Source organism: Bos javanicus, chromosome 1 (genome assembly GCF_032452875.1).
Source record: "Bos javanicus breed banteng chromosome 1, ARS-OSU_banteng_1.0, whole genome shotgun sequence".
NCBI lineage: Eukaryota > Metazoa > Chordata > Mammalia > Artiodactyla > Bovidae > Bos > Bos javanicus.
Genome location: NC_083868.1, coordinates 135,625,482 through 135,769,660, shown reverse-complemented (window position 1 = coordinate 135,769,660; position 144,179 = coordinate 135,625,482). Strand labels below are relative to the sequence as shown.

Below are 144,179 nucleotides of genomic sequence, written 5' to 3'. Positions count from 1 at the left end.
AGGGCTACTATGGCCTCAAAACGTGGTGTGGTTAGCTTTTATGGGCTGGGTAATTTCACAAGCTAATGAGTGGGAGGGTTATTCCAACTATTTGGAGGAAGGGGCAGAGATTTCCAGAATTTGGGACACTGCCCATTTTTTGATCTTTGATGGTGCTTGTGGGTGTGTCACTTAGCTTGGTGATGTGTTACAGTGAGCAAATATTGAGGTTCAAGGTAGTGGAAGTTGACCTGTCCGCCATCTTGGACCCATTAAGCAACAGTTAGAACTGGACATGGAACAACAGACTGGTTCCAAATAGGAAAAGGAGTTCGTCAAGGCTGTATATTGTCACCCTGTTTATTTAACTTATATGCAGAGTACATCACGAGAAACGCTGGACTGGAAGAAACACAAGCTAGAATCAAGATTGCCGGGAGAAATATCAATAACCTCAGATATGCAGATGACACCACCCTTAGGGCAGAAAGTGAAGAGGAACTAAAAAGCCTCTTGATGAAGGCGAAAGAGGAGAGTGAAAAAGTTGGCTTAAAGCTCAACATTCAGAAAACGAAGATCACGGCATCCGGTCCCATCACTTCATGGGAAATAGATGGGGAAACAGTGTCAGACTTTATTTTGGGGGGCTCCAAAATCACTGCAGATGGTGACTGCAGCCATGAAATTAAAAGACGCTTACTCCTTGGAAGGAAAGTTATGACCAAATTAGATAGCATATTCAAAAGCAGAGACATTACTTTGCCAACAAAGGTCCGTCTAGTCAAGGCTATGGTTTTTCCAGTGGTCATGTATGGATGTGAGAGTTGGACTGTGAAGAAGGCTGAGTGCCGAAGAATTGATGCTTTTGAACTGTGGTGTTGGAGAAGACTCTTGAGAGTCCCTTGGACTGCAAGGAGATCCAACAAGTCCATTCTGAAGGAGATCAGCCCTGGGATTTCTTTGGAAGGAATGATGCTAAAGCTGAAACTCCAGTACTTTGGCCACCTCATGCGAAGAGTTGACTCATTGGAAAAGACTCTGATGCTGGGAGGGATTGGGGGCAAGAGGAGAAGGGGACGACAGAGAATGAGATGGCTGGATGGCATCACTGACTCGATGGACGTGAGTCTCAGTGAACTCCGGGAGTTGGTGTTGGACAGGGAGGCCTGGCGTGCTGTGATTCATGGGGTTGCAAAGAGTCGGACACGACTAAGCGACTGATCTGATCTGATTGTGTCCTCAAGCTATGTCATTCCTTCAAAGGTTTTGCCCTGCCACCTTCCCTCCTGTTCCATTTTTACTGCTCAGATTCACAAGATTGTGAGGATCTGGGGCAACAATCCAGCCTTGGCCTCAAAATCATCTTCAGCATCAGTGCATAAGATAGAAATTTCCTATTACATCATCTGGGAAAAATTCTAGGGTGCACATTCTGAACTCACCCTGTCCCTACCTCCAAAAGCAACTTTGCAGAGCATTTGCATTTTTTGTATTAAACTCATCTCCCCCTGCCTTACTTTCCTACCTGTATTTTTCCTTTTGCTTTCTTTCTATTTAAGCCTTTAGATGAGGAAATTAGGTGTGTAAAAATAAGCTTATAAAACACTAAACCATACTTTCAAAACCATTCCAGTGTCTACCAAGTCTTCAGAAGGGCTGTGAGTCACATGAGTGGAGACAGGGCAAGGGTCCAGGAGAGGACCCTAAATGAAGGGCAGGAAAGAACAAGCTTGGGCAGGGGACTCTGGGGACAGTGCCTGCAGTGAACTAGAACTGAACACAGGAAGTCCCCAGGGAACCTTAGAAGGTTATCAAGCACACGGAATCTGCTTCCACTGAGGCTGGTCAGGCAAGACCAGATTTCAGGTCATTTTCATCCAAATGTCACATTCAAAGGTAAAGGGAGATATTCAGGCTACACATTTTCCACACCTCCTGGGAAACGTAACATCCTGGGAAATGTGAGGACCCAGGGGCCTGGGAATTAAGTTGGGATGTGGTGATAAGCAGGAACCGTTGCAGATTTGTTGCAGTTTCATGGAGCAGGGCAGGGATAGGTTGGGATCGAAGCTTCTTTGTCATGGATGTGGGGACAGGGGAGATGGAAGGGCATATAGCATCACTAAGAACCTTTACTAATTTTGCCACTTCATTAAGTACATACAAGCAATTATTCTTCACTTAGCTGTGTTTGGCAGCAGCTTTAATACATAACCTTTAATTGTATCTTATTGATTTATATAATTTTACAATTGTTTACATGACACGCTTTTTGTTCTTCCAGGGCCAAGACCCACAGGAGGAGATTAGCCAGTGACAAGGGTGAAAGCTCCCAGAAGCCTCACAAAACTTTTCTAGTTTCTACCCTTCTGGCATACCTCAGGCCAGACATCCCACTGCGTGGAGAGGTCTCCCGGAGGATTGGCCTGGGAATGGAGCAGGGTGGGGTGCAGACCTCAGAATCATACTATCTGGGATGAACTCCACTCAGGAGGTTGGGCCAGTGCTATCAAAATGCTTTCTTCCTCTGTGTTGGGCTTCCTTGGTGGCTCAGACAGTAAAGCGTCTGTCTGCAATGCAGGAGACCTGGGTTCAGTCTCTGGGTTGGGAAGATCTCCTGGAGAAGGAAATGGCAGCCCGCTCCAGTATTCTTGCCTGGAAAATCCCATGGACGGCGGAGCCTGCCAGGTTACTGTCCATGGGGTCGCAGAGTCGGACACGCCTGAGCGACTTCACTTCACTTCACTTCACTTCCTCTGTGTAACCCTTTGACTGGGGGCTAATCAATGATTACCTGAGGCTAAGCCAGGCCCCTCCCTCAACCCCCAGAGAGGGGAGAGTTTAACTTCTTGCTGACTTACTCAGCAAGTTCAGTTTCATTTGGGCGGAGAGGGAGGGTACCTTGCCAGCTCAGAAGACTGAGTGGATGGTGGGTAGTACTGAGGTCCTCAGCGGGCACCACAGGAGCTCTAAGCAGATGGGCACTTGTGGTGGCTATTTTGCTCCATTTCAAAGTCACAGATAGTTTAACATGAGCAAGAACTATATAACCAGGAGACTGGAGAGAAGAGGCCAAAGTGAAACCTTTACAGACTGGGACTTGAACCCACCTGGCTGGGACTCAAATCCAGCTAAAATCCTGCTTGGGACTTGTACTCACGTGGCTGGGATTCAAACCCAGCCAAAACCCACAGTCCCTGGCTTCAGGACCTAATGAAGCTCAGGTTCTTGATGTCTCATCACATAAAGAATTCAGTGAGAGACAAAGTGATAGGTAAGAAGTGGATTTATTCATTCAGAGAGAAAAACACTCCACAGTGTGTGCACCATCTCAGAGGGTGAGTGCGACCACAAAATATGCCATGGTCAGTTTTTATATAAGCTGGGTAATTTCATATGTTATTGAGTGGGAGGATTATTTCAACTATTTGGGGGAAGGGGCAGAGATTTCCAGGATTTGGGCCACCACCCACTCCTTGGCCTTTTAGCAGTGCCTTGGAACTGTCATGGCACCTCTGGGTGTGTCATTTCACTTGCTGATTGAGGATCAAGGTCTAGTCTTGTCTGCCATCTTGGTCCCATTTGATCTTAATGGGTTTACATTGTGTCCCTGGGCTATGTCATTGTTTCAAAAGTTGTGGGCTGCTCCTTTCCTTCCTGTTACAAAAGTACTAAGTGATTTCATATTTAGTAACTACAAATACACATCATGAAACTTTAGTTTTCTCACTGTTTTTTTAAATTATCCTTTTAATTGTCAACAAATGTTTAGTGATTGTTTACTATGGGGCTAGTGCCACTCAGCAGGTGCTGAACACCCAATTATGAGCAGCAGGGTCAGAAAGAACAGATAAAGGAACAGTCACCAAAACCCCTTATGTAACTATAAATGATATTTTATGCCTTAGTACATAAGTGCTATTAATAATAATAATAATTTGGGCTTTGCTGGTAGTCCACTGGTTAAGACTCCACCCGCCAATGCAGGGAACAAAGGTTTGATCCCTGGTCCAGGAAGATTCCACATGCCGTGGGGCAACTAAACCTGCGTGATGCAAAGACTGAGCCTGTGCTCTAGAGCGCCTGCTCTGCAACAGAAGTCACAGCAATGAGAAGCCCTCACATGACAACTAGAGAAAACCTGCACACAGCAATGAAGACCCAGCCCAGCCAAAAAACTAATAAAAATAATATTAACTGAGATGAATGTCAGACACTGAGCCAGGTGGTCTTCAAGTCCATCCTTACCCTGAGTCCTCACAGCTCAGCAAGGCAGGTGTGTTTCTCATCCTTATTTGTAAAGTAAGATTAAAAAAACACAAAACCTGAGATGCAGAGATGATAAGTGACTTGCTAGGAAGAGGCAGAGTTTTTATTTGAATCAAGGTCTAGAAAATAGACTCTTGACTGTGAAGTAAAGAGCATGGTGCTTGGGAGAATGTAAAAGACTTGCCTTCAGCATGGGAAGCTCTCTCTATGCTCCCTACACCCTCACTCTTTTCTGCTTGTTAGCCCAAGTAGGAAGACAATACTATTGACCTACTGACCTGGTAACCAGGACTGGGCTGGCTCGGATTCAGAAGCATACAATGCCAGATAATTTCCCATCTCCCTGTTAGGTCATGAAGTAGGATTAGGACTAGAGCTAGGTCAGGGATAGGGTAATGGTACCTTGCCAATATAATTATATCCCTTGCACTCTGTGATCAAGATGATTTGGGTCAGAAGGTTTTGCTTTGTGCTAGAGTCATCTGACTAGCTCCCAAAGAGGCCACCCAGGATAGTTTTACCTTAATGAGTTTACCATAAAGCTGAACCTGTTTCATAGTCAAGTCTGAGATATGTCTGCCTAAAGAAGACTAACTCCCAGCAATCCAACTCATAGGAGGCTGAAGTATATAACCAGATACCCATGTATTCATTAACAGCTGGTATTAGTCCTTCAATAACTGGATGGCTCCTTCCTGAACCAGACCACCCTTTTTCCGATATCAACAATCCCAGGGAGCCAAATCAGTCATCAGCAGGCTGGTTTGTGAGTTAAGGAAGGATTTCATCCAAGGCAGGGGGCCTTGGCAAGTCATCTCCACCTCGCAGCAGGGCACTGTGTGAGCTCCAATTTCATGTTGCTCTTTCCTGGACAGTTATAGGTAGTAAATGCCAACTTCTAGCCTCCTGGCTCTATCCTACTTCTTTTTCCTTCCTCTTTCTGTTTGCCAGCCTCATTCTTTATCTTTGTTTCATGTATTCTCCACAGAATACAATAAGATTGCTGAGTATTCAATTATCATCACATTTCAGTCCTTCTCCTGAAATCAGTCACCTTGATGACTGGGTTGGTTGTTCCCAAGCTCTTCAATCATTTACAGAATTTTTTTTGTTTATTCTCAGATATATTAGGCTGAACCATATGAAACTGCTATTTTGTCAGGTAAAAAACAGTCAGATAGCGGCAACATCATGTGTTTCATCAAATAGGAGACGGGATCCACTAGGGGTGGGCTTACTAAGTCCAACTCTCTTTTGCAAGCCTTGTGGTAGATGGGGGTAGGGGAATGGAAGGGGAAGGGTCATGCATGGCAGCCCTTTACCTCTTTCTGGAAACAGGCTCTTCTGGGTGGCCACTGGTATCTGGGACCTCTTTACTCTTGCTGTCCATTCATCTTCCAGCTAGAACCTTAAAGTCAAGGATGACCTAACAAGGGCCTTGAGGTTGAAGAAGGTCAAATTCTTTGCTACCCATGACTGACTATATGTTCTAAAGCCAACAAAGAACAATGTTAAGGAACACTGAGATAGTCCAAGGTTTGTGCAATCCCGTTAATGTGGAAAACTAGGGATTAGTGGCCACATTTTACAAACTTCAGTCAAATGTCTATGTGATGTAGGCTGTACGCCCAACCCTATTCTTACCTTCAAGTGTTTTGTTGCCGAACAAGAGTCCATGTGCCTAACACATAGTGAGGCAAAACAACACCAAAACGTCATCAGTATTGGGAACAAAGGTTTATTGTGGGGGAATGAAGGGAGATGGATGGCTCACGCCTTAAAAACTCCAAACTCCTGAAAGTTTTCAGCAAATCTCTTTCATAGAAAAAGTGACAGAGGGGCATAATTAGCTGTTGTAAACTTCTTAGTAGCAGATCCTTTGTTCTTGAGGTCAGAGAGAAAGCAGCCATCCTGCTCTCTCTGCCACAAGGACCACTGTGAGGTTGACTGTTGGTGGAATGGCTCTCTAATCAAGTCGCTAACGGCTATGCTCCAACCCTGCCCCATTATATTTTCAATGTGTTATAATTGTATGTATACTTGTGTATACTGACTACCAGTTTATCATACAGTAAGCTCTGTGAGGGAAAGGCCTACATCTGACTTATACTTAACTGCTAATATCAGGCCTGGCATACAGTAGGTGCTCATGAAATAAATGTTTTACATAAATGAATGAGTTAATGAATGGATGAATGGTTAAACAACAAACAAATCATGGAAATATCTGGAAGGCATCAAATATCCATACCAAACAAAAGGTCTCTGGGTCTTTAAAGGTCAGGAACCAGACTGCCTGTAGAAATCAGCAGAAGTTTTTTCCCAGAGGAAGTGATCTGAAAGTAGTTATTCCTCAACTGGAAAAGGTCATTAATGGAATAGCCCAGGAAGTAGCTCAGTCCCTCAGATTTCTGAGAGAGGAAGTCACAAATGAAAAGCTGCTTCTCATTTCCTGGGAAGTCTTTGGCTAGCACGAGCTGCATTCCTTTGAGCTGAGCATGTGTGGAACTTCTAGCCTAGGTAGCAGAATGGAACTTGGAATGAATAGCTCAGCAAAAAAGAACCCACGGACAATGGGGCTGGGCCCAGCTTCCCTGTGCCAGCTCTTGAGCTCATGGAATATTGAAGCTCAGCTGGCCTTGTCGGGGGAGACAGATGATGTCCTTTGGATTGTACCACTTCAGAGGACTCAGAAATTTTCACATTCAGACAGCATTAGGCTCCTTAGAAGATGTGCTGAAATAACTGGTAATGGTCCAAGTTCTCACCACTATTCAACTCTCCACCCACCAAGTACAAATGAAGGTCTGTTTTACTTTAAAGATGGTGAAGGTCCAAACATCAAGAGAGCACTGGATGGTGCTTCATGATGAGGGTTGGGGTAAAGATAAGGGGTGTGGTGATGGTAGGTTTCAAGGCTCTGTGTAACACACCAGAGGAGGGAGCACGGGAGATTTAACAGGAAAATCTGGTATGAATATATGCTGTGAGTTTCAGGTCAGGGGATTTAATGAGAGGGAGACTAGATTCCTGGAGGAGAGAATCAACTGTAGATAATGACACAACCACAAAGACCCTAGTCTCTCTATTGGCCTGACCTGAGTCTTTTATATGTGATCAAGTTTGAAGAACATGCCCTCAATCACTGGAAGATGTAGTGGGGAATTTTGCTGCAGCTGCTGTTCCTTCTCTGCTTTTTCCCATCATTAATTCCTTCAAGACACACTGATCCACTGATGGAGATATAAGAAAGAGAGGGCTAAATTTCAATTATTCATATCTAGGTCTTTTCTTGTAGATTATAAGGGAGTTGAAGGCAGGAATGACAAGTTACTCTGCCTAGAATAAACCACGTTGCCTTAAATATAACAAAAAGGCGTTTCACAGGTGAGGAAAGAAAGAATAAAAGGAAGGAAGGGATTGGGAGCAAGGAGGGAAAGAAGGGAGGGAGAGAAGGGAAGAAAAATTTGATCAGAGATGTCAAGGAAGGTAGGGGAGAGGCAATACTGAACTTGGCTTGCATCACAAGAAGATGCCTGGTGTCACAGAAGGAAGTTACCTAGAGATCCACCCCAGGTAGTTGGAGTCAGTATGGGGAATTAAACATAAGCTTGCGATTGGCCAAGACCAGCTCCTTGATTTGCTTCTTTGACATATTCTGGATTTAGTACTTTAATAGTAGAGGTGAAGGGGGTGTAGGGGAGACAGACTTTAACAGAAAAACTGTAAAGGAAAAGACAAGTACCTCCATGAATTGGCTGTGCTCTATCTACCCTACAAGGCTACTAACATAACTCTGAGTCATTTCCTCAGTGGTTGTGACAGTTCTCTGTCTTTAGAAGGAAGTGGAAAGCTTAATACCTTTTATTAGACTGCCTTTTTCATATGGGAGGATTCATTTCATTCTCAACGCCCAGAAGGTACTTAAATGGTACAACCACGTACAGTCGGGGCACATTTGCTCCCTTCTTCTATATATGCCATTCCTTTCCTCTTATCAGGGACAAAAATGATAGATTATAGCCATCATCTCATCAGGGTAGGGGGTATTATTTACATGTAAAATTATTTATAGCATCTAATGTGTATCAGAAACTGCCTGCCAATGCAGGAGACATAGAGACACGGGTTCAATCCCTGGAGAAGGAAATGGCAACCCACTCCAGTATTCTTTCCTGGAGAATTACAATGACAGAGGAGCCTGGCAGCTACATTCCATGCAGTCGCAAAGAGTCAGACACGACTGAAGCGACTTAGCACGCACAATGAGTATTAAGTACTGCGCTGGCAGCTAAGAGGTAATCTTTCCCCACGTGTCTTGCAAGAGCTAACATCTCCACTTTACAGATCAGGCGCTTGAGGGTCAGATTTAGCTTGACACTATTTCTAGCTATCTCACAGAAAGTAGAATTCAGATAAAACCAATCTCCTTTTGACTACCTACTGGTTTACGTAGACTTTTTAGTAAATAAGAACTAAACTTCAAGCCGAAAGCACCTCATTTTCATAATAATCATCACCTACGAATAAAATGAACAGTTGCCAGACCAGAGAGGGTGAAAATAAAGAGGCCAGCGGAGCAGACGATACATTCTTTATATAGCTAGCTTAGCACAGGGCCTCTCAGTCTCACTAAAGTTCAAACCACTACAAGGCCACAGTTTGCGGCGGACTAGCAGACACACGTGTACCCTACGCATGCGCCTAGAACGGACCTACCCACCCCTTCGACCGGACCTCTTTAGCCAAGTCACCAACAAGCCCTCTAAATGCCCGCCCTCAAGGCTAAACCCTCGACCAATCAGGAGGCAAGAGCCATCATATACGTCACTTATTTAGCATACACCCTCTCCCCGCCCCCAAGCCACAGCCCCGCCCCGTCTGAGGCAGGGATTGTCGCCTAAGCACTTCGTCCTGGCACCTGATTGGCTCCCTTGCCAGCTCCGCCTCCGTCTCCTCTCACCGCCCTTCCCTCCACGCTCCCACAGAGGCGGGCGGAGCTAAGTACGCAGGCGCGGGCGCTGCCTCTCTTTTCTGGTGGCCCGCCCTCCCTCCTCCCCTTCCCTCCCCTCCCCACCCCCTATCCCCTCCTCTCCCGGCCTGCGTGCTCGCGTCTTCCTTCTGCACGCGCCGCCGCTAACCCAGCACTCTCGCCGGAGCCTCTGGCCCGCGCGTTCCTTTTTCCCTCCAGCTGTGGAGCGGGCGGGATCCTGCACTGCGATCGCGGCAGCAGCTGCAGCCCGGGCGGGCTCGGGCGGCGGCAGCGGCACGCGAGCCCCTAGGAGGACCGTACCACCGTCCGCCAGCAGGCGGGGGGGGGCCGGTCGCCCCGCTGCACACGCCTCAGCGACCCCGCGGGACTGAGGCGTCGCCGCGCCCGGGAGCTTGAGCGCCGAGCCGGCCTCGACCCCGAGTTCGGAGCCTCGGCGGGCCTGGCCCGCCGCCGGCCCCACCCATCCGGGCCAAGGAGGCCGCGGCCATGGCTGAGACGGAGGAGCGGAGCCTAGACAACTTCTTCGCCAAGAGAGATAAAAAGAAGAAGAAGGAGCGGAGCAACCGGGCGGCGAGCGCAGCGAGCGCGGCGGGAGGCGCTGGCGGGAGCAGCGGAGCCACGGGCGCGGCGGGCGGTGGGGCGGGCGCGGGGACCCGGCCGGGCGATAGCGGGACCGCGGGCGTGGGGGCCACTGGCCCTGGGGCCGCCACCAAGGTTGTGACAAAGGTGAGGGGCCGGGGAGTTAGGGCCCGGGCCGCGCGCTTGCGCCCATGTGCCCGCCCCCGCCTGCCTGCCTGGGGAAGCGGCCGGGGCCGGCCGGCGGGCTGACGGGCGCGGAGGCTGCCACGTGACGCGGGCTTCCCACGGCGGGCCGCCTTGCGTTCCCCGCCGGACCACAGCGGCCCAGCTCCCGACCCTCGTCGCCTGGCTCGGGCCAGCACGCAGGCAGGCGGCGGCAGCCTCCCGGGGACTCGGCCCGGGTCGGAAGTGCATCTATCGGGTGACGTCTACTCTGAGTAATTTAGCGTTCTGATTTCAGCCCAGTAGTGTGAGCTGAATTTTCTAACAGTCACATTTGTGGCAGATCTAATTGGCTCTACTTGGTCTGGAAACCTGTAAAAGAAAAGTCTCATACAAGATTGAGGTAGACGTTTAGTTGTGTGCTTACTATTGACTTAATCCGACGTTTCCTGGTTGCTTTTAAAGTAACAAGTCTCGTGAAGGAACTGGGTGGAAGTAACAAAGTTTAGTCACGTTTGTCCTCAAGCTAGTGGCCTTGGGATTGAGCAAGGGCTTTGGCCAGAAAACGAGTCCACACTTTAGATTCCAGCCACTTGATCCCTTTTCAATAGTCTGATAGTTGTTTTAGTTATGTTTTTAAAATAGCTTTAATTGACTACCGGGTACTTGTTTTACAGGAGGAAGATGAGTGGAAAGAATTTGAGCAAAAAGAGGTTGATTACAGCGGCCTAAGAGTTCAAGCAATGCAAATAAGGTATGGTTTGGTTACAGATGACGTTTATGTCACCCACAGGATAAATACTGTATGTTTGGGGGTTTTTTGTCCCAAAACAGCATCACAGTACTCTTGTGCTTTAGGTATGCTTATTAACGACTAATGGATTGTGTCTGTTCCTCCTCTGTGATGGCAGCCCTTTTACATGCCAGTCAAATTAGCTGCCAGTTCTAAAATCCTGTGAGAGCTTGCCTACTTCAAATCTTGGTTAGTCCTTTTTGAGACAGCTAAAATGGATTTTGTGCTTTCAAAATTTTTGCTTTTAATATTGGTGGGTTGAACTTAACTTTTGTCCCAAAAGATAACATGGGTGGTTGTAATTGAAGCATAGTTACAGGGAAATACAGATTTTACCTATTCAACTTGTGTAATCAGCACGGAAGTCAAGAAAGAAAACATTACTGGTAGAGAAGAAAGCACCCCTCCTAACCTCTTGTAGTCATTGTTTTTGCCCCCAAAATAACCACTGTCCTAACACTATAGATTAATTTCCCCTAGAAATTAATAGAAATGGAATCATAGTCTAAGCGTAAAGTTTTTTTTTTTTTTTTTTTTTTTAAGAAAACAGTAATTCCTGAAAATTACATTGGTTGATTTAGAAGATTTGAAATTAACATGTTTTATCAAATCCAGTCTATGGTAGTCACATGAACTTTAGATTCATGTAAATAAATGTCATGTTTTTGAAAGTTTCATGAAGTAGAAAATCCATTGGCTTAGATTAGAAACTGTTTATTCCCAGTTTCAAGAAATAAGTGATCCTAGGGAATTACCTCAGTGCTGTCACTGTTAGGGGCCCAAGTTCTTCTACTGGTTGGGGAACTAGTCCTGCATACCATGCGGTGTAGCCAAAAAAAGAAGTGATCCTGATGCACTGCCTTCCAGATTGAAGTTTGTGATTTATATTTACTCGTGACCACCTGGCACAGTGGAGGAAATAACTTTTCCTTAACAGAATACTGTTCTTTGACCTCACTCAGTTAAATTCAGTTGCTCAGTCGTGTCCGACTTTGCGACCCCATGGACTGCAGGCTTCCCTGTCCATCACCAACTCCTGGAGCTTGCTCAAACTCATGTCCATCAGGTCAGTGATGCCATCCAGACATCACATCCTCTGTTGTCCCCTTCTCCTCCTGCCTTTAATCTTTCCCAGTATCAGGGTCTTTTTCAGTGAGTCAATTCTTCACATCAGGTGGCCACAGTATTGGAGTTTCAGCATCAGTCCTTCCAATGAAGGACTCACTAGATGGTAATGTTTATAATGTTAAATAACTTGTTAAAAAAGCAGGGCTAATGTTTATGACATTTGTTGAATACTTACTTATCACAGCTAGGCATTCATGTCCTAGGTGCTTTCACGTTGTTGCAAAGTGAAACCTGATTGATAGTGGGAAAGTTAGGGAATAGTTTCTCTACATTTGAAATAAACCTTCCTGGTGGTGTGAAGTAGAGGTGATAAGACTGGAGGTTTATTCCCAACCACTTCTTGGCTTCCTTCATGTGTTAGATGTTTTTGAAGAGGTATAGTTTAGAAAATAATACATTTTCTTTCTCCTGGGGCTTGGCTTTTAAAAATCGGGAGGAGGGATGTGGAGTTGTTAATAGTTACTTGTGGTAGTGGAACCGCCTGTGTGTTGGGTTCCTGTGTTCTGTGGTAGAATAGGCTCTTGCTCTGCCTTTCCTGATTGCCAGCCCATGTACTGTATGTTCTCAAAGACTCGATTACTGAGCAAGAGCAGCGCTTTCTGAGGGAAGAGGTTTCAAGTTCATTGAATGCTAGAAGTTGATTTTGTTATACAGGATATTTAAACTACCATCTATTTTTGTCATTGACTGTATATCCCATATCCATTCAGGGTTATTTTTCTTCATTTTTAGCTACTCCTGAGGTGGTGGAACATTACTTAAAACACTTTTATTCTTCACTTTTGCCAGAGGCGTAATTAAATCTCAGCTAGTGTGAACATTGAGGTTTGCTTGACCCAAAATAGAGCAGCTTTTATACTGCATTTTACATTTTTAGCATCTAGTCATGGCCACTTAGTGGCCATGCAGAGGTCTTTCTCTTACCTGCTAACATTGAAAAATATACCTTCTTCCTGAAGGAAGCTGTTTTGTGGCTCCTTAGTTATTATGGAGTCTGGGGTCTATCTCTGTTGCCTTCATAAATCAATAGAAGGGAATGTAAGTTTCCAGGAAAGGCTTGAGAGTGAGAAGCTCTCAGAGGTTTCATAATAATGACTGAAAGTTTTAACTTTAGACTGGATTTGGGGCTTCTCAGATGGCTCAGTAGTAAAGAATCCTCCTGCCCATGCAGGAGATGCTGATTCAGTCCCTGGGTGGGGAAGATCACCTGGAGAAGGAAATGGCAACCCATTCCAGTAGGAGTGGAAATCTCCAGGGAAAGACACATTGGTTCAATAGAATGGAAAGTAGGTTACTCGAACAGATAGGATGTAGTTGATAATATAGCAAAAACATGGACTTAGGGAAAGACAGACCTAGGCCTGCATTGTAGCCCTGCTGCTTATGTGTGACCTGGGGCGAGTTACTTTACTTGTGAATGTTCTCATCTGCAGAATTGAGATGACTGCTCAGATTTGTTGTGAGGATTTTGAATAAGATGTTCATAATATATCCGCTTGGTTCATGTTAATTAACTTCTCTATTTAGTGGGTAGAGTGATTTACTCTTGGGAATTTTGCTGTTTAGCCATGAAGCATCTGCTTTATAATTCCAATATTTGAAGGAGTCGTGGAGACACATTATGACTAAAGCCCTAGGCTGGTGAGTCAGTGGGTTTTCCAGATTGTTCAGTGGTTAAGAATCCGCCTGCCAACACAGGAGATGTTGGGTCAGTTTCTATCAGGAAGATTCCCTGGAGAAGGACCCATTCCAGTATTCTTGCCTGAAGAGCCTGACAGGCTACAATCCATGGGGTCACAAAGAGTTGAATGTGACTGAGCACACATGAATGCTGGTGAGTCATTTCACTATGAACTTAATAGGACAACATGCCATTTCAGGTTGGCAATAGTATAATCATACAAACAAAAATCCTCACAGTTGCTGGAGTTCTTGAATGATTGTTGTCTATGTCTTGATCTTACCTTTTGAGCTGAAGCCCTTGGAAGGAGAGAGAAATGAAATATCTCTCTTCTCAGATATTGGAGTGGGGTGGATATGCCTTTAATTTGTCATCTTTTCTATCCATGAGAGAGGCAGCCTTTCAATATGGGACAAGAGAAAATGAAACTTTAGAAATTGACTTAAAATATCTTGAAATTCTCTGTCTGTAGTCTTAATGTTTTACCTCCTAACTTTTTGTGTTGAAAAATTACAAACCACAGAAAAGTTGCAAGAATAGTAGAATAAGTACCCTTATACTTTTGGCTGAGATCTACCAATCATTTTTTGCCACATTTGCTTTCTCTTTAGTTAGCTGCATACAGTCTTAAAAGTTCTCGGCACTAGTCATTGTAGTAAGTTTGCATGCTCAACCTGTGTTGAAGTTAAGTGCAGTTGAAAGAGGGGAAGTTTTCAACAGTGACAAACATACTGTGTTAACATTCTAGCTCACATTTACCAACTAGCTCAAGATTTAAGTACCAGGAGTAGTAGGAGGTCACGTGTCAAGTTTTGTGTCTAAGTTAATAAATCTTATTCAGGATTGCATCATTGTTTACCGACAGGTTCTGAGAGAGAAGCCATTGAGATGATAAAAGAAAGAGCCTGGTGCTTAAGCTTAGATTATTGGTTGATAATAGGACCTACAGGCCTTTCCCATCTTTAAAATGGATTTGAGGGAGAAAGATTTCATTTACTACTTGCTACTAAATGGTGAGCATTTGTCATGTTTCACTAACATGAGCCCAGTGGTTGTCTAGAAATCTTTGGACAGCTAGACTTAAACCGATTAGGTAGAACTAGTTAAGTTGTCCTTTGAAGAGAGGAAATTACTTCAGCATCCAATCTGGATTCATTGTAGAAAATATTTGACCTCCGAGCATTGATTGTTAGGTCTTGGAGTTGTTTAACAAAAAAAAAAAAACAAAACTACTCATGCTCAGCTGAACCCCTGTGGGTCGTTTCAGTGATTTGTAGAGGCTGTGGATGGAGCCCAGGAGAGAGACGCTTAGGTCTGCCATGAAGGGGCCAAGAAAGAGACCTTGGATGGGTACAGTGACATTTTAAGCTGCCAGGCATGACTCGTCAGGCGGTTTCTGTCTCCCCAGTTTACTGTCATGGGAGTGGTTGCATAAAACCAGTGGAGCTGCCCATTATTACTGGCAAAAGTGCAGTCAAGTCTGGATTTTGTGTTAGCTGCTTTAGTGTTGGGAGAGGGGAGATAGGATGCTTAAATTCTGTAATGTCCCTTGAGATATGGTAGTAAGAGTATTATGTTTTTTATAAATATACTGCTGTAACATGGGTGATCCTGATCAGTCTTATTTCAGAAAAGTGAGCTTCTCAAATCTGAAAATATAGAAAATTTTTGTATCATATTTTAGAGCTATAAAGAGAATAAAATGAAGTGAGAGGCAGCCTGAAAGAATATGGGCTCTGGAGTCCCACTGACTTGACTTTACTACCTTGTAGCCCTGGCGAAGATCCTATAAGTATCTGAATATAAGTTTCCTCATATGTACAATCACCCCACTCCAGTATTCTTGCTTGGAAAATCCCATGGACGGAGGAGCCTGGAAGGCTGAAGTCCATGCGGTCGCTGAGGGTCAGACACAACTGAGGGACTAAACTTGCACTTTCATGCACTGGAGAAGGAAATGGCAACCCACTCCAGTGTTCTTGCCTGGAGAAGCCCAGGGACAGGGGAGCCTGGTGGGCTGCCATCTATGGGGTCGCACACAGTCGGACACGACTGAAGCGACTTAGCAGCAACAGCAGCATATGTATGATGGGTCTTCTCCTCATCTTTGTTATTTTGAGGTTTAGCTTTGTAAAGTGGTTATAACACTGCCTGGCATAGTATAGAGATACTAAGTAAATACTCCTTTTTCTAGCATTATCATTCCTCGTACCCCACCAATAGTGCCGTATAGACTAAAGCATATTTAAGACAGTATACTTTTGAGTTGGGATAATGAATTTATAGTGGCATTGTAGTTTTCAAAGCATCAAATTTAGCTGATGAGATGCTATATATTGGGTTAAACGTTAAATTCTAGCCTAGTTGTCTTCTGTGGAAATAATTCTTTGTAACATGTTTTTTGTTCTTTGGCATTTGGAGGTTTGACATTTTCTGAAATACCTATGTATGAAAGAGTAATACGATATTTAAATTATTCTGTCCTGCTGTTGGTACTGTAGCATTTCAGCAAGGCTCTTAGCATCTCTGGGCCTTATTTCCCTCTGTTGAATGAAGTATCTCAACTAGATAATTTCCAGTGTTTAGTTTAGCTAATATTTCAGAATCTTATGAAACCAAAATACTAAATTGTCTTGTGCCTGTTATCAGTATAAAATCCCTCTAATTAAAATAGATCACTTATTTTCTAGTGTAGTTTATACTCTGGAGGTATTTAGGATTTATGGGTTTTTAAAAAAAATTCATTTCTGTCACTTGTCTCTGAGAGAAAAAATTGATGAAGACTTTCAGCATTCTATCATACCAAATTGGAATTTTTCTTTTTTTTTTTTTTTGCAGATTAGGAAAACAATGTTTTTGGGTTTTAGAACATTTGAAAAGTAAAGCAGCATAAAGAAATATTCAAGGGATAATCAGTGTTAACATTTTTTTTGGCTTTCAGTTTATTACAAGCTGATAATTTTGGAGTTTAAATTATTAATCACCAAATATTAAAATAATTTAAGGAAATAGCTATTTTAAAGTTATATATATGTGAACAATTGTGATTCAGTGGATTGCTGAAAAACCATTTCAAAATGTAATTGACCAAATGAAAGCTGTCATAGTTTGGGGGGATATTAGAGTGTAAAAGTGTCATGAAGTCACTTAAATCTTTATGGGCCTCTTATCTCCCCATCTGGCATAGATAGGGTCGCTAGGACATTACTAACTACTTAGTCATTATAGCTAAGTGAATAACACCTGTGCTTTTATTCATAGCCCAAATTACATTATAGTGTAATTTACATAGGTGTGGGTTCAGAAGTGGGTAACTTAAAAAAAACTTCTTTTGGGACAGTTTTGACATTTGAGTACCACTGTTAGACTTCTAGATAAATTATGACATTCATACTCTTAACTATTCATTCTGCTTAAAAGCTTTAGGAAGAAGGTCATACTGCTTGGTATCCGATTTAAAAGAACATTTTCTGGTTGCATTTTTGCTTTTTCCAAATGCTATATTTTTTTCCTGTTAAAGAAATGTGATGCTTTTATGAAAACTCAAATATTAAAAAAGCATGTAATAGCAAGGGCTGACAGCACTTACTTACTGTGTGCCAAGCACTGTTCTGAGTGCTTTATGTCAATCAGTCTTCATAATGGGATTGTTATCCCCATTTTACACATGAGGAGACTGAGGCATACAGAAGTTAGGTGCTGTACTTACTCTTTCTGGCTGGTAAATCGCAGAGTCTGCATGTATTGAACAGGCAGTTTGGCCTTAGAATCTGCTCCTAACTGCATGAAGAAAATAAAGTCATGCATTCTAGTACCCACTTTTTAACATTTAGCTAAACAATCATTCTAGATGTCTTTCTATTTATATTAGGTACATAGATTTTGTTTTAGTACCTTGTTTATATGAAATGATTATTATTTCCATATTAGTATAAGCCTAACACATTATTTTAAATGACTGCATGGAATTCTACTACGTTATCAGCAAGGAAAATTGAAGGCTGGCTTAGCCATACTCTCTACCCTTTTTTCCTCTCAAACCATAGTCTTAAATAAAACCTTGCTGTTGTAAATGCAGATTGAAGGTAAGTTCATTCCACTTTCCCCTTCCTGTTGCCACCCTAGGCCTCTAAACTCTGCAGTTACCTCTGGTTGGTGGGCAGTGTTGCATGGTACCATTGTCTCAGTGTCATTAAAGGAGACTATTAGCAATTCAAGAAATTTGTCATATTGCCAGAACTTATTTTAATAGACATAGAAGGCTAACACCCTTAGATGTCATTTTGCAAAAACAAGAGAAGCCCTAATGTTCCCAAGGTCACAGTCAAGGTAGGAGTCATGTACACATTGTTATGACCATCATTATGGATCAGCTATCAAAAAGAGAAAATATCTCAAAGAGTGGAAGGCCAAGGACAGTATGTTTTTTTAATAGAGGAAAGGATAGTTAGATTGATGGTACAGATTGATAAGCTGAAGACCTAGGAAACACCACTAGTGTCATGGGAAATAATCCAGGGAAAAGGTGTCTGTGCCAGATGCATCATCTGCAGGGGCAAGGGAAGTTTGACTTGGCAGTTATTTTTGTGCTGTCAAGCCAGTGGAATAGAAAGACAAGATATATGTACTTGTTAATTTAGCACATTCAGGTTTACATGACACAGTAATAAGTAATCGAACACAAGGGGACATCATCAAAGATACCTTGGAGAGATTATACACTTCAAGAATAGATAAATTAAAAAGAGGCATTAAATAGAATCTTAGAATGGTATGTCACCACTGAGAATGTATTTTGCATTTATAATCACTAGTAAGCAACGACTGAGTTCTTTTATTCTCTTCTTTAAATGGGTGACACATCTCTGTTATTAGGAACCAGTTCTGTGTATTCCCTATGTCTGGATAGTAGAGACTGATGCTAAACACTAACTTGTTTTCCTCTGTTGGAATGTGAATTCGTTTTGAGAGTATTTTGTTACATGTACTAAAGGATTAGCAAATGAAATTAGACAACTTTTAAAAACAATTCATTTGATCTGAATTAATCTGAAAATATGCTTACTATAAATGGCTGTTTGTACACTTGGGTTCCAGAAAAAAATCTAGTAATTATACTTTTGATTATTTTTCTCTACATGTCAGGTTAGATTGACCTTTCTTCCCTCCCTCGGTAGGGACTCCTATAAGTAATCAACGTAGGTTGTTATAAGTTGATGTGTCAGTATGTTAAATATTTCTAGATGTTCTTGAGTGTATGAAGTTTGCAAAAAGGGAAATGGAGACTGTCAGTGGTTTTATGAACTTTTTTCCAGTGATGAATTCGTTCACTTGAAGTTAAGTTGAGGCCCCAATGCATAAAATAAAATCCCCTATTTCTTCCTTTCCCTTTTAAAAAAAAAAAAAGCTTGGCATTTGGGCTGGAAGAGGGTTAAGTGCCTTCTCCAGAATCACAGATCAGTATTGATAGAACTAAGGATTTGGACTGACAGATTTTCCACCTGAAAATTGGACTGCTCAGGTGCTTAATTTTTTTCCGTATCCCTCATGAGGCCTGTCCCCCAGGACCCAAACAAAAAACTTGTTTCTGTAATTGAATTCACGTATTTATTTTCCGATAGTGAAAAGGAAGAAGATGAAGTTGAAAAGAGAGAAGATCCAAGTGATAATTGGGAAGAAGGTGGAGGTGGTGGTGGTGGTGTAGAAAAGTCTTCAGGCCCTTGGAATAAAACTGCTCCGGTACAAGCACCTCCTGCTCCAGTAGTTGGTAATCTTAATATTTCATTTTCATAAAGATGTGTTGTCTATAATTTTAATAGGCAGTCAGCTTTCAACTAAGTGCATATTTGTAGTGAGTGAGTAGGGTCTTCTTTCCGTTGCTAGGAGAGAGAGATTTGTGTCTGATCTAAACACGTTCATATCCTCGATAAAGGAACTTGGAAGTTAAGGCCGTAGGCAGCTTAAGTCTTACAGTAATCCTATAGTGATCCTATAGCTTGCCAGACATGTTTAAGGTTTTTGGTTTTTTTGTTTGTTTTTCAGTTTTTGACAGCTGACTACCCATCTTTTTTTTTCCTTTTCCCATTTTACTCAGTCTGAAGAATGAGTTCTCAGAAGGGGAATATCTCAGATAATTTTCTTTCTTTCTGTTGTTCAGAGAACTTTAATGCAAATAAATATTTTGTTTTGTTTTGTTTTGTTTCCATAATTGTTAAATGATCAAGAATTCAGGAGTAGCTTGTTAAAATGCTAGGCACTTGAGTGGTTTCTCTAAACTGTTGTGAAATGTCAGTTACAGAAACCCCAGAACCGACAATGACTAGTGGCGTGTATAGGCCTCCTGGAGCTAGGTTGACCACAACAAGGAAAGCACCACAAGGACCACCAGAAATCTATAGTGATACGCAGTTCCCATCCCTGCAGTCCACTGCCAAGCATGTAGAAAGCCGGAAGTAAGTATGCTCAATAATTTGTTTTGAAACCTTTTGCCTTGGCCAGAAAATGGGGTGTTTGGTATTTGAAAACCCACCTTGAGGATTGCAGTAAAGCCCAGGCTGCAGCTGAGAGGTAATTAAGAATTAAGGTAGGTCTTATATGCCCAGGAATTGGGGAGGAGAGGAAGAACCCTGGAAGGGCTGAGGGGAAAGAGTACAAAAGACAGACATCTTCTGCAAGTTCCTCTTTTCCCTGGGTTATGTCATTCTGTAGCCATGACAAGTCTTACCTAGTTAGAATTCTTAATAAGTATTGGGTACATTATTGCTGCTTCAACGTTCCTTATATTATAGACTAGAGAAATCAGCAATATTTTATTGTATTCCCAGTTAATGTGAATAGATGAAAAATGCTGACATTTATATACCTAATACTAAAAATAATCTTATTTCAGCAAGTACTTAAAATGAATGCTACCTGGAGTTAAATGACCACATATGGCACATCCACATCTTATATAGGGACACGATTTTTTTCTTTACGTAAATAAGAAGTGTAAATGACATAGTATGGAATTTGTGGGGGGTGGCTTTTAAATTAAATCCTAGTCTTTTTGCCTCTTTGAGGGCACAACTGACTTGAATTTAAACCTCTGACTTGCTCTGTCCTACACACGAGGCACTGATTCACCACACACATCTTTATCTGATCCATTCCCATAAAGTAGAAGTGCAGAGAGGTCTTTGAATAATGAGTAGAAATTTACTTGAATGAGAAGCCCTTACTTACATATAAAAAAAGAGATGTATTGTCTTTTTTTTCCTAAGAGTAGAAGTGAGTCTTAGAAGGATTCACCATGTCATTAGACAGCTTTTTAACTTTGCAGTTGTCTTGAAGTTGGTCCCAGAATAGGATTTCAGTTAATAGTATTTGGTAGAATTGCAACCACAGAAAATATGACCGTAGCGCTTCAGTACAGTATTCTATATTTTCTGTTCAATTGAAGCCTTAAAAATGGTTTTGATAAGGATTTTACATGCCAGTTTCCCCCTCCTATCCCTTCCCTCAAGATTTTTCCAAGGGGTGGCTTTTTTATTTTAATTCAAGAACGAATATTTTCAGAACAGCCTAGTGAAGAAGAAATATTTACTGATTACATTTCTTTTCCCTTAGGGATAAAGAAATGGAGAAGAGCTTTGAAGTAGTAAGACACAAAACTAGAGGTAGGGATGAGTTTTCAAAAAACCAGGCCCTTAAACTTCAGCTAGACAACCAGTATGCTGTGCTTGAGAATCAGAAAAGCAGCCACACACAGTACAATTAAGGAATGGTGTTTGCTAACCCTTCTAAGGTAACTAAACCACAGCTAACCGCCACGGACAGCCATCCGTCATCTGATCTCTGCTGGATCTACAGCCGATGCAGACCACTTGGTATACATGACTGACCATGTTGCACTATGGAAGTTTAAGTGTTACAACTGCTCTTTATGTGTATTGGATTTAGGGGGGGTTTCATAGTTATATTAATGTTCGAACTAGATTCAGCAGTGTTCTTTCATAATTACTGTGCGAGTACAAAAAAAAAAAAAAATCAAAACCTGTAGCCAGTGGTCATATCAAAATCTTTTTATGTTCAGATACTGAGCCTTCGTAAGGGTTGACTACCTCAGATTTGCTGCACTCATTGTGGACTTCATGTGGATCACAACTTCTGGATAAGAAGGTTACAGCTATTAAGTATCGAAGTGAAACTTGAAACCAGCTCTACTGGATTCCTATCAGAAATCCTGCAGAAAGTCAGCCATCTGGGTTCTGATCTGCTGTAAAAGATGAAGATTTAAGTGACCTTAATTAACCTGTCCTGTGCCCCATCTATAAGGAATACTCTGAGGTGGACTGTGGCTGGATTAGACTTATTAGAACATGCCGCTCTCAAAAGAACTGATGTGCTTGGAAAATCTGTAGGGCTCTGATTTATAATTTAAAACTTTGAGTTGTATTCTGAGGTAACCACAAATTAAATTCATCCAAACTTTGGTCACCAAGTGGGGAAAGGGGTAGGAGGGAAGAATCTTATTTCTTTTAGTAATTTTTTTATTTGGGTAATGCTTTTTCTGTGTTCCATATTAAGGCTTTTTTTTTTTTTTTTTTGCTATCACTTGGAATAGTTCTTTTACAGAGCATATTGCTTAGCTCAGTAACCTGAAGTATGCATTGGAATTGTGAAATGTCTCATGAATTTGCCAATCCCTAGAGTGGAACCAAATGGCCTTTAATGTAAAGGGCAGTAAATGCAGGGGGCTCTACTTCAGGTGCTGCTAAAGCCTCCTCTAATCAGGTCTAAATTGTATAGTAAACTGGTGGAAAGACTGTTTAGTTTCTGCTCAGGCCAAGGGAGTCACTGTCCTGTCCTTAGAAATTCAAAGCAGTAAGAGCAGAACCTCAACCTGAAACACACTTAAGTTTCACAGATCTTGCATGATCTTTGACAAGAATTCCAGATGCACTTGTGCCCAAACATTTAAGGTGTTAGGTATTCTGTAGATGCAGTGATTGTCCCAGCCTAGCTTTGGTATCAACCTTCTGGTATGTCTTTAAGTTGATCATTTGGAGAGTCAGGGGCGAAAGACAGGTGATGTAGCACTTCTGTTTTTAATAATTACAGCTTAAACTATCCAGTAATTTTTAGTCCTGAAAAGGGACACCAGGATGCTACCCAGGATTACTGAAAAGTCTTTCCATCTAATGAGATAGTCTGGTAATTTACTAGTTTTGTATCTTTGGTAGATATATTTCGTGGCATGTGACCACTTAATGCAGAGTCTGGGTTTCTCTATAATAAAATCCCTTTGCCAAATGTAGGAGTTGCAGACTTGCTACTGGCAAGAGTGAAGCAAATGGGTGAGTAAAACTATCCTGTTGTGGGAGCATTTTCCTCTAGGAGTTGAGTCTTGATAAAAGTGTCAATGCAGGAATCCCACTCCTGGGAAGCGAACAGAATCACCTGATGGGACCTGCAAAGTGTATCTGGGCAATAATGTTGGAGTTACTTGAGGTGGCAGGCAGGATGCCTATGTTCTGATGTGCTTGGGTGAGTAGCTGAGCCAGCCAAGGAGAGGTTGGATGATTGAAAAACAAAGGATTCTTGGTTAATCTGAAGACATCATATGGGAAACAAAAATCTTTTAACAAATAATCTCTTGGACCTTGAGCCACATAAATCCCCTGAAAAGTGCATTTTTTTCCAGCAAAATTTTTTTGGGGGTTATGTTATTGAGGAACTGAGATGAATATATGGGAAAAGTTATTTAATGGCATAGAAATCTAAAGACCTGCAAGGAGACTTAAAAATCCCAACCATTGTTACAACTTTTTAAAAGATGTGGAATTATCAAAGTGCACATGAATCAAGTTTTAATATGCTGTATGATGGGTGGATGAGGCTGTCCATTGTACCATTTCTTTCTTTGAATTCTCAGGCATGGTTTGGCAGTGCAAAAACTATGTGTCATTAACAAATTCAATAAAAAGTAAATATATGGATTTTGGAGTCTGGTTTTTGCTCAACTGGTAACTTATCCTCTATCTTTGCAAATGGAGGATTGATGATATTCCTGCTTTGCTCTGGGGGGATGATAATCTCATCCTGAGTGACCTTCCCATTTGAGAAATGTTTGTTTTTAATGTTAAAAAACCAGACCTGGAATGAAATTGTGAAGCTGTGACGAATATTCTTTTCCAAAGATAAAAACTGAGATGCACACTTGTCTTCATTGCTCTATTAAGTTTTGTTGTCTTGGACCATGGCAGGGGAATCTACACTATTGTATCTACTATGTAAACTAAAGATTTGAGGCCTTATCCTCTGAGAAGCTTACAAATTTCTCGAATGAGAAATTTCAGAATTTAGTCTGAATTATAGTCCCTACCAGGCTTCCCTGGTAGCTCAGATGGTAAAGGATCTACCTGCAATGCAGGAGACCCTGCTTCAATTCCTGGGTTGGAAAGTTCCCCGGGAGAAGGGATAGGCTACCCACTCGAGTATTCTTGGGTTTCTCTGATGGCTCAGACAATAAATCTGACTGCAATGTTGGAGACATGGGTTGGAGAACTGGGTTCGATCCCTGGGTTGGGAAGATCCTCTGGAGAAGGCCATTGAAACCCACTTAAGTATTCTTACCTGGGGAATCCCACTTGGACAGAGGAGTGTGGTGGGCCACACTCCATGGAGTCATAGAGTTGGACATGACTGAGTGGCTAAGCACAGCGTAACACATTTAGTGCCTAAATTTCTAAACAATAGAGAAAGTATATTTTAAGTAATTGTTGAAATACCAAAAGTCAAATGCAAGTATTTGAACTATTCATTTTGGAATGTAAGCATGTGGTTTTTTTTCATGCCTACAACTTATTTGTTTAGTAACTGAAGTATGTACCTGTTAATGTTCCTCATCCATTGCATCCATCCCCATATGCCCATCTCTGGCAACCACGTGCTCAAAGTTCTGATACATTTTTTCCCTCTGGAAACCACATGCTCGAAGTTCTGATACATTTTTTTTTTTAATTCCACCTATAAGTGGAATCATAACTTGTCTGACTTATTTCACTAAGCGTAATGCCCTCCAAGTTCATCCACATTGCTAATGGCAAATTTTCATTCTTTTTTATGGTTGAGTATATGGGCTTCTCAGGTTGCTCAGTGATAAAGACTCCACCTGCCAATGCAGGAGACAGGAAACGGGTTCAACGCATGGATCTGGCAGGCAGACTCGGGGGAAGGAAATGGCAACCCACTCCAGTATTCTTGCCTGGGAAATCCCATGGACAGAGGAGCATGGTAGGCTGCAGTCCATGGGGTCACAAAGAGTCAGACACAACTTAGTGACTAAACAATTACTGTATGTATGTAACACATTTTCTTCATGTGTCTGTTGATGGACACAGGTTGCTTCCTGTTACAGTAACTTGGCTATTGTAAATAATGCTTCATTGAACATAGAGGTGAACATGTCTTCAATTTAGAGATTTTGCTTTTCTTGGATAAACACCCAGGAGTGGTTATTACTGGATTGTACAGCAGTTTTTTTTTAATTTTTTGAGAAATATCCTTACAGTTTTGCATAGGGGCTGTACAAATTTACATTCCCACAAATAGAATGAGGGTTCCCTTTTCTCCACATCCTTGAGAGCACTTTATTTGTTGTCTTTATGATAATGGCCATTTTGACAGATGTGAGGTGATATTGTGGCTTTGGTTTACATTTCCCTGATTAATACTGATGTTGAACATCCTTTGATGTGTCTGGCTATCTGTATGACTTCAGTGGCAAAATGTCTTCTCAGGTCTTCTGTCCATTTGAATTTTTTTTTTTTTTGGTCCTGCTGCACAGCATGTGGGATCTTAGTTCCCCAATCAGGAACCAAAACCTCGCTCCCTACAGTGGAAGCATGAAGTCTTAACCACTGGACCACCAGGAAAGTCCTTGTATGAGTTAAATTTGGACATTAACATAGCTGATTCATGTCATTGTATGGCAAAAACCACTACAATATTGTAAAGTAATCAGCTTCCAATTTAATTTTTTTAAAAATTTGGACATTAACACTTACCGGGTATATCCTTTGCAAATACCTTCTCCCACTCAGTAGGTGGCCTTTTCATTTTGTTGGTAGTCTCCCTCACTATGCAAATGAATAAAAGCTTTTTAGGTTGATGTAGTCCTGTTTTTTTTGTTTCTTTTGCCTGAGGAGACATCAAACATAGATGGAGAAAAAGGGGAGGCAACAGCAGATTTTATTTTCTTGGGCTCCAAAATCACAGCAGATGGTGACTGCAGCCCTAAAAAGACACTTGCTTCTTGAAAGAAAAGCTATGACAAACCCAGACAGTGTATTAGAAAGCAGGGACATCACTTTGCTGACAAAGATCCATATAGTCAGTTATGGTTTCTCTAGTAGTCGTGTGTGAATGTGAGAGTTGGCCATAAGGGAGGTTGAGTGCTGAAGAATTGATGCTTTCGAATTGTGCTGCAGAAGACTTAAGTCCCTTGGACTGCAAGGAGATAAAACCAGTCAATCCTAAAGGAAATCAGCCCTGAATATTCATTAGAACTGAAGCTGAAGCTCCAATACTTCAGCTACCTATTGTGAAGAAACTGGAAGAGAATTTTCCATTGGAAAAGACTCTGATGCTGGGCAAGATTGAAGGCAGGAGGAGAAAGGGGTGATAGAGCATGAGATGGTTGAATGGCATCACTGACTCAATGGACAAACTCCAGGAGACAGTGGAAGACAGGGAAGCCCGGCGTGCTGCAGCCCATGGGGTCGCAAAGAGTTGGACACAGCTTTGCAAGTGAACAACAGAAAGAGTAAAGAGCATGATCCCTGTGTTTTTTCTTTTAGAAGTTTTATGGTTTCAGGTCTTACATTTAAATCTTTAATCCATTTTGAGTTTGTTTTTATGTACGGTGTGAGTAAGTAGTCCAGTTTTCCAGGTAGCTGTTCAGTTTCCCAAATCTTTCATTGAAGAGGCTGTCTTTTTTCTGTTGTATGTCCCTTATCATAGATTAATTGATGATATACATTGGGTTTGTTTCTGGGCTCTCTGTTCTTTTCCATTGATTTATGCATGTTTTTATGCCAGTATCATGCCATTTTGATTACTATAACTTTGTAGTATACTTTGAAATCAGGGATCATGTTACCTCCAGCTTTGTTCTTTCTCAAGATTGTTTTGCCTATTTGGTGTTTATGGAAATTTTAGAATTATTCTAGTCCTATGAAGAATGTTGTTTAGTTGCCAAATCATGACCAACTCTTCACAGCCCCATGGACTGCAGTACACTAGGCTTCCCTTTCCCTCACCATCTCCCAGAGTTTGCCCAAGTTCACATCCATTGAATTGGTGATGCCATCCAATCATCTCACCCTCTCTCCCCTCTTATTCTGCCTTCAATCTTTGCCAGCATCAAGGTCTTTTCCAGTGAGTCAGCTGTTTGCATCAAGTGGCCAAAGAATTGGAGCTTCAGCATCAGCCCTTCTATTGAGTATTCAGGGTTGATTTCCTTTAAGATTGACCGGTTTTAATCTTGCTGTCCAAAGGACTCTCAAGAGTCTTCTCCAACACCACAGTTCAAAAGCATCAATTCTTCAACGTTCTGCCTTCTTTATGGTCCAGCTGTCACATCCATACATCACTACTGGAAAGACCATAGCCTTGAGTATATGGCCCTTTGTCAGCAAAGTGATGTCTTTGCTTTTTAACACACTGTCTAGGTTTGTTAGAGCTTTCCTGCCAAGAAGCAATCTTGTAATTTCATGGCTGCTGCAGTCACCTTTGGCAGTGATTTTAGAGTGTAAGAAGAGGAAATTGTCATTACTTCCACCTTTTCTCCTTCTATTGTCATGAACTGATGGACTGGATCCCATGATCTTAGTTTAATATTGAATTTTAAGCCAGCTTTTTCACTCTCCTTCACCCTCAACAAAATGCTCTTAAGTTCCTCTTCACTTCCTGCCATTAGAGTGGTATCATCCACATATATCTGTGGTTGTTATTTCTCCTGGCAATCTAGATTCCAGCTGTAACTCATCCAGCCCAGCATTTCACAAGATATACTCTGCATATAAGTTAAATAAACAGGGTAACAATAAGCATCATCGTGGAAAACATTATTGGTATTTTGATAGGGATTGCATTGAATCTGTAGAATATGGTCATTTTAACAAAATTCTTCAATTCATGAGCACCATACATCTTTCCATTTGTTAGTGTCATCGGTTTCATTCATCAGTGAGTACAGGCCTTTCACCTTAGTTAGATTTATTCCTTGTATTACTTTTGATGAGACTGTAAACAGAATTTTTCTTTCTGATAGTTATTAGTATATAGAAATGCAATAGATTTTCTGTATATTAATTTTGTACCCTGCAACTTTACTGAATTCATTGGTAAGTTCTAATAGTTTTTTGGTGGCATCTTTAGGATTTTATTGGGCTTCCCTGGTAGCTCAGTTGGTAAAGAATCTGCCTGTAGTACAGGAGACTGGGGTTCAGTCCCTGGGTCAGAAAGATCCCCTGGAGAAGGAAGTGGCAAACCAGTCTTCTTGGCTGGAAAATCCCATGAAAGAGAAACAAAGAGTTGGGCACAACTGAGCGACTAACATTTTCACTTAGGATCTTATATATATTAGGATTATGTCATTTGCAAACAGTGGCAGCATTACTTCATCCTTTGAAATTTTAATTTGTTTTATTTTTCTCATCTGATTGCTGTTACTAGGACTTACAATACTATGTTGAATAGAAGTGGTGAGAGTGATACTACTATTCAACATAGATTTGGAAGTCCTGGCCACAGCAATCAGAGAAGAAAAAGGAATCCAGATTGGAAGAGAAGTAAAACTCTCAGTGTTTGAAGATGACATGATCCTCTACATAGAAAACCCTAAATATGCCACCAGAAAATTACTATAGCTAATCAATAAACATGGTAAAGTTGCAGGATACACAAATCCCTTTCATTCCTATACACTAATAATGAAAAATCAGAAAGCAAAATTAAGGAAGCAATCCCCTTCATCACTGCAACGAAAAGAATAAAATACCTAGGAATGAATTTACTTAAAGAAACAAAAGACTTGTATACAGAAAAGCGTAAAACACTGATGAAAGAAATCAAAGATGACACAAATAGATGGAGAAACATACCATGTTCTTGGATTGGAAGAATCAATATAGTGAAAATGAGTATACTTCCCAAAGCAATCTATAGATTCAATGCAATCCCTATCAAGCTACCAATGTTCTTTTTCATAGAAGTAGAATAAATAATTTCACAATTTGTATGGAAACACAAAAGACCATGAATAGCCAAAGCAGTCTTGAGAAGGAAGAATGGAACTGGAGGAATCAACCTGTCTGATTTCAGACTATACTGCAAAGCTACAGTCATCAAGACAGTATGGTACTGGCACAAAGATAGAAATACAGATCAATGGAACAAAATAGAAAGTCCAGAGATAAATCCACCCACCTGTGGACACGTTATTTTTGACAAGGAGGCAAAAATATACAATGGAGAAAAGATAGTCTTCATTGTATATGTATGGGAAAACTGGTCAATTACATGTAAAGGAATGAAACTAGAACACTTTCTAACACCATACAACAAAAGTAAACTCAAAATGGATTAAAGACCTAAATGTAAGACCAGAAACTATAAAATTCTTAGAGGAAAACATAAGCAGAACTCTCTTCGAAATAAATCACAGCAAGATCCTGTATGACTAACCTCATTGAGTAATGGAAATAAAAACAAAAAATAAATGGGACCTAATTAAGTTTACCCCATGGACTGTAGCCCACCAGGCTCCTCCGTCCATGGGATTCTCCAGGCAAGAATACTGGAGTGGGTTGCCATTTCCTTCTCTAGGGAATCTTCCTGACCCAGGGATCAAACCAAGGTCTCCCATATTAGAGGCAGACGCTTTAACCTCTGAGCCACCAGGGAAGCCAGGTTGCCAAAGGAAACTATAAGCAAGGCTAAATGACAGCTCTCAGAATGGGAGAAAATAATAGCAAAGGAAACAACTGACAATTAATCTCCAAAATATACAAGCAGCTTATGCAGCTCAATACCAGAAAAATGAACAACCCAATCAAAAAGTGGGCCAAAGACCTAAACAGACATTTCTCCAAAATAGACATACAGATGGCTAATAAACAAATGAAAATATGCTCAACATCACTCATTAGAGAAATGCAAATCAAAACCACCATAAGGTATCATCTCACACCAGTCAGAATGACCATCATCAGAAAGTCTACAAAAAATAAATGCTGGAGAGGGTGTGGAGGAAAGGGAACCCTCTTACACTGTTGTTGGGAGTGCAAACCACAACAGCCACTATGAGAACAGTGTGGAGATTCCTTAAAAAACTGGGAGTAGAATTGCCACATGACCCAGCAATCCCACTGCTGGGCATACACCCCTAGGAAAACAGAATTGAGACACATGTATCCCTGCCGGGGTCCAGCCCCGGCTGATCCAGGGTATTCCAAGGAGAGACGGCTTCGGCGACCTATTTATTTATTTATTTATCAAAGATATAAAGAGTAATAGAATGAGGATAGCTCAGTAGGAAAATTCAGTGGAGAAAAGAAGCTGAGTAGCTTGGTTTATGCGGAAAATCAATATAACCCGTGACACCAGGTTAGCTCTGACCACGGAGGCCGCAGGCGCCCTTTTGAATAGTGGAAGGTGCCCCACCTTAGACACCTTCTCGAGTGGGTCTTAGAAGCCCAGGCAAATAAATGGTCGCAGAGGGTATCCGCGCTCCAGATGGAGACTCAGCTGGAAATTGAGGGGAAGAATGACATGGGGAGACCAAGCTTTGGTGAGCAAGGCCCATAGCTTTTTTTTCAACAGGGGTTTTTATACCCTAAGTTACACATAAAGGATAATAGGGGATGCAAAGTCAGCAGTCTTTGATCCTTATCAAAAACCAGGGTTTCTTTCCTGCAAATTTATCGTATACAAATGGTTTAGGTGATTTACATCATCTTCTGGCCAGAAGGCTTATTAACATTTTATGACTCTTGACAAAGACTTATCAACAAAGACTTATTTTCTCTAAGAGTAATTATTTTAAGGTTTGGCGCCATCTTCTGAAGATAAAATTGCATTCCTATAGGGCGGATGTGTAATGGGTTTACAACAAAGGAAAGAATTTATTACCTTAAGGGTCTAAAGTTACTAACACCAAGGCCACTACTCATTTTTTCTACATACCAACTATTAATTAATACATATTCAAGGATACAATTCAGGGGATGTGATAACTTGGCAACAAGCATTGGCTCATCAATGAAATCTTTTACTAGTTTTATTCTGACAGTTTCTAACTCTCTGAGAGGCTCTAAGCTATTTGAATATCTTAAGCTTCCCGTGCCTTTCGAGGCTGGGAGACTGTAAACAATTGTATGCATAGCTGTAGGAGTCCGGGTAAATTTGTCAGGCGAGTTAGAGAGCCATCTGAGGGGTTTGGATTTAAACACTCTTAGTTGCCCAGGAACTTTATTAATTGGAGCTGTAAGTTAAATCTTTGACAGAGAGAGCGAGATGGTGGTGGGGGACAGCCCCCAGTAAAGTCAGAGGTGAGAGCACAAAGCAATAAAGTAGGCAGACTCTGGTTTTTGGGGGGTAGATGCTTGAGAATATCCAGGGGGACTCCTGAGGCTCGATCCCGCCTTTGCGTATGCCGAGCCTCCTTCCTCATGACCTTTGTCACGAGTGGAATGCCTCACCGGCTCCCGGCATATCCCAATGTTCACTGCAGCACTATTTACAATAGCTAGGACATGAAAGCAACCTAGATGTCCATCGGCAGATTAAGAAAGTTGTGGTACGTATCAGATCAGATCAGATCAGATCAGTCACTCAGTCATGTCCAACTCTTTGCAACCCCATGAATCGCAGCACGCCAGGCCTCCCTGTCCATCACCAACTCCCAGAGTTCACTGAGACTCACGTCCATTGAGTCAGTGATACCATCCAGCCATCTCATCCTCTGTTGTCCCCTTTTCCTCCTGGTCCCAATCCCTCCCAGCATCAGAGTCTTTTCCAATGAGTCAACTCTTCGCATGTGTCCAAAGTACTGGAGTTTCAGCTTTAGCATCATTCCTTCCAGGGCTGATCTCCTTCAGAATGGACTGGTTGGATCTCCTTGCAGTTCAAGGGACTCTCAAGAGTCTTCTCCAACACCACAGTTCAATAGAATATCATTCAGCTATAAAAAGGAACACATTTAAGTCAGTCCTAATGAGGTGGATGAACCTGGAGCCTATTATACAGAGGGAAGTAAGTCAGAAAGAGAAAGACAAGTACTATATATTAACACACGTATATGGAATTTAGAAAGATGGTACTGACAATCCTACATGCAGGGCAGCAAAGGAGACAGATGTAAAGAATAGACTTTCGGACTCAGTGGGAGAAGGTGAGGGTGGGATAATTTGAGAGAATAGCATTGAAATTGTACATTACCATATGTAAAATAGATGACCAGTGCAAGTTTGATGCATGAAGCAGGGCACCAAAAGCCAGTGCTCTGGGTCAACCCAAAGGGATAGATTGGGGACAGAGGTGTGAAGGGGTTTCAGGATGGCGGGGGGGGTGGGGGGGCGGACACATGTATACCTGTGGCCAATTCATGTTGTTGTACAGCAAAAACCATCACAATATTGTAAAGTAATTATCCTCCAATTAAATTTTAAGAGAAGTGAGAGTGGGCATCCTTGTTTTGTTCCTGATCTTACAGGAAATGCTTTTAGCTTTTTACCATATGTTAGCTGTGAGCTTGTCATATATGACTTTTATTATATTGAGGTGTTTCTCTGTATACCAACTTTGTTGAGAATTTTTAAATCATAAATGGATTTTGAATCTTGTCAAAAGCTTTTCTGAATCTATTAAGATGATTATGATTTTTCTTCCTGATTTTTTTTTTTCTTTTAGTATTTCATTTGGTTATGGCAGGTCTCAGTTGCAGCATGCAAGATCTTCAATCTTTGTTGCAGCATGCAGGATCTTTTAGGTGGGGCATATGAGCTCTTAGGTGTGGCATGTGGGATCTAGTTCCCTGACCAAGGATTGACCCAGTCCCTGTGCACTGGGAGCATAGAGTCTTAGCCACTGGACCACCAAAGATGTTCCCTCTTCATTTTGTTAATATGGTGTATCACATTAATTGATTTGGGAATAATGAACCATCCTTGCATCTCTGGGACAAATCTCAATCATGGTGTATGGTCCTTTTAATGTATTGTTGAGTTTGGTTTGCTAATATTTTGTTGGGTATTTTTACATCTGTATTTATCAATGATATTGGCCTGTAATTTTCTTGTTTTTATATCTTTGGTTTTGATATCAGGGTGTTGTTGGCCTTGTCAAATGAGTTTGAAAGTGTTCCTCCCTCTGCACCTTCTGGAGTTTGAGAAGTGTAGATGTTAACTCCTTAACTGTTTGGCAGAATTCACCTGTAAGTCTGTGGACTTTTGTTGGAAGTTTTTAAAAATACTGACTCAACTTCCATTCCTGTTAATTAGTATGTTCATGTTTTCTATTCCTTTCTGATTCAGTTTTGGGAGATTGTACATTTCTAGGAATTTCTTCTAAGTTTTCCAGTTTATTGACATAAATGTTCACAGTATTCTCATGATCTTGTGTTTCTGTGGCAGTTGTAACTTTTCTATTTTCATTTCTGAAATAGAAAATTTAGAATTCATTTATTGAGGCCCTCTCTTTTCCTTGATGAATCTGGATAAACGTTTATGAATTTTATTTATCTTTTCAAAGAGACAGCTCTTGGTTTTATTGATTTTTTTCTATTGTATTTTTAGTATCTTTTTCATTTATTTCTGCTCTGATCTTTTTTATTTCTTCCCTTCTACTTTGGGTTTTCTTTTTCTTTTTCTAGTTACTTTAGGTGTAAGGTTGTTTATTTGAGATTTTTCTTGTTTTCTGAGGCTTGTGTTACTACAAACTTTCCTCTTAGAACAGCTTTTGCTGTGTCCCATAGATTTTGGGTTCATTATGTTTTCATTTGTCTCCATGTATTTATATCCTCTTTGACTTTTTTTTAGTGATCTATTGGATGTTTTAGTAGCTTATTGTTTAGCCTCCATGTGTTTATTTTTTTGGCAGTTTTTTCTTGTAATTTCTAGTCTCATGGCATTATGGTTGAAAAATACACATCTGTTAAGTCCATCTGGCCTGATGTATCATTTAAGACCAGTGTTTATTCGTTTTCTACCTGATAATCTGTCCATTTATGTGTGGAGAAGAAAGAGTTTAAGTCCCTTACTATGTGTTACTGTCAATTTCTCCCTTTATATCTATTAACATTTGTTGTATTTATTGTGGTACTCCTATGTTGGGTTTATGTATATTTTCAATTATTATATCTTCTTGGATTTACAATTGTTATATCTTCTTGGATTGGTCTCTTGATCCTTATGTAATGTCCTTATTTTTGTCTCTTGTTTCAGTCTTTGTTTTAAAGTCTATTTTGTCTGATATAAGTATTTCTGCCCTGGCTTTCTATTCATTTCCATTTATATGGAATACCTTTCCCCATCCCCTCACTTTCAGTCTATGTGTGTCTTTAGACCTAAAGTGAGTCTCTTATAGGCAGCACATAAATGGGTCTTGTTTTTGTATCCATTCAGCTACTGTCTTTTACTCCATTTCAGTTCAGTCACTCAGTCGTGTCTGACTCTTTGTGACCCCATGAACCACAGCACGCCAGGCCTCCCTGTTCATCAACAACTCCCGGAGTTTACCCAAACCCATGTCCATTGAGTTGGTGATGCCATCCAACCATCTCATCTTCCATTGTCCCCTTCTCCTCCTGCTTTCAATCTTTCCCAGCATCAGGGTCTTTTCAAATGAGTCAGCTTTTCGCATCAGGTGGCCAAAGTATTAGAGTTTCAGTTTCAACTTCAGTCCTTCCAATGAACACCCAGGACTGATCTCCTTTAGCATGGACTGGTTGGATCTCCTTGCAGTCCAAGGGACTCTCAAGAGTCTTCTCCAACACCACAGTTCAAAAGCATCAATTCTTCAGTGCAAGCTTTCTTTATAGTCCAACTCTCACATCCATACATGACCACTGGAAAAACCATAGCCTTGACTAGATGGACCTTAGCTGGCAAAGTAATGTCTCTGCTTTTGAATGTGCTGTCTAGGTTGGTCATAACTTTCTTTCCAAGCAGTAAGCGTCTTTTAATTTCATTGCTGCAATCACCATCTGCAGTGATTTTGGAGCCCAGAAAAATAAAGTCAGCCACTGTTTCCCCATCTATGTGCCATGAAATGATGGGACCGGATGCCATGATCTTAGTTTTCTGAATGTTGAGCTTTAAGCCAACTTTTCCACTCTCCTCTTTCACTTTCATCAAGAGGCTCTTTAGTCCATTTACATTTAAAGTAATTATTGATAAGTCTGTACTTATTGCCATTTTATTAATTATTTTCTGGTTGTTTTTATAGTTCTTTTTGGTTCCTTTTTTTGTTCTCTTCCCTTGTGATTTGATAACTCTCTTTAGTGTTCTTTTTGGTTTCCTCTCTTGTGTGTGTATCTATTGTAGATTTTGGTTTGTGGTTTCTATGAGGTTTATATTAATATACAGCAGCCTATATATATATATATATATATATACATATACACACACACACATATATATATGATTATTTTAAGTTGGTAACTTAAGTTTGAACACATTTTAACAGCCCTGCATTTTTACTCTCCCATATTTAGTGCTTTTGACAACATATTTTGCATCTTTTTGTTTTATGTATCCCTTAACTATACTTGTGGGCATAGGTGATTGTGCTACTTTTGTCATATTACCCTTCTAGTAGCTTCATAAGTGATTGATCTAGTACCTTGACTGTATATTTACCTTCACCAATGAGAGTTTTCTTTAGTAACTTTCACATTTCTAGTTGTGGTCTTTTCTTTTTCACTTAAAGAAGTCCCTTAATATTTCTTGTGGAACCAGTTTAGTGGTGCCGAACCCTTGTCTTCAAATATGTTCTTTGCCTCTTTATTCTCCTAGTACACCTCTATCATGCAAATGTTAATACATTTGATGTTGTCTTGAAGATCTCTTAAAAGTCTATCTTCACTTTTTTTTTCTTTTTTCTGTTCAGCTTGGTGATTTGCCCTACTCTGACTTCCAGTTTGCAGATCCATTCCTCTGTATCATCTAATCTGTTGATTCCAATCTAGTGTATTTTTTTTTTCAGTTGTATTCTTCAACTCTGAGTCTTCTTTATATATTTTCTAACTCTTTGTTAAATTTCTCACTGTGTTCATACATTCTTCTGAGTTCATTGAGTATCTTTATGATATTTACCTTGAACTCTTTACTGGGTAGATTATTTATCTCCACTCCATTTAGCTCTTCCTCTGGGATTTTATCTTTTTCCTTATTTGGAACATATTCCTCTGTTTCCTCTTTTTTGCCTAATTTGCTGTTTTAATTTCTATGTATTAGGCAGATCAGCTATTCCCTGATTTTGGAGAAGTGGCCTTCTATAGAATGTCCTAGGTCACAGCAGTGCTTTCTCCTCTGGTCACCAGACCTATATGCTCTAGGGGTGCTCTTCACTATATGCTCTTCACTCTTTGTGAAGTTCTAGGCCCTTCTGTTGTGGGTGGGCATGCTGGTAGTCATGACTAGCCCCTGATCCAGTTGGTTACCAGGCCCTATCTAGTGCAGAGACCACCAGCCACTGGGCTAATTCATGGGCAGCTGGCTTCAAGGGAGCTTCCAGGGCTGGTGCCAGCCTGTTAGTGAGAAATCTGGGTCCTGGGATGGTTGCTTACAGGTCCTGGTGTCCTAGAGCTTGTCTTAGACTCAAGTGTATGGGGCCAGGTTCCAGGACTAGTGCTGGCCCACCATAGGCAGGGCCAGACTGCAGGCTGCTAGCTGAGGGACCCCAGGTGTTTTAGAACTGACATCCACCCTCTGGTGAGTGAGACAAGTCTGGGGCTAGTGCCGACCCACTAAAGGGCAGAGCTGGGTCCTGGGTCTCTAGCTATAAGGGCCTGAGGTTCTGAAGCTGGTATCAGCCTGCTGGTGGTTGAGGCCATGGCCTTGACATGGTGGGCTTAGGGACTTCGAGTGTCCTGAGGCTAGTGCTAGCCCACTAGTGTGACCAACTCCTCAATTATCTGTTATGACAGGCCAGGTCCCAGGACCCTGGGGGCCTCAGGGGGGCTCACAGCTGCTACTGGCTTCCTGGTGGGTAAAGCTGTGTTCCAAGGCAGACAGCTACTCAGCTTAGGCGGAGGGCCAGGACTGGTACTGACAGGCTGGTGAATGTGGTAATAAGCCAGTGCTAATAACCCAGAGGGAGGATTTCAAAATAGCACTTGCCATCACCAGTGTCCTAGTGATAAAAGGAGCTCTCCAGAATGGCTGCCACCCACCATTGCTGTTAATGATTTATTATTTGGGCATTCTTTGTACTAGATTAAGATTATTCTCAGTAGTCCTATTCAAAAATAGAGCACACACAAAAACATACTTCCTATCACTCTTCCCTTCTCTAAGTTTGTCTAAATAGTAAATTTTTAACAGTAAATGTGGGTAGCAGCCATTAAAGGTGGGAGAGCTCATTATACCATGAGGACACTGGCTTATTAGCACCAGGAGGGCAACTATCACTACGTCTAATTCTGGAATGTTTTCATCATCTCCAGAAGAAATCCCAGTACTTTCCCACTTCCCTTCAAATCCCCAACCTTAGGTAGCAACTATTATTTTTCCTTTATAGATTTCTCTATTCTGGACATTTCATATAAGCAGGGCTATACAATATATGGTCTTTTTTGACTGTCTTCTTTCATTTGGCATGTTCTTGAGATTCATCCAGTTGTAGCATGTATCAGTACTTCATTACTTTTGATTGCTAGACAGTATTAAACTATGTTGATGTGCCATATTGTCATTTACCCATTCATTATTTGATAAGCATTTGGTCATTTCCACTTTGTCCTTGTTATGAATAATGCTTCTATGAACTTTCAAGTACAAGTTTTTGTATCAACATGTTTTTCAATTCTCTTGGGTTAGGGTTAGGATCTAGGAGTGAAATTGCTGGGTCATGTGTTAACTTTCTGAGTAACTATCAAACTCTTTTCCAAAATAGCTGTGTAGTGTCTGAGGATTTTGATTTCTCTTTATAATTACTCATTACCTGACTTTTAGTTCTAGTCATCCTAATTGGGATGAAGTGGTATCTCTTGGTATTGATTCACATTTCTGTAATGATTAATGATGTTGAACATCTGTTCATGTGCTTATTGGGCATTTTTATGTCTCTGGAAAAATTCATCCATTCAAATCCTTCACTAATTTTTAAATTGAGCCTTTTCTCTTTTTACTGTTGAGACAGAAGAGTTCTTTATATATTCTGGATACTAGGACCTAATCAGATACATGATTTGCAAACATTTTTCCCCCATCTTTCTTAATACCACCCTCCACTAGAATGTGAAACTGGAATAAAAACACATGGGAAAGGATGTCAGGAGTTTGGGAGTGTGGAATAGAAATTGGGGAGAGATTAGGTGGAGGGCGGTAGACAGGAAAAGATTGAGGTCAGAATCTGTATTACACAGTGGAGATAGAATTTAATAGGATAATCAGAGCTAGGAAGGAGAATCCAGGACATAGAGAATCATATACACAGATACTCCAATAACTAGAGTCCTGAAACTGTATGACAGTTTTTATCACCCAGCTACTGTGATAAGGCATAATGGGGCCTGAAAAATGCAGGCAAGTTGTGAATTTTTTTTTTTTTTTTTGGAGCTAAGTCTTCATTGTTTTGCACAGGCTTCTTCTAGTTGTGGTGAGTAGGGGCTAATCTGTTGTGGTGAATGGACTTCTCATTGTGGTGGCTTCTCCTATTGCAGAGCACAGGCTCTAGGCTCGCGGGCTCAGTAGTTTTAGTTCATGGGCTCTAGAGCATAGGCTCAGTAGCTGTGGTGCACAGGCTTGCCTGCCCTGCAGCATGTGAAATCTTCCCTGACCAGAGACTGAGCCCATGTCCCCTGCACTGGCAGGCGGATTCTTATCCACTGCGCCACTAGGGAAGTCCTGAATTGCTTCTTTCATTTGTTTGGTTGGTTGGCTGCACTGTGCAACTTGTAGCAGTGGAAGCACCAAGTCATACCACTGGACAACAAGGGAATTCCCATGAATTGCTTCTCAAGCTTGATATAAAGGTAATGAATATTATGATTATATTAATCAAAGAACATAAATAATCACTCTAAACAGCATTTTTATTATCTAAAAATAAATGAGAAGGGATTATGTCCACATCAAGGAAATCATTAAGGTATTTTAAACCTTTTAAAAAATTATAGCCCAAGTGAGAACTAGCATTTTAGACAATAGCTGGGTATAGTAATAGAAGGTGGGTAGAACTCAAGTTATCAATTCTCATTTCACCCATGAGTATCCTCTCCACTGAACACCGTCCCCCAACTGCACTCTGCAGGGATCCAATCAGAGCAGACAGCAAGAAACAACTTAAATGTCCATTAACAGGAGCAATGGATAAAGAAGATGGGAATATTACTCAGCCATAAAAAGAAACAAAATTGGGTCATTTGTAGAGATGTGGATAGACCTTCACACAGAATGAAGTAGGTCAGAAAAAGAAAAACAAATATTGTGTACTAGGCAGAATTTGAAAAAATTGGTATCAGCCATCTCAACATCTTAGGTATCAGTGAACTACAATGGATGGGAATAGGTGAATTTAATTCAGATGACTATCATATCTACTACTGTGGGCAAGAAGACCTTAGAAGAAATGGAGTAGACCTCATGGTCGACGAAACAGTCTGAAATGCTTGGGTACAGTCTCAAAAATGACAGAATAATCTTGGTTCATTTCTGAGGCAAACCATTCAACATCACAGTAATCCAAGTCTATGCCCTAACCACTAATGCTGATGAAGCTGAAGTTGACTGGTTCTATGAAGACCTACAAGATCTTCCAGAACTAATACAAAAAAGAAGTCCTTTTCATCATAGAGGATTGAAATGCAAAAACAGGAAATTAAAAGATACCTGGTGTAACAAGCAAGTTTGGCCTTGGAGTACAAAATAAAGTAGGGCACGGGGAGGGAGGTGGGAGGGGGTTTCAGGATGGGGAACACGTGTACACCTGTGGCGGATTCATGTTGATGTATGGCAAAACCAATACAATATTGTAAAGTAATTAGCTTCCAATTAAATACATTTATATTTAAAAAATAAAAAAATTAAGTAGGGCAAAAGCTAACAGAGTTTGTCAAGAGAACACACTGGTCACTGACCATAGCAAACACCCTCATCCAACAACAGCACAGGAGATGACTCTACACATGGATATCACCACATGGTCAGTACCAAAATCAGATTGATTATAGTCTATGCAGCTGAAGATGGAGAAACTCTATACAGTCAGCAAAAACAAGACCTGGAGCTCAGATCATGAGCTCCGTATTGCAAAAGTCAGGCTTAAATTGAAAAAAGTAGGGAAAACCACTAGGCCATTCAGGTTTCACCCAAATCAAATCCCTATGATTATTCTGTGAAGGTGATAGATACTCAAGGGATTAGATCTGGTAGCAGAGTGCCTAAAGAACTATGAACAGAGGTTTGTAACAGTGTACAAGAGGTGGTGAACAAAACCATCCCAAAGAAAAAGAAATGCAAGAAGGCAAAGTGGTTGTCTGAGGAGGCTTTACAAATATCTGAGAAAAGAAGACAGGCAAAAGCCAAGGGAAAAAGGGAAAGATATACCCGACTGAATGCAGAGTTCCAGAGAACAGCAAGAAAAGATAAGAAAGCCTTCTTAAGTGAACAATGCAAAGAAAGAGGGAAACAACAGAATGGGAAAGACTAGAGATCTCTTCAAGAAAATTGGAGGTATCAAAGGAATATTTTATACAAAGATGGGCACAGTAAAAAACAGAGAAGGTAAGGACCTAACAGAAGCAGAAGAGATTAAGAAGAGGTGGCAAGAATACACAGAACTACACAAAAAAGGCCTTAATGATCTGGATAACCATGATGGTTTGATCGTTCACCCAGTTGATCGTTGGGTTGGGAAGATCCCCTGGAGGAGGGAATGGCAACCTACTCCAGTATTCTTGCCTGAAGAATCCCCATGGACAGAGAAGACTGGTGGGCTACAATCCATGGGGTCAAAAAGAGTTGGACGTGATTGAGTGACTAAGCACAGCACAGCACAGAGCCAGACATCCTGGAGTGTGAAGTCAAGTGGGCTTTAGGGAGCATTACTACAAACAAAGCTAGTGGAGGTGATGGAATTCCAACTGAGCTATTTAAAATCCTAAAAGATGATGCTGTGAAACTGCTGCACTCAGAATGACAGCAAATTTGGAAAACTTGGCAATGGCCACAGGACTGGAAAAGGTCAGTTTTCATTCCAATCCCAAAGAAGGGCAATGCCAAAGCATGCTCAAACTATCATACAATTGTGCTCATTTCACATGCTGGCAAAGTAATGCTCAAATCCTTCAAGCTAGGTTCAGCAGTAAGTGAACCAAGAACTTTCAAGTGTACAAACTGGGTTTAGAAAAGGTAGAGGAACCAGAAATCAAATTGCCAACATCTGTTGGATCATAGAGAAAGCAAGGCAACTCCAGAAAAACATCTACTTTTGCTTCATTGACTACACTAAAGCCTTGACTGTGTAGATCACAACAAACTGTGGAAAATTCCTAAAGACATGAGAATACCAGACCGTTTTACCTGTCTCCTGAGAAACCCGTATATGGGTCAAGAAGCATCAGTCAGAACCTTGCATGGAACAATAGACTGGTTCAAAATTGGGAAAGGAGTACATCGAGGCTCTGCTTATTCAACTTATATGCAGAGTACATTATGTGAAATGCCAGGCTGGATGAATCACAATCTGGAATCCAGATTACCAGGAGAAATATTAACAATCTCAGATATGCAGATGATACTATTCTAATGGCAGAAAGCAAAGAGGAACTAAAAGCCTCTTTGATGAGAGTGAAAGAGGAAAGTGAAAAAACTGGCTTAAAACTTAACGTTCAAAACACTAAGATCATGGCATCTGGTCCCATCACTTCATGGGAAATGGAAGGGGAAAAAGTGGAAACAGTGGCAGATTTTACTTTCTTGGGGTCCAAAATCACTGCAGATGTTGACTGCAGCCAGGAAAGTGAAAGATGCTCTTTCCTTGAAAGGAAAGCTATGACAAATCTAAACAGCATATTTAAAAGCAGAGACTTTGCTGACATAGGTCCGTATACTCAAAGCTATGGTTTTTCCAGTAGTCCTGTATGGATGTTAGAGTTGGACCATAAAGAAGGCTGAGCACCAAAGAATTGATGCCTTCAAATTGTGGGGGCTGGAGAAGACTCTTTAGAGTCCCTTGGACAGCATGGTGATCAAACCAGTCAATCCTAAAGGAAATCAACCCTGAATATTCATTGGAAGGACTGATGCTGAAGCTGAAGCTCCAATACTTTGACCACCTGATGCAAAGAGCTGACTCACTGAAAAGACCCTGATACTGGGAAAGATCAAGGGCAGAAGGAAAAGGTGGTGACAGAGGGTAAGGTGCTTGGATGGCATCACCAACATAATGGACATGAGACTGAGAAAATTCCAGGAGATAAGGAAGGACAGGGAAGCCTGGCATACTGCAGTCCATGGGATCGCCAAGAGTCAGACATAACTTAGCAACTGAATGAAACAACAACAAATTTACAAAGTAGAAATAGAGACACAGACATAGAGAACACATTGATGGATACCAAAGGGAAAGCAGGGGGTGGCATGAATTTGGAAGATTGGAACTGACAAATACACACTATTAATAGTATGTATAAAATAGATAACTAATGAGAACCTACTGTATAGCCCGGGGAACTCTACTCAGTGCTCTGTGGTAACCTGAAAGGGAACGAAATCCAAAAAAGAGGGTGTATATATATATACACACACATACATATTATTGATTCATTTTGCTATACAGTAGAAACTAACACAACATTGTAAAGCAACATATATTCTAGTAAATTTTTTTTTTAAGTTTAAGGATAAGATCCTTTGTCTCCAAATATGGTGGAAGACAATGTGTTAAGTATGAATGAAGCAGCATCCATAGTCTTTCTTAATTGGTAACAGGCTGAGTAGACAGCTTTAGTATCAGGTGAGCACCACTAAGAAGGCAGCCACTTTCTCCCTAAAACAGGTAGCAAGCAGATTCAGCTAAGGGAATGATTTTTTAAATTTATTGCAAATATTTAATGTGATGTTCTACATTTTTGCAGTGCCATTTCAGGAAACATGGTCTTTTGATTTTCTCTAAACCTGAGTGGCTTTTGACCCTGTCTACTGATCCTGCTGACTACACCAACTGTCTCACTGTATCTCACTGTGCCCACTGTTTGCTGAACCCATGGTAGGCAAGATATGAGCAGGGAAGCTGGAAGAACACTCAAGGAGCCATAGGAACTGCAGACACATTTATTCCCTCCTGGCTGATGCAGCAGCCATCACATAACATAACCCGCAAAGGCTTTCCAGGTGGAGCTTATATATGCTTACAGAACAAAAGTAGCTCATGGCCAAGCAAGTACCTCGTGACACACAGATGCAGTGCTCTAAGTGATCCCAGCCATTACATAATCATTATTTACAACTTACAACTCATGGGGCAAGAGTGAGAGGCTGTGGGGTGAGAGAGCCTGACCGTGCCATCTTGGCTTATTTCCCTACAGACCCCAAACTCTCAAGTTTCAAAACCTAAACCACAATATTTTACCTTTTCTTACTTCGTTACGACAAGCTATCAGACAATAATTTTCTATACCATCTCTTAACTTCTGTTGTATAACTTTACCTTTTTTTTCCCCCCAGAAAACTCAAACTTTTATTTTTAAAATCTTTTTTTTAATGTAGGCAGACAAACATACAAAATAAACTATCAATTATTTTGAATGTGAGTGTATGGAAACTCAAAACATTACCTCAGGACAGAGACTTTGTGTCCTTGATTTTCAACTCCAAAGTTTAGACAGTATATCATCCCTAAAAAGACTGTAGCTGATTTTCTTCCAAAGAAGTGAGGCAATTCTATGGGTTATATCCACGGTTCTGGAACTGCTTCATTTTGGAAGAACCTGGAGATCTTTTTTAAAAACACTGATGCCTGATTCCCACCCCTACCCCAGGTATTCTGATTTAATTGGTATGGGCTATGAATGGCACATAGGGATTTTTTCTTTTCTCCAGTTAATTCTAATATGTGGCAAAATATGGGAACCACAAAGTATGTCAAAGAGAGAATCGGTCTCTCTGTGATGGAGTGCGAAAACACACGGCCAGTTATGTAGGAAATCCTTTTGATTGTATTTTTAGTCCAAAAAGGATTATCATATTTCTAAATGTATTATTGTTGTTGCTCAGCCGCTAAGTTGTGTCCAGCTCTTTGCAACCCGACGGACTGCAGCACCAGACTTCCCTGTCCTTCACTATCTCCCAGAGTTTGCTCAGATTCATGTCCATTGAGTCGGTGATGCCAACCAACCATCTCATCCTCTACCAACCTCTTTCTCCTTTTGCCTTCAATCTTTTCCAGCATCAGGGTCTTTTCCAATGAGCCAGCTCTTTGCATCAGGTGGCCAAAGTATTGGAGCTTCAGCATCAGTCTTTCTAATGAGTATTCAGGATTGATTTCCTTTAGGATCGACTGGCTTGATCTTCTTGCTGCCCAAGGGACTCTCAAGGTTCACCACAATTCAAAAGCATCAATTCTTTGGCACTCAGCCTTCTTTATGGTCCAACTCTCACATCCATACATGACTACTGGAAAAACAGCTTTGAGTATATGGACTTTTGTTGGCAAAGTGATGTCTCTGCTTTTTAATATGCTGTCTAGGTTCATCATAGCTTTCCTTCCAAGGACCAAGCATCTTTGCATTATCAGACAGTGTGAAATGAGGGGTGAGGGTGGGGAATGGGTACTGAAACAGTGTGGGCAGCTGAAATACAGTTTTGTTTTTTTTTTTAATTTTTACATACACATTTTTATCATTCAGTAATTATCAGTATAAAAACTGTTAAATATATCCTCTCATTTCCAAGAAAACTACCTCACCATCAATATAATTACTATAGTTCTTTTGTTTTCCTTCTCATACACTAACTTTGTCTCTCTTGTGTCTTGACAATAAATCTGACCATTCCAGAAGTTACTCACTGTAAATCTTAACTTGCCTTACATCACTCCTGGATACTTTAAATTTGCCCTCCCGTTATGTTGCTAGTAAGAACACCTCTGGGTTTTAAGGGTTTCTTTGCAATTCTGTAGTTCTCCCAGGTGACTATGAAATGAACAGGATTAACTTTACCAGAGACAGGCTTTAGCAACTGCACTATCAATTTGCCTACTCAGCACTGGAAATTCAGGCTCTTTACTGACCACACTTTGGGCTGGTGGTTGACTTCAGTCACCTTCTAGGGGTCATCTGGGTTGCACTGAAGCATCCTTTTGAATAGCATATGGACACAGAGAGGAAGCCTCTTAGGCTTGTCTTTGGTTTTAAATTGATGAAACTATTGCAGTTGTCTTCCTGGGTTTCTCTAATTTTACAGTTCAAATGTATGGCTTTAATTAGAGCCTGAATTAAACTTGGATGTCAGGGACTCCCCACCTCAGTAGCACCATGTTAGTGTAATGGGGTTAAAGGCAGGTTGCAGCTTCTGTTATGTTCCTATGTCCTTCTCTGACCCTCCCATCTTCCTTTCATATATTTTTTTTTCCTTTCATATATTTTTTTAACCTTAGCTCCAGTCTAGCAAGAGTATCAAATAGCAAATCATTTTTTTAGAATTTTAAAAAATTACTCATAAAGTGTTTAACCTTGGGGCAGGCACTGTGCAAAACATGTAACAAATGTTACTCATTTAATTCCTGGCAATCCCTTAAAGATGGGAAAATAGCTTCTGAAAGCTTAGATAAGCTTGCCTGAATCACAGAGCAGGTGATGAAGGAGCCAGGATTCCACCCCAGCTGTTTTGACTCTGGTGTGTTCTTAACCATGAGGCTTTGCTTCCACTCCTCTTGTTAGATTTAAGGCTAAAGAAATAAAGCAGGAAACTAATGTTTCTTCAAGCTGGGTTTGGAAATGCCTTTGCTGTATTCCCATCCCAAAGCCGGCATGGATGCCTTTGAGGCTGGCTTCTTAACTATCTCCCTCTCAAAGCAGCAGAATATAGAGTTCCTGACACTGAGGTGAGTTGTATTATCTTTAAATCTTTTTCTGAATGTGGGATTTTATTTTTTAGGATATTTTATGATGAAAATTCCAAATACATTAGAATAGAGAATAGTATAATAAATGTCCTTGAGGCTATGACCTAGCTTCAACAATGATCAGTCTGTGGGTCACTCTTATTTCACCTGGGAACATGTTCCCCATTTCCTGGATTCATTTAAAGCTAATCCCAGATCTATTTCATCTGTAAATATTTCACCGAGTGATAAAGATTCCTAACCATAACACCATTATCACACCTAAACAACTAACATTTTCTTAATATCAAGTGTCCTGCTGGTGTTACTCTGATTTCTCCTGATGCTTTTCAGTTGGTTTGTTTGAAACCAGACAAGAATGACTATTGCATTTAGTCTTTAAGCTCCCATGATTTTCCCATTGTAGTCTTACAATTCTGGTTATTTGGCTTGTAGAATTGCCCACATTCTGAATTTAGCAGATTACTTTCCTACAACTCCTATGAATAAGTGGTGTGCCTGTTATTAATTGATAGACTTTAGTTTCCAAAGCTGCCCTCCTTCGCCTTGCATTGTGATTCAACGAAATCTGGATCCTGTACACAGCTCTGCTTCGCCAACAGAGGGAGCTGAAGGAAAACGGTAGAGTTAGCAACAGGACTATGCCTTTCTTCCTGTCCTCTGTAGCCCTCATGGTTCAGCCGTGGCTCACACCCTCCAGTTGTTACTTCAGCCCATATCCACCAGCAGGTTTTTTTTGACACTAGCAGGTTGGCTGTTGCAGTGCAGCCTTACTCTCCCCTCCCAGGTTTGAACCTCAGCCTTGAGAGGGACCCTGCCTTTAAGTTTCTAAGTTCCTTTCTTTTTAGTTTATTTATTGTTAGTTGAAGGATCATTGCTTTACAGTATTGTGTTTCTGCCAAACATCCACAGGAATCAGCCATGGGTATACATATGTCCCCTCCGTCTTGAAGCTCCCTCCCATCCCATCCCACCCCTCTAGGTTGTCACAGAGCCCAGTTTGAGTTACCTGAGTCATGCAGTAAATTCTCCTCTGCTATCTGTTGTACATGTGGTAGTGTACATGTTTCCATGTTACTCTCTCATCATCCCACCCTCCTCTTCTTACCCCCTCTTCACATCCACAACTCTGTTCTCTATGGCTGTGTCTCCATTGATGCCCGGCAACTACATTCATCAGTACTATTTTTCTAGATTTCATATATATGCATTAATATATGACATTTGTTTTTTTCTTTCTGACTTACTTCACTCTGTACAATAGGCTCTAGGTTCATCCACTTCATTAGCACTGACTCAAATGTGTTCCTTTCTGTGGCTGAGTAATATTCCATTGTATATGTGCACCACAATTTTTTATGCATTCATCTGTCAATGGACATCTAAGTTGCTTTCATATCCTAGCTATTGTAAATAGTGCTGCAGTGAACATTGGGGTACATGTGTCTTTTTCAATTATAGTTTTCTCAGGGTATATACCCAGTAGTGGGATTGTTGGGTTACATGGTCGTTTTGAGCTTCCCTGGTGGCTCAACAGTAAGGAATCCACCTGCAATGAAAGAGACACAGGAGACACTGGTTTGATCCCTGGGTCCAGAAGATCCCCTGGAGGAGGGCATGGAAACCCACTCCAGTATTCTTGCCTAGAGAATCCCATGGACAGAGGATCCTGGCTAGCTACAGTCCATGGGGTTGCAGAGTCGGACAAGACTGAAACGACTGAGTAGACACGCATGCATGGTAGCTTTATTCCTAGTTTTTTAAGGAATCTCCACACTGTGTTCCATAGTGGCTGTATTAATTTACATTCCCACCAACAGTATAAGATGGTTCCCTTTTCTCCACACCCTCTCCAGCTTTTATGGTTTGTAGATTTTTTGATGATAGTCATTCTGACCAGGGCAAGGAGATACCTCGTTATAGTTTTGATTTGCATTTGTCTAATAATAGGAGATGTTGAGCATCTTTTCATGTGTTTGTTAGCCATCTGTATGTCTTCTTTAGAAAAATGTCTATTTAGGTCTTTTGCCCACTTTTTAATTGGGTTGTTTGTTTTTCTGGTATGGAGCTGCATGAGCGGCTTGTACATTTTGGAAATTAATCCATTGTCAGTTTCATTTGCTATTATTTTTTCCTATTGTGAAGGTTTTCTTTTCACCTTGTTTATAGTTTCCTTTGCTATGCAAAAGCTTTTAAGTTTAATTAGGTCCCACTTGTTTATTTTTGTTTTTATTTCCATTATTCCATGAGGTGGGTCATAGGGGATCTTGCTGTGATTTATGTCATAGATGTCCTGCCTCTGTTTTCCTCTAAGAGTTTTATAGTTTCTGGTCTTACATTTAGGTCTTTAATCTATTTTGAGTTTATCTTTGTGTATGGTGTTAGGAAGCATTCTTATTTCATCTTTTACATGTAGCTGTACAGTTTTCCCAGCGCCACTTATTGGAGACTATATTTTCTCCATTGTATATTCTTGCCTCCTTTGTCAAAGATAAGGTTCCCATAGGTGCATGGGTTTATCTCTGGACTTTCGGTCTTGTACCATTGGCCTATAAGTTCCTTTCTTGTTCACTCTTCCTCAACTCTAGGGCTTGTGGCTGCTTTCTGTAGTTGCTACTGATGTATGTCTTAGCATACTCTTTTATCCTTCTTAAATGTTAGCCACTTTTACTAGGTAATAATTCTTTAGATTTTTCCCGTCTAAATGGTTTCATTTGTTTCCTGGTGGATGAAATGGTACCAGGAATGGTCTCAGGAGAAAAACCTTCAAAGATCTGATTTGGGGATTGGTTTGGTGGTACCTTTGAACTCAAGCAAAATTGAGCTCCTTGCCACTAGGCAGTGAGATAGTTATAATCCATGACATGCATAGCAGTTCAGCTACTACCTCTGCTTGGGATGAAGTGTCCGCTGAAGTGTTTCGTGAGCCCCTGGGACTTGGGCTGCATTTGACTTTAACGGCAGTAATGATGTCTGCAAGGGCTAGTGTGGGGTTGCACTGGAGTGCTTATAAGAAGAAATGACAAGCTCGAGCCCTTAAACTCTCAGCTCAAGTCACAGTCCAAGGAACAAAGAGCATCCATGGCAATCCTAAGAGAATTATTTCATGGAGCCAGGGGGCTTGATGTTGCTGAAAATCAAACAAAACTTCACTGTGCAGGGTGCAGAATTATAACATCAGTTGAATTCACAGAATCATTAACTTGCTTATGTGATTAGGACACTGACTGGGAGAGATGGGGAAACTTGGAATGGCAACTTCTGGCCAGACTCAGACTAAACTGAACCTTCTTTGTCAGTGGACATAATTTTATCTTCCTGTGTCAACCGAGATGGCTTTTTTGTTTTTTTTTTTTTTTGCAAATCTGGAGATTCTTCATTTGAGTCAAATTTTCATGCAAAGACATGCCCATTCTCAAGAACTTCTTTGACACCACTACCCACACAGTAAAAGAATCTGCCTGCAGTGCAGGAGACCCAGGTTTGACTCCTGAGTCGGAAAGATCCTCTGAAGAAGGAAATGGCAACCCACTCCAGTATTCTTGCCTGGAGAATCCCACAGACAGAGGAACCTGACAGGCTACATACAGTCCATGGGCTCGCAAGAGTTGGACACAACTTAGCGACTAAACCACCACCACCACCCACGTAGTAAGTAACCCAAAAATGGAAAAAATATTAAGATTTCCCTAACATATTAGCATAATTCTGAAATATACATGTGGGAATGTATTTGAAGAGCATTAGGCTTCCCTGATTGGAGAAGGCACTGGCAACCCACTCCAGTACTCTTGCCTGGAAAATCCCATGGACGAAGGAGCCTGGTGGGCCGCAGTCCATGGGGTCGCTAAGAGTTGGACACGACTGAGTGACTTCACTTTCACTTTTCACTTTCATGCATTGGAGAAGGAAATGGCAACCCACTCCAGTGTTCTTTCCTGGAGAATCCCAGGGATGGGGAGCCTCGTGGGCTGACGTCTCTGGGGTCACACAGAGTCGGACACGACTGGAGTGACTTAGCAGCAGTAGCGGCAGGCTTCCCTGATGGCTCAGTTGGTAAAGAATCCTCCTGCAAAGCGGGAGACCTGGGGGTTTGATCCCTGGGTTGGGACGATCCTGTGGAGAATGGAAAGGCTACCCACTCCAGTACTCTGGCCTGGAGAATTCCATGGACTGTAAAGTCCATGGGGTCACAAAGAGTCAGACATAATGGGGTGACTTTCAGAGCAAGGAGAAGAGGATATACTACTAGATTGAGCTGAATCCATTCATATGGGTTCACTAACCAGAGATTCTAGACCTAAAGTGTTAGCACTGAGAGCTCTAACATATTACTTGGTTGGTTGACTGAAACTTGGACTCAGTGGTAGCCTATATTTTTTGTTTTTTTGAGGTAAAATTAATATGTAACATATTAGTTTCAGGTATACAACATAATGATTTGATATTTGTATATATTACAGAATGGTCCCCACAATGAGTCTAGTTAACATCCATCACCATACATAGTTACAAAATTTTTTTCTTGTAATGAGAAATTTTAAGATCTACCCTCAGCAATTTTCAAACATTCAATACGATGTTATTAACAATAGTCACCGTGTTGTACATTACACTCCCCAGGAGTTACTTATTTATACCTCTGAACACCTTCACTCACCCATTTCACACCCTTGACCCCAGCTTCTGGCAACCATCAATCTGTTCTCTTTATGAGTTTTGTTTTGTTTTAGAGCCCATGTATAAGTGAAATCGTATGGCATTTGTCTTTATCCATCTGACTTATTTTACTTAGCATTATACCCCCAAGGTCACAAATGACAAGATTTCCTTGTTTTTATGGTTGAATAATATTCCATTGTATGTATTTACCAATTTTTTAAATTCATTCATCCATCAAAGGACACCTAAGGTTGCTTCCTTTTCTTGGTTATTGTAAATAATGCTGCAATGAACATGGGGGTCAGTTTTTTGGGGTTAGTGTTTTCATTTTCTTTAGATGATACCCAGAATTGGATTGTTGGATTACATGGTAGTTCTATTTTTAATTTTTTAAGGAAGCTACATATTGTTTTCCATGGTCACTACACCAATTTATATTACCCTCAGTGGGACAAGTGTCCCCTTTTCTCCATATCTTCACCAACTCTTCTTATTTCTGCCTTTTCGATGATAGCCATTCTAAAGGTGTGAGTGATATCGTTTAGTTTTGATTTGCATTTCCCTGATAAGTGATATCAAGCACCTTTTCATGTACCTGTTGGCCATCTGTATGTCTTCTTTGGACAAATGTCTATTCAGACCTTCTACCCACGTTTTTAATCAGTTTGGATGTTTGCTATTGAATTGTATGAATTCTTCTATAATTTGGATATTAGCCTTTTATCAGGTACATAGTTTGCAAAAATTTTCTCCCATTTGATGGGTTACCTTCTCATTTTGTTGATGGTTTTCTTTTCTGTGCAGAAGCATTTAGTCCCACTTGTTTATTTTGGTTTTGCTGTCAAATCTAAAAAAATCATCACCAATACCTATGTCAAGGAGATCACTGCTGTGTTTTCTTCCAGGAGTTTTATGGTTTCAGGTCTTATGTTCAAGTCTTTGACCCATTTGAGTTTTACTTTTGTGTATGGAATAAGATAGTGGTCCAGTTTCATTGTTTTGCATGTGGTTGCCAGTTTTCCCTTCACCATTTACTGAAGAGATTATCTTTACCCCATTGTATATCCTTAACAGCTGTGTTGCAAGTTAACTGACCACGCATGTGTAGGCTTACTCTGTTCCATTGATATGTGTGTCTGGTTTAATGTCCATACCATGCTATATTGATTATTATGTATTTGTAATATAGTTTGAAATTAGGAAAAATGATGCTTCCAACTGTTATTCTTTTTCAAGTTGCTTTGGCTATTCAGATTTTTTGTAATTCTATACATATTTTAGGACTGTTTTATATATATTCATTTGTATATTTTTTTAAGATTCCACATATAAGCAATATCATGATATTTGTCTTTGTCTGGCTTACTTTACTTAATATGACCATCTCTAGGTCCATCCAAATTGGCTGGTCACTGCAATCGACATTACTTCATTCTTTTTTATGACTGAGTAATATCTTCTTTATCCATTCATCTGTTCATGGATATTTTTGTTGCTTCCATATCTTGGCTAGTGTAAATAGTGCTGCTATGATAATTGGGATGCATGTATCTTTTTTTTTTTTTTTTGGCTGCCCTGTGTGGCATGTAGGATCTTAGTTTCCTGTCCAGTGGTTGAACCCATGCCCCCTACATTGGAAGCACAGAATCTTAACTCCTGGACCACCAGGGAAGTCCCACGTGTATCTTTTTGAATTAGAGTTTTTGTCTTTTCTGGAGTGGGACTGCTTGATCTATTTCTAGATATTTAAGGAACCACCATACTGTTTCTCATGTGGTTGCACCAATTTACATTCCACCAACAGTATAGGAGAGTTCCTATTTCTCTACACAGTCTCCAGCATTTATTATTTATAAATTTTTTTGATGGTAGGCATTCTGACCAATGCAAGATGATATCTCACTGTGGTTTTGATTTGCATTTCTCCAATAATTTGTGATGTTGAGTATCTTTTCATGTGCCTGTTGGCTATCTGTATGCCTTCTTTGGAGAAAAATCTAGGCCTTCTGCCCTTCTTTTGATTGAGTTATTTGGTTTTCTTTTTTATATTGAGTTGTATGAGCTGTTTATATATTTTGGAAATTGATCTATTGTCTGTTACATCATTTGCAAATATTTTCTCCCATTCTATAGATTGTCTTTTCATTTTGTTTCTGGTTTACTTTGCCATGCAAAAGCAAATAAGTTTGATTATGTCCCATTTGTTTATTTCATCTTTGGGAGACTAATCTAAGAACATATTTTATGATTTATGTCAGAAGATGTTTTGTTTATGTTCTTTTCTAGGAGTTATATTGTGTCATGTCTTATATTTAGGTCTTTCAACCTTCTTGAATTTTTTTTTTTTTTTGATATATTGGTATGAAGGGAGTGTTCTAATTTCATAGATTTGCCATAAGGCAGTCTAAAAGCTTCCCTAGCACAACTTGCTGAAGAGATTTTCTCCATTGTAATTCTTGCCTCCATTTTCATAGATTAATTGACCATAGGTGTGTGGGTTTATTTCTGAGCTCTCTATTCTCTTCCATTGATTTATATGTCTGTTTTGTGCCAGTGCCATGCTGTTTTAATTACTGTAGCTTTGTAATATTGTCCAAAGTCTGGAAGAGCTATATTTTAAGAATTACCAAAGCAATGCTGAGGAAAAAGAACAATCTTTCGTGGTTTCATATAAATTTTAGGATTACTTGTTCTAGTTCTCTGAAAAGTGTCATGGATAATTTCATAGGGATTTTATTAAATCTGTAGATTGCTTTTGGGTAGTCATTTTAACAATATTAATTTCTTCAATCCAAGAGCATGGGACATCTTTCTATTTCTTTGGATCAGATCATCTTCAGTTTCCTTTATTAATCCTTTACAGTTCTCAGCATATAGGTCTTAGGTCATTTTCTTAATTTCTCTTTCTGATAGTTCATTTTTAGCATATAGAAACACAGCTTATTTTTGCATATTGATTTTGTGTCCTACATCTTTATTGAATTCATTATTTAGTGCCAATAGTTTTTTGGTGGAGTCCTTAGGATTTTCTTATTCTAACACCAGGTCATCTGCAAACAGTTACAGATTCACTACTTCCTTTTCAATTTTGGTGCCTTTTCTTTCTTTCTTTTGCTTAATTGCTCTGGTTAAGGCTTCCAGTATCACAATAATATGATGAATAAAAGTGACATGAATGAGTATCTTTGTCTTATTCCTAATCTTAGAGAAAAAGCTTCTAGCTATTGACTGCTGAGTATGATGTTGACTGTTGGCTTCTCATGAATGGCTTTTATTATGTTGGAGCACATTCTCTCTCTACATACTTTTCTGAGAATCTTTTAAATGCACATTAAATTTTAAATCCACTGGATGCTAAATTTAAACTTTAACATTTGAATTTTGTGAAAAGCCTTTTCTGCATCTATTGAGGTGATTTTTAGTCTTCATTTTGTTAATATATCACATTGATTGATTTGTGGATATTGAACCATCCCTATCCCTTGCATCTCTGGAATAAATCCTACTTAGTCATAATTTCTGTGTGTATTGCTGAATTCAGTTTGCTGATATTCTGCTGAGGATTTTTGCATTTATGTTCATTGTTGGCCTGTAATATTCTTTTCTTCTATCTTTGGTTTTCATATCAGGGTAAATGCTGGCTTTATAAAATTGGTTTGGAAGTCTTCTCTCCTCTTATATTTTTTTGAAAGAGTTTGAGAAGGGTTGCTATTCTTTAAATGTTCACTGGAAGTTACCAGAATTTACCAGTACAAACATCTGACCCTGGAGTTTTGTTTGTTGAGAAGTTTTGGCTTACTGATTCAATCTCCTTAATCAGTGTAATCAAATTTTTTTCATGACTTATTCTTCATAGTCTGTATATTTCTATACTTTTATTCATTTTTTTATAGATTGTACAATTTGTTGATATTTAAGTATTCATAGTAGAATCTCATGATTCTTTATCTCTGTGGTATTATTGTAATGTCTCTGCTTTCATTTCTAACTTTATTTGAGTCCTCGTTTATTTTCTTGGTGTTGCTAGATAAGATTTGCTTTCTTTAGTTTATAGTTGATAATTCATTTTTCAAAAATCAGCTCTTAGTAGGTCAATCAATCAAAATCAATCAATGAATCTTCGGGCTTCCCTGGTGGTCAAGTGGTTAAGAGTCTGCCTGCCAATGCAGGGGATATGGGTTCTATCCCTGGTCTGGGAAGATTCCACATGCTGCAGAGGAACTAACCCTGTGTGTCACAACTATTGAGCCAGGGCTCTAGAGCCCATACTTGACAATAAGAAAAGCCACCACAGTGAGAAACCTATGAACTGCAACGAAGAGTATCCCCCATTGGAAAGCTTTTCCCCATAGGGAAAGCCTGCATGAAGACCTAGAGCAGCCAAAAATAAGTAAATTAATAAAAACAAAACAAAACAGCTCTTAGGGACTTTCCTGGTGGTCCAGTGGTTAAGAATCCACCTGCCAATGCAGGGACATGGGTTCGATCCCTGTTCTGGGAAGATCCCACGGGGCAACTAAGCCTGTGCACCACAACTACTGAGCCTATACCCCCGTGAGCCACAACTACTGAGGCTTGTATGCCCTAGGTCCCCTGCCCCGCAACAAGAGAAGCTACGGTAATGAAAAGCCTGCACACCACATCTAAGGAGTAGCCTGACTCACGGCCATGAAGACCCAGAGCATCCACAGATAAATAAATAAAAGATTAATTAGACTATACAAAAATAAAATATTTAGAAAAACCTCAGCTCTTAGTTTCATTGATCTTTTCTATTGTCTTTTAGTCTCTCCTTCATTTCTGCTTTGATCTTTGTTATTTTCTTCTTTCTATAAATTTAGACTAGTTTGTTCTTCTTTTGTAGTTCCTTGAGGTCTGAGGTTAGGTTGTTTGAGACCTTTCTTATTTCTTAATAAGGCATCTATCACTATTGAGGAGTTCTTCTTTTATTTTAATATTTATTTATTTTGGCTGCACCACATTTTATTTTATTTTTTTTAGTTCTACCAGTTTGTTGCTACCAACCCGTCACCCTCCACCCTCATGCACACATGCTGTCATGTAACCCCATGAACTGCAGCCCGCCAGGCTCCTCTGTCCAGGCAAGAATACTGGAGTGGGTTGCCATTTCCTTCTCCATGCACCATTTCTTAGTTGTGGCATTCTGTTGGGATCTACACGATCCTATGTTGATCACATGTTGCTACATGAGTGATCTTTTAGTTGAGGCACACAAGATCTTTAGTTGCAACATGTGGAATCTAGTTCCCCAACCAGGGATCGAAAATAGGCACCCTGCATTGGGAATATGGAATCTAAGCCACTGGGCCACCAGGGAAGCCCCAGGCATTTATCACTGTGAACTTCTCTCTTAGAACTGCTTTTGCTGCATCACATAGAGTTGATATGTTTCATTTCCATTTTCAGTTGTCTCAAAGTATTTTTTTATTTCCCTTTTGATGTCTTCTTTGACCTATTTGTTGTTCAGTAGCATGTAGTTTAATATCCATATATCTGTTGATTTTCTAGTTTTATTCTTGTAATTGATTGCTGGTTTCATATCATAGTGGTCAGAAAAGATGTTTGGTATGATTTTGGTCTTCAATTTATTGATTTTTGTGTGTGTGTGTGGCTTAACTTATAATCCATGCTGGAGAATGTTTTAGGAACACTTGAGAAGAATGTGTATTCTGTTACTTTTGGGTAGAATGTTTTATATATGTCTTTTAACTTCATTTGATCCAATGTGTCATTTAAGGTCCATGTTTCTGTATTTATTTTCTGTCTGGAGGATCTATTCATGGATTAAAGTGGAATATTAAAATCCCTTACTATTATATTGCTGTCTACTTCTTTATGTGTGTTGTTTGCTTTATACACTTCGGTGTTTCTATGTTGGGTGCATTAGTTCTTAAAAATATTATATTCTCTTGTTGGGTTGACCCTTTTATCATTGTATATTGAGTTTCCTTGTCTCTGACTTAAAGTCTCTTTTGTCTACTATAAGTATAGCCACTCCAGCTTTCATTTGGTTCCATTTCAGCTTTGTTCATCTTGTGCTTTCTTACTTTATTGATTTGATGGTTTTCCATAGTGGTATGCTTTGATTCTCTTTGTGTATCTATGGTGGTTACCATGAGCTTACATAAAACAACTTATATTTTTATTTATACAGTCTATTTTAAGTTGATAACAATTTTGGTCTCATTCTAAGACTACATTTTTACTCCCCTCACCATGTTTTGTATTTTTGATGTCACAGTTTACATCTTTTAATCTTATGTATCTATTAACAAATTATTGTAGTTATAATTATTTTTACTACTTTTGTCTTAACCTTCATAGTACCTTTATAAAGTGATTAACTCACCAACTTTACATTATTCTGAATTTTACTATGATTTATCTCTATATATTTATCTGTAACAGTGAGATTTATACTTCCATGTTTCTTGTTACTAATTAATGTCCCCCTCCCCCAGCTTAAAGAAGTTCCTTTAATATTTCTTGTAAGTCTGGTCTAGTGTTGATGAATTTCTTTATCTTTTCCTTGTCTGGAAAGCTCTCTATCTGTCCTTCAATTCTGAAGGACAACTTTGCCAGTACAGTATTTTTTTCTTTCAGCACTTTAAATATATCATGCCAGTCTCTCTTCTGGCCTGGGAAGTTTCCACTGAAATATCAGCTAATGATCTTTGTGGGGGTTCCTTTGTACATAGCAAGTTGTTTTATCTCTTGCTGTTTTTAAGACTCTTTTGTTGTCTTTAACTTTTGATACCCTAATTATAATGTCTCTTTGAGTTCATCTTATATGGAATATCTTTTTCCTTTTCCAGGGTTAGGAAAATTTTCAGCAACTCTCTGTCTATCCTTCTGGGAATCATATAATGTGAATGTTGGTCTACTTTATATTGTTCTGTAAGTCCTTTGAACTATCTTTACTCTTCATCTTTTTTCTTTTTGCTGCTCTAATTCAATGGATTTCACTGAACTGTCTTCAAGTTCATTGATCTTTTTCTTGTTTGTTTCATCTAGTCTGATGTTGAAACCCTCTATTGTATTTTTCAAAAGTTTAGTTATTGCATTCTTCAGCTCTATGACTTCAGTTTAATATTTACATTTTTTTTTTCTGTTGAAATTCTCACTTTGCTCATTCACAATTCTCATGAGCTTGGGGAACATCTTTATGACTGTTATTTTGAACTCTTTATCAGCAAAATCACTCATCTGTTTCATTATGGTCGTCTTATGAAATTTTAGTTTATTCTTTTGTTTGGAACATATTCCTTTGTTTCTTTTTTTCTTGCCTCTCTTTATTGGTTTCTGTACGTTAGATAAAGCAACCATTTTTTCTAGTGTTGAAGAGGTGTGCTTGTGTTGGAGATGAAACTTATTCAACCCTGCTGTAGCTCGTGGTTGTCCTTCAAACTTCTGTGATTGTTCAAGTAGACTAATTTGTTCATAGTGGCTCCCAGTACTTGAGGGTGTGCCAAGACCTCTCAGTGTTCCAAAGAGGAGGATCTCAGTCAGCACCCAAGATTCAGACTGACTGGAAGTCAGACTCTTGGGAAGCAGCTTTTTAAGTATGCAAATATACCTTCTCCAGGGGAATACTGGAAAAAGAGCAGTTCTGTCTGCTTCTCTGCATTGATTGAGCCCTGGGGTGATAGCCTTTTCAAAACTGTTTGCTACCATCCCACTGAACCTGTGAACACAAGTCCTGCTGACGCCCAGAACTAGGCTATCACAGTATGTGTCCTCTAGGTGGTAGCCACAAAAGTCAGGGCATCAGACGTGTACACAGCTCTTTCAGAGGTACCAGTAACCTAGGGTAGGGCAGAAGGGAGAGTGTGAAGATGGTGTTCACCCCCTGAAGTCTCTGGAGAAGACTGTAGTCAAACCTTTGGTGTGTGTTTAATTAGAAGCCTGCCCCTCAGGCCAAAGCTATGAAGACATGCTAATAGAATTATTTCACAGAAAGACTGGGTGTGTTTCAGTCCTCGTTACGTGCCCTGGGGATGATGGCTGGTTAAAAAAAAAACTTCTCCATTTGTTATAGTGTGGGACCTGTGAGTGTTAGCCCTGTTGACCACTGGAACCAGGTGACCAAGGGGTGTCCCCTTGGAGCAGCCACAAAAACGTGGGTGCCAGGCATGAGCACAAATTCCTTCCTAGGATATACTAGGAGAGAGGCAGAGGGAGAGGTTGAAGATGGCTCCAACCAGCCTCTGTAGACTTCAGATAAGTATTTCATGAGGCCTCTCAATGTGTGTTTAATTGGAAGCCTGCCCCCAGGCGGTAGCAATGAAAATAAGTACCAATCCTCTTTTACAGAAAGAATGGGTTTTTCAGTCTATTGCCTCCCTGCTGTGCCCTGGGAGTGATGGCTGTTTAAGAACTCTTGTCCATTTGTCCTACGGGACCTGCAGGACTAAGCCCCACTAGCTACTAGAACCAGGTGATGAAGAGGTGTTCTGTGTGGGGGTGGCTCCTCCCAAAATCAGGGCACCAGGCAAATGTACAGGCTCCTTTCTGGAAGGTACCAGAGATCTGGAGCAAGGCAGAGAGTGTACAAAAGGCAGGTGTGGTGGCCTCAGTCTTTTGCAGAGTGTTTCAGTTGTCACCTCTTTGTGTTAGGGGAAACACACTGTTTGAAACTGCCCACCCTGGCCAGGCACCATAGTAACCCTTTGCATGAGTTATTTTATGACAGGAGATCCTGGTAAGGAACACAGAAGTAACAAGCCACCTCCAACTGGAAGAATTTGGGAAAGGTCAAAGGAGATGCCACGTATCCTATCACTTTCCAGACTCCTTCTCAATGCCCTCCATCTTGGCTGAGCGATGCGCGTGCCACTAGGAATACCCTGAGTCAGAATGGCCAGAAACAACCCAGAAACTAATCCCATCACTATAAAACCCAAGATTGCAAGCCACGTGGCAGAGCAGTTCTCCCAGGTCCCCTTACCTTACCGTTCTCCACTCAGGAGGCCCTTCGCAATAAAGTCTCTTGTTTTGTCAGCGTGTATGTCTCCTCTGACAATTCATTTCTGAATGTTACACAAGAGCCTCCTTTCGGGCCGCCCCTCCCTGCAACATCTGTGTCGAATGCCTGCCCCTCAGGCCAAAGCTTTTGCTTGTTTTATTGAGGTACAGTTGATACACAAGTGTACAACAGTGGTTCACAATTTTTGTTTTTTTTTACTGTTTCATGCAACTCAGGTTTATTCTACTGTGATATATGAAGACAGAAAAAATGAATAAGCACATAGTAAAAAAAAAAATAACATGTGACTGTTAAATCACATAAAGAATAATAGCTTTCACAAAAGCCTTAAGAAATTAGGAGGTTCAGAATTAACCCTGACCAGACAGAGACGAAGTTGCTTCTACTGTTTTCTTCGACAGTTCAAGTTGTCACGTGAGTGTATGTTCCTCGGTTCTTTGTCTTGTCACAACAAAGATTTGGAGCAACGGACATTAAAGCCCTCGGCGCATCACAGCTCTTGGGTCTTGGACAAACCGTGTTACAGCTCTTAGGCAAATCAGTGTTACAGCTCCATTTTATTTATAAGATAGCAGGAGAATCCAAGACTCGAAGAGAAGAGAGTGGAGTGCGTGGGGAGGGAGAAAGAGAGAGAGAGAGAGAGTGCTCGCGCGCATGCGGGAGAGAGAGTCCATGAGAGAGCGCTTTGGCTCCTCCTTTTATATGTTTTTTCCTCCACCTGGGCCTGCCCTATGCAAATTGGGCTTAGCCAAGAGTGCTGTTTGTTCTGCGTGAAGTCTTCACTCTGGTCCTTGGACCTCCCTTTGACCTTCCTTGTCTTTTAGCCACCACCATTTTGGACTCCTTTTCCCTATTCTACCTACCTAACAAAGTCTTGCAGCAAAGGTGATAAACCTGTTTCCAAGCTGGAGGGCTGCAAGAATGATGCATTTTCTTGGCCTAGCACAGTGTTTGTTTTTTTTAATTGGAGGGTAACTGCCTTACAGTGTTGTGTTTCTGCTGTACAACAAAGTGAATCAGCTCTAAGTACACATATATCCCCTCTCGATGCTTTTTGTTTCTTAATGCCACAATCTATTTCTGGACTCCCTATTCCACTGGTCTACATGTCTCTTCTTATACCAATATGGTCCCTGCTGCTGCTGCTGTTGTGTCGCTTCAGTCGTGTCTGACTCTGTGCGACCCCATAGACGGCAGCCCACCAGGCTCCCCCGTCCCTGGGATTCTCCAGGCAAGAATACTGGAGTGGGTTGCCATTTCCTTCTCCAATGCATGAAAGTGAAAAGTGAAAGTGAAGTCGCTCAATCGTGTCCAATTCTTAGCGACCCCATGGACTGCAGCCCACCAGGCTCCTCCATCCATGGGATTTTTCAGGCAAGAGTACTGGAGTGGAGCCGGAAGCCGGCATATTGCATATTGAGTGCACACTGCATATTGCATATTGAGTGCAACACTTTCACAGCATAATCTTTCAGGATCTGGAATAGCTCAACTGAAGTCTTATCACTGCCAGGAGCCAGGGTGAGGAACTCCGCCCATGGCAAAGGTCATGAGGAAGGAGGCTCGGCATACGCAAAGGTGGGATTGAGCCTCAGGAGTCCCCCTGGAAATTCTCGAGCATCTGCCCCCAAAACCAGAGTCTGCCTACTTTCTGCTTTGTGCTTTCAGCTACACCTCTAACTTTACGGGGGCCTGTCCCCTACTACCTCTCTGAAAAAAGAGTTAGCTTACAGCTCCAGTTAATAATTCCTGGATGTTACAGTGTTTCAACCTACAAACTCCTTTGAAAATCCTCTAGCCTGCCTGAATAGGTTTTTCCGGCCACATGTGATTGCTCAGAGCCTCCCAACTGTGAGAGGCAGATGTTCTAAACTGTCTGAATACAGATTCCTTTGAGCAGTTAAAAGATTGATTAGAAATTGTATTGGTGAAGGGTTTTTCACTTGTTGGGCCAATGTTTGCTGCTAAGTTTCCATATCCCTTACCTGCTGTGTCCCTGGCAGTGTATTGATTAATATAATTGGTGTAAGTAGTAGTTTTAATGTTTGTAACCTGGGACCTTGAGTTAATTCTTTTTCTTGTTATAGCCCACCACACCTTTGCTCTGTAGGAATGCAACTTTATCTAATGCTTTTGGAGGGTGGCGCTTGACTAATCACCTTTAGAGAAAAGTAAGTTTTCTGAAGAAAGGGTCTTAAAATGTTAACAGGCCTCCGGGCCAAAAGATGATGCAAATCACCTAAACTTTTGCATATGATAAGTTTGCAGGAAGAAAGCCTGGCTTAAGGCATGACTCTACCTCTTCCCCCATTATCCTCTATGCATAACTTAAGGTATAAAAACTACTTTGGAAAATAAAGTGCGGGCCTTGTTCACGGAAACTTGGTCTCCCCATGTTGTTCTTTCTCTCACCTTCTGGCTGAATTATTCAGCCTCTTTTCTCCACTGAATTTCCTCACTCAGCTATCCTTATTCTATTACTCTTTATATCCTTAATTAACATTTAATTAAGCAGTTGTTTCCTGATCCTCGCCGACGCCGTCCCCGCTTCGAATTCCCTGGATCCACCGGGGCTGGACCCCAGCAGAGTGGGGTACCATTGCCTTCTCCCGCAATTTTTAAGTTATATTCCACTTATAATACAAACCTCAAAGCTTTACAATAAGCAGTTGGGCCTCTTTTACAGAAAGACTGGCCCTTTTCGGTCTGCCTCTGCACTGCATTCCCAGATAACTGTAGCCTTGTGGGTCTTGAGGAAACAAGCTCCACTGACTGTCAAAGCTAGATACTTCAGAAGCTTGCCTCTCAGGTGTAGGTCTTAAAATGTGGGATGTCAGATGTGGAGTTCAAAGCCTTTGTTCCCCAGGGAGAAGCTCAGGTGTGCCAGTCTGCTTCTGATTGTGGGTGCCATGCTGGGGGTGGGGTTTATGGTGAGACTGTGTCTCAGCTTCCCCCTACCTGCTTTGATGTGGTTTTCTCATTTGCCTGATATGTAGCAACCACTTTTTGTGGCTCTTTCAGAGGAAATTGTTCTGTATATAGGATGCAGTGTGTCCATGGGACATAGGATCCACGAACATCATCATTTTGAACTGGGTCTCTCCTTGACCGTCGCTCAGTTGTGTCTGACTCTTTGTGACCCCATGGACTGTTCAGTTCAGTGGCTCAGTCGTGTCTGACTCTCTGCAACCCCATGCACTGCAGCACGCCAGGCCTCCCTGTCCATCACCATCTCCTGGAGTTCACTCAAATTCACATCCATCGAGTTGGTATTGCCATCCAGCCATCTCATCCTCTGTCATCCCCCTTTCCTCCCGCCCCCAATCCCTCCCAGCATCAGAGTCTTTTCCAATGAGTCAACTCTTCGCATGAGGTGACCAAAGTACTGGAGTTTCAGCTTTAACATCATTCCTTCCAAAGAACACTGTAGTCCATGGAATTCTCCAGGTCATAATACTGGAGTGGGTACTCTTTCCCTTATCCAGGGAATCTCCCCAACCCAGGGATTGAACCCAGGTCCCCCACATTACAGGTGGATTCTTTACCAGCTGAGCCATAAAGGAAGCCCAGATCTCTCCTTACTCAATGTTGATTGATTTTATTAAGATCTGGAAGCTTGATCAAATCCAAGTCATGGGGCTGAGGGAAAGATTACAGATGTTTTCTATTTCCTGCTACATCACATCAGGAGGCATGTCTGACTCTTTTTGTGACCAGTGAGTTCAGGTATTATCAGCTTGACCCATCATTATAAAAGTCCCTCTTTGCTTAGATCTGCTTAGATCTATGATTTCATTACAAACTATAAAATGGCTTGCCTTCTATCATTTCTTCTGCACTTTCTGCCTGGAATTATTCTATAGGGCCTTTTCTCAACTGTCAGGTTATCCTGAAATGCAGTCATACTCGTAGGATAACTGCCTGATTCTCTTTCCTTTATCAGTTTCTATTGCTTTAGAAATATTGCTATTATATTAAAAGCAAAAGTCTATTGCTTTTCCTTTATGCCTTGAAAAACATATCTGTATCCTGGCTTTTCTTTCCATAAATACCTCACAAATTTAAAACACTCAATACTTTCAATTACAGAATCCCAAATGCTAAATAAGCATGAAATGCCAAAAGGATACTACTTTTTGAGTGGGAGAAAAACAAAGAGCTGTGTGCTTTGCTTGTTGACAGACTTTTTCCCCCCAAGAAACATGAATTGATTTAAAAATATTTATTTTTTATCTGCTTATTCCATCCATTGTTTGAGGTGCTGGGGACATGCCAGTAAAACAGGTCAATAAATACAGATTTAAAAGTATTTTTGAGGCTAGAGTGGGGGTCACACTATGGCCAACTGCCTATTTCCATATGGCCTTGAGTTCAGGATAGTTTTTATATTTTAGAGGGTTGGAGGAAAAATGCCACAAAGACCAGCCCACATTGCTTAAAAGTTCATTTTCCACCTTCTACAGAGAAAGCTTGCCAACCTCTACTATAAAGCAACACTTATGGAAGTACCTCCGAGTTAAAGGTTCATCTGTTAAGTTGCTGCAAGAGAGGGAAACATCAGGTCCTGGGACGGAGTGCTAAGAAGGGATCTTTTGCTTCATGCAGCAAAGACTTCACAAATGAGCCCCCCCCAAAAAGTGAAAGTGAGTTTGAGGGATGCACACTCCATTGGCAGAACCTCTTCAGAAAGTGAGACTGGACTCATGCCATGGGGTTGTTGCTTTTTATGGGCTGAGTAATTTCATAGGCTAATGGCTGGGAGGAATACTCTCGCTATTTCAGGGAAGGATGGGATTTTTCCAGAAATTGGGCCACTGCCCACTTTTCCCATCTGAGTGATTTTATTACAATGAAAGTATAAGCTAAATGTCAATGACCAGATTATTCTTGAAGTCATCTTGGTTTCAGCCAGTTCCAGCCTTTTCAGCAGGCTAATAAATAGCTGTGGCCTCCTTCACTGTCCAGAGGTTTTGTCCTGTCCCTTCCCCTCCTGTCTCAAAATGAACAGGTATGGACTAGAGCTTAAACAACAAACTTCTCACAGTTCTGGAGGCTAGACGTTTAAGGTCAAGATGCTGCCAGAGGTGGCTTCTGGTAAAGCATCTTCTCCTGACTTGCAGACAGCTGCCTGTGTCCCCATGTGGCCTTTCCTCTGTGCCCATGAACTCCTGGTCTCTCCTTAAAGCCCGCTCATAGGACTTCATTTAACCTTAATTATTTCCTTAAAGGCCAATCTCCAAGTACAGTCACATATCGGGTTGTGTCAATCTGTGAAATTTTCTTTAGTGGGCTGAGGAAGATAAAATTCAACCTGAAATATAAATACTAAATCCGAGGATAACTGAGTGTAGTGTCTGCACTGAGGGCCATACCTCTAACTCTGAGGGAGCATGTATGCTAAGCGGTTTGCTCCTGAAGTCCACAAACTACCTTACATGCTGAGGAGTCATATTTGTTGAATCAGTGAATCGTGATGAGGCCAGAGTAATGCACATGAAGAGTCACAGGGAAATATAAGAAATGCTAATTTAAATGTCATAGACTAAAATACTACAGTAATTCTAAGGAGAAAGTCAGAATAATCAAGGAAAGTTTTTTTCTTCCTTTTTAAATGAGATATCTACCTATGCTTAGAATTATCTGCATGTAAGAAGACTTCGCTGGTATAAGACATTTACAGTGCTAAGAGTCAAAACCTGACTGAAAATGTGTTATGCAGGGTGTAGACAGATTCTGGAGAGTCAAGAGAAGCTGAGATCTGGAGCCTTAAAATTGTACATTAAGGCCTGAACAGAGAAAATAGTTCATAATCATGGCAGAAAAGACAATGCTACATTAGTTCATTTATTCTGAGATAGAGAAATAGTAGAATAATATTTGTTCTGGAAACAGTGTGCTCATCAAGAAAAGAGTACCTATTTCAAGGAATTTTTAAGTAGTTAAATTCAGAGAGAATCATACCTCAAACTGCCAATGAAAGGACAGCTAACACAAAATGGTGCTAATAAAACCAGGTCTATGGGTTTTTTGTTTGGAGGAGGGCAGGAGTACAGTTTATATGACAATGCTACCTGTTTGCTGGTGTAAGAATTTGTGTTGTCCTAAGGATTTGTTTGAAAGAAATGATGCTAAACCTGAAACTCCAGTACTCTGGCCACCTCATGCAAAAAGTTGACTCATTGGAAAAGACTCTGATGCTGGGAAGGACTGGGGGCAGGAGGAGAAGGGGACGACAGAGGATGAGATGGCTGGATGGCATCACTGACTCGATGGACGTGAGTCTGAGTGAACTCCGGGAGTTCGTGATGGACAGGAAGGCCTGGCGTGCTGCGATTCATGGGGTTGCAAACAGTCAGACACGACTGAGTGACTGAACTGAACTGAACTGAATTGAAGGCGTGAATTAGCTCAAAGCTAAAAAGACTGAAGGGCAGTGATAAGCCCTACTTCATTTAGAGAAAAATCTGATGAAAACTTCAGGGGTTTGGTGTTCAGATTAAGGATTTTAATTCATCAACATTTGAGTTTGCCTTTCAAAGATTATTACTAGGAACTGAACAATTTACATCAAAATTACAGTCCCTTAAACAAAGTGAGGTAGCCTTACATTTAGAGAACTGTGGCCATGCATGTAGTATCTGGTGTTTAGGTTTAGATTAATAGAGGCTAATGCAGTTCTATAGTTCTTCCTTTTTTTAACCCACCAGAGCAAATTTCTACATGTGTATGTGCAAGTCGCTCAGTTATGTCCAACTCTTTTGCGACCCCATTGACTATACATACAGTCCATGGAATTCTCCAGGCCAGAATACTGGAGTGGGTAGCCGTTCCCTTCTCCATGGGATCTTCCCAATCTGGGGATCTAACCCAGGTCTCCTGCATTGCAGGCAGATTCTTTACCAACTGAGCCACCAGGGAAGCCCTAATAATTATACATAAACAACATCAGAAACATAACTAGATTTATTTTTAAGCTGTTTTACAAATCTTTTATTTGCTTCAACGAGAATGGTTACCAGAATTTTTTTTTTTAATTATCTATTTGAACAACTACTTTGAGTCACTACTTTTATTCTTTATTGTCTTTATCTTCCAAGTTTTGGCCCCCAAACTTGGCAAACATCATGGAGATTTGTACAAACATGCATATACATATATACACACGCACTTAAGTTTAAAGCCTCAGTTCCTCATTAAACCTTGTGCTCAGGCTCCTGTTAAGAAGAGATAAAATGGTAAGAAGCTAAAAATCAGGGAAAATATGAATGAATCCCAATTGATAACTTTCTTGTTACGAATTAAAGCAGACATTTTAAGGCAAAATCTAACACCTTGCTCAAACTTCCACTAAACTACAGACTTGGATACTTACAAGCAAATAAATAAAAACCCACATCACACACATCAATATGGTTTAACGACAAGCTAGCTGAGGAGCTGCATTTTGTTATTTCAGGTAACTTTCTATTAGGATCAGTTAATATTTCAGTGATTAAAATTTCAGGTGTTGAAAACTAACTTCAAGCTTCATCACTATACTGAAGCTGAATTCTCCAGGTTCTTGTCTTTAAATTACAAATCCATCACAGTCATCAAGTTATTAATTTAAAAAACATTTAATGTTTGGTAACTGAGTAAATATAATTACTGTACTCTGGGTCGTTTGATTTTATTTTTTTCTGCAGGAGCTTTCCTCTTTTGTGAGAATCCAGGCCCAGGTTCCTTTTTATTCTGAAGAAATGAAGCAGCTTCTGGTAGACAGTAATTTTCTACTTGAGGAGGGGATTCCTATAAAAGGGGAAAAACCCAACATTGTTAATTTTTTTTTTTTCAGATTTCAAACTGTTAATAAGGTAATAGATTCCTTTACTCTGCTTTATAATCAAAAAACTTAAACATCAGTCTTCTAAGATAGCTACTTAGCATTTGTCACCCTTAATGAACAGATCCCATGTAACAAAATTTCACCTTTTATTGGAAAAATGAGTTTACAGCTCAGGCAGAGGTGGGCTAGCTCAGATCTTAATGGATTAAATATAGATTAAAAAACAGAATAGAGAAAACATAAAATACAATTAATAGCTATCATTTAAGTGAGATGCAAGTTTCTGAAAACCTTAAAAAATTTTTTCAATAAACACGTGAGATAGGCTTTTTATTCTCCATTTTACAGATAAAAAAAGGTTAAATGACACAGTGTTATATAACTAGCAGGTGGCAAAGCCAAATTCATGTACCTCTCCACTTGACTCCAAAATCCTTTGCATTTTTCTTCCACACAGCCATATTGCAACATAAAAGAAAACAGCTATTATAAGTGCAGTTTATTCCTGGCAACATGGTAGACTGGAGAACACAAGGAATCACCACCACACTGGGTAAATGCCTTTCAATCCAACTCCTCCAAAGTTTAACAAGTATAACTTCCAACCAGAATATACGAAAAGCAACTACTCTAAGACACTGTAGAAGAAACAATCAGGCAAATACCAAATGGGGGGAGGGGGGGCTGACCTCTGGAAAGAAAGGAATGAAAAGGGCAAATCCTCTTTTTCATTTTTTACAGCTTTTAGTCAGGGGAGATGCCCCTGTCTATGTCATGTTGACTGGCTAAAACAGAAAATTTTGAAGAGCCACAGGACAGAATGGCACCATAGCACTAGAAAATGAGGTGGGAAATTCCAGAAGATCTGAGGGGAGCTCCAACTCTGTATTATAAACATTGACCAAATTCTTACTTGACCCCTAAATCATGTCTGTCAGAGACTCAAGGTAAGGCCCCCAGAACCCAACTGAGATCTGAGCTGCAACTTACTGTGTAATGTCAGCCAAGCAAACTGCCTACTGTCTTTAAGGGCTGAAAGACTTAACAGACTGGAGATGTCAAACACTTCCACTCACCTGTAGGTTTAGTGTAATTCCTATTAAAACCATAGCAAGGTGTTTTTATAGACAAACAAGCTTATTTAAAATTTTACATATAAAGATACAAGCAAAAAAAAAAGTACAAGCACTAGAATAGCAACAGCAATTTTGAAAAAGAGCAATAAAGAGAAAGGAATCATTACTGAGTATTAGGACTAATTGAGTCTTGCAAAAAAAAAAAACAAACCTTGCAGAGGGAAAGATACATAGACTGATGGAATCTATTCTGACTGACACAAAACCCACATCTAAATTTAAAAAAAGGTACAAATGCAACTAAATGAAGGATTAACCATTTGCTCTTTAACAAATGGTTTTAAAGCAACTGGATATTCTGAGGCAGAAAATCCCCTAGCCAACCCCCTGACGATTTTGTCCTAAACCTCACAACCAGGATTCCCTGGTGGCTCAGACGGTGAAGAATCTGCCTGCAGTGCAGGAGCACTGGGTTCAATCCCTGGATCAGGAAGATCTCTGGAGAAGGGAATGGCTACCCACTGCAGTATTCCTACCTGGAGAATCCCATGGACAGAGGAGCCTGGTGGGCTACAGTCCATGGGGTCACAAAGAGTCGGACACAACTTAGAGACTTTCACATGTTTTATGGAAAATGGGTCATAGAAAGTATAAAAACTGTAAAAACTTTTAAACTTCTGTTTTGCAAAAAATCCTGTTAAGAGATAAAGGTAGGAAATCCCTGTTGGTTCAGCGGTTAGGACTCAGTGCTTCCACTGCTCGGGGCCCGGGTTCAGCCCCTGGTCAGGGAACTAAGATCCTGCAAGCTGTGTGGCACAGCCAAAAAAAAAAAAGAGTATAAAAGTCAAGAGATAAACCGAGACGGAGAAAATATGTGCAAACACATATCCAACAAAAGACGAGTATCTGCTACAAAAAACTCTCACAAGTAAAACCAATTCAATTACAAAATAGGCAAAAAGACATGAGGAGACATTTCAATAAAGAGGATTATAAACATGGTAAAAAAGCACACAAAGAGATGTTCACTTTGATTAGCCATTAAGGAAATGCCACCAGCTAAAACCATGAGAGATTATATGCCAACTGAAATGATATTAAATGTAGATGAGGATGCAAAGAAACTGGATCACTCAGACATTGACGGTGGGAATGTAAAATATGCCCACGCTGGAAACATATACTTGGGCACTTATCCCAGTGCAGTGTAATCTTATATTCACATACAAACTATACAAACATTCCTAGCAGCTCCAAGCCAGAAATAACCCAGATGGCCTTCAGCGGGTTAAAGATTAACTGTAGTATATCTGTATCACTCAGTAATAAAATGGAATAAAAGTGTATACTAACAACAATTTGGATGAATCTCAAAAGAATTTTACTGAGTGAAAAAAGCCAACTGCCAAAGTTCACACACTATTAGTAATTTCATTTATTTAAGATTTTAAAAAATCATTAAATTATAGAAATGGACAAAAGATTACTAATTGGGACTTGCTGGTGGTCCAGCAGTTAAGAATCTACCTTGTAACACAGGGGACACAGGTTTGATCCCTGGTTGGGGAACTAGGTTCCATATGCTGTACAGTAACCAAGCCCACGCACTGCAACTACTGAGCCCACACACTGGAGACTGTGTGCCACGATCAGGATGTTCATGTGCTACAACAAAGGATCTTGCGTGAAGCAATGAAGATCTCATGTGCTGCAACTAAGACCTCACACAGCGAAATAATTCTTTTTTTAGTGTCCTCTTAAAAAAAAAGATTAGTGGTTGCCAGGCATAAGAGATAGCTTGGAAGCGAGGGAAAAATGACACATTGCAATTCAAATTACCATTAACTTCTTATCAGAAATAAAAGTGGCCAGGAGAGAATGAAGTCTTTAAAGTACTAGAAGAAGAAAACAACTCAACCCCCAATTCTATATCCTATCAAAAATCTTCAAGAATAAAGGTAAAACAGACATTTTCAAAAAAGAAAACTAGAATTGGTCCCCATCATATTTGTATTACAAACTAAAGAAAGTTCTTCAGGCTGAAGGAAAATGAACCACACAAAAACTTAGCTCTTTAGAAAGAAATAACATTTAAGATGATATATATTAGGGTAAATATAAAAGGCTTCCCTTCTGATTTCCTTAAAATAAATAAGACTGTTTAAGGCAAAACTTAAAGTATTACACAAAACTGTGGAGTTATAACAGATAGATGGGTCACACATTAAACATTTTAGTAGTTGCAAATCTTTGCTGCAACTACTCAACTATGTATGCAGTTGTAGTGCAAAAGCAGCCAAATAGAATATGTCAATGAATGAACACAGCTGGGTTTCAACTTTATAAGTTTTATTTATAAAATAGGCAATAGACTGGACTGTGGGCTATAGTTTACTGACTCCTTGTTTGAAGAACAAGGGAAGCAATTTAATCTATATGGTTCCAAGATTACTAAATTTTATGCAAAGTGGTACAATAGTAACTCTAGAAAGATTATGAAAAATTAAGTGCATTGTAATCAGTAGAGCAAAACACTTCCATGTGTCCAAAAAAAGCAGAGAAGTTGTTGCTTTAAAAAGAATGGACGCTGGACTTGCCTGGTGGTCCAGTGGTTGAGTCCACCTGCCAATGCAGGGGACACAGGTTTAATCCCTGGTCCAGAAGATCCCACATGCCATGGAGCAACTAAGCCCGTGTGCTGCAACTACGGAGTCCATGTGCCCAGAGCCCCTGCTCCTCAGCAAGAGAAGCCACAGCCATGAGAAACCCATACATCACAAATAGAGAGTAGACCCCACTCACTGCAACTACAGAAAGCTCACACAGCAATGAAGAGCCAGTGCAGACAAGAAAAGGACAATGAAAGCTCACACAGCAATGAAGAGCCAGTGCAGACAAGAAAAGGACAATGAATAAAATGGAGTTCTAAAAAAATACCAAAAAAGACAAGAACTGAGGAACAAAGAACCAAAAGACAGATGTTTGAGAGACAAACCAAAAGACACATGGCAAAAAAGAAAATCCAGTATTGGTAATTACATTGTAGACTAAACTAGAGAATAAAAACCAAGTCCCAGCTATATCCTGTTTATAAGAAAGCTATTCCCCTCTGCTCAATTTTTTAAAATATTTAATTGGAGGATAATTGCTTTACAATATTGTATTGGTTTCTGCCATACACCAACATGTATCAGCCATAGGTATACATATGTCCCCTGCCTTTAAACCTCCCTCCCACCCCATCCCACCCCTCTAGGTTGTCACACACAGAGCCGCAGTTTGAGTTCCCTGAGTCATGCAGCAAATTCCCATTGGCTATCTATTTTACTTATGGCTGTGTGTATGTTTCCATGCTACTCTCTCCATGCGTCCCACCTTCTCCTTCCCACCCCTTCTCTGTGTTCACAAGTCTGTTCTCTGTGTCTCCATTGCTGCCCTGCAAACAGGTTCATCAGTACCATATTTCTAGGTTCCATATATATGTGTTAATATATAATATTTTTCTCTGACTTCACTCTAATAGGCTCTAGGTTCATCCACCTTAGCAACTGGATCAAATGTGCTCCTTTTCATGGTTAAGTAATATTCCATTATATACACACATAGGTATATACATATATACATACATATATATATACACACATAAATAGTGCTGCAACGAATACTGGGGGTACATGTGTCTTTTTCAATTATGGTTTTGTCAAGGTATATACCCAGTAGTGGGATTGTTGGGTCATATGGTAGTTTTATTCCTAGTTTTTAAAGGAATTTCCACACTATCCTCCATAGTGGCTGTATCAATTTACATTCCCAACAATAGTACAAGAGGGTTCCCTTTCAAGAAATTCATTTAACAACAAAGATAATTTAAACTTTAAAAAAAGAAAAATTAAGAAGAAATAATCCCATTTATAATTGCAACAAAAAGAATAAAACACTGGGCAATAAATTCAACTTACATTTATAAACAGTAAGACTGATGAAATGAAGACAATCTGTGCCCATGGATTAGAAAAATTAATGTTGTTAAAATGTCCTTGCTACCCAAAGCAATCTACAGAGTCAATGCAATCCCTATCAAAATTCCATGGCATTTTCCAGAGAAAGAGAACAAACAATCCTAAAATTTGTATGGAAACACAAAAGACCTCAAATAAAGCTATCTAGAGAAAGAACAACAAAGCTGGAGCATCATGTGCCCTGATTTCAAACTATATTACAAAGCTACAGTTATCAAAATAGTACATCATGTGAAATGTAGGGCTGGATGAAGCACAAGTTGGAATCAAGATTGCAGGGAGAAACATCAATAACCTCAGGTATGCAGATGACACCACCCTTATGGCAGAAAGCAAAGAGGAACTTAAGAGCTTCTTGATGAAAGTGAAAGAGAATGAAAAACTGGCTTAAAACTCAAAATTTAGAAAACTAAGATCACGATATCTGGTCTCATCACTTCATGGCAAATAGATGGGTAATGGAAACAGTGACAGACTTTATTTTGGGGGGCTCCAAAATCACTGCAGATGGTGATTGCAGCCATGAAATTAAAAGACACTTGCTTCTTGGAAGAAAAGCTATGACAAACCTACACAGCATATTAAAAAGTAGAGACATTACTTTGCCAACAAAAGTCTGTCTAGTCAAAGCTATGGTTTTTCTAGTAGTCATACATGGATGTGAGAGCTGGACCATAAAGAAAGCTGAGCATCAAAGAATTGATGCTTTTGAACTGTGGTGTTGGAGAAGACTCTTGAGAGTCCCTTGGACTGCAAGGAGATCCAATCAGTTAATCCTAAAGGAAATCAATCCTGAATATTCATTGGAAGGACCAAAGTATTGGTAGCTCCAATACTTTGGCCATGTGATGTGAAGAGCTGACTCACTGAAAAAGACACTGATGCTGGGAAAGACTGAAGGTAGGAGGGGAAGGGGATGACAGAGGACAACATGGTTGGATGGCACCACTGACTCAATGGACATGGGTTTCAGCAAGCTCTGGGAGATGGTGAAGGACAGGGAAGCCTGGTGTGCTATAGTACATGGGGTCACAAAGACTTGGACACAACTGAGTGACTGAACAACACTCTATGGGCCTAAAAACAGATCAATGGAATAGACTAGAGACCCAGAAATAATCATATGCATACATGGTCAAGTAATTTACAACAAAGATGCCAAGAATATACAACAGGGAAAAGACAGTCTTTTCAATAAACAGTGTTGGGAAAACTAAATCACCACATGCAAAAGAATGAAACTCAATTAATATCTTACATCACACAAAAAACTAAACTCAAAATGGATTAAAAACTTGAACATAAGACCTGAAACCATAAAACTCCTAGGAAAAAAACAGGTGGCAAGCTTCTAGACAGTGGTTTTGGTTTTTTTACTTGACACAAAAAGCAAAGACAACAAAAGCAAAAATAAACAAGTGAGATTATCAAACAAGAAGCTTCTGCACAATGAAGGAAACCGTCAACAAAATGAAAAGGCAACTTGTCAAATGGGAGAAAAAATGTGCAAATTATGTATCTGATAAGGAGTTAATATCCAAAGTATACAAAACACTCATAAAACTCAACAGTGGGGGGAAAAAAATCCATTAAAAAATAGGCAGAGGATCTGACAGACATTTTCCCAAAGAAGACATACATACAGAAGGCCAACAGGTACGTGAAAAAGTGCTCAACATGACTAATCAACAGAGAAATGCAAATCAAAACCACAATGAGATAACATCTCACACTTGAGAGAATAACTTTTACATAGAAAAGACAAGAAACAACACATGTTGGCAAGAGTGCAGAGAAAAGGGAACCTCTGTGCACCACTGGTAGGAATGTAAATGCTACCGCCACTATGGAAAACAGTATGGAGGTTCCACAAAAAAATCAAAGACAGAACTACTATATGGCCCAAAAATTCCACTTCTGGGTATTTATCCAAAGGAAATAAAAACACTAACTTGAAAATATCTTTACACTGCTGTGTTCACTGAAGCATTATTTATAGTAGCCAAGATATGAGTATCCAGAAATGAATGAATAGATAAAGAAAACTGGTACAAACACATACACACACACACACAGACTAAATGGAATACTGGCAGCCATTAAAGAGGAAGCCCTGCCAACTGTGGAAACATGGATGGACCTTGAGAGCACTATGCTAAGCAAAAAGAGTCAAACAGAGACATACAAATACTATATGGTTTTTTTAATAAATGGAATCTAAAAAACAAAACCCTCAGAACTCAACAGATAGAACAGATTGATGGTTGCTTGAAAGAGGCAGGGGGTTGAGGGGTGGGTGAGCAAAAAGGATGAGGGTGGTCAGGAGATACAAATTTGATATATATAAGTCATGGGGATATAATTCACGGCATGGTGGTTATAATTAATAGTACTGTATGGTATATTTCGGAGAAGGCAATGGCACCCCACTCCAGTACTCTTGCCTGGAAAATCCCATGGACAGAGAAGTCTGGTGGGCTGCAGTCCATGGGGTCGCTAAGAGTCAGACACGACTGAGCGACTTCACTTTCACTTTTCACTTTCATGCATTGGGGAAGGAAATGGCAACCCACTCCAGTGTTCTTGCCTGGAGAATCCAAGGGATGGGGGAGCCTGGTAGGCTGGCATCCATGGGGTCAACAGAGTCGGACACGACTGAAGTGTCTGACTTCAGTCAGCAGCATGGTATATTTGAAACTCGTTGAGAGTCGATCTTGGAGGTTCTCAACACACAATATAAAAAAAATTTGTAACTGCATGTGGTTGTACGTGGACTTACTGTGGGGATCACTTTGCAATATATACATAAAATGAATCGTTGTTATGAATCTAGGAGAGGAGGTCCAATAATTAGTCCACCCAAACCATCTCACTCAGCTCAAAATGGACAAGATGCAAATGTGCTCAATACTTTTGAACAGAGTTTTACCCCCTTGTCTTAATCATGTATAGAAAACCAAGAATTACTAGATATCTGATAAATTCCTCTAACATGGAAGATGAAAACCCAGCTGTGAAAACACAGCCTAGTGGAAACAGAAACTATTCAGACATAAGAAAACGTGAAAAAAAAAAGGAAGAACTTCCTATTAGATTATAGTTACATATAAAGGATTATAAATCAGATGGCTTCAGACTACTCAATAGCAATACTAGAAGCAAGGAGACAAAAGTTACTAGAAGAGACAAAGGGCAGTGAATGGAGTTCCTGGGATGATGGCACTGTACAGAAGCAAATACAGGCTGACCATCCAAACTGAAGCAACGCAACTGAAGACATGTTGAAGTCTGTTATCACGAAGTTCCCTGCAGCCACAGCACCTAGTTTCTAACCCAACGTCAGAACACTGGGGTAAGCCTATCTCAGGGTCCTACCTCTGCTTGGTTTCTCTTGGCCATGAACTTGACATGAAGCTGCTGCTCTCCCATCCTTAGCCTGCTGCCTCACTCTATAAATGTCTTCTGCTTTGACCTACTCCTGAGACCTACAGAGAGGCAATGATGAGCTCAGATGCAGAAATACAGGGCAGTTTACTCCCCCAATGCATTTTTCCAGATATCTAGAACCTGACACACGTATCAACCCTGACAAAGGCAAGGATACAAACAACCAGAGAGGAGCACCTGGAGGTCGTATGAGACTAGCAATCTATATTTTATCCTGGGTGCCTGGATGACATTCTGCTATTCTTTAACCAGGAAATACTTTCTATACACTCTTTCATATGTAAGAAAAAATACCAACAAATTATATAGTACACATACAAACACTTGACACAGTACAAATTAAGCAATTCATCTATGTTGGGTCCTATCTTAGATGGCAGCCATATCCCTGAAACAATCAGTAACTTCTGGAGGGATGAAGTACAGGAGCCTCTCTGAAAGTGAAGTCGCTCAGTCGTGTCCAACTCTTTGCGACCCCATGGACACCAGGCTCCTCCGTCCATGGGATTTTCTAGGCAAGAGTACTGGAGTGGGTTGCCTTTTCCTCTACATTCCCCTAATCCCTGCCCCTGATTCAATTAGTAGAATTTTAAAACCTCATATCTCAACAAATAGATTTCTAAAAAATATATTTAGGGGGAGGCGGTCCCAAGATGGGGAGGAATAGGACAGGGAGACCTCTTTCTCTGTCACAAATTCATCAAAAGATCATCTGAATGTTGAGCAACTTCCACAAAACAACTTCTGAACGCTGGTGGAGTACACCAGACACCGAGAAAGGCAGCCCAGTCTCTTCGAAAGGAGGTTGGACAAAATATAAAACACAGAAACAGAGACAAAAGATTTAGGGATGGAGACCTGTCTTGGGGAGAGAGTGTGAAGGAGGAAAAGTTTCCACACAGTAGGAAACCCTCTCAAAGGTGGGTCTGTGGGGAGTTTTGTAATCTCAGAGCGCAACATAACTGGGAGAAAAAAAAAAGAACCCCACAGAATACACACCTAACCACCACTGCCAGCATCACAGTAGCCCAGATGCTTGCGTCTACCACTGGAGAGTGGGGGCTGGGCAGGGAGGAGTGGCAGCATCATCGGTCCTTAGGGTAAAGAATGGGCCTGAATGCCCTGATGACAATCAGAGAGAGCTAACATGAGACTGCAACATGGGGTCACCAGAGAGACAGAAAAAAAAAAAAAAAAAAAAACAACTTTCCTGAGAAAGGCTCTAACACAGCACAGTCACCCCTGATGCACTCACAGAACAAAGATGAGTGAATACCAAAGGAGTGCGAGCCAGCTGCAATATAGGGCTCTCTCTCCCAAGAGGCAGAGAGGCAGGTGTGCGACAGACAGAGCCAGAGCCGGAAGGCAAGGGGCTGCTGCAATCTCAGCTCTGGAGACTGCATCTTCTACCAAACTGTGAGCAGACTCCCAGTTGCTAGCTACGTCTTCTGGGTTCCGGATGGTTGACATCTGCCAGGAGTGTCACAGCCTGAGATTAGCTCACCAGAGACACACAGCATACCTGTGATGGTGCTCTCGCAGCATACCTGGGAAACCAACAGGCCAGGACCAGGGAGGTGATTAAGATGCATGGTGCTTCTGGGACAGTGTGCTCATCAAGCACTGGGTTGCCTGAGGTGCTCGGACCTGGGAGGCACAGAATGCACAACCCATCTGGGTCTGTGCCCCTGCAAAGCTCCCAAGAACCTGAGCAGCTTAGACTTGGGGACTGCATGAAATGTAGGGCCCACTTGGGACAGTGTCCTTGAAGAGCACCCTGGAGTCTGAGCAGTGTAGACCTGGGAAACACACGCTGCCCCGGGCTGTGGTAAACCCAGGGTGGTCCACACACTGTGAGCACTCCCCAAACATGCCAGTGGTATTTGTTTGCAGTGTCCCTCCCTTCCCAAAACACAGAACAAGTGAGCCTAAATAAGTAGCCACCTTCACCCCCTTGTGTCAGGGCAGAAATTAGACACTGAAGAGATTTGCAAACAGAGGAAGTAAAAATAAACAGAAAAAGGAACCGCTGTGGAAGAGACAGGTGCAACGCATTAAAACCCTGTGGTTAATACTGATTGTGCACTGGAGGGGGACCTATAGACCTTCAAAACAAGTACAAGCTGGAAAAACAGACTGACACTCAACTAACGTCACACTGCCCACAACAGCTCCAGAGAAATTCCTAGATATATTTTTACTATTATGACTTTTTAATTTTTTAAAGAAAGTTTAAGTTCTTTATTACTCCTTTGATTTTCATAACCTAGTATTACCTAGCAAAAAAAAGGACCCTATTTTTTAAAGTAAATTTCACATATATATAAATATTGTGATGGATTTTGTTTTTGTATTTTATATTGTATTTTTGAGTCTATTCTAGATTTCTAATCTTGCTTTTTGGTATTATCAATTTTGTACCTTTAAGAATCTATCTTCAGTATTCATTTTCAGTTAGGGATTTGATTACTGGCTTGACTGCTCCCTCCCCTTTTGACTCTCCCTTTTCTCGTCCAGATCACCTCTATCTCCTACCTTCCTCTTCTCTTCTCTACTTACCTCTGTGAATCTCACTGGGTGTTCTGGGCTGTGCAGAGCACTTAGAGAATTGATTACTGGCTTGATCGCTCTCTCCCCTTTGACTCCCTCTTTTCTCTTGGTCACCTCTATCTTCCTCCTCCCTCTTCTCTTCTCTATGTAATTCTATGAATCTCTCTGGGTGTTCCTGGCTGTGAAGAATTGTTTCACCATTAACCTAGATGTTTTATCATATGTGCTGTATTGATGGAGAAGTCTTGAGGCTACTGTAAGAGAAGGACTGAAAGCCAGAGGCAGGAGGCTTAACTCCAAAACTTGAGAACATCAGAGAACTCCTGACTCTGGCAACATTAATAGACAAGAGCTCACCCAAAAGATTCAATACTTACACTGAAACCAAGCTCCACCCAAGAGTCAGTAAGTTCCAGTGCAAGACATACCACACTAATTCTCCAGCAAAACAGGAACACAACCCTGAGCATTAAAACACAGGCTGCCCAAAGCCATGTCAAACCCATGGACCCCCCAAAACTCACTACTGGACACTTCACTGCACTACAGAGAGAAATCCAGCTCCACCCACCAGAACACAGAAACAAGCTCCCCCAATCAAGAAACCTTGACAAGCCACTAGTCCAACTCCACCCACAGGAAGTAGACTCCACAGTAAAGAGGAACCATGAACTTACAGCCTACAGACATGGCACCCCAAACACAGCAATATAAACAAAATGAAAAGGCAGAGAAACATTCAGCAGGTGAAGGAATATGATAAATACCCACCAAACCAAAGAGGAGATAGGGAGTCTATCTGAAAAAGAATTCAAAATAATGATAGTAAATATGATCCAAAATCTTGAAGACAAAATGGAGTTACAGATAAACAGACTAGAGACAAGGATTGAGAAGATGCAAGAAATGTTTAACAAGGACCTAGAAAAAATAAAGAAAAGTCAATCAATAATGAATAATGCAATAACTGAGGATCAAAAGCACTCTGGAGGGAACCAACAGTAGAATAACTGAGGCAGAAGAGAGGATAAGTGAGGTGGAAGATAGAACGGTGGAAATAAATGAAGCAGAGAGGAAAAAAGAATGAAAAGAAATGAGGACAACCTCAAAGACTGCTGGGGCAATGTTAAATGCCCCAACATTCGAATCATAGGTATCACAGAAGACGACAAAAACAAAGGGCATGAAAAAATACCTGAAGAGATAATAGTCAAAAACTTCCCTAAAATGGGGAAGGAAATAGCCACCTAAGTTCAAGAAACCCACAGAGTCCCAAAAAGGATAAACTCAAGGCAAAAACCCCCAAGATACATATTAATCAAACTAACAAAGATTAGACACAAGAGTAAATATTAAAAGCAGCAAGGGAAAAGCAACATACAATACACAAGGGGATCCCCATAAAGATAACAGCTGATATTTCAATAGAAACTCTTCAGCCCAGAAGGGAATGGCAGGACACACTTAAAGTGATAAAAGAGAAAAACCTACAAACAAGATTACTCTACCCAGCAAAGATCTCATTCAGATATGAAGGAGAAATCAAAAGCTTTAGAGACAAGCAAAAGCTGAGAGAATTGAGTACCACCAAACCAGCTCTTCAATAAATGCTAAAGGATCTTTCTAGACAGGAAGCATAGAAAAGGTTTATAAAATCTAATGTAAAACAACAAGTAAATGGTAATGGGATTATAGTTCTCAATAATTACCTTAAATGTAAATAGGCTAAATGCCCCAATCAAAAGACAAAGACTGGCCAAATGGATATAAAAACAAGACACTACATATGCTGTCTACAAGAGACCCACCTGAAACCAACGGACACATACAGACTGAAAGTGAAGGGCTGGAAAAAGATATTTCATGCAAATGGAGACCAAAAGAAAGCAGAAGTAGCAATACTCATACCAGACAAAATAGACTTTGAAATAAAGACCGTGATAAGAGACAAAGCAGGACACTACAAAGAAAACTATAAAACACTGATCAAAGAAATCAAAGATGACACAAATAGATGGAGAAATACACCATATTCATGGATCAGAAGAATCAATATAGTGAAAATGAGTATACTACCCAAAGCAATCTATAGATTCAATGCAATCCCTATCAAGCTACCAATGGTATTTTTCATAGAACTAGAACAAATATTCTCAGTTTATATGGAAACACAAAAAATCTTGAACAGCCAAAGCAATCCTAATAAAGAAGAATGGAACTGGACACACAGATGTAAAGAACAGAATTTTGGATCCTGTGGGGAAGGCAAGGGTAGGATGATTTGATAGAATAGCACTGAAACATGTATACTACCATATGTGAAACAGATGACCAGTGCAAGTTCAATGCATGAAGCAGGGCACTCAAAGCTGGTGCTCTGGCACAACCCAGAGAGATGGGATGGGGAGAGAGGTGGGAGGCGGGGTTCAGGATAGGGGGACACATATACACCCGTGGATGATTCATGTCAATGTAAGGCAAAAACCATCACAATATTGTAATTAGCCTCCAATTAAAATAAACTAATTAAAAAAAAACCCAAATTACAGTATAGTAAGAGTCCACAACTGCACTCATCTCACACACTAGTAAAGTAATGCTCAAAAATTCTCCAAGCCAGACTTCAGCAATACATGAACCGTGAACTTCCAGATGTTCAAGCTGGTTTCAGAAAAGGCAGAAGAACCAGATATCAAATTGCCAACATCCGCTGGATCATGGAAAAAGCAAGAGAGTTCCAGAAAACATCTATTTCTGCTTTATTGACTATGCCAAAGCCTTTGACTGTGTGGATCACAACAAACTGTGGAAAATTCTTCAAGAGATGGGAATACCAGACCACCTGACCTGCCTCTTGAGAAACCTATATGCAGGTCAGGAAGCAACAGTTAGAACTGGACATGGAACAACAGACTGGTTCCAAATAGGAAAAGGAGTACATCAAGGCTGTATATTGTCACCCTGCTTATTTAACTTCTATGCAGAGTACATCATGAGAAACGCTGGGCTGGAAGAAGCACAAGCTGGAATCAAGACTGCCGGGAGAAATATCAATAACCTCAGATATGCAGATGACACCACCCTTATGGCAGAAAGTAAAGAGGAACTAAAAAGCCTCTTGATGAAAGTGAAAGTGGAGAGTGAAAAAGTTGGCTTAAAGCTCAACATTCAGAAGACGAAGATCATAGCATCTGGTCCCATCACTTCATGGGAAATAGATGGGGAAACAGTGCAAACAGCGTCAGACTTTATTTTTTGGGGCTCCAAAATCACTGCAGATGGTGACTGCAGCCAAGAAATTAAAAGACGCTTACTCCTTGGAAGGAAAGTTATGACCAACCTAGATAGCATATTCAAAAGCAGAGACATTACTTTGCCAACAAAGGTCCGTCTAGTCAAGGCTATGGTTTTTCCAGTGGTCACGTATGGATGTGAGAGTTGGACTGTGAAGAAAGCTGAACGCCGAAGAATTGATGCTTTTGAACTGTGGTGTTGGAGAAGACTCTTGAGAGTCCCTTGGACTGCAAAGAAATCCAACCAGTCCATTCTAAGGGAGATCAGCCCTGGGTGTTCATTGTAAGGACTGATGTTAAAGCTGAAACTCCAATACTTTGGCTACCTCATGCGAAGAATTGACTCATTGGAAAAGACCCTGATGCTGGGAGGGATTGGGGGCAGGAGAAGTGGACGACAGAGGATGAGATGGCTGGATGGCATCACCGACTCGACTGACACGAGTTTGAGTGAACTCCGGGAGTTGGTGATGGACAGGGAGGCATGGCATGCTGCGATTCATGGGGTCGCAAATGGTCAGACACGACTGAGCGACTGAACTGAACAGTCCACAAAATAAAAGAAAAAATCAAGTAATAAAGGGAAAGGAGAAAATTATATTAAAAAAAAAAATTCCCCGGAGTTTCTAGCAACTAAAAGGGAAATTAAATGGATCATAAAGCTCTCATTCTCTAATGAAAGAAATGCTACCACTGAGAAGATTCTAATTTGAGCAAGGATAACAAAGACACTGCTAATGATACAAACTCAGAATCCTTCTTTACACAGCATTCTAATGAATCATGAATTCATCAGAGACGGCTCTTAGAATAAATCTTCACGATCTCTTGTATACATGGTGTTCTTTTACCTCAAGAAATTTGTCATTTAAAAATAATAAAGCATGTATACCTGTTATATATATATATATGTATTTATTTAGATGTTCAAGGAGAACAAGCACTGATTTACTAATTCCTAGTCAATACACTTCACTGCTTTATAACAGGTTTTATATCTGTTTCAAGCATTCCTTCTATTAATTCCTGACCAACTTCCAAACGCAAGCAGCAACAATTACAAACCAGGTTGAGTTTTGACTTCCTTCTATTTGAAATCCTTTGTGGTAAGACATTTATGATGTGTCATATCTCACTGATTCCTGATGGCATTTTAGGTACTCTGGTGTCAAGATTTTTCTTTGCCCATTCAAATAGCCAACAAAGGCCAATTCTGAACAGGAATATAGTGAGCCTTCCATGTAGCAAGTGCATGATTTCCCTTACTATCTAACACAGGTATTTACAATGTACCAAAGCATAAGAGATTAAGAGGTAGCAAGAATACACAGAAGAACTATACAAAAAAAGATGAGTCGGATAACCATGATGATGTGGTCCTTTACCTAGAGCCAGACATCCTGGAGTGCAAAGTCAAGTGGGCCTTAGGAAGCAATACTATGAACAAAGCTAGTGGAGGTGATGGAATTCCAGCTGAGCTATTTCAAATCCTAAAAGATGATGCTGTTAAAAGTGCTGCACTCAGTATGTCAACAAATTTGGAAAACTCAGCAGTGGCCACAGGACTGGAAAAGGTCAGTTTTCATTCCAATCCCAAAGAAGGGCGAAGTCAAAGAATGTTCAAACTACCACACAGTTGTGCTCATTTCACATGCTAGCAAAGTGATGCTCAAAAATCCTTCAAGCTAGGCTTCAACAGTATGTGAACCAAGAATTTCCAGATGTACAAGCTGGATTTAGAAAAGGCAGAGGAACCAGAGATCAAACTGCCAACATCCATTAGATCATAGAAAAAGCTAGAGAATCCCAGAAAAACATCTTCATTGACTATGCTAAAGCCTTTGACTGTGTAGATCATAACAAACTGTGGAAAATTCTTAAAACAGATGGGAATATCAGACTACCTTACCTGCCTCCTGAGAAACCTCTACGTAGGTAAAGAAGCAACAATTAGAACTGGACATGAACAACAGATTATTTCAAAATTGGGAAAGGAGTACATCAAAGCTCTATACTGTCACCTTGCTTATTTAACTTTATGCAGAGTGCATCACGTGAAATGCCCAGCTGGATGAATCACAAGCTGCAATCAAGATTGCAAGGAGAAATATCAATAACCTCAGATATGCAAAAGGTAGCACTCTAATGAGAAGAACTAAAGAACCTCTTGATATATCCCTCAAACAGAATGGTGAAGACGAACTAAAGAGCCTCTTGGTGAGGGTAAAAGAGGAGAGTGGTGCTGGAGAAGGCTCCTGCAAGTCCCATGGACAGCAAGGAGATCACACCAATCAATCCTAAAGGAAATCAACCCTGAATATTCATTGGAAGGACTAACGCTGAAGCTCCAAATACTTTGGCCACCTGACAGGAAGAGGTGACTCACCGGAAAAAGACCCTGATGCTGGGAAAGACTGAGAGAAGAAAAAGTGGGTTACAGAGGGTGAGATGATTGGATGTCATCACTCACTCAATAGACATGAGTCTGAGCAAACTCCAGGAGATGGTGAAGGACAGGGAAGTCTGGTGTGCTGCAGTTCATGGGGTCACAAAGAGTTGGACATGACTTAGCAACTAAACAACAACAAAGCAAAAAGGTCAAGAAAATTTAGAAAGGACCCTTGGGTAAATGTCTCTCCTTGGATTCGCAGAATCAATTTCCGCGTTCTTTAGAGTCCAACATTTTAGAGGGCACTTTTAAGGTTTTTATAGGTCTCCAGATTTTTAAACCTATTTCATATTTACCTTCCAGGCCAAATGTTTACATGTGTTCATTATTTTAAAAAAATAGATGGAAACTGAAAGGGTTGAATCAAGGAGACTAATGGGAGATTAACATTCTATGAATAACAACCAAGGGTTTTACTGTATAGTTAAATCTATATGCATATAAGCATGTTTCTGGTAGAGAGGTTGTCAAGGACAGGATTTTACAAACCTGCATAAGAAAATCAGCAATGTATTCTGTTTTCAAGCAGTATACATTCTGGGCAGCAGCTTCTGCTATATTAACTCCTGAGTCATCTGGTTTCTGTTTATTAAAGTCAGAAAAGAGATGTGTAGCTTCTTTAAATAAAGATACAGAATAACCAGGCAGCACCTAAGGAAAAAACAAAAAGCACCACAATCTATCAGTGTTCCAAGGTAGTTCAACTGTATAAGCTACACCTAAGGATTACCATCTCATAAAGTACAGAAAATCAAAAACTGATCACAGCAACCTTGGTTAGAAATAATTGTAAAAAATCCAGTTAAGTTGACTCAATACAAACCTTTGCCCCTCCTGACTGAAGTAGGCGTTTGAATCCTGATTCTCGGGACTGATCAACATGTAAAATAACTTTCCACCCGCTAAATGCCCCCTGCAAATAAAGAATAATCAGTGTAGAAATTATTTGGAAAATAATTTGACAATATAAAAACATTATTTTCTCTGTAGTCTTAGTTTTATGTAAGTGAATAATCTTATTAAGTTTTACTTCTGATGAACTGATAACTATCTTGCCCGGAACACACTGATACACACAGTCATGGTGTCTGGCATACAGTTGGCCATCAATAAATAATTAAAGAATAAAAAAATGATTTAATAATTAGGTAACAGTAAAACAAAGTGACTTGACATTTGCCTAGTTTTTTGGTAGTATTTTTCTTCCTTACAACTAATCTAATTGTAGAATCTAAAACACGGCTTCTTAGATTAGATGAAGCCTCACTACTATTTCCCTTGAAAATGACTACAAATTGGAAATTTAAGTACAGAATTAACAGTTAACAGAAGCTTGTGGAATTACTCTAAAATAAAGGGAATCAAGGCTAACAGGGACTTGGAGATAGCAGAGAACTCAGAATATAACATAAAAGATGACATAATTTGTATTGTTAACCTTTTTGTGAGGCATGGACCCATCTGGCAGTCTAGTAAAACCTATGATCTGTTTTCCAAATAATTAAAAAAAAAATAACACCTTTATTGAAATGTAATTTCCATACCATATGAATGTTTTATAAATGTTCAAAATAAAACAAAGTATTACAAATGAAACCATTTTATTGAAAATTATAAAAATATTAAAAAATTTGTGACATAATAGATGTGCTTCTACCTTAAACCCATCAGAGGGTTGAAGACACCATTTAGTAAAAAATGCATTTAAATACACCTAATGTACTAACCATCATAGATTACTACTGTTTTTTAAAACTTTATTTATTTGGCTGCACCGGGTCTTAGTTGCAGCACATGGGACTTTTAGTTGCATCATGTGGGATCTAGTTCTCTGATCATGGATTGAACCTGGGCCGCATGCATTGGGAGCACGAAGCCTTAGCCACAGGACCACCAGGGAAGTCTCACTGCTGCTGCTGTTGAGTTGCTAAGCTGTGTCTTTGACTGCAACCACAAGGACTGCAGCACGCCAGGCGCATCTGTTCTCCACTAGGTCCACTAACTAATTTGAGAGTTTGCTCAAATTCATGTCCTTTGAGTCAGTAATACTATCTAACCATAGCTTACTAGTCTACATTAAACATGCTCATAACACAGAAGTCTTTAGTTGGGCAAAATCAGCTAACACAGAGTCAATTTTATAATAAAGTAGTTGAATATCTCATGTAATTCACTGAATACTATACAGAAAAACAGAATGGCTGTATCAGTTGTTTACTGCCCCCACGATCATGTGGCTCACTGGGCGCAGTGCTTGCTGCTATAGCCCAGCATCACCAGAGAGTACTGCATTGTATAATGCTAGCCTGGAAAAAGACCAACATTCAAAATTTGAAATATGCTTTTCACTGAATGTGTATCACTTTTGTAGCATCATAAAGTCAAACCACTGCAAGTCGAGGAGGTCTATATGTATTATAATTTTAAAGTTGTGATGAACATAAACAATATTTCAAGTTGCAAACATAATGCAAGCAAAAATATCTGATTTTTGGGACTTCCCTGGTGGTTCAGTGGTTAAGAACCTGCCTTATAATGCAGGGGATGCAAGTCTGATCCCTGCTGGAGATCCCACATGCTGCAAAACAATTAAACCCACGCTGCAACGACTGAGCCTGAAAGCCATTACTAGAGACCTCGTGCACCACGAGGAAAGACCCCATGTGAGGCAGTGAAGATCCTGTACGCTGCAAGTAAGACTCAACAAAGCCAAATAAAAAGACACATTAAAAAAAATACCTGATTTCTGTGGGGAATGTCACAGCACTGTTAACAGTGTTGTGATTTGTTGCCTAGACTTATATAATGAAGGAAATGCAAACTTTCAATTAGAGGTTTGTAAAAATAAAGATGTATTTTTCCCATCAAAAGTGTACAGCCTTTCTGAATCTGATCTATAAACTCCTTTGATATATGATTTGATAATCTGTGGACCCCAAGTTGAAAACTCCTGAAGCTAGAGGCTGAAAAGATTCTTTGGAAGAAATATAGTATGGGTCACATTTTACACATATAAATGATTTTTAAGAGCGCCATCAACACTAAATATATATTACTGTTGATCACAATTAGAAGAATTAGGAATCACACTAAGCTCAATTTAGAATGCCCAAATTAAGTATATCAATCAAAGAATAAAAGACAAATAGAACTATTCTTACTTTGTAATACAGGTTATCTATTAAAAATTAAAATCTGGACTAGTCATGACATCAAATGCCATTTATACTACCCACATAATTATATATATCAATACCTCAGTAATGCCTGATTCTTGTCTTTGCTGGATTTTTTTCCTCCATCTCATTGCTGCAAGTGCTAGTTTTCGTTGCTGTACATTGATTCCAGTCAAAACATCAAGTATGGAACTACTTCCCCACTCATAGTCTTCTTCCTAGAGAATTAGTTCAACAAACTTTTGAATTTCTACAATTCGTCCTCAAAGAGTCCCCAGTCTAGTAAGAGCTACAAGCTACACATTTTGTTCCTTTAAATACAGAGAGTACTAAACAAGCATCAATTTATGAGCATGGAGGAAATGTAGATTAATTTGCCTTCATATGAAAGTCATGTACATCTAGCTTCATCTTAGCAACTGGTAATATTTAGATTACTGGGCTTTACCTACTATAAGATGAAAGTCACAGAAGGACATGGTCTCGGAGGAGGTATATATTAACAGTTTGATTACTTGTCTATACAAGAGAGATCCCTGAGGTTATCTTGATTGAAAACTTCAAAAACTACATGATAGATATTATTGCGATGGTCAGTTACAAACCAAAATATTTCAAATAACTAGCTTAATATTTTATGTGCTGGAATCAATTATTAAGACATTTAATTTTAAAGAAAAATGACCCTTCACGTTAATTTGCATACACACCGACATGAAGCGCCCAGCAGTCCTGCAAGCTTCGAGGTAGGAGCGATGGAGTACCCACTTTCCCGCTGCCACGGAGGCTAAATACTTCTCATTGCGAAGTGGATGCCCCACAACAATGTGTGTACAGCTGGGATCAAAGCACTGCTTCTCAATCACTGATCCACCTTAATTAGAGAAAAATCAATACTTTATTGATTCGTAACCTTTTCTGAGGGAAAATGTACCTCAACTATGCAGTGGTGGTGGTGTAGTCACTAAGTCGTCGACTCTTGCAACCCCACGGACTGGAGCCCGCCAGGCTCCTCTGCCCCTGGGATTTTCTAGGCAAGAGTACTGAAGTGGACTGCCATTTCCTTCTCCAGGGGATATTCCCAACCCAGGAATCGAGCCCAGGAATGCAGAGAAGTTATTTATAAATGAACTGCATTAAATAAACAAAACCCCGGACAATTACTTTACATGCGTATTTTTATAAAATGTTTACTCAAAATTTCCTGCTTCTCTGAAATTGGTTACAATTAAAATAAAAAAAAGAAAATGAATACAAACAAGAGCAACAAACTGCAAGTGGTTGCTCTCTTAAGCCTCTCTTAGGTTCACATCTCTTAAGTCTCTTTCAACTACCTTAGCAGTTTTCAAGCACTGAATATGTGTCACCAGGGAGAGGGAGGCCAAAAATGGGCATCTATAGACTAAATACAGAAAAAAAAATTTTTGTCCTGCTTTTAGTGGAAATAAGGTCAGTAGACCAACACAGCAGCTCAGGAGGAAAACACACGCTAGGTAAATAGAGATGAAGGAGATGGTGAGAGCTGATCCCTCTTCTCAGATATGTAAGAAAGAAGTCTGACTTTGAGGAAAGAAGGCCTAAGTAAATGAAAGCATATGTAAAGCATGCTTTTATTTCTATTTTAGAGGGTAGGCAGTGTGGTACCAAGGACTTCTTGAGATTTTTAACAAAACAATGGAACTCTACTCATGCTTTACAGATGACTTTAATAATTAAGAGCGGCAATACTTTTGAGCACTTACTATACAAGTCAGGGAGTATAAGTATTGACACATTTAATCATCACTATTCTATGAATATTCTATTATGTACAATTTACATATGAGGACACAGGTATAGAGTAACTAACCCAGGATCACAGTGACTAAAGAACAATAAGGTAAAAATTCCATTATTAATATCAATATCTAATTCTACGTAATGAATTTATTATAACCCAGACAACAGGCGAACTTATTTATGTACATCAGTTGGCCATGGCTGCTTCGTTTATACAATGATGGGACTCTCTGCAGTCTAGTATCAAAAACCCTCTAGTCACAGACTCCCAGTTCAGCAATCTGCCCTCATCTGCCTCTGCTCTCTTCTAGACAAGTCTCTGCTAGCTGCATAGTTTACAGAGATGGAACACTCTACGGAAGACACACACTTGAAAGTGCTCCATTTGGTAGCTCTAGGTAACGCTTAGCAATTCTGACTTATCTCCATCTAATTTATTGTATGACTGGGAAACAAATGTTCCACATGAGTGAAGTTTCCAAAACATACAGCTTCTTAAGTACACAACTGTATCCGAAAGAAATCTTAAAAAAAAAAAAAAACTTAAAAGGAGTTTTAAGTTTGTCCCTCAAACTTAAAAGGAGAGCACTAAAGGACCTTTAATCTTTTCTTGATGATTCAGGGCCACTATTAAAAACATTCATTATTTCTTAATGTTTCTCTAGGTCAAGTTGTCATATTAAGTTCTATAAGGCTGCTTTGTCCAATACAGTAGCTCCTAGTCACATGGGGCTATTGAACACCTGAAGCACAGCTACTCCCTATTGAGATGTTGAGATGTGCTGTACATGTAAAATATATCCCAGACTTCAAACTTAGTAAGAAAACAGGCAAATTATCTCACTGATATTTTATACTAATTACATGTTGAATAAAATATTTTGAATATATTTTGCATATACTAATAAAGTAAATATTAAATAAAGTACACATATAAATAAAATACATATGTAAAATTAATTTCACCTGCTTCATTTTACTTTTTAAAGTAGTTGTTAGGAAGTTTACCTTTCTAGTATGCTGCTTCCAGAATGGTCAGGAAGAGCTTGACAACCAGTAGAATAAGAACATCACAGCAGGAGGAGCTCCTGTCTGGATATCAGTGTACCTTCAACTTCATGAAAATGTAGTTTTTAACTATATAATTCCTTTGATTTTGTCCAGAGTTTCAACAATGAACATTCAAAGTAGGACAAGATTCTTACACCTGAATGATGGGATTCACTTTAAATCTTTAAATCCTAAGACTTAAGTTCTACTGCTGACAGGCTGTATGGCCTGAGACAAGTTATTCATCTTTCTAATCTCAATTTCTACAGCTTAAAAATGGTAATCAATAGTTAGCTACATTTGACTTCCAAATAAGGTTACATTTTCGACATAAGTAAGATACTTGTACCTAGTTTTTCAATCAGATGACAATAATCAATACGTTCTTGAGGATTCAGAGATGACAACTGAAATATGTACTGTTTTTTTAAGTCTTCATGAGTCTCCTCTATTGTTATAATCTGGAATGGAAAAGTTTATTTTAGAAAAAAATTAACATCAAAACAGCTATCAAGTCTATGGTTCTTTTACAGTAACATTTTACTTAGTTTTCTGAGTCATCAAATGCAGAAATGATTATAATAAAGTACAAAGAAATAAAGTTTTCAACATATGACAAAACCTTGATATTGATATCAAAAAATTCTGAATGTAGCGTAACAGCAATATCCAAAAGTTTTATCACCATACTAAGGATAAACAAACCTTTTCTCTAGGGTGTGGAGCCACAGGTGGGTTGGCTAGGGGGAAGGCAATACTGGGGGCTTGAGGCGTAGGGATCAGGTGGCTGTCTTTCACTGGAGCTTCCAGTTCTTCAGAGATCGGGTGTTTTGGGGCTCCGGTCACACATACGTTCCCAGGATCACAGACAGCTGAGGGCAATAAAATGCTACAGTGTGATGTTATCCAAATATGACTAAGAAGAAAGTCTGGGAAATATTCTCATCTGTCTTAACCAAGATGAAATTAAACAGAAATTCTAGAATGTAAAATGTACATGCAAAAGAAGTAGCCTATTTCTAGAGCTTATAAATGAATGCAATTAAAATGGCAAATGGTGTTATCTGTGTGCTTCTCTCTTTAAATACCACACCTTCATCAGTAAAATGTAAATCAGATTTTAAAAATGAGAGCAATTCTATGAGAAAATCAGAAGCAGAGATAAATCTATACATCTAGTATAGAGAAATACTCATGTGATCAGAAAGAGAAAGAGGGGGAAAGATGACCAATGATGAGAAACAGGAAGCATTTTGTTTTCAAGGTAAAGTCCAAGGAAGAAAAATATAGGGAATTCAGAAAGAAACTCATACAGCTCTAAAGAAATGTAGGTAAATGCTAGGTGGAGTTAAGACTTAAATGAACAAGATGATTGAGAGAAAAATCAAGCATTAACTACACAAATGCAAAAAGAACTGGAAAAATGTCTGGGGGAAAAAATGCCTAATCCTTAACTTCCAAATTTAATCAAAATACATATTTCAATTTATGATGCCTATGTGGCTAAGTCACTTCAGTCGTGTCTGACTCTCTGCAACCCCATGGACTGTAGCCTGCCAGGCTCCTCTGTCCATGGAATTCTCCCAACCAGAGTATGATAAATTACATCAATTTATAATTATTTATCTGACTTCCAAGTTTAAGCCCAAATATATCTATTAAGTTTTTGTTGGCATGTACAATTCAGAGAACCACGAAGTGCTTATCTATTTATTTTCAAGAAGTCAACATGTACTTAATACAAACAATTAAATAGATTTCTTTCTCATTACCCTGTTCAGCAATTTCTGAATCATGTAAAGGCTCCTGGAAAGGAGAATCCTCCAGTTTTTTAACATCAACCTGAAGCTCAGAGTATTGTGTGGGACAACTAGGCCACTGCAAATTGCTGGCAAGTCTTGCTCTCTCCTCCCTGGCTGTAGGGTCATCCCAAATGATCTGTTCATTTTGGGAGGGTTCTGTGTTGACATCAGGTACTGTTTGACGAGACTGCCTAAGGAACAGAAGTCACAATTTTAATAACAGATAGCCATAACAAAATCCGTCCTCATAACTTCTGTTAAGTTAGACTGCAAATTGGTGGTTCACCTTTAAATGTCCACCATCTAGCACCCAGTAAGCAACTTGAAAATACTTATTCAATAATTGAACTTAGGGAAATTTTTATTTAAAAAATTTTTTTCCCAGAAACTTATGTTTTACCTAGAAAATAAAGCACATTGAATCTCAACTTCAGAGGGTAAGTTTACTGTAGGAAATTTTAAAAAATTCCAAAATGATTACAGCATTTAGAAAAGGGACTTTTCTCAATTATATAGGCTTAGGGAAACATGTTTAGAAACCTGGTTATTTTGCTGACCATTCACAGGTTGTATTTTTAATCACTGGAAACAATAACTGTAATTAAACAATAACTATAATTACGTAGGAAGTGTACTTAGTATCTATAGGCTGCTTTTAAGGAAGGTTTTTTGGTTACTAACAACCAAACCTCTCAGAGTCTAAGGTAAGCCAGCTTTATAGAGAACTAGAGTGAAACATATTTTCAGTTCAGTTCAGTCCAGTCCCTCTGTCGTGTCTGACTCTTTGCAACCCCGTGAATTACAGCACGCCAGGCTTCCCTGTCCATCACCAACTCCCAGAGTTCACTCAAACTCATGTCCATCGAGTCAGTGATGCCATCCAACCATCTCATCCTCTGCCATTCCCTTCTCCTCCTGCCCCTGATCCCTCCTAGCATCAGAGTCTTTTCCAATGAGTCAACTCTTCGCATGAGGTGGCCAAAGTATGAGTTTCAACTTCAGCATCAGTCCTTTCAGTGAACACCCAGGACTGATCTCCTTTAGAATGGACTGATTGGATCTCCTTGCAGTTCAAGGGATTCTCAAGAGTCTTCTCCAACACCACAGTTCAAAAGCATCAATTCTTCGGCGTTCAGCCTTCTTCACAGTCCAACTCTCACATCCATACATGACCACTGGAAAAACCATAGCCTTGACTAGATGGACCTTTGTTGGCAAAGTAATATCTCTGCTTTTCAATATACTATCTAGGTTGGTCATAACTTTCCTTCCAAGGAGTAAGCGTCTTTTAATTTCATGGCTGCAGTCACCATCTGCAGTGATTTTGGAGCCCCCCAAAATAAAGTCTGACACTGTTTCCACTGTTTCCCCATCTATTTTCCATGAAGTGATGGGACCAGATGCCATGATCTTAGTTTTCTGAATATTGAGCTTTAAGCCAACTTTTCCACTCTCCTCTTTCACTTTCATCAAGAGGCTTTTTAGTTCCTCTTTATGGTGTACCAATTTCACTGAAAAGTAAAAAGAATTCCAATACCTGCCTTCAATGTGTATACTGAATATTTCAATGTATATACATAAAGAATTATTAATAAAAATAATTTGCTAAAGCTGATGGCACTCCCAAAGTGTTCATTTGCCTCAAATACAAGGAAGATGGCCTTTTACTCTCAGAATATATTTACTTACTGACTTTGGCACAAGATTTAGGCTCTCTAAAATGTAAAATATGACCTGAGGTGTATTAAATAGAAAATCATTTTTGCTCCATACTCAGCTAAAGAAACAGCCTCATGAAACATACAGTTAATATAGATAAATGCATATTTCAATTAATCAATTCAAGATATAAGTCCATTAACCTTCATCATATTTTTCTATTAAGGAAAAGATGAAGTTATTTCTATTGAACTTAAATCACATCACTCTAAGATCTGTAATCACCTTCCCTAGAAGATAAGAGTTATAAAGAGAATACAAAATAACATGTAATCCAATAAGAAAACTGCCTAAATTTATATATGTATATACACATACACACGCACTTACTGTCTAATAGCAATATTATTTAAGTCTAATACACAGAACAGAGAGGACTACCATTCAATCCATTTCAAACAAGGCAAACTGGATCTTAACTCATGTCTTTCTCAGGGGAGGTAATAAAATGTATTAATCATGCCTCAGTGGAAGCAGTTCCTTGGTATGGAACACACCTCTGCTTCCTATTCCCAAATAAGAATTCTGGAGTTGCATGAAATGAAAGAAGGATAAGTTAACAAGAAAGGGAGGAAGGAAAAGCTATTCTGCCATCAGTGACAGGGACAGACCTCAGTGCCTCTAGGACTCTACTTCGTCCACTGCGGGCAGAGCGGGTGCTGTCAGGAGTTGAAGAGGTACTGTTACAACCACTTCTTGAGAGGGAAGTCCTCTGCCCTTGCGGTTTCACTATTGAAGTTGCAGACATTATCTCCTGAAGCTGCTTTTGAAAGTTCTCTCTCATCTCCAAAGTCTGTGTCAGAGCTTGAAACAAACAAAAATATACCAATCAAGGTAAGTTTCTCTTTAGCACACCTTATTCATATTAACTATTTTGTCTAGATTTAGTTGAACACAGATTTATTGACTTGACATCTACTGAATATTTACTATAGGCTACAGTACTGTACTAAGACTATGAATACTGCAGAACCAAGACATAAAGGCAGCCCTTACTATGGAGACGGAATAGGAAATAATCAGGAAGCCCTCTGCAGACACTGCTGAGACGCATGGTCATCATCCCTCTGCAGATACCCTGCCAGTTTCTGATCCTCTCACGCTCTGTACCACACCCTGACATACATTACAGTCATTTATGATTTTCCCTTATGGTCCCTGAAAACACAGACCACAACATGTTTATCTTTGGTTTCTTTATAGACTAAATATTGAAGTAGGTACTAAATAAACATTTTTGGAATGAACAGAGTGGGACTAACTAAACAGGTAAATCATAGGGAATGCTCTGGTAGGGTAAAGAAAATAGAAAATACTGATCCATTAAATCCATTAAAGAGAGGACACCTAGAGCTTTAACGTTACTCATTGCTGCACCACTCTTTATAATAGCAAGACAAGAGAAATAACCAACATGCCCATCAACAAGGAACTGGCTAAACAAAGTGAGCCATTCATACTATGAATACTATACAGTTGCCAAAAAAGGGAAAAAGACTGAAGAAGCTCCTTATGTCCTAATATGACACTCCACAAGTTGAACTGTTAAATAACAATATCAATATCAAAGTATAAAACAATATATATAGTAGTTTAATATTTATATATTTTTTTAAATGAGGGAAGGAGAAAACATGTTTATAATTGTACACTCATAAAACAGCTCTGGAAGAAATCATAAGACAATAACATCAGAGGACTTCTCTGGTGGTACAGTGGATAGGAGTTCCCCTCCAATGCAGGGAACACGGGTGGGATGCCTGGTCTGGGAAGATCCCCCGTGCTGCAGAGCAAGCACATGTGTTGTAACTACTGCACCCATACTCTAGAGCCTCACGTGCCTGCCTCAACTACTGGAGCCTGAGCACGCTAGGGCCTGCGAGCTACTAAGTAGCTACTCCACAGCTACTGAGCTCCTGTGCCTAGAATCTGTGTTTCACAACAAGATAAGCCACAATAAAGCCAATGCACCGCAACTAGAGAAAGCCTGCCCATGACAATGAAGACCCAGCACAACCAAAAATAAATAAATAACATCAGAAAGATAAAGAGAAACTCTTTACACCTCCTTCTGTACCTTTAAAACCATGTGAATTTATGTTAAAATATATTGTGCATATAATGAAACTTTTCGAATCAAAGGACCAATTTTTGAAAAATTACCATCTCTACCTATGTTTAAGAGAATACAGCTGTGTCACACTAACTCTGTAGAATACCTAGTTTCACACATTTTACAGGTTTCACACTTTATCACTCAAAGTTTTGCTATTAATTAATGATTGGCATGGAACCTCAATTCAATCCTCAAATATTAATATATGCTTTACTTCTATTTAGTAACATAGAAGATAACTTTATTTGTTCATCTGATGCAAAGGAAGCCCTCAGTATGAAAGATACACATTTATAAATTTTGTTTGTAATTTAAAATATTTTACCTCCTTTAGAGTCATTCCTCCCATTTCCATTTGATGTTGTTAGTTCTTTATTACTGGTGGTCATATTGTCTATATCATTTTCTTCTAGAGGCATATGATCTGGCTATTGAAGGAGAAAAATTACAGTTTCTCAAACCAAGCCCTGTATAAGGCTTCACAGCAATATATGACTGTACATTCAGCTTAAAGAGGGGGTAAATGTATCATCTGTATCGTTTACCTCATCATCCCTCATTGCAGAGCCAGCTGAAAGTAGTCGGTTATTACAGAGTCGGCCATCTTGCACTGCACTGATGTCCAAGCTCATTTTGGGATTGTAAGTATGTGGATAAAGAGATTCGGGAAGATGTTTATACTCCTGGGCACACTGTAATACAATGGTGTGCTTTAAAACAGGACTAAAAAAATTTTAGTAACTAAAAGATGTTAAGGAATTCTAAGATGGCAAAAGTTCACAAAATTAAAGTTTTGAAAAGTAGTTGACTTTAAAATTCCATTATACAAGTAACAATTTGTCCTCACTTTTAAATGTCCTGCCCACTAAAGTATGAAATCTAATTCTATTTCTATGCTTTTGCCAAAGTATCAATCACATTTCAGGGAATACCCAGAAGGAAAATTGAAGAAGAAGAAAGAAAAGAAACTGTATTGGCATGCTAAATTAATTCTCCTCAAAGCATTACAAAATTTTCTTTCATATCATTTTTAACTAGCAAAAAGAATCAGAGACAATCTGAAAGAATACCCATTAAAGATTTACTAAGCATTTAAGGATTAAAGACCTTAAGTTTCTGATGCCAAAGAAAGGAAATGTGCAATTAAATAAGGTTATCAAACTTGTTTATGTACAGAGAAATGGATTTGTGCCTTGAAGTACTGTTTATGTTTTCATTTAACAGAAAGGCGCGGGGAGTATGCTTACCTCTAAAAGCCAGTGCTCTGAAACAATGTGTACTCCTCTTTCTTTTACAGATTTATACTCCCGATTAGTGTCATTTGGTCGTCCTTGATAGATGAAATGAGTCACTGTCTCATCAAAACTCCACCTAAAACAATCAAACCCACAAAAGCCTGAATACCTGAGAGAGATAACGACATTAGTTTATCATTATTCTCTATAAACAGAATACCCAAAACCTTTCAGGAACCAGAGTAAGCAAAAACACTAAATGACAGACTCCACTTTCACTGTTAAATTTTATATGCATATCTCTCAATATATAAATGTAGAGAGAGACGCAGAAAGATATTCTTTAAAACATCTTCTATAATATCACTTCATACGGGTGATATAACGATAAAGATATTTTCCAGTTAAGTATCCAACCTATCCTCCAGCTGCTGGCAGCCACTAGTCACTGTACATTCACTCTGTGCCCATAATATTGTGTACTCTACACAGCATTATGCATCCATTTCTCACAACAATTCTAAAACACTGTATTATTTTATCCATTTAATAGATAAGCAAACTGAAGGACATGATTAAGTAACATACTCAGTGAATAAGAGGTAGAGCCAATTTTGACTTCAAAATGCACACTCTTAGCTATTACACTGTGCTCCCGATTTCTTCCCATTTAATATTTCCTTAACCTAGTTTGCTAAATGTGAACAACTCATGGTAGTCATATTACCAACAGAAATCCTGTTTATGGTATCTGAGTCTCCATATCTATTTCAGTCTTCCAGCTATCACATTTGAAGTGCTCTTTCTATGTATGCAAAAATATAAATACTCCATTCCCCTCTGTGTTATCAGACAAAGGCATTTACATATTTAATGTATATTCTATTACTATGTACCTTCTACTGACTTTAATTATAAAAGTTAGATTTATGAAATCCATTTTAGTAGAAGGAATGTTGTATAAATATCTGTAATAAAAAGGGAGTGCTATATCTGATGTGTCAGGAAGATCTGGTCTAGATTTTAACTGTCAGCAGGTGGGAGACAGTATCACTGATCTCTTTGGTGCGTATGGAAGGGAACATCTGGAACAGCAGCACTTGAGAGCCAATTACCCTATGAATACATACATACTGTAACCTCTGCATAATAAAGAGTTCTTTCCTCTCATTAATTATCAAGTCTCAGAAATTTACTTCAGGAATATACCTAATGCAAATTCCAAAGTAATGCCACTGAGTATTAGATTCTATTTAGGGATTTCAGCAATGTATTTTTTTTTTATATTGAGAAGACTGGGGCATTTTATTTATTTTGGCTGTCTGGTGTGGCTTGTGGGATCTTAGTTCCCTGACCAGGGATAGAACCTGGCCCCCCAGCAGTGGAAGTGCAGAATCCTAACCTGTGGACCCACCAGGAATTCCCAGGACTGGCATTTTAAATCTTATAAAAACACAAGTCCTATATGCATTTTTTAAATCTTACATAAGTCTACATCTAAACAGAATCCCCATGGACACATTCAATTTTTAGGGCTCTTAGGGCTACTGTGAGAATGGTATGAGATAATACTTGCCTCATATTGAGCACTCAGCAACCAGGTAAGAACAATATATAGACAATACAAATAATAGTTATAAGTAAGAAAGCTTTACTCTTCTACAATAGATGAATGAAACACTAAGGTGCCTATAATCACACAAATATATTTTATTTTTCCATTCTCCTGATTTAATTTCTCCATCAAAAAGATAACTGAAATGACTTACCAAAAGGGAAAGATAAAGCTAATCATATTCCTCAAACTGTTTGTTAATTGTAAACCAATCACTATGCTAACTATGAACTGCTGAAAACAAGTGATCAAGAAAGCGAGTACCACAGACAATGAAGGAATACGATCAACTCAGCACTGGCTGGAATAGGCAAGGGTCTCTCAATCCCTGACACTGATGCCATTTGTGCTAGGGACCTGTCTCTAGATGGGCTGTCAGGTTGAGAGTGGTTATCTATGACTCCAAAGTAAAAACGATAGGCATTAAACATCCTCAAAAAGACCATTTTAATTCAGGAGTGCTGCAGCACTTAGCAGTACTCACAGAAGGGCTCTAATTTGAAAATCACTAAGAAACATGCTTAAAATCTCCGACCTAAATGTATTAAAAAAACTCCTTGAAGACAAGGATTTTTTTTCTAGACTGTACTCATTCACGGATCCCAGATTTTTAGAAATAGTGTCACAAAGTATGTTCTCATATATTTGTTAAATATGCCCTAAAAACATACATGTAAGAGTGAATTGATATGGGAGAGGGTATCTTAAAAGGATGAGGTAAATTAAATCAAAATTGGATTTTGTAGATACTATGATAAACTATTAATAAAAGGCAAAATAATGCTTTTTTTTTTTTTTTAAATAGATGCTCACAACAGCTTTAGGTTTCCCTATAAATTGAGTTCATATCACCACCAAAAAAAATGCGTGCCAACTACCTGTAGTCTGCACCTAGAGAGGCCGCAATCCCATTTAGTTCACTCTGCTTCTTACTGAGTTTCTTACTAACACACACCACAACGTTCTCAAGTGGCTTCGGAGCATCTTCCTGCCCATGGAAAATAAAAGAAACAGATCAATCATTATTATTTCAAATGTTTTTTTTAAATCTAAAACTTCCTTTTAATAAGAGATATAATTCCACCTTTTCTGAATGGGCATCCTTCAGTTGAGGGCTGGCAGAAAGAGCAACAGCATTTCGAGAGCTATTTGCCAAAGCAAGTTTCAGGTTTTTGACGATGACTTCTGAGAGTGGTGTACTCAGTTTCCTTTTCTGCTGGCTGGGACCTCCTGGAGTTTCCAAGGCTGCGAGAGCATCCTGTGTATATGGAGGAGGAGGAGGAGGAGGAGGAAGGAAGTGAGGAAAAGGAAGAGAAAAGGAGAGAAAGAAGAGGGGAGACAGAGGTAAACAGAAAAAGGAAAGGGGAAAAAAGAGGTAAAGAGAGAAGGGGAATAATCCTCAGTATTAACTGGATTATAGCTTTAACCTACTCCAGCTTTCCTCCAAACAACAATAAAAAGAATGAAGTATTATCTGTATCTATATAGACAATGAAGAAAACAATTCCATACTGTCCAACAAACTGGTTCAAAGAGACCAAGCAGCTTAATACATTTTCAGTAGTATTTTACCACATTTGTCTGATCTTACAGTTGAAATGGCTCAGACGGTAAAGCATCTGCCTACAATGCAGGAGACCTGGGCTCGATCCCTGGGTCAGGAAGATCTCCTGGAGAAGGAAATGGCAACCCACTCCAGTATTCTTGCTTGGAAAATCCCACGGACAGAGGAGCCTGGTAGGCTACAGTCCATGGGGTCGCAAAGAGTTGGATACGACTGAGCGACTTCACTTCACAGTTGAAATTGGTTAAAATGATACAAAAAAAAACAAAATAAACAAAACAAACAAGTAAACAAGCAAAAAACACAGAAGGAAACAAGTAAGCAAGGATGGATATAAACTAGACATGAACAATAAGGAGGATTAAAAAGTCATATTGAGCTGAGGATTATGAAAAATCTTCAAAGGTACAAAATATATGCCTATTCCCAAGCCACCCCAATTCCCACGTGAGCACTAGTCACTGCTGTTCAGGACTTGTGCTCATTCTCTTTCCCATTTGAATAGTATTCCATATACACAGCAGAAAGTATTTAGCCAGTGCTCAAGTCATGAATATTAACCTTGAACACACACAATTTGCACAGGTAAAGGAAACCATGTAAGCAAAATGCATGCACCAACACTGATATATTCTCATGAGCAAAGCATCAGTGTTTCACCATGTACTAGAGAGCAGAGTAGATAATCAGATTTTTCTTTTTTGCCCATCTGTTACATTAATTTAAAGACCACTGAGTACAAGGTGAAGTACTATTTTATATATCACAAGAGAGAGACATTGCTAAACACATTATGACTGAACAATAAAACCTTTAAATGTGCTTTATACCTTCACTGAGACTATTTCAGAACCATCAGTTTTTCACTGTAAAGTAGAAGAATGGTCTCAACAAACAGAAATATTTCTACTATCTTGCCTATTATTATTCCATTTACTATTCAAAGAATATTACTAGCTTTGAGACCTTAGAAATCATCTAGATATGCTCCATAATTTTACAGATGGGGATAATGAAACACAAAGAAGTTGACTTGCCTTAAAAGGCAGTAAGAGGCAAAGCAGAGGCCTGATTTTAGATCTCACAATTCCCAAACCAGTGCTTTCCCTCTACTTTTCACAGCATAAGTAGTGTTACAGTAAAAATATTACTTCAGAAGAAATCTGATCAAAGATTTAGCTTGGAGAAAACTGTCCCAGGTCAATTTATGTTTATTTTCTGAAGATGAACAACTTGCAAACTTTAAGTCTGCTCCAAAACATACTATGAGTAAAACCACACAATAATTTTGCAAAGGTTCATGGATAAAAAAAATCATGGTTCGCACAGCTATTTGAAAGGCCAAGAACTACTAAAGGAATAGTGAAGAAAATTATCTTTGGGGAATGAAAGAAAACTATCTGAGAAGGTTGAATTAAACCTTCATTTGTGAATGCATTTTTTAGACAGGGAGCCATATTCCAATGCTCAGAAGATCAAAGAAAGATGCACACTTAACTCATCTTTTTAGGGCAAATGACTGAAAGGTAAAGAGAGAACATTTTCAGAAAGTGCACTGGGTGTATTCCTAGAATCAAAACCTAAGTCCAATGTGTCTATGTAATTGTACAGTTTATGAAACTATTTATCACACAATTTCACTTGATTCTTACAGTAAGTGTGTAAGTTTTCAGTGATATTATCCTATTTGTACAAAAGATAGAACTGATGCTCAAATATATTAAACAATCTGCGAATCATACCATTCACAACAGACACAGAACTTGAACCCAGATGTCCTGATTTCACACCATATATATCTCTAGCTGTTACCTCAACGCTGGGTATACATAGGGACTCATTATCATGAATCTATTTGCCAATATTTCTGAAGTTACTACTACAAACTAAGTGATGGAGAACTTGGTGCTTTAACTTTATGAACTATAAAACTGTTATCTCCAGAACCATTTTCTATAAGCCTCACCTTCACATCAAAGGAAGGCTTGAACAGTTTGTCCTTGGACAGAAACTTTGACGGCGTATCCAGGTGTAATGAGGGCTCCTTCTGAAGTGACTGTCCTGGGGAAGGGGACACTGAAGCCTGTCCGGAGTGCTGTGACATCACCGTGCGGAAAGCTTTACTCTGAAAGCGGTTCATATCTAAAGGTGTAACGGCTGTTTTTCTCTGAGTTTCCAGATGTGTTACAGGATGCTCTGGAGTATCTGGATTTAGATTCACCTCATTTGTTGTTTCAGTTTCCAAACTTTGTTCTAGAGATTTAAAATGAAAAGAAACAAATATGAGCCACTGATGTCATTTTCTTGTCTCTAAAGAGGCATACAAGAAGTGATGTTTTTATCTTCCTATTAGTTTTCATGTGAATTCTTAAGTACACTTCACACCACAAAGCTATAAACTTACTTTCAAAGAAATAAACCAGACATTAAAATATATGTTGAGTTAGACAAGCAAATCAACTGAAATAATGAATGAAATTAGATTTCCTGTTTCATCTTGTTATAACTTAAAATATTCTCAATAAACCTCATAATTTGCCCAAAATTATATAAGCAAGTGCCAAAGAATGCGATACTGGAGAAGACATTTGAGAGTCCCTTGAAGATCAAACCAGTCAATCCTAAAGGAAATCAACCCTAAATATTCATTGGAAGGACTAATGCTGAAGCTGAAGCTCCAATACTTTGGCCACCTGATGTGAAGAGCTGACTCACTGGAAAGACAGAAGACAAAAGAAGAGGGTGGCAGAGGATGAGATGGTTAGGTAGCATCATTGACTCAATGGATATAAGCTTAAGCAAACTCTGGCAGACAGTGAAGGTCAGGGAGGCCTGGTGTGCTGGGTCCATGGGGTCACAAAGAGTCAGACATGACTTAGTGATTGAACAAGAAGTTAATATCATCTTGGTCAATGGCAGAGTAAAAAGAAAATCCCAATTATATGTACTCAGAGTTAACAACTACAGTCAAGTTTTTGAAAAGTTCTTAATGAGATTTTAATATGACCTAAACATTACTTCGCCTCAGTTGTAAAATTCCCAGTTTATCTAGAGAAAAGTAATAAGTAATAGCTTTGAGAACTGTTCCCAAGGTTCCCTAAAGTGTGACCTGGGATGCCCTCATGTTATATAAGAGAGGCTACTGTGTCCTCCCATTCTGCCTCCTACCATTTTTCAACATTTATCAAGAACACTTACTAGATGGCTGCTCCATGCCAGGTCCAATCTAGACAATGAAAATATATAATTTACAAGATGCATGTACTCCTTGCCTTTTCAGAGCTTATGGCTGAGCAGGGAAACAGGAAAGTAAACTGGAATGGTAACACTGGGATAAGAGTTACAAAAGAGGCATGGTGTTATGGCAAGACAAGGCCATACTTATAAATCAAGGAAGGTTTTTCCAGGGAAAGTGATATCTAAGCTGGGAGCTGAAAGACAAGGAGGAACAAGCAAGCACAAGGCGGGCAAGAGATAAGTTGCAGAAGTCCAGGAACAGACTGGAATAGAATAAAATGCATAGACAGGAAAAACTAAAATAGGAATAGACAGCACTTTACTCACAGAAGGAACAGTAAATGGGATCCAAGCTCACATCTTTAGATTCAAACACTGAGACCCTTGAACACTCCCATACTGTTTGTACCTTCTAGCTTTCAGATTGTGCCTACACTTGATAGTACAATTATAAATTAAACATTTCTGCTATGAACGTACTTATATTGCTCACCCCTCTCCCCAATAATGGGTGCCCAACAGTGGCTCATGTTAAAGGGAGAAATCTTAATGAACTGTCTGAAAAACAAGTTTTAGCACATTCATATACCAGAAACTGTGGGGTCACAAACAGTCAGACACGACTTAGCAACTGAACAACAATCCCAGAAACCAAACTGTAAAAATATATATAAAATGACAAACAAAAATATTAACCTTCTTTAGATGAATTTTCAATCAGGAAATGGTTTTCATTTGCTCTCTTTCCCAATCTAGCAGACTCTAACAGCCAAGCTATGGTGACTGCTGGTAAATTCCACTTCTTGGCAGCTTCATATTTAGAACCACCTGGCTCTTTCAAAACAAGATGTGTACTGGCAAACATGCCTTTCTTTGCATTGGACTTGCGAACGAAGTATTCTTGAACACTGAAAGTTACATTTTAAAAAAAAGCAAATGGTCATATGCATAATAGTTGGCAAAGAATGACATTTCTAATACAATGGTGTTGTCAGAGTTCTAAGTAAAGAAAATACATTAAAAGTTGGTTATATTTCTTAAATTAAGCTAATCCTCTTACAATACCTACTCTAGGATAAAAATGTATTGTTAAAATTAAACTTTTAAAAATTAATTATTTAAAAATAAGCAAATTAAACCAGACTTACAAGAAATAACCAGAAAGATAATCTATTTAATTGGTCATCACCCACCTACCCACCTTGTCTTTCCTCCCAGTAAAAGACACGGAACAACTAGGGGAGCAAAGGATGAGTATGAATAACACAACTTCTAGCCCTACACCCCAACTTCTCTAAGCATTTTCAAGTATATCATTGGATCCTCTCAGTATTTGTGAAATACCAATATTTTACAAGTTATCATAAAGATCCAACCTGGGAAAAGATGCAGAGAAATTAAGCGTCTTCCTCAAGATCACAGAATATTAAAGAGAACACCACCGTTTGAGATACAAACAGAAATGTCTTTTAGGACTTCTGGGTTTCAGGTCTAGTTCCTCACTTCTAAGATTTTGTCAAGTATCCCACATTTTCCCTAGTACTTTCAAGGATTCATTTTTCACATTTAACCCACTGATCAATTAATTTGGTACTTATTTTGGTATGAGATGTTGCTCCGATTTTATTGAATTATCTCTTCCTCAATAAGCTGAAACATCACCTTTATCATATACTAAATTCGTTTGTATTTAGGTCTATTTCTATGCTTTCTGTCTGTTCACTTAACTTTCTGCTACTTACAGACATACTATTATCTAGTGAGGTTTACAAAATATATTTAAATAACAATTCTATTTCAGAATTTTTATGACTTTCCTGCTTGCTAATATTTTCTTATGAATTTAAGAATTAGTCTGCTTATTGCCCTCTCTAAACAATTCCTTTATAATGTTTATAGTCTTCCTGTCCAAGAACAGGTACATCTTTTATACTCTTCAAGTCCTGTTTCCCTCAATAGCATTTTACAAGTTTCCGTAGCTCTTCCAAGTTTCACTTTCAACTTTTTTCTTAAATCAAAATATAGTTGACATACAATATTAATTTAAGGTGTATGATATAGTGACTCAACATTTAAATAGATTACAAAAGATCAATACCAAATCTAATTACATCCCTGTGACTTTTAAATTTTATAACTGGAATTTTGTACCTCTTAATCCCCTTCACTAATTTTGCCCAGCCTCTTATTCCCTTCCCTTCTGCTGCTGCTGCTAAGTCGTTTCAGTCGTGTCCGACTCTGTGAGACCCCATCGACGGCAGCCCACCAGGCTCCCCCATCCCTGGGATTCTCCAGACAAGAACACTGGAGTGGGTTGCCATTTCCTCCCTTCTGGTGACCACTAATTTATTCTCTGTATCTATGAGTCTATTTTGGTTTTATTTTGTTCATTCATTTTCTTTCTTTTTAAGATTACATATCAGTTGCTACCTATTTATCTCTTACTACAGATTTAGTAAGAGACCTCTGTTTTCATTAGCTCTTCTAACTAGCTGCACATATGAAGGTCAGTGACTTCTGTATATTAGTATTTTATGTAATCAGTTTGCTGAATTTTTCTATGAGCACTGCTTTAGTCTACTGCCATATTTTCTTACTGTTCTTTTCTACAATTTGTTTTTTCCAAAAGTTTATTGTTTAGTATAACCAAAGTATAGAACACAGCAAAAAAGGAAATATAAGATTTAGTGAATTATAAAATGAAAACCCTTATTTTCCCCACCCACGTCAGAAGACAGACTCTTACCAGTCACTCCAGAACCTCTCCAATATGCCTCTTCTGTTAGTACCACCCCTCCCCTCCCATGTTAATAGCAGCCACTGTTTGGATATTTATAGTTATCACTTCCTTACTTTACAATGTCATAAACCTCTGTCCATAGTTCATCAGGTACTCTATCAGATCTAGTCCCTTAAATCTATTCCTCACTTCCACTGTATAGTCATAAGGGATTTGATTTAGGTCATACATGGTCTAGTGGTTTTTTCCACTTTCTTCAATGTCAGTCTGAATTTGGCAATAAGGAGTTCATGATCCGAGCCACAGTCAGCTCCCAGTCTTGTTTTTGCTGACTATATAGAGCTTCTCCATCTTTGGCTGCAAAGAATATAATCAATCTCATTTCGGTGTTGACCATCTGGTGATGTCCATGTGCAGAGTCTTCTCTTGTGTTGTTGGAAGAGGGTGTTTGCTATGACCAGTGCATTCTCTTGGCAGAACTCTATTAGCCTTTGCCCTGCTTCATTCTGTACTCCAAAGCCAAATTTGCCTGTTACTCCAGGTGTTTCTTTACTTCCTACTTTTGCATTCCAGTCCCCTATAATGAAAAGGACACCTTTTTTGGGTGTTAGTACTAGAATGTCTTATAGGTCTTCATAAAACTGTTCAACTTCAGCTTCTTCAGGGCTACTGGTTGGGGCACAGACTTGGATTACCGTGATATTGAATGGTTTGCCTTGGAAACGAACAGAGATCATTCTGTCGTTTTTGAGATTGCATCCAAGTACTGCATTTTGGACTCTTTTGTTGACTATGATGGCTACGCCATTTTTCCTAAGGAATTTCTGCCCACAGTAGTAGATATAAAGGTCTATCTAGTCAAGGTTATGGTTTTTCCAGTGGTCATGTATGGATGTGAGAGCTGGACTATAAAGCAGAGCACCGAAGAATTGATGCTTTTGAACTGTGGTGCTGGAGAAGACTCTTGAGAGTCCCTTGGACTGCAAGGAGATCCAATCAGTCCATCCTAAAGGAGATCAGTCCTGGGTGTTCATTGGAAGGACTGATCTTGGAGCTAAAACTCCAATATTTTGGCCACCTCATGCGAAGAGCTGACTCACTTGAAAGACCCTGATGCTGGGAAAGACTGCTGGCAGGAGGAGAAGGGGATGACAGAGGATGAGATGGTTGGATGGCATCACCAACTCAATGGACATGGTTTTGGGTGGACTCTGGGAGTTGGTGATGGACAGGGAGGCCTGGTATGCTGCGGTTCATGGGGTTGCAAAGAGTCGGACATGACTGAGCAACTGAACTGAACTGAACTTCCTTACTTTATCACTTCCCACCCTTAAACACTACATTTCATTTTTTATGTCTTTTGGCTTCCAGGTTCCCTCTTCTTTCCATGCCCCCTTTATATCTGTTGAAGATACTGGATCATGAGGTTTCATTATTTTGATAAGATTGTTTCAAGATGGTTGTATATTCTTCATAAGGAGGCATATGTCTAGTTTTCTCTTTATTTTGTGAATGTTGGTTTTCAATATCTAGATTCTTCCATTTATTAGGAGTCAAAATTTTACCATTTCTTCTTCACTCATTTGTTGGAATACCTCTATAAAGGGAAACTTTGTCTTATCTATTATTATGGATACAGTCTGATACAGACTGTACAGGAAGGCAGAATAAATACCAGATCCTTTCTCCTCATTTACCAGCTTTCAAAAATAATGAGTTGGTTTCCTAGCATCCTTCAAACATGGCCAATTAACTTAGTTTTTTGGTGCCATTATGAAATCATGATTGAAATATTATTTGATGATGTCTGGAGCCACTGCTGCTATTGACACTTTTCCTGTCTTCGGCCAGTGGTGGTCCTTTTGACACAATCCTTCATAGTAGTCTTCAATAATATATTTGTTCTCCATTCTGACAAAAGGTTCCAGACTCACTGGTATCTTTTCTGCCCCAGACGTAGAACTGATCATTTCTCTAAGCTTTACTTTCTTTTAGTGGGAAATGGTATTTTAAGGTCACAATGTGGGTACTGGTGTTGCTTGTTACTATTAGGTTGACAATGATATCTAGGCTTATAAATGGTTTTGAATTCCTCTTTGAACCAAGAGTTATTAAAAAGTTCTAAAATGTCCAGTTGATACAGTCTTCATTTTCCATTTCTACTATTCATTTCTAATTTTTTTAGAAATTAAAAACCTTCAGTGTAAATAGCATTCTTTATTTACAACATGCTTTTTCCCCGTTAAATGCCTTTCAATTTGAATTCAAACTTGTCTGATAATAAAATTGTACCCCTCTCTTTTCACATATCTTTGCCCATCTTTACTTTTTTCCCCAAATGTTCTGAATCACTTTGGTTTAGGTGTGGCTCTTGTTTTAAAGTATTTTAAGTGCTGTTTCATGATATAATCTAAAAGAACTTTTCCTTTAATGTGAAAGTCAGTCCATTTACAATTATTTATGTAACAGTTTTCTACTTTTTTTTTAAACAGCCACCATTAAAGTTCACTTAGGGGTTGGGCTAATTTAAAGAACTTTTAAATTCATTTTCTTTCTCCTAAAGTATTCATTATTTCTGCTTAACACTGCATTGCAGAGAAACAATGTATACTAAAAAAGAATATGGCACACAGAAGGAAATAACACTGAGACAAGCAGTATCTTTAAATATTCCTTTTCTTGGTAGTAAGCATTAATGCCTGTAGTCTTAATACTTGCTAAGTACTTGTCTAACATCATTCTCTCCCTTCCACTTTGAGCCACCACATCAGATATGCAACATACTCCTCATAAATATTATAAGAAATCCAGTGAAATGCTAATTTGTATGCTTTTCAGTAAGTAAAAACAAATAATACATACACCAAGAGGGCAAGTACTAAAAATACTACATACCTGGCTCCAAGGTGATTTGCTAAGAATGTCAATGAATCTTTTTCAGCTCCTACACATTGGCTGAATGAAAGAACACAACCCTCTAAAGGAGTCATTCCTGCCATAACTGGAACTGGTGTGAAGAGAGGATTTGACTTTGGATCAATTAAAGTCTGGTAGTCTATACACATTACCTTTTAAAAACAAGAAAAACATCATCATCAACCTGAAATAAGCAATTAGTGGTTAACACTGGTTCAGTTACAGTGAAAAGCAATTTTATTAATATGTGTATATGCTCATTCACAATACATTTAAAATTATAATATTAAAATGTATCAGTCATTATATAGGATATTAAAATCAGATTTATCATTGAATTTCCTAAATATTGCTTTAAATTTAATTTCTTCCAACGTAGTTATTTTTCCTCTTAAGTCTTGGAAAGTTGAAAAAGGCAGTGGTTGAAATTATCATTGATAAGCCAACAAGATGCAATAATACATAAGTGCATGTCATGCTTTGGTAGTAGGAAAACAGGGAAAACCTAAATATGAGAAGACCTGGAGTCACTTTCCTAGGAAAGAATGCTGCTGATGTAGCCCCTCTATTCTACCAGGATTAGGACTAAGAAGCTTGTGTATTTTATTATTGATAATTTCCTTTGCTAAAAACAAAATCCAGACAGTGCCCAAACCCAAATACCAGTCTACCAAAACTAAAGTGCCAAAGATATATAGCTTCAGACACCCTTCAATACTACATTTGAACTGATGCGGTGTTTTCTTACCAGCCATGTGTTTGTTACAACTTCTCCCACAGTTGCCTGTACTTCACATCCCAGCAGAGGAACCACAGCATAATCAGCAACAACTCTGCTCTGAAGGGACACAATTTTTCCAGCATTTTCTCTTATGATGATTGCAATATTAGATTCATTTTCATTACTAAACCCCAAAACTAGGAAACTCTTTTGGCTAAATAAACCTTCTTCGGTAATTGTAGAAACATCAGGGAGGCAATGACTGATGGAAGACTGGTGTTCTTGCAGAGAAATATGAGTAGAATCATTACGGGGCTCCACATGAGTAGAGTCACTACAGAGCCCAACTTCAGACTTGGCAACTTCAACTGGAAAAGAAAAAGAAACGTTTTCTAACAGGTAATTTACTTTATAAAGTTTATCTCCTAGTAAGGATATAAAGGTAACAGGGAGCCTAAGAACTGTGACCACACTTACAAAACTAAGGCTTTATAAGTATACAATGAAGAAAGAATATGACCTACCCCATCCTCTGGGTTCCCAAGACAGCAATGAGTATTACCATCCTCGGATAAGAGCAATCATGTTAGTATTCTAGTATTCCTAGTATACTAGAAAATTGTGAGGCTCAAGTAACTCGAACTGGCAATGGCACCCTACTCCAGTACTCGTGCCTGGAAAATCCCATGGATGGAGGAACCTGGTGGGCTCCAGTCCATGGGGTCGCTAAGAGTCAGACAGGACTGAGTGACTTCACTTTCACTTTTCACTTTCATGCACTGGAGAAGGAAATGGCAACCCACTCCAGTGTTCTTGCCTGGAGAATCCCAGGGACGGGCGAGCCTGGTGGGCTGCTGTCTATGGGGTCGCACACGACTGAAGTGACTTAGCAGTAGCAGTAACTCAAAAATTATGAAGCTCCAATAACTCCTCAAGGGGCTTCCCTTGTGGCTCCGCTGGTAAAGACTCTGCCTGTGATGCAGGAGACCTGAATTCAGTCCCTGGGTGGGAAGATCTGGAGGAGGGAAAGGCCACCCATTCCAGTATTCTGGCCTGGAGAATTCCATGGACAGTCCATGGGGTCACAAAGAGTCAAACACAACTGAGCAACTTTCAGCATTTTCCAAGCCCTGCTTCCTGGGATTCCAACAGCCTGAAGGCTAGTCAAAGATTCTTTTCTATTTACATAGAGTTAGTTGCTCAGCTATGTCTGACTCTTTGTGACCCCATGTACTACAGCCTGCCAGGCTTCTCTGTCCGTGGGATTCTCCAGACAAGAACACTGGAGTGAGTTGCCATTTCCTTCTGGGGATTTTCCTGACCCAAGAAATTGAACCTGGGTCTCCCACATTCCAGGGAGATTCTTTACCATCAGAGCCACCAGGAACATAGGCACTGTACTTAAGTGCTTTTCGTGAATGTAATTAATGCTTATGATAATATAAGGCTAGTTCTATTGCTGTATCTACACCCATCCTTCAAGAAGAATGTCAGGTCTAAACAGGTTATATAATTTCTCTAAGGTCACACAGTTATTAGCTGGCAGAAATGAGATATAAACCAAAGTTTGTCTGACTGCAGGGTCCGTAACATTATGTTATAGTTGTTCTAGTTGCTAAGTCGTGTCCCACTCTTTTCTGACTCCATGGACTGTAGCCAGCCAGGATCCTCTGTCCATGGGATTTCCCAGGCAAAAACACTGAAGTGGGTTGCCATTTCCTTCTACAGGGGATCTTCCTGACCTAGGTATTGAACCCACATCTCCTGCACAGCAGGCGGATTCTTTACTGCTGAGCCACCAGGGAAGCCATCTTCTTATTTCTATCCTCATCTCCAACAGGCAGAACTCTCTTCATTTTAATTACTGTATATGGGTGTGTGTGTGTGTGTGTGTGTACATATATAAATGACTCTTTACACTTTTAAACTAATTACTGTATATACACATTCATACAGTCATTAGTTGAAAAGTGAAAAGTCATGCTTATTGGAGAAAAGTATATATAAAGTGTGCATATATATATATATAAAATAAAGTATGTATATACACACTTTAATTTCTACTTAATGCAAATATTTAAATTGCTCTGAGACTCTGAAGAAGCTGTTCTGTCTAGAGCATTTACTAATCAGTATGTCAGGAGATTCTCTGACCTTCAGTTTGATACTGTAAGGAATAAAGGATAACAGTGTATCTATAATTTAGAGGGATGTATTCCCAATGGCTCAGCAGGTAAAGAATCTGCCTGCAATGCAGGAGACGCAGGAGACTAGGGTTTAATCCTGGGTCAGGAAGTTCCCCTGGAGGAGGAAATGGCTACTCACTCCAGTATTCTTGCCTGAAAAATGCCAGGAAAGAGGAGCCTGGTAGGCCACAGTCTAAAGGGTCACAAAGAGTCAGACATGACTGAGCACACATGAGGATGAATAAGCCTAGATGGAAATAAAGGTGACATGATACTATAAAACATTTAGAAAGCAGTTTTAAAATGTATAATATAAAATGTAAAAACAAATTTTTTTTTGCATTAAAATTGCTCACAATCACATCTCGGAGGAAAAAAACAACTTTGATGTTTCTGTGTAATTGGTGAGGTGTAAGAACAAAGAAACCAGCGGGAATTTTAGAATACTACAGTAAAAACTGGAGAAGGAAATGGCAACCCACTTCAGTATTCTTGCCTGGAAAATTCCACAGACAGAGGAGCCTGGTGGGCTACAGTCCATGGGGTCGCAGAGTTGGCCATGACTGAACACATCAGTACATACTATAAAAACAAACTAGAAATACTATGTTCTTCTAAATTATAAGTAAAACCCTGAAGTTATTAAAGGTTCAGAATAAAATAACACATTTTATAGCAGTTCATTTACTAATAGAACCCTCTTTTCAAACAGATGTCATTTGGAAGCCCAACAGACACTTTTTCATAGCTTTTTCAACATGAAGTAAACACTTAATTACATTCTTTCAAAGGTACTTGGGGATTCACTGAGATTTACTATCACCAAATCCTTTCAAAGTCAGTACACTACTAGCTGCTTCAGAAAGGAAGATTTGAGAAACTAATTGCCTTACTCCAACAACCACCCTTGTTGAAGGATAGCACATAAAACTGCTTCCAGTCAATAGGTGGTCTTTTTGTACTAAAACATCCTAAAAAATTAGGATGATCTGATATGATACACTACTAAAGCATAAGGAAATGGTCTGACAAAAATCATTTTTCAGAACAACATGAACAGTGTGGATTATTAAATACTGTTTTAAGCTGAAAAAAAAAGGAAAATTGAAATTCTCTAAAAATATGTCAAAAATAAATAAATAAAAATATGGCCAGCTAGACACGCAGAACCCTCTCACCATAAAACACCTAAAAATAGAGGATGAAATATTAAAGGTATCATTATAAATGCAAAGCTGAGTTTGCAAAAAAGCAAGGTAAATTCTCAAATGCTAAAAATGAAGTGGAAGTATGAATCCAGAGCATTAAGTAATCACTAAAGGTAACAATTAACATCTATTTTCGCAGTGACCAACACCCTTAGGATTTAAGGATGTCATGTAGAGGGACAGGAGTCAAGCCTTTTATCCCACACTAATTAGAGGTGGGGAAGAATATATGCTTCCACTCAGAAACCCTAAAGGAAGATGCCTTCAGTAAAAATGTCCATCAAAAACCAATCAACCACCACCATGTTCACCCTGCAAAAAGAGATGAGAAGTACATGATTTTGGCTTTTAGGGGGTGGGGGGGTGGTTGTCAACACATCTCTCTTGGGAATCTGTCATCATAGGCTGGTCCTCAGAGTAGGTTAGGGCCTGATGGTCCAAAAACATCTAGCTAATAAGTAACTTAGGGGTGTCCTAAGTTGGGAAATTCCTAGGCTCCTGGCAGGTTTAAACATAAACTTTATCTGGAGGACCAAATTCTCTTCCCAGGCTTCTTAGGACCTCAAGTCCTAACGAGAAAGAGTTTATATAATAAATATCACAAAACACATGAGGAAGCCAAGCATCATGAAAAACAATCAAGAGAACTACCCCGGTTCTTCATTCAGATGTTGCAAGAGGTTTAAAATGTCTCAAGAAATAAAGCAAAACCCCCCCACAAATACAGAACAACACACTACTTAAAGAACTAGGACTTCTATGAACTGAAAAATACTGAAAGTCAAAGTTTAATGGATGGGTTAAACATATTAGGCAATAGCTAAACAGAAAAATAGTGTTGTAGAAGGAAAATCTGAAGAAATTACATATAATAAATAAAAAGATGAAATTAGAAAGACAGATTAAGGACACAGAGCTAAAGGGGAGTTACAGAATACAGAGAATGAAGGAAAGCAATATTCAAACACATAATAGATGAAAAATTTTTAAAAACTAATAAAAGAAAAAAAAATCACTAATTCTCTGATTCAAAAAGTACAATGATTTGCAAATAAGACAGATAAATGGTAAAACTCCAGGACACACACAAAAAAGGTATTAAAAATAGAGAAAAAAGATGCTGCTGCTGTTTAGCCACTAAGCTGTGTCAGACTCTTGCGACTCCATGGACTGCAGCCTGCCAAGTTCCTCTATCAATGGAATTTTGCAGGCATAAACACTGGAGCAGGTTGCCATTTGGTACTTCAGGGGAACTTCCCAACTCAGGGATCAAACCCTCATCTCTTGTGTCTCTTGCACTGGCAGGTGAATTCTTAACCATTAGCACCACCAAACAGAGAAAAAAAGATTTCCTACAAAAGAATGACAAGTAAGCTGACATCTGACTTCTTAATTAGCAGTCATGGAAACAGATGACAAAGAAAAAATATCTCCCAAGAGCTCTGACAAATTAACTGTCTAGAACTGTCTTTTAAGGACAAGGGCAAAATAAAGACATTAACAGAAATTTCCAAAGGATATATCTTAAGAAAAAAGAAAATTATTTCAAAGGAGAGAGATCAGATGCAATAAGGAATCAGGAGCAAAGAAGTAGCTAAATATGCTGGTAAATCAAAACAATTACTGAATATAGAAAACAACAATGCCTAATTGTGAGATTAAAGGACAATGAAAATACAAGACGAAATCACATAAGCTGAATATATTAATGAGTGCATGTGTAGAGAGTATGGTTGGTAGTGATGCTGAAGATAAACGTTATAAGGTTCTTAAATTATTCACAAGAAAGACAAAAATTCTAATTAATTTTAAATTTTAAGCTATGATGTGCATTAGATTTTCAAGGGTAAACACTGAAAACATAAAACAGTATATATAAACTTCCAAATCAGTAGAGGGAAAGATGCAGAGTTGGAAGTGTGATCTGGGGAAGGAAAAGGCAAGCTCAACCCATCCAAAAGACAAAAATGTTTAAAAAACAAACGAAAACCAAGGAAGCATGGAAAAATGGGACAAATAGCACAGAACAAGAGGGTAGAAAATAATCCAAATATATCACAAATAACAACAAATGTAAATCAACCAATTTTCAATTAAAAGAAAGTCACACTAAAAAAATACCTATGTGAAGCAGGCATAGGTGTTTTAATATCAGATAAAATAGATCTTAAGTAAAAGAAAAATTAGGAAAATGAGGATCCCCATGTAATAAGACTTCAAAATACACACAAAAGAACTGAATGTGACAGAATTGCATGGAAAAAGTGACAGTCACCATTACAATAGAGGAGTTTAACATCTATTTCATTAATGCATAGATAGAACTGACAAAACTTGATTACATCACACAAATGTATAAAATTTCCAAATAATCATAGAAAACATTTTTCTGAGGCACAGAAAAATATTTACAAAAACTACTTCCTAAACACCTCACAGACCAAATATATGATAAAATTAGAAAACATTTAGAACAGAATATTTTGGCGACCTGATGCAAAGAACAGACTCATTAGAAAAGACCCGGAAGCTGGGAAAAATTAGAGGTAAAAAGAGAAAGGTGCAGCAGAGGATGAGATGGCTAGATAGCATCACTGACTTAATGGATACGAGTTTGAGCAAACTCCAGGAGATAGTGAATGACAGGAAAGCCTGGAGTGCTTCAGTCCATGGGGTGGCAGAGTCAGACACGACTCTGCGAGTGAGTAACAACAATAACAAATTACAAAAATTCTACATAAAAGATCTTTTGGGACTTCTCTGGTGGTAAAGTAGATAAGGATCCACCTGCCAAAGCAGGGGACATGGGTCTGATTCCCGGTCTGGGAAGAGTCCACATGCTGTGGACTCCATGTGCCTCAACTACTGAGCCCATGCCACAACCACTAGAACCCAAGTGCTCTAGAGCCTGTGCTCCACAGGAGAAGTCCCCGTAAGGAGGAACCCACGCCCTGCAATGAGAAGCCTGTGCACTGCAACTAGAGGAACCTTTGCTCTCCAAAACTAGAGAAAGCCTGTGTGCAGCAATGAAGACCCAGTGCGATCAAAATATAAAATAATTAAAAAAAAATATATTTTGAAATACAACTAGTTGAGTGAGTACTTTGAGAGAAATCTATTGACATACTTAGATAAAAAGACTAACAAAAAAAAGAAAGCAAATCGTGCAACTCAAGAAATCAGAAGGAAAAAAATAAATTTATGAATGAAATTAGTTTCCTAAAACGACTATTAAAATTAGCCATTAAGCTTCCTAGAAAACACAGCTTACAAAAGTTGATGCAGAAAAAAACACAACTGAACAGTCTTATATCCATTAAGTGAATTAGTACTATAAAATTTTCTTACAAAGAAACACTAGGCCCAGAGAGATGAGTTTCATCACACATTCAAGGATAGGGAACCCCAATGATACACAAACTCTGAGATTTAAAAAAAAAAGGAAAAAATAACCCCACCATCTACCACAAACTGAGATTTTTTTAAAAAGAAAGAATAATCCTCAATCCACTCAATTAATAACACAATCCAACAAAGATAACAGACAAAGGAAAAGTATAGGCCAGTATCACACTGAGTAGATAAAAGCCTAAATCAAATATTAGCAAACTAAATATAGTAATGTGTAAAAAAGATGAATATATCACATCCAGAAGAATTTAAACTTGATTTGACAATATAAAATCTAATACGATTTATCACAGCAAGAAGGAAAAACCATATGATAATTCCAATGAACAGAGGAAAAGCATGTAATACCCAGATCAAAGTTCTAAAGAAGGATAAAAACAAAACTTTTATGAGAAAACATATGAGAAAGTTTCATGACTAGCTTTCGTAATGATTTCTTAATTATGACACCAAAAATACAGGCAATGAGAAAAAAACAGATAAACTGGACTTCATCACAGTTAAAACTTTCATCTACCAAAGAACACAATGTGAAAACACTACCCAAAGAAGGGGGAACATATATACAAATCAAATAACTGATAAGAGATCAATATTCAGAATATATAAAGAACTCCTACTACTCAGGAACAAAAAACAGTCAACCCGATTGAATAAACATTTCTCCAAAGAAGATATATAGATGGCCAATAAGAGCAGGAAATGATGCACAACATCACTAATCAGGGAAATGAAAATCAAAACCATCAGTGAGATATCACTTCAAATCCATTAGGATGACTTTTATATGAAAAAAAAAAAAAAGGAAATACAGTATGTTCTAAGGATATAGAGAAACTAGAACTTTTGTGCATAGCTGGTGAAGATGTAAAGTAGTTCAGCACTGTGGAAAACAGCAAGATAGTTTCCCAAAAAGTTAAACATAGAATTACCATGACTTATCAATTCCACCTCTGAGACTATATCTAAAAGAACTGAAAGCAGGAACTTGAACAGATATCTGTACACCAATGTTCATAGCACCATAATTTACAACAGCCAAAGGTAAAGACAACTCAAGTGTCCATCAACAGAAAATGGAACAGACAATTCCAACATACAGTGGAGTATTATTCAACTTTAATAAGGAATGATATTCTGACACATGCTAAAACATGGCCTTGAGGACATAATGCTAAGTGAAATAAGCCAGACACAAAAGGTATTGTCTTGAGTCCATGTATATGAGCTAACTAGAATAGTCAAATTCATAGAGACAGAAATATAATGGTGGATACCAGGAAATGGGCTGGAGGAATATAGAGTTACTATTTAAGGCCTATAAAGTTTCAGTTTGGGAAGATAAAGTTCTGGCATGGATGGTAATGATGGTGGCAAAACTATGTGAATATAATTAATACCACTAAACTGTATATCTAAGGACGGTTAAAATGGTCAATTTTATGTCAGGCATATTTTACCACAATTTTTAAAAAACTCAATACCCAAAATGTTCTTATTCAAAATGTTTTATTCTTGTATATCAGTAAAATATAATTTTAAGAATTAAAATATCAAATGAACAGACACAAAATACAAAAAATTAGGGATAGTTGTAACACAGCATGTCTAGTATCTTATGACTCGTTATACTTTATTGAAAAACATAAACTGTATGCTGATATTCTATATTCATGGACAGGAAGATCTTTTTATTGTAAAGATGTCAATCCTGCTCCAAATAATTTCAGTACAATCCCAACCGAATTCTCATACAGATTTATTCAAACTGACAAATTAATTTTAAAAATTTATATAGAAGCAAAAGTTCAAAAATAGTTAAGAAACTTTTGTAAAGGAAACTGGAGGGCCTTGACATTTCAGATATCAAAACATATTACAAAAGCTATTAAAATAAGATGGTTTATCAGTGAAGTATCTCAATGGAACAGAATAAAAAGCCTAAACACAGATCCCCACTTAACAGACCCTTAATAAATGACAGGGGCAAGAGGGCAAATTAGTAGACAAAGGATGGCCTATTCAAAAAAGTTTGAGAATAAGTGATTATTTACACTGATAATTTGAATGCTTCTTATCAAATGCAAAAATCAACTCCATGTGGACTGAAGACGAAATGTGAAAAAGCAAAACTTTAAGACTTTTAAAATACAACTTTATGACTTTCAGATAGGAAAACTTACATAAAACAGAAAAACACAAACCACAAAATAATGGATTAAAAAACCTACTTTACAGGAAACTCAAACAGGGGCTCTGTATCAACCTAGAGGGGGTGGGATGGGGATGGAGATGGGAGGGAGTTTCAAAAGGGAGGGGATGCATGTATACATATAGCTGATTCACGTCGAGGTTTGACAGAAAACAGCAAAACTGTGTAAAGTGATTATTCTTCAATAAAAAATAAATTAATTAAAACAAAATATAGCCAAATAACACTCAAAAAGATGCTCTACCTTATTAGCAATGTTATAAAATTAAAACCACAATGAGATCCCACTCTATACCCATCAAATTAATAAGAATTTCAAGCCTTATGAGAAATACTAAATGTTAAAAGGATGTGCAACAACAGCAACACTTACTATTGTTCTAGTATAAAGTGGTAAACTAAAACACTCGAGAAAGCAATACGCTTTACGTAAGAAAGTAGAAGACATACTTATCCCAGGAATCAGTCATCCCACCCTAGAGAAATTCTTGTTCACGTGCAGAGACACACACAAGAACAATTTCAGCAGTACTGTTTGTTATTAGAAAACAAAACAAAAAAACCACAATAAAAATCTCCTCAGGAAGGGCAATAGATAAACTATGGCATGTTCATATACCAGTGTGATATATTCATAACCAGTTACTAGGATGAGATGAGTATCTTGCATGTTTAGGGAGAAGGCAATGGCAACCCACTCCAGTACTCTTGCCTGGAGGGTCCCGTGGACGGGGGAGCCTGGTGGGCTGCAGTCCGTGGGGTCGCTGGGAGTCAGACACGACTGAGTGACTTCACTTTCACTTTTCACTTTCATGCATTGGAGAAGGAAATGGCAACCCACTCCAGTGTTCTTGCCTGGAGAATGCCAGGGACGGGGGAGCCTGGTGGGCTGCCGTCTCTGGGGTCGCACAGAGTCAGACACGACTGAAGTGACTTAGCAGCAGCAGCAGCAAAAGAGTACATATCATGTACGATTTATGTAAGTTAAAATACACACAAAACAAAACAGTGTGTATATTACTTACAGATATATATATGTTATCAACTACTAAGAAAATGAGGATGGATTCACAGGAGAATTTTGACCAAACAGAATATCCTATAGTTTTTAAACAGTTAGATTAGTAGTATATGGTTATTTGTTAAATTATTCTTTATATCTTTTTGGATGAATTAAATACTATATAATAAAAAGTATTTAAAAAGTAGAAATGCTGTTTACAACTTTTCACTGGCAATTGTGTTTAGCACACTGAGAAGACTACATCCTGAGACAGTAGTCTACAGTGCAGCATTATACTCATTAAAGCTACAATTACAAACTAATAGGCATTTGTTATAAGGTTAAAATACCTTGTAACAAATACCTTGCCGGACTAGATGAAGCTGCCGGACTAGATGAGGCACCAGCTGGAAACAAGATTGCCGGGAAAAATACCAATAATCTCAGATATGGAGATGACACCACCCTTATGGCAAAAAGCGAAGAGGAACTAAACAGCCTCTTGATGAAAGTGAAAGAGGAGAGTGAAAAAGCTGGCTTAAAACTCAACATCCAAAAAACTAAGATCATGGCATGGTGTCTGGTCCCATCACTTCACGGCCAATAGATGGGGAAACAATAGAAACAGTGACAGACTTTATTTTCTTGGCTCCAAAATCTCTGCATGTGGTGACTGCAGCCATGAAATTAAAAGACACTTGCTCCTTGGAGGAAAAGCTATGACCAACCTAGACAGCATATAAAAAAGCAGAGACATTACCAAAGGTCCATATAGTCAAAGCTATGGTTTTTCCAGTAGTCATGTATGGATGTGAGAGTTGGACCATAAAAAGAACACAGCTTTTGAACTGTGGCATTGGAGAAGACTCTTGAGAGTCTCTTGGACTGAAAGGAGATCAAACCAGTCAATCCTAAAGGAAATCAGTCCTGAATATTCATTGGAAGGACTGATGCTGATACTCCAATCCTTTGGCCACCTGATGCAAAGAACTGACTCATTGGAAAAGACCCTGATGCTGGGAAAGATTGAAGGCGGGAGAATGAGGCAACAGAGGATGAGATGGTTGGATGGCATCACCAACTCGATGGACGTGAGTTTGAGCAAGCTTCAGGAGTTGGTGATGGACAGTGAAGCCTGGCGTGCTACAGTCCATGGGGTTGCAAAGAGTCAAACACAACTGAGCATCTGAACTGAACTGACCCCTGTAATAAACTCAGGATGTTACAAACACACAAACCAAGTGACAGTATTTAAAAACCAGACCCAAGAGGTACAGGTGAACTGAAGAGAAAAAAGGGACTCAGAAAGTCTAGAATCTCTTAGCGTTGCCTGCTTAAAAGAAAAAAAAGTAACACAAATAAAACTTCAAGGGAAGAAAGAGGTTAGTATAACCTAAATTCTAAAGAACCTGGCAGAAATCACGTAAGTATGTATTCTGTTACCAAAATATTTAATGACTGTTAACACTGGTCATTCTTTCTTACCTACTGTGGGGTTATTAGTCTGATACTGAGAGAGCAGATCTTCATCAGCTTGCTCATGCTTCTCCTCAGGAACAAAGTCACTCTTAGAGAAGCCGTTGTTCTTCCTTTTCAAAAGGGCTGTTTTACTTTCAGGTGGATCTGAAACTGGAATTTCCACTGGCTGGTAGTTAACGTGGATGTATGGCTCTTCAGGAAGCATGTAGCCTTTACTAAAACACTCTAGCAACCATTTTGCTCCCACTACATGCGGCCTACAAAAACAGTACAGTTATATATTAGTTTAAACCATAAATACCATTATCCCATGTACCATGCAGTTTCCATAACTGCCAGGATATGCAATTTTAAGGAAAATCATTACAGAGTAGAAATTGCTTTGAATCAAAAACTGAAAAAACCTGTGGGCTGATTTATCCCAAAACTGCTTCAATTCATCATCATCATCTCCCACAATAACATGAGTTACATCTTCATTGAGCTGATTAAAACGAACTCCACCTCCACTGTTAATAAGTCTTCTCAGTTTATCTAGCTTTCTGCCATTAAAACCACAAAGATAGATCTGCAATGAAAAAAAAAAAAAACAAAACATTGGCTTTAGATTAACACATTTAAAATGGCCTATTTCTCTCAATAGAAATCTATTTATTGAAAGTGTGATCTAAACCCATTACGTGTAAATAAGGCAACCTTTATATTTACATTTTAAATATATTAAGAAGTATATTCTGAAACTTTGATTTCTAAATAATTCTTAAATTTTATCACTTCTTCACAATCCCATAACATTATTACCCATTACTGATAAGTACTGAAAATTTAAATAAAATAGAAACCAGAATAATTCAAATATCTTCTGAATATTAGTGCACAGCAATTTCTAAAATGTAGGTAGCTTCTTAAACTGGTTTTACTACTTGTAAATTTCCAAGTAATTACTGAAATAAACTGGAGTTAAATATGTGAATTCAGAAAATCTAGGTTTAAATTTGGGGTCGGCTACCAATGATTAACCACATGACCACTTCAACATACTAGGCTTTTTCTTTGGTGGTGTGGGTCTTCGTTGCTGCGCGAGGGCTTTCTTTAGCTGTGGCAGGTGGATGCTACTCGTGAGGATGTGCAGATTTCTCAATGCAGTGGCTTCTCTTTTTGTAGGGAATAGGCTCTAGGGTGTGCGGGCTCAGCAGCTGTGACACATATGCTTAGCTGCCTGACGGCATGGGAAGCCTCAGAGTGCGAGCGTGCTCAGTTTGTGTCCAAATCTTTTCTACTCTATGGACTGTATGTAGCCTGCCAGGCTCACTCCACTGTCCATGGGATTTTACTGCCAAGAATACTGGAGTGGGTTACCATTTCCTACTCCAGGCGATCTTCCCAACCCAGGGATCAAACCCTCGTCTCCTGCATTGCAGGTGAATTTTTTATTGCTGAGCCACTGAAGAATCTTCCCAGACCAGGGATCAAACCTGTGTCCTCTGCACTGGGAGGTGGATTCTTAATGATTGGACTACCAAGCAAGTCCAACTTAGACTATTTAAATCAGTTTTCTTCCTTATATACTGAAATACAGTTTTCATAGTTGATTAAACAAAAAAAATTAGGTCAAAGAGCTAAGCACAACGCTTTGAGGATGAAACATATTCAGTAACTTATTTTTAACCATCAATATGTGCACATGTGAGATGTGAGAGTTGGACTATAAAGAAAGCTGAGCACCGAAGAATTGTTGCTTTTGAACTGTGGTGTTGGAGAAGACTCTTGAGAGTCCCTTGGACCGCAAGGAGATCCAATCAGTCAATTCTAAAGGAGATCAGTCCTGAATATTCATTGGAAGGACTGATATTGAAGCTGAAACGCCAATACTTTGGTCACCTAATGTGAAGAACTAACTCATTGGAAAAGACTATGATACTGGGAAAGACTGAAAGCAGGAGAAGGGGATGACTGAGGATAAGATGGTTGGATGGCATCACCAACTCAATGGACATGAGTTTGGGTAAACTCTGGGAGTTGGTGATGGACAGGGAGGCCTAGTGTGCTGCAGTCCATGGGGACGCAAAGAGTTGGACATGACTGAGCAACTGAACTGAACGGAAATCAATTTAATCAATATTACTATATTGTATCTTCTTCTTCTCTATTTTACAAAATGGATCTTTTAAAAATGTCTTAATCTATTCCAAACTGCATTTATATCCCAAACTAAATAACCTCCATCACTAGATTACATTTTAACAAAAATGAGTAATCATACATTTCCTATAAGAATAATTAAGTCACATCCAGAATTAGTAGAGTCTAGATAAAAGATTACACAACACCTCCTATTCTATTAATAAACTGTTAAGTTTTAAAAGTATAGAAAGGAAGGTAATTTGCCCAATTTCCTGAAGATTAAAATAAGAAAGTTAAGTCTTTGCTTAACTTTAACTAGTTAACTAGTTAACTAACTCCTTGACAATTAGGGCATAGCCTATTCAGTCTACAAGCAAGAAATATACTAAGTATTTAGTTCTAAAAAATATATAAGATGTTACCATCAAGGCATTTATTAGACAGTTACTCAGACACTAAAAAATTAAATAGCCCAAGAGATATTAAACAAAGTGGTGTACCTAATCTTTAGAAATACAGGCTTTGTGGAGTAAATGGCTAGTTACTTACTGTCTGTGAGATTCTGGACAAGAACTTTAATCCTCTGAGTTTCAGCCTCAATAATATCCATTTGAGTTATTTGTGGGAATTAAATGGGATTATATATGACATACTAACATGTATATGAAATAATCAGCACAGTGTCTCACTTACTATAAACAATAAATGACAATTATAAATAAAAATCCATTAAGTGGTTCAGAAACTAAATGGTCTCAAAATACAGTAGATAGGATTTCCCTGGTGGTCCAGTGGTTAAGAATCCATACTGCTAATGCAGGGGACAGGGATTCGATCCCTGGTCTAAAAAATCCACATGCCACAGAGTAACTAACTCTATTTACCCCAAACACTGAGCCTGTGTGCTACAACTACCAAAGCCTGTGCTCCTAGAGCCCAGGCTCTGCAACGAGAGAAGGCACTACAATGAACCACAGCCCCTGCTTGAAGCAATTAGACAACGCCTGATCACAGCAATGAAGATCCAATGCAGCCAAAAAAACCCCCACAGTACATGGGAAGATTAAGGTAGTTAGGAGGGTTCAAAGAAGATTTGAAAAATGATATGAAGTTTAATGGATGACATATAAAGGTACATCCCAAGCAAAGAGACCCTAATAGCTAAAAGACAAACACGGCCTAATGAGTGCATTTGCTTAGCTTGAGTGGTGGGCTTCTGTAGGTAAGGAGCAAGCCCAACTCTGAAGGGTCTTCAGAGTGAAGCTACAAGTACCAACGTGTATTATCGCTTAGTGCATTACATAATAAAGACATACCCGACAACCATCTAATAAATCTTCAGGTGCCTGAAATGCACTGATATCCAAATTTTCCAGATTTTCAATTGTAGGTTCCAGTTTGCTATTAACTGAATTACATATTGATTCATTTATGCAGCTTGCATTGATGTTGGAAATATGGCTGACATCTGAAAGAGTACGACCTACGTATTAAAAACAAAGATGCATAAATTTATGGAAATAAAATAACTAATCACATATTTTCCTATAGGTGAACTTTGCTTATACCAGAAGAGCCATGAACAATCTCTAAAGTAAAATTTAAGTGGCTTTACTGAAATCTTGGGGGTCAAGTATGAAAAGGGAAAATGAATCTAATTAAGCTTCATTTTAATGAAAATATACTTAATATATTCTCTTAATAGTGACTGGCTTCCAATAAAAATCTGAAGTTGCTGACTTCAAGGTCCAGGAAGGTTATATTGGAAAAAAATTTGGTAACATTTGTAATATTGCCAACAAGAAGTATACATGGTACTTCCAAAACAGAAATGTTTTTTAAATTTTATATGAATACAGATGATCTATAACAACTGTAGCAAACTAATAAAGAAATAGGACTAATATCCACATGCCAGTCAAGTTTTAAAAACTTAATTCTCTTAAGTCTTTATTAATATTCTTAATTTCTTTAACTATCTTGTGCATTATACAAGGATATGAAAGAAAGTAGGTATTCATTAGAAAATGAAATAGCAGAAGTTCTGGACTAATTTTTTTTTAATATAATTTGGTTATTTTATTATACAATTATACCTGGAAACAAAGTAAGAAAAGAGAGAATTCTCTACTGTATCTCATTGATCCTATTAACAAATCAATCCTTACACAGAAAACTGTCTTAAAAATGACTGCTTAATCCCAAAGAGACTTACTACCAATTGTGTTGATCTGGCCAGTAGGAGTTGAAGTATCAGGCATACTCTTTGCTTCTGATCTAGGCTCTGTCTTGTATATGGATTCATCCTGACAAAAACCTTTCTCAACACTGTCAAAAAACCACTGCGTGGTCACACAGTGTACATTCCATCTCTTGGCACATTCATATTTTTGACCTATTATGTCAATTAAACAAGAGAGAAATGCAAGCCATTAAAATCCATCTTTGCAGAAATATTTATATGAAAGCTTATGAAAAAAATTCACCTGAAACAAAATTAAAATTACCAGCAATTACTCTTCAACGGTATGCTATACAGTGTATTAAAAGGCAATATATTAGGTTATTATCCAATTATATTTTATGTGTGTTGTGTTAAATACACATGCTATGTGAGGGGTTTATCTTTTACAAAATTGCAGAGACAGAAGCCATTACTGGGGTAACTGAAATAAAATTTCTGAATATAGCTTCCATCTCTTAAGTTCTTTAAACCAGCTTCTTAATCTGTAACATGTGGATAACTCACAGAATTTAGTGGTTTTACACTTTTCACTTTTAAACTAATTACTGTGTGTATATATACATATACATATATTTATGTGTATATATACTTCAATTAATTGCTCTGACACTCTGAAGAAACCATTCTATCTAAAGCAGTTACTGCTCAGGAGACTCTGACCCTCAGTTTCATACTATAAGGAATAGGGTTAAGGGATAACAGTATATTTATAGTTTATAGAGATATATGAGGATGAATAAGCTTAGATGGAAACAAAGGTGACATGATACAATAAAACATTTTGGAAAGTAGTTTCAAAATACATATTTCTAATATAAAATGTAAAAATTTTTTTTGCAATTACAGTTGTTCACAGTCACACCTAGGAAGAAAAAAACAACATTGATATCTAGGTAAAAACTCTCTGTGTAGGTAAAAAGAGACAATAAAAATGTTAATACAACTCTGTTCTCATCAATTTTTATATATTTTCAGAGAATCAGTAAAAATATTCTCCAGAATAGTTATAATGGTTATAGAATGCCAAAATTAATTGCAATTTTAAGGAACTCTTTTTCCTGGTAATATATTTTTCTTTTAGTAGTTTCATGTTCTTCAAGGTGTATCTTCAAGTTAAAATTTGCAGTTTACTCAGTAAGGATAATTCATTCAATTAAAAATGAAGCCAAGCCTTTAAAATTTATTATTAGAGGGCTTCCCAGATGGCTCGTGGTAAAGAATCTACCTGCCAATGCAGGAGACACAGGTTCAATCCCTAGTCCAGGAAGATCCCACATGCTGCGAAGCAACTAAACCCGTGAACCACAACTATTGAGCCTATGCTCTAGAGCCCGGGAACTACAAGTACTAAAGCCCACATACCCTAGAGCCTGTGCCACTTAACTAGAGAAGCCACTCCAGCTGGACAGCAGCCCTTACTTGCTGCAACTAGAGAAAAGCCTATGCATCAACAAGACCCAGTAGAGCCAAAAATAAAGAAAAAAGAAATGTGCATGTTTATGAAATATCAGAAGTAAAAGATATTCTATCATCTATTTGGGAAACAGTTTTACCTTTTGGTTCTTGCACAATGAGGTGTGTACACTCATTCATTTTCAACTGTCCCATGTACTGTCCTCCATGCTTTACTGTTAGCTGCTGAACTGATTTCCTGTCTAAGGTACATAAGCCAGTCACACAGATTATGCAACCAAGAAAAATAGGACACTTGAAGTCTTCCATGTTTATATCAGTATATCTAGCTATTTTCCTGGGGAAAATGAACAAAACAAAACAAAAAACCCGTAAATTAAGATATCAAAATACCAGGTAGTTTAAACTTTATCAGAAGAATGACAAACAACAGAAGTAACACTAATGTTTTCCTCATTTTTTAGGAATTTGATCAATATTAAGGGAAACTGACAAGCACACTTAGAATTATACTAACTGCTCATCTAGCTCAAACCATGTCTCTAAAAAAATTAATGTTTCAGAGCCTCAAATAAAACTGTTTTAAGTGAAAAAATACATATATTTCAGTTAACTATAAATCCATGCTGGTCAAAGCAGTGCACTTTCCAAACTTATAAGTCTAAAATTCTAACTAAAAATTCAAAGATTCTTTGGTTGCCTACTAAAAAGACAGACTTTTAATTCTTCCATTATACTATACAAATAATAAGCAAAGATTTTTGGCAGAATGCCAACAAAAATATCATCATTCTGCTGCCCTGGTAGGTAGATGTACTCATGAAACAGGCTAGGAATGATGATGATGCCAATATAGAGACATGTTTAGAATATGCTGGATGGTGCTGAAAGGAAGACTGGAAAATGCCTACTTAATTTAAACAGTGGTAACTAAATACGTATTGGTTGTTAATCGAATTCTAAGGGAGACTCAATTCTATCTTTTGAAATAGGCTCTAAGCTCTATGAGGCCAGGGATGATGTCTTGTTTTGCTCTCCAGTTACCTAATGCCTAGTTCAGGACAGGTACATAAAATGGGCTTAATTAACATTTACTGAATAATTACATCTCAGTTAATGGGTTATATTATGTTTATATTCAACCTTAAATATGTTCCCTTTGGGAAGAAATACAAATACCAAAGTGGCTAAAATTTATTCTCCATCCTAACATGAGGGCTGGAGAAAGAAATGGCACCCCACTCCAGTGATCTTGCCTAGAGAATCCCAGGGATGGCGGAGCCTGGTGGGCTGCCGTCTATGGGGTTGCACAAGAGTTGGACATGACTGAAGCGACTTAGCAGCAGCAGCAGCAGCAGCAACATGAGGGCATGGTATTGAAAGATAATGCAACATAAAAGCTACAGTTGCCACACAGATTCTCTCAACTATTTTATCATTGTTCACTGCTGAAAACAATTCTATTACCAAAGAATTTATTATCTCGTAGCAAATGTTAAGTCCATAGCCCAGTCTACCTAACAACTTATACCTTGATAATAAGAACTTGTAGATTATCTTTTGTTTTCATTGGAGAAAAGAGTAATGATCCAATTTTTGTCCCAAATAACAAATCCATCAGTTCAGTTCAGTCATTCAGTTGTGTCCAACTCTTTGCAACCCCATGAATTGCAGCACGCAAAAGCCTCCCTGTCCATCACCAACTCCCGGAGTTCACCCAAACGGATACCATAAACCGCCCCCCATGAAAACCCATAATATGCCAAAATGATAACACTTATTCAAATCTAGAAAATATCTAAAATATCTCTTACTTCTCCTGTGACTTCTCCCAAAGTGTTTTTATCCAAGAGGGAAGCAAAATAGGTTTCTTTAGGTTTGCAGCAACTAAGTATTTTTTGCTACCAACTTCTCCTGCAATAAGGTGAGTTACTGATACGTTAAGGTCTCTGTATATGCGTCCACCCATCATTTGTACATATTTATGAACTTCTTCCTGTAGCCCCAAAAGAAAATTAATACAGAATCAAACAATATTTCTTCCATTTTTAAATACAATGTCCGATAAACAGTTTGTTGTTCTTAGCTTGAACACACAAATATTTCTCATCACTACAAGTTAAATAATTCATGAAGTTACTTTTTAGAAGATAAATATAAAGTATAAATTTTAGAATTACCTTTATGCACGTTATTTTCCTATGTTTGTCTTTTGCAACTCCATGAATTTAACCATTTTTCTTCTACAGTGAACACTATATATTTTAATATACTATGAAGGACTGATGTTGAAGCTGAAACTCCAATACTTTAGCCACCTGATGCGAAGAGCTGACTCATTTTGAAAAGACCCTGATGCTGGGAAAGACTGAAGACAGGAGGAGGGGATGACAGAGGATGAGATGGTTGGGTGGCATCACCGACTCAATGGACATGAGTTTTGGGTAAACACCGGGAGCTGGTAATGGACAGGGAGGCCTGACATGCTGCAGTCCAGGGGGTCACAAAGAGTCGGACATGTCTGAGCGACTGAACTGAACTGACGCACATACTTAAAAATATACAAATTACATACTGAATATAGAAAAAATATGTGTAAATCTCAGAATCCTTTTTAAAAGATTAACTATGGTGGAAAAAGGTGACTCAAAGACAAATTTATTGATAATACAGAGAAAAAAGTGAGTTTCCTTTTAAAATCAAAACAAAAAATTTTAAGTAGCCAGTTTGCAATAAAAGAGTCCATTGCTTTCAATTTTGAAGAGAAAGCCTTTGACAAAATTCAACATGCATTTATGATAAAAACTCTCCAGAAAGCAAGCACAGAAGGAACATCAGTTCAGTTCAGTCGTGTCCGACTCTTTGCGAACCCATGAACCACAGCATACCAGGCCTCCCTGTCCATCACCAACTCCCAGAGTCCACCCAAACCCATGTCCATTGAGTTGGTGATGCCATCCAACCATCTCATCCTCTGTCATCCCTTCTCCTCCTGCGTTCAATCTTTCCCAGCATCAGGGTCTTTTCCAATGAGTCAGCTCTTCACATTAGGCGGCCAAAGGAACATACCTCAACATAATAAAAGCCATATATGATAAACCCACAGCAAACATTACCCTCAATGGTTAAAAATTGACAGCGTTTCCCCTAAAGTCAGGAACAAGACAAGGGTGCCCACTCTCACCACTACTATTCAACCTAGTTTTAGAAGTTTTAGCCACAGCAATCAGAAAAGAAAAAGGAATAAAGGGAATCCAGATTGGAAAAAGAAGACGTAAAACTCTGACTGTTTGCAAATGACATGACCCTATACATAGAAAACCTAAAGACACCACCAGAAAATTACTAGAGCTAATCAATGAATACAGTAAAGTTGCAGGATATAAAATTAACACACTGAAATCCCTTGCATTCCTATACACTAACAACGAGAAACCGAAAGAGAAATTAAGGAAACAATTCCATTCACCATTGCAACAAAAAGAATAAAATACTTAGGAATAAATCTACCTAAAGAAACAAACGGAGAAAGCAATGGCACCGCACTCCAGTACTCTTGCTTGGAAAATCCCATGGACGAAGGAGCCTGTTAGGCTGCAATCCATGGGGTCGCTAAGAGTCGGACACAACTGAGCGACTTCAGTTTCACTTTTCACTTTCATGCACTGGAGAAGGAAACGGCAACCCACTCCAGTGTTCTTGCCCGGAGAATCCCAGGGACGGGAGAGCCTGGTGGGCTGCCGTCTATGGGGTCGCACAGAGTCGGACATGACTGAAGTGACTTAGTATAGTATAAAGAAACAAAAGACCTATATATAGAAAACTATAAAACACTGATGAAATAAATCAAAGATGACACAAACAGATGGAGAAATATACCATGTTCATGGATCAGAATAATCAATATAGTGAAAATGAGTGTATTACCCAAAGCAATCTATAGCAATCGCTATCAAGCTACCAACAGTATTTTTCAGAGAACTACAACAAATAATTTCACAATTTGTATGGAAATACAAAAAAACCTCAAATAACCAAAGCAATCTTGAGAAAGAAGAATGGAACTGGAGGAATCAATCTGCCTGACTTCAGACTATACTACAAAGCTACAGTCATCAAGACAGTATGGTACTGGCACAAAGACAGAAATATAGATCAAAGGAACAAAATAGAAAGCCCAGAGATAAACGCACGCATGTATGGACATCTTATTTTTGACAAAAGAGGCAAGAATATACAATGGAGAAAAGACAATCTCTTTAACAAGTGGTGCTGGGAAAACTGATCAACCACTTGTAAAAGAATGAAACTACAACTCTTTGTAACACCATACACAAAAATAAACTCAAAGTGGATTAAAGATCTAAATGTTAAGACCAGAAACTATGAAACTCCTAGAGGAAAACATAGGCAAAACACTCTGACATAAATCACAGCAGGATCCTCTATGACCCACCTCCCAGAGTAACGGAAATAAAAGCAAAAATCAACAAATGGGATCTAATTAAAATTAAAAGCTTCTGCACAACGAAGGAAACTATAAGCAAGGTGAAAAGACAGCCTTCAGAATGGGAGAAGAGCAAGCGAAGCAACTGACAAAGAATTAATCTCAAAAATATACAAGCAGCTCATGCAGCTCAATTCCAGAAAAATAAACGACTCAATCAAAAAATGGGCCAAAGAACTAAACAGACATTTTCCAAAGAAGACATAGAGATGGCTAACAAACACATGAAAAGATGCTCAACATCACTCATTATTAGAGAAATGCAAATCAAAACCACAATGAGGTACCATCTCACGCTGGTCAGAATGGCTGCTATCCAAAAGTCTACAAACAATAAATCCCGGAGAAGGTGTGGAGAAAAGGGAACCCTCTTACACTGTTAGTGGGAATGCAAACTAGTACAGCCACTATGGAGAACAATGTGGAGATTCCTTAAAAAACTGGAAATAGAACTGCCATCAGATCAGATCAGATCAGATCAGTTGCTCAGTCGTGACCCAGCAATCCCACTGCTGGGCATACACACCAAGGAAACCAGAATTGAAAGAGACACGTGTACCCCAATGTTCATTGCAGCACTGTTTACAATATCCAGGACATGGAAGCAACCTAGATGTCCATCAGCAGATGAATGGATAAAAAAGCTGTGGTACATATACACAATGGAATATTACTCAGCTATTAAAAAGAATGCATTTGAATCAGTTCTAATGAGGTGGATGAAACTGGAGCCTATTATACAGTGTGAAGTAAGTCAGAAAGAAAAACACCAATAGAGTATATTAACACATATATACAGTATTTAGAAAGATTGTAATGATGACCCCATATGCAAGACAGCAAAAGAGACAGATGTAAAGAACAGACTTTTGGACTCTGTGGGAGAAGGCAAGGGTGGGATGATTTGAGAATAGCATTGAAACAGTATATTACCATATGTGAAACAGATCGCCAGTCCAGCTTTGATGCATGAGACAGGGTGCTCAGGGCCAGAGCACTGGGATGACCCTGAGGGATGGGATGGGGAGGGAGGTGGGAGGGGGGTTCAGGATAGGAAACACATGTACACCCATGGCTGATTCATGTCAATGTATGGCAAAAACCACTACAATATTGTAAAGTAATGAGCCTCCAATTAAATAAATAAAAAAAAGACATACAATATCATCTAGACTCTGTTACATGTCATAAACACCAAATGCAAGGTCTTTCAAAACATCCCCTACACAGTGAAAAATTAAGTGTGCAAATATATATTGAAGATAGTCCACTTAACACAGCAACACCTACCCTTCTGTCTTTTTCCAGGCTTGTACAAGACACGGTTACATCAGACATAACCATGTTATAAACTGGATGTTCAGCTCTTGGGACACATCGCTGGTGGTGCATACAAAATATGACTACTTGAGGACCAACAATTCTGCAACCAAGCTACAAAAACAAGGAAAGATTATTAAGTAGGAAGAGACGGTTTTAGAAAATTATATTTTGTAACACTGTATTTACCAATTCTTTAGAGAAGTTGATCACTGCAGAAAACCCACCAAATTGTTAAAAAAACAAACACATGTTATATAATTTCTCAGACATACCACACATTAACACACAAGCAAATCAAACAACGGAGGCTATCAAAAGAAATAAGCTCCAAAAGTTACACTCACTCTAAATTGCCATTAAAATTTTAATCTCCAAAACAAAATCTTAGCAATAGGGGATACTAGTAATAGCCTTATGCCATAACATTTAGGAAACATCTACCTTTACTGTTCAAATGAAGCACCCAGCCAATGAGGCAGTGAAGTGTAAGAACCCAAATAATTCCCCTCTAAAATACTTATTATGCTACAAAAAAAGCATAACCCTAGGTAGTTTCTACATTCGTTTTTAAACACTGTTCACAACTCCGTGTTTTTCCAAGAAAGGCCCACAAAAACTTCTCGTAAGGTATCACTTTCATTGATAACTGAGAAAAGTTAACAATCTTGCTCAACATCAGCACATCCAGGCCAGACTAAAAAGCCTACAGTTGCCAAAGTTACCAAAACATAACTGATGTAAATGTCTACAGGGTAAATGTCTATTTCTATCTTTTTGGTCAGTCATAAGAAAACTGAGTATTCAATGCTATTGCTTCTATCTGACAAGAGGTGTTATTTCCAAAAGGAGGGTAAGACCAATAATGCTTTTGGCAAACATGGGCACAGACCTTCCATATACTGTATAGTACTGCATCTAGCTACTCTTCTATGTTTTCTTCTCCTTCAAACAAGAGTCACTTCTTTGTAATTTGGATGGAATTATAGCCAGTTTACTTTTATTTCAATGCTTCTCTCTTGTCCAGACACCAAAAAAGTAATGAGTCAGTAGACTCTAGAATCAACAAAAAGAAATAAGATGGCTCAATGATATATTAGCAATGCTCATCCCCAATTCGCTTCCTTTTAGCATATAAGTTTTCATACCCTATACAAAGCACAGGTACTAAAATTCAAGAGCACACAGTAAAGACAGTAAGGAAACAAATCCTTTCTTACTCTACAATCAAACTGGGTTTAAGTACATTAGAACTTCATCAGTAAATACTTCATTACTATAGGGTTAAATTATACTTAGTGAGGTTAAATTCCCTGAAATATAAAAATCACATATTAAGCAAAGTCTGTTCTGTGCTGTACTTAGTCTCGTTCAGTCGTGTCTGACTCTTTGTGACGCCATGGACTGTAGCCCGCCAGGCTCCTCCATGAGGATTCTCCAGGCAAGAATACTGGAGTGGGTTGCCATGCCCTCCTCCAGGGGATCTTCCCAACCTAGGGATCAAACCCAGATTTCCTGCATTGCATGTGGATTCTTTACTGTCTGAGCCACAGGGAAGCCCAACCAAAGCCTACTGGAACATAATTACGCTTTAAAAATACTATTCTGATCTTTCAAAACCAAAAGATTCCTCTCAATTCATAATATACAAAATACATGATGACCAGTAAAGAACTTATGTCCAGCAAAAACAAACCAAAAACAGTACCTGAAAGAACACACTAAAAGTTAGCAAACCTTTTTGAGATGATCAAAGGCATCACCACTAAAGGGGTCACAGATATACAGTGATCTATCATTCTCCTTTATTTTCAATGCCTCTTCTTCTGTAATAATCTGAAGATATTCTTCTGATTGGAACTCTTTTATTGACTGAAAGAAAAAATAAGAATGCATATGAAATTATTCACCTGTATTTATGTCCTATGAACTCTTATCTTCAAAATCCATCTCAAATCCAGCCTTCTTCCTATCAAAAGGAACCATAATCTCTCACGGGGCCTGTGCAGGAGTCTCCAAAGGGGTTCCTTCTCATCCTTTGCCCTAAATCTATTCTCCACACAGCAGCTACTAATCTTTTCAACAATACAAATCAGGTCATGTCACTCTGGTCAAAACCTCCAGGAGCTTCCCACCACACTCAGAATAAAATCCTCATTTCTTACAATCACCTACAAGACCACAGAGTCTGGCCCTTGCCTGTCTCTGTCTTCCCATGCTTACTTCTTCCTCTAATCCCTTTTGCTTACTCTTCTCTAGCCACTCATGCTTTCTTTCCAGACCTGGAACAAGCTAAGTATGACCTCATTTAGAGGTTTTGCTTTCTCCCCCTGCTACCTGGAATACTCTTCCCCCAGGACTTCACCTGACTTGTTTCACTTCAACCGCATCTGCTCCCATGTCACTTCCTCAGAGATGATTTTCCTGATCCCACTTTTCTAAAATATTCTTTCCCAATTTTACGAAGAAAGTAACACAGATGTAGTATTATGTATACTAGCATATATAATATGTATAATATTATATATACATACATACACACTGTTTTTGTCTCTCTCCCTTGTAAGAAGAACGTTTCATGATCTATCTTGTTTGGCAACATATCCTGGCTCCCAATAAGCACTCAAATATTTTAACAAATTTTGAAGTCCTTTCATTAAATACTTAGGGTGATCCTTTTAAAACGAGTAAGTCAGCTCATAATACTCTTCTGATTAAACTCCCCTAGTGGCTCTCCATCTCACCGGAAGAAAAAGCCAAAGTCCTTAAAAGAGACCACAAGGCCCTCATTACTTCTTTATTTTACTCTCTGAAGCAAACCTTAGCATTCATCCCACATCTCCTGTTCACACTACACTTGAGCCACAATAAAGCAGGACAGTCACTGCAAGCACCTTCCCAGGGCCTGTGCATGATTATCCCCTCTGCCTCAAACTGAAACCTTCCCTACATATTCACACGGCTCATTATCTCACCTCCTTCAAGTGTTTGCAAATACCAACTTCTCCACAAAATATATCACACTATATTTAAAATAAATTGTAAACTTCCCTTCTTCCTTAACAAACATCTTCTGGAATGTTTTAACTTGTTTCCCATTTCTCCTCCCACAGAACTTTGCACCTTTAACATACTATATAGTTCACACACATATATCTGATTAGTTTATTTCCTCTAGCTAGACCAGAATGTAAACTCAGAAAGTATGGATCTTTGCCTGCTCTCATTATCTAAACCACTGTGTATCCCAAGTATTTGAACAGTGCTTATCGGATGATGAACACAATAATTATTTGCTGAATGAATGAACTTTAAAGAAAAACGTGCTACAAGTGTTTCTTAAACATACATAAGATCTTGTTAAAAAGTAGATTCCAGTTGGTAAGTCTGAGTTGGGGTCCAATTTCTCAGGCCACGGTGATGCTACTAGGGGAGACACTACCCCTACATCCTCCCACATGAAACTATATAATGAAACATAGTTTTAACAATTTACAAAAACAAAAACTGAAGTGTAACCAATATATGACTACCTCAAGTTTTTTCAACACACAAAGGTCTATGGTTAGTAGACAAAAGAAAACTACTTAATTTCTAAGACTAGTAGGCCCATCACTTTCAATATAAAAGTCAGTAAAGACTTCAAGCCCCCCAAAATACATGATACACTAATATCAATTCAAAAGTGTGTTAACAATGAGATATCTACGAATGTAGACTAGAGTAAAACTACTATGAAAATAAAATAACCATGACTAAGACATAAAAGGCCTAAGTCAAAAACACTAGAAACAAGAAAATGAATTCACAGCAAGACATTGTCAAGTAGTCTTACCTCAAGAGCTTCAAAAAAACATTCAGAATTGTCTGAAGACTTTAAAAACTTCACAAAAAACGGTTCTTTGTCATTTTTGGACATTTCTGAACTGTCAAAATAAAGGAACCATTAACAAGAGCAAAAACACATTACATATAAAGTTAAATGTTTAAAGCACCTGTTTTTCTGCGCAAATAAGAATGCCGAAGGACAAACATTCTGGTCTTGCCCTTGAATTCGTTTACTATGGTTTGTAGGAAACAGTGGAATGTGGACAAAATCAAGGGAAAAGATGACAACAACCAGTCTTCGTAAATCAAAATACGAAATTAATGTTGCTAAACTGAATTCATCCAGGACCTTTGCTCTGGAGCTCTAAGTCTCCTAAGCCGATGGCCATTCAATTTCATTTAGCCTGAGAATGCTCAGAACGATTAAGGTCCCTGAGGTCATCTGCGGCCCTCGACATAGGTTAAGCCCTCACTAAATGAACTTTAAATATAAACATGAAAGCCAGCCATCCAAGTTAGGGCCCTAAAAGGCCAGACGCTCTCGCTCCCCAGCTGCCAGGGAAAAGTCCGATTATCGGTCCAGCCCCAGTCACGTGCTCTCTGGTGTCCCATCCACCGGTCCGGGGGCCGGTTACAAGGTCCGGAATCCAGGGCCCCTAAGGCCAGAGGCGGCGTCGAGGACCCCTCCCCCGCCCCGCCTCCCCAACCCCTCACGAGGTGAGGAGGGAGCTGGGTGCTCACTCTGAGCTTCACTCACCTCGGTGGAGCCAGGGGATCTCCGGCCGGCGAGTAGGGGGCCGCGCGGCCCGCGGGACTGCGGCTGGGGTCGGGCGCCAGCCCGGCGCACACCCGCCGCACCCAGCGGCGCCCCCGACCAAAGCAAACGCAGACCCGGAAGTTGCCGAACCGCGAACAGACTTTCGCGCCAACCGCGCAGTTGTGCCCGTACCTTCCGGCGGAAGTGACGTTACGACAGCTGAGGGGGGCGGAGGGCGGAGACGAAAGAAAGCGGCGGTAGCGGTTGGTTCCCACCCGGAGGCTAAGGTGTTACAGGGAGGCTGTGGCAGAAACTTGGCTTGGGAGCTGGAAGGACGGGTTTTGCCTTTGCTGGGAATTGGCAAAGCGCCGAGGGCTAGGGCTTTGAGGCGGCGGATCAGAGGTATCTTAGAGCAGGAGTTCGCTACTCCAGGGCCAGGGAAGGTTAGTGGTGGAAGCAGAGCCGCTCCCCCATTTCTCGCGTTGCCGCCTGGACTGCCGAGCTCCCCCTGCCCTGGGAAAAATTGTCTTCTACTAAACCGGTCACTAGTGACAGAAAATATTGGGGACTGATGCCTCAGAGCAGACCCTAACATATCCAAAAAAATAAAGACAGGTAAAAGAGGGTTTCTTTAATAAATACTTTATGCCGAGACACCATATGTTATCTAAAACAACTCTGGGAGGCAAATACTGATTCGCATTTTACAGATGTAAAAACTGAGGCTTAGGGAAATTAAATGAAGTGTTTGAGGTCACAGTAAGTGGTAGAAGTTTAAGACTGCACCCAAGTCTTTTTGTCTCCATGGACTGGTGGACTGGATTATTTTTCTCCAGTATAGCCCAAATGTGCTCACCAACTACAACAGCCAAGTGTCTTAAAAGAAAGAAAGATGTCAGGATGACGTGAATTACACGCCTGGTGCGTAGGGGGTCTTTGCCAACTTTAGTAGTGCCCTCTCCAGGACTAACACCCCATTCTCCTACCTCACTACTCCCACCCCATGAGCATCTCATTTTTTTCTCTGTAGCTTCCCAAGTGTTGGGCAGATTGTGGGATGGAACCTAATGTTCAAATGGAAAAGGTATGGGGAGAGGAGGCGAAATAGGATTGTAGATTCTCTAGTTGTTGCTAGCCAATGACAAACTGCTTGGTCAGCGTTTCTCCTCATTTTATTCTTGACTGTTGAGAGAAAATCATGACTTGAGTAACCTGAGAGTTTAATGATCTGTACCTTGGTTTTTTAAATGTCTAAAGATGGTAGACAGCATCTTGGGTCAAAGTGTGTGAACATTTAAGTGGAAGGTGAGTCAGAATCAGAAACACTGGGACTGAAAGGCCTGTTGTCAGGGAGGAGGTGAGGAAAGCCTTACAGATACATCAAAGTTACTACACTTGTTTAAAAAAAAAAAAAAAAGAGAGACAACCTTGCCACAATTCACTGTGAAGGAGCAAATCTGAGCTGATATAATAATTACTATTTGTGGGGTGAGTGACAGTGGACACAGGGCTCCTGCTCACTCTGCTGGGCAGTCCTCTAGAAAATGGTCATTGTTGGCCACTGTCAACTTTAAAAACTGCACAACCTAAGAGTGGCGAGTTAAGTTTTATTTGGGGCAAAATAAGGACAGATATTACTTTGCCAACAAAGGTCTGTCTAGTCAAGGCTATGGTTTTTCCAGTGGTCATGTATGGATGTGAGAAGTTGGACTGTGAAGAAAGCTGAGCACCGAAGAATTGATGCTTTTGAACTGTGGTGTTGGAGAAGATTCTTGAGAGTCCCTTGGACTGCAAGGAGATCCAACCAGTCTGTCCTAAAGGAAATGAGTCCTTGGTGTTCATTGGAAGGACAGATGCTGAAGCTGAAACTCCAATACTTTGGCCACCTCATGCAAAGAGTTGACTCATTGGAAAAGACCCTGATATTGGGAGGGATTGGGGGCAGGAGGAGAAGAGGACAACAGAGGATGAGATGGCTGGATGGCATCACTGACTCGATGGACATGAGTTTGAGTGAACTCTGGGAGTTGGTGATGGACAGGGAGGCCTGGCGTGCTGTGATTTATGGGGTTGCAAAGAGTCAGACACAACTGAGCGACTGAACTGAACTGAAGGACAGAAACAGTATGGATGTAACAGAAGCAGAGAAGGCAAGAATACACAGAAGAACTATATAAAAGAGGTCTGGAAGACCCAGATAAGCACTATGGTGTGGTCACTCACCTAGAGCCAGACATCCTGGAGTGTGTGGTCAAGTGGGCCTTAGGAAGCATTACTACAAAGTGGAGGTGATGGAATCCCAGGTAAGCTATTTAAAATCTTAAAAGATGATGCTGTGAAAGAGCTGTACTCAGTGTGTCAGCAAATTTGGAAAACTCAGCAGTGGCCACAGGACTGGAAAAGGTCAGTTTTGATTCCATTCCCCAAAAGGGGAATGTCAAAGAATATTCAAACTATGGCACAGTTGCACTCATTTCACATGCTAACGTGGTAATGCTCAAAATCCTTCAAGCTAGGCTTCAGCAGTGTGTGAACCAAGAACTTTCAGATGCTCAAGCTGGATTTAGAAAAGGCAGAAGAACCAGAGATCCAATTGTCAACATCTGTTGGGTCATAGAGAAGCAAGAGAATTCCAGAAAAACATCTGCTTCATTGACTATACTCAAGCCTTTGACTGTTGGATCACAACAAACTGTGGAAAATTCTTAAGAGATGGGAATATCAGAGCACCTTCAGTTCAGTTCAGTTGCTCAGTCATGTCCGACTCTCTTCTACCTTATGAACTGCAGCACGCCAGGCCTCCGTGTCCATCACCAACTCCCAGCATTTACCCATACTCATGTCCATTGAGTCGGTGATGCCATCCAACCAGCTCATCCTCTGTCATCCCCTTGTCCTGCCCTCAATCTTTCCCAGTATCAGGGTCTTTTCAAATGAGTCTGCTCTTCACATCAGGTAGCCAAAGTATTGGAGTTTCAGCTTCAACATCAGTCCTTCCAGTGAACACCCAGGACTGATCTCCTTTAGGATGGACTGGTTGGATCTCCTTGCTGTCAAAGGACTCTCAAGAGTCTTCTCTAACACCACAGTTCAAAAGCAACAATTCTTTAGTGCTCAGCTTTCTTTATAGTCCAACTCTCACATCCATACGTGACTATTGGAAAAACCATAGCTTTGACTAGACAGACATTTGTTGACAAAGTAATGTCTCTGCTTTTTAATATGCTATTTAGGTTGGTCATAACTTTCCTTCCAAGGAGTAAGCATCTTTTAATTTCATAGCTGCAGTCACCATCTGCAGTGATTTTGGAGGCCTCCCCCCCAAATAAAGTCAGCCACTGTTTCCCCATCTATTTGCCATAAAGTGATGGGACCGGATGCCATGATCTTAGTTTTCTGAATGTTGAGCTTTAAACCAACTTTTTCACTCTCCTCTTTCACTTTCATCCAGAGGCTCTTTAGTTCTTCTCTTTCTGCCATAAGGGTAGTGTCATCTGCGTATCTGAGGTTATTGATATTTCTCCCAGCAACATTGATTTCAGCTTGTGCTTCTTCCAGCCTGGCTTTTCTCATGATGTACTCTGAATATAAGTTAAATAAGCAGGGTGGCAATATACAGCCTTGACATACTCCTTTTCCTATTTGGAACAAGCCTGTTGTTCCATGTCCAGATCTAACTGTTGCTTCCTGACCTGCATACAGATTTCTCAAGAGGCAGGTCAGCTGGTCTGGTATTCCCATCTCTTTCAGAATTTCCCACAGTTTATTGTGATCCACATAGTCAAAGGCTTTGGCATAGTCAATAAAGCAGAAATAGATGTTTTTCTGGAACTCTCTTGCTTTTTTGATGATCCAGTGAATGTTGGCAATTTGATCTCTGGTTCTTCTGCCTTTTCTAAAACCAGCTTGAACATCTGGAAGTTCACGGTTCATGTATTGCTGAAGCCAGGCTTGGAGAATTTTGAGCATTACTTTACTAGTGTGTGAGATGCGTGCAATTGTATGGTAATTTGAGCATTCTTTGCCATTGCCTTTCTTTGGGATTGGAATGAAAACTGACCTTACCTGCCTCCTGAGTAACGTGTATGCAAGTCAAGAAGCAACAGAACTGGACATGGAACAATGGACTGGTTCCAAATTGGGAAAGGAGTATGTCAACTCTGTACATTGTCACCCCGCTTATTTACAGAGTACATAATGTGAAATGCCTGGCTGGCTGAAGCTCAATCTGGAATCAAGATTGCCAGGAAAAATGTCAATAACCTGAGATATGCAGATGACACCACCCTAATGGCAGAAAGCAAAGAGGAACTAAAGAGTCTCTAGATGAAGGTAAAAAAGCATGAAAAGAAGGCTTAAAACTCAACATTCAAAAACTAAGATCATTGCATCTGGTCCCATTGGCCACTTCATGGCCAATAGATGGGGACAAAATGGAAACAGTGACAGACTTTGTTTTCTTGGGCTCCAAAATCGCTGGGGCCAGTGACTGTAGCCATGAAATTTAAAGGTGCTTAAATAGGCCAGGTTGATGGAAATGAAAGTGCTTTATTTCAGATGCTGGCAACTGGGGTGGGGGGAGGATGGCAGACATCTCTCCAAAAGCTGACTGTCCCCACAAGCAGTGGGGTAAGAACTTTTATAAAGAGAGTGGGGGTGGGGCAGAGGCTACATGCAGAAACAACACAGCTCTAACAAGCATCTTCAAATTGGTCATCAGTGATCTGACGAGCATCATCTTGATCATTTTAGGCACAGTTAATCTTCAGTTCCAGGGTCCATTTGTTCAAATTTCTTTGTGATCAGTCCTTGGAATTGTGGCAGTTCATGTCCTGGATACAGTCTGGTCATTGTGTAGTTATCTTCTCCACCTGGGGTTTTAGTATCTATAAAACAGCTCATAGTGTATGGCTCAGAATATTATCTACAGCCCTTGATAAAGGTCCTTGATGATGCTTAATGACTACATTATTCCTAAGTCTCTTCTGTTTTCTTTTATCTCCACATTTATCACTTCTCTGATTAAGCTTATTCTTTGACTAAAGTTTTCCACAGACAAAAGGCAGGCAAACATGATGGAGGAGTGGGCAGGGACACGGTGTCCTGCTCCATTTCACTTGGAAGAAAAGCTATAACAAACCAAAACAGCGTATTAAAAAGTATAGACATCACTTTGCCAACAAAGGTCCGTATGGTCAAAGTTATGGTTTTTCCAGTAGTCATGTATGGAGATGAGAGTTGGACCATAAAGAAGGTTGAGTGCTGGAGAATTGATGCTTTCAAACTGTGGTTCTGGAGAAGACTCAAGAGTCCCTTGGATGCAAGAAGTTCAGACCAGTGGTGGTTTAGTCCCTAAGTCATGTCTGACTCTTGTGACCCCATGGACTTTAGCCCACCAGGTTCCTTTGTCCATGGGATTTTCCAGGCAAGAATCCTGGAGTTGGTTGCCATTTCCTTCTCCTGGAAATTGAACCTGGGTCTCCTGCGTTGCAGTTGGATTCCTGCATTGAATGCAGATTCTTTACCAACTGATCTATGAAGGAAGCCCCTTCAAACCAGTCAATCCTAAAGGAAATCAACCCTGAATATTCATTGGAAGTACTGATGCTGAAGCTCCAATACTTTGGCCACCTAATCCAAACAGCCAACTCATTGGAAAAGACTGATGCTGGGAAAGATTCAGGGCAGGTGGAGAAGTGGGTGACAGAGGATGAGATGGTTGAAATGCATCATCAACCTAATGGACATGAGTTTGAGCAAACTCTAGGAGATACTGAAGGACAGGGAAGCCTGGCTTCCTTGGGGTTCCATGCAGCTGGCTTCCATGCTGCATTCCATGGGGTTGCAAAGAGTCAGACACGACTGAGTGACAGAACAGCAACAACAATAACAAGGACTATAGCCTGGGTGACAGCACCTCAAATAGTTCCTAGAAACTACTCCAAAGTGGTAGAATGGAAGGTCAGTATATATGTGCCTTTGGTGAAAGGGGAGTATATGCATTCAAGCACATATATTTTGCAGAAGGTTTCTGCTAGTCACAAGGAGTGGACATCACCATGAAGAATTTAAGTGCTTTTCTAGATATGAGGAGATACAAGAATTGGGGTCATAAAATAGGGTCTTTGAAAATATCCATCTGAAGCCCTATTCTGCCAAGTCTTTTTCCAAAGCACGAATGCCTCATTTCTGCTGTCCACCTTAAACTCCTTTCAGGGAGTGTTGAAATGAGTAGCTGAAGCAGCACATGATTTATTCCTTGTAGAGGTAGAAGGCAGAAAAACATCTACTTCTGCTTTACTGACTCCGCCAAAGCCTTTTACTTTTGTGGATCACCACAAACTGTGGAAAGTTCTGAAAGAGATGGGAATACCAGACTACCTGACCTGCCTCTTGAGAAACCTGTATGCAGGTCAGGAAGCAACAGTTAGATCTGGACATGGAACAACAGGCTTGTTCCAAATAGGAAAAGGAGTATGTCAAAGCTGTATATTGTCACCCTGTTTATTTAACTTATATGCAGAGTACATCATGCAAATCCTGGGCTGGATGAAGCACAAGCTGAAATCA

The 144,179-nt window shown here is 39.3% G+C and overlaps 2 protein-coding genes across 14 annotated transcripts; one reads left to right on the top strand and one right to left on the bottom strand.

Moving 5' to 3' along the window:
• The first annotated feature begins 6,984 nt into the window (after nt 1-6,984).
• On the top strand, nt 6,985-23,564 carry CDV3 (CDV3 homolog). Of its 10 annotated transcripts, none has more exons than XM_061421232.1 (6): nt 9,304-9,967; nt 10,660-10,736; nt 19,206-19,351; nt 19,877-20,036; nt 21,193-21,242; nt 21,659-23,564. In XM_061421232.1, the coding sequence occupies exons 1-6, from the start codon at nt 9,728-9,730 to the stop codon at nt 21,673-21,675; spliced, it is 690 nt and encodes a 229-aa protein (XP_061277216.1). In that variant the 5' UTR covers nt 9,304-9,727; the 3' UTR covers nt 21,676-23,564. The 10 variants fall into 10 exon arrangements, with proteins under 10 accessions (XP_061277227.1, XP_061277228.1, XP_061277213.1 ...); XM_061421237.1 differs by having other exon boundaries at nt 21,371-23,564; XM_061421243.1 differs by lacking the exon at nt 9,304-9,967 and adding an exon at nt 6,985-7,053 and having other exon boundaries at nt 21,193-23,564.
• Nucleotides 23,565-66,532: 42,968 nt separating this feature from the next.
• Nucleotides 66,533-137,693, bottom strand: TOPBP1 (DNA topoisomerase II binding protein 1). 4 transcript variants are annotated; one of them, XM_061421216.1, is made up of 28 exons: nt 137,610-137,693; nt 136,860-136,950; nt 134,762-134,896; nt 132,995-133,138; nt 129,012-129,193; nt 127,338-127,534; nt 125,755-125,934; nt 124,856-125,022; nt 121,820-121,983; nt 121,422-121,672; nt 109,944-110,284; nt 109,175-109,347; nt 104,236-104,447; nt 102,269-102,555; nt 99,823-99,996; nt 99,617-99,726; nt 97,136-97,259; nt 96,434-96,580; nt 96,214-96,316; nt 94,384-94,576; nt 92,024-92,244; nt 90,957-91,123; nt 90,601-90,712; nt 88,133-88,296; nt 87,503-87,640; nt 85,070-85,159; nt 84,736-84,897; nt 66,533-67,375 (listed from the first exon to the last, which is right to left on the bottom strand). In XM_061421216.1, exons 2-28 carry the CDS (start codon nt 136,941-136,943, stop codon nt 67,232-67,234), a joined length of 4,566 nt encoding a protein of 1,521 aa, XP_061277200.1. In that variant the 5' UTR covers nt 136,944-136,950; nt 137,610-137,693; the 3' UTR covers nt 66,533-67,231. The 4 variants fall into 4 exon arrangements, with proteins under 4 accessions (XP_061277200.1, XP_061277206.1, XP_061277203.1 ...); XM_061421222.1 differs by having other exon boundaries at nt 124,856-125,007; XM_061421219.1 differs by having other exon boundaries at nt 136,860-136,945; nt 137,610-137,691.
• Between the last annotated feature and the right edge of the window lie 6,486 nt (nt 137,694-144,179).

Coding starts and splice junctions, on each gene's coding strand:
- CDV3 (XM_061421225.1), top strand. CDS start 9,728: ATGGCTGAGACGGAGGAGCGGAGCCTAGACAACTTCTTCGCCAAGAGA. Junction 10,737..19,205: donor GTTCAAGCAATGCAAATAAG/GTATGGTTTGGT, acceptor ATTTTCCGATAG/TGAAAAGGAAGAAGATGAAG. Junction 19,352..19,876: donor ACCTCCTGCTCCAGTAGTTG/GTAATCTTAATA, acceptor GTGAAATGTCAG/TTACAGAAACCCCAGAACCG.
- TOPBP1 (XM_061421216.1), bottom strand. CDS start 136,943: ATGTCCAAAAATGACAAAGAACCGTTTTTTGTGAAGTTTTTAAAGTCT. Junction 104,448..109,174: donor GCAAATCACCTTGGAGCCAG/GTATGTAGTATT, acceptor TGTAACTTTCAG/TGTTCAAGAATACTTCGTTC. Junction 67,376..84,735: donor TTGCTGATTTTCTTATGCAG/GTTTGTAAAATC, acceptor CCCCTTTTATAG/GAATCCCCTCCTCAAGTAGA.